This window comes from Telmatherina bonti (genome assembly GCF_933228915.1).
Source record: "Telmatherina bonti genome assembly, chromosome: 6".
Classification (NCBI taxonomy): domain Eukaryota; kingdom Metazoa; phylum Chordata; class Actinopteri; order Atheriniformes; family Telmatherinidae; genus Telmatherina; species Telmatherina bonti.
Window position 1 is genome coordinate 34178441 of NC_136624.1, and position 144179 is coordinate 34322619.

A 144179-nucleotide genomic window follows, 5' to 3' on the forward strand; every position below is an offset into this window, starting at 1 on the left:
CTTCCTCACTCAGACTGTAGAAAGACAGGAATGACGTTGGCTATAGTACAGCCAGTTTGGCCAACAGATCTCATATTTCCACCAGGCTCTCCTGATGGACAGAAATAAAGATTACAGCCACCGCGTCGGCAGTAAAATGCAGAGAATAAGAAGAAAAAAAATAAATGCAACGTGACAGTTTTCCGAAACATTAAAGGAGCTTGAGCTATTTTACCAAAGGTAAACGCAAGTATCCCTCCGATCTTCGTCGACATGAATAATCCCATATCATCCCATTTCCAGCCAGGCGGAGGGCGCGAGCTGCTGCCGAGGAAGTGGAGGATGAGCAGAAATCTGGTGGCTGAATCCCACCGAGCTGCTTGGCTGCCCGTCTCTCACACCAGTCGGGCTTTATTGGTAATTAAGCTGCCATGAACGCTTGTTAGGTGTGTAGCTTCTGCACAGTCCTCCCCTGCTCCGGCCGACTGCTGACGTTACCTGCCCCCCTGCGCGCGCTGAGCTCATCTTCCCCGCTCAGCACCGGACAGCGCTCACCCCCCCCCCCCCCACCGAGCAGGCTGCACGTCGCGACGCAGCTTCATCCCACCCCCCCAAGATCAGGGAGGACCCCCAGAGCCCCCACCCCGTCATTAAACAGCCGCTTAAAGGCACTTCATGCCCTTTTCTCTCATGTTATTTGATCATAGCAGGTCTGCAAGTCCATTTGGTTTTACATAAACCATTTATTATAATAATAATAATAATAATAATAATAATAATAATAATAATAATAATAATAATAATAATAATAATAATAATAATAACTTGTTCTTTAACATCAAAATGTAAATATTTGTTGCTTTTAATAGTTTGGTCAATCTTGTATTTCACAACCTGAAAGTCTAGTGAATAAGAAACTTAAATGTAGCACATAATAAAAATTATTTTACTTGGAAATGAAACTCTACATGATTTGGCTCTATTGTATTGAAAGACCCATGTTTTCCCTGCAGATCACTTTCAGACTGCAGGTTTGCATGAGGTTCCTAAATGTTTCTAAACGTGGAGCCTTCATTTATCAGCTGCATCTCTTGTGGACTCAGCTGCCAGTTTGGATCCAGTAAGGGTTGAGGTCAGGTTTAAAACTTCCTTTCTGATAAAGCTTGTACTTAAATGGGCTGGTTAGTTGAGCTTTAGCTATCCCTTTAGTTATGTTGCTATGGATATACACCAGTCAAAGGTTTGAGCTAACTTTCTCATTAGACTTTATGGAGTCAGCAGGTGGGCTGCTGTGTATGACGGTTTCTATTCCTCTCTGTTGGCTCTTTATTCATAATGTATAAATAAATGAAGTTATTGTTGTCATTAACTTGTACATATTTTTCTTTCTCATTAGATCTGAACCCAGCCAGCATGGCAAAGCATGGCCCACACAGGCTAAATCTGGGCTGCAGATAAGGGTCCCATGTGGGTTTGTCTGCAGTTTTTATACGTTGGACTCACCTGTTTTTTGCCCATATTCATTTTAAGCTATAGTTGTGACTGGGTTTCAGCTGGGACCCGGTTTGGTGAGCTGCAGAGGACACATGTGGGCCCCATATCCCACCAGCATGTCCATGTGGGGCCTGTCACAGTTGGATTTGGGCTATGTGGGTACTGAGTGGGCACTGGTTTTAACTGGGCAAATTTTGCAGGTTTTTCCTTGTGATTTCAGTTAAATGGTCCCATATGGGCTGCCTGCATGAGCCCTATTAGGAATGTAGGCGGGCTAAGTGGGCATGGGGAATCCATGTGGGCTGACTAAATGGGCTCCAGCTGAAACCATTCAGTACCACCTTGAACACTATATGGGCAAACCCAAACTCACACGGGATCTTACAGTCCACATTTAACCCACAAAGGCCCAGCGGGGTCATGCTGGCTGGGTTGGGGCATAGTTACGGTTCTTACCGCAACCAGTTGAGGTAGATGAGTGCCCTTCCTCCACCTGGGTTTTTTTTTTTATTCCTGTGCACTGCCACCTGCTGCCCCACATATGCTCAGGATAGAGACTGAATTAAAAAGATTTGATTTAATCAACTGGAGTCCGTAGTCAAGCAATTATTTAGTAGTTTTTTGTTTGTTTTCATGACTTTATATGAACTCAGTTATTCTAAATTCTGCTGTGGATCAAATCATTAATTTATTTCAATTGAATTATAACTGGACTGTTTGTAAAAGTGCTTTGAGATGAGTTTAGTGTGAATTGGCACCATAAAACTAAAGCTGAACTTAAAAGAATACTGGTGTAAATGATTCTTTATTTTCATGTTCACACCTAAAATATTTATGTAATAAAAATGTGGATACACTTTCACATTACATTTAATGGAAAAGTATATCCACACTATTGACTGTGAGGTTGTGTCTAACATTTAAGCGCCTTTTTAATCCAAATATTATTCGAGGAAAGAATCAAGTTAAATACACATGCATGTGTGCTGTTTTAGTGCATGTAGAACACCAACAGCACTGTCATTTCCAACATGTCTGATGCTTCACGATTGCCTGCTTTTAAAATATTATTTCAGTCAGTTTTTCGCTACTTATAAACTCGCCATTAAGGGGATAAAAACAGAACCATAAATACAGAGAAGGTTCGCAAAAATGCATAAAAATGACACTTTTCATCCTTTTATTGTGTCTCAAAAATTGTAGTTATCACAAATAACTGCGAACAACCTGAGAGACTTTAAGACCCTGGAAAAGGGGAAATAATAAAAAGGTAAAGATGTAAGAAATCTGCAGAAAAGCTGAGAAAACTTTGTTTTAATACTTATTGTACAACCACCTGCCATTGCCCCTTTCAAACAAACTCCTTAAAAAACAAAGTTTTCAGACCTTTGACGTGGTTAAAAGCAGACAATGTTCTTTTAATAAACATCACATTGTTGTCTGCAGGGCACCACAAACACATTTGATTACAGAGAGGAGAGAAATAAACCTCCATAAATGAAATATTTATGGTTTAAAGTCACAGAATCCATTTTATCCTGATAATTCAGGTAAAAAAACCGTGCAAATAAAACGGCATCAGACTCACTGAGACTTCACAGCATTCATGTAGATGAACTCAGCCCTCTAAGAGAGCAGCCTGTCCCACATCTTCCTAATTTAATTACTTGTTGGTGCTTTTTTTAAATCCCTTTTATATGCTGTTAAGCCCTGTTAGTGTTTAAATGGTTTTGCCCCAATGAGAGCAGCAGAGTCCAGGATGCCCAACAGACTGAGTGCAGCCATCTTTAACTCCTCGTTCGGGCTGAAAACTTCCAAAAGTGAAGATCAGGATGTTGCAATGAGAAGATTCGAAAGTCTGATGGACAGTAAGAAAAGTGATGGCGGCAGGCCGATGTTTACTGGTCGACGCCAGCTGCCCTTTTGGCTCGTTTCCTTGGAGACGTTTTAGGAGAAGCCTTACCTGGAGGGAAAAGGAGGGAGAAATCAGATACTAAAGTCTGGAGAATAAGGTGAAAAAGAAAAGAGCACTTCCTCAAACAAGCACAGAGGATGTAATGTTGAGACTAACAGTTGAAAATGATGCGGGATGTTGTTACTAGAGACAGATGGAGATAAAAAATGAGCATACTCATGGCATTGAGAGTCTCCTGAGGGATCCAGCTGATGTCAACATCATTAATTCCAGTGGTGCCCTTCTCTATTTTCATGGAAATCCTCTTCCTCTGCAAAATGCACAGAAAAAACAAAGAAAAAAACATGAAATTTGATCCATTTTTCCCCATTTAAAATGAAGGATAGAAAACACATCCCTTCCTATTGCCTGTTGTTGTTGAGTATTTCTTTCCATCAGAGCTGGTTTAAAAAAAAAGTGTTTACAAGATAAGATGCCCCTTTTCTTATTCAGATACAAGGTTCATTTGCTTAGCAAGATGCTCTCTACTTGACATAGACTGATGGAAGACACACACCGTCCTCGACTCCAGAACCTGGTACATCCCAAAGACCATCAGGGCCACCAGTCCAACCAGGAACACGTACATGAACATCCTGTGAAAAAAAACACATTTGTCTTATTGAATTACAAGAAGAAAGAACCCACTAAACATGTGACTACTCCTCATCAGCATCTTAGTGAACAAACGTTCAGAGTTTCATCATGAAAGGTAATCTAACAGAACCATCCAGTGTCTCCAGATTTTAGGAAGAACATTTCCTTTTGTCTGATTTGTCCAGTTTGCACCAGCAGCACAATACAGACAGCTAATTTCCCAGTGCCAATTTCACACCTCCCTCTAAAAATGGTTTTACATTTGCTGCAGAAGCCAGAAGAAGTGTGGCCTCAGAGAGAGCTGGATAATAGATACAAGGCTGACTAAATAATCTTAATGATTGAGAATTCATCCAGAAGTCGACTGAAAAATCAGTTCAACACGTCCAACTACAGCTTACTTCACATATGTTGTCTTAACACTGGTTTTTAAGCCTTTCTTCCGTCGCTGCAGTATGCAGAGGAGCAGCCGCTTTAAGCTGAATTTACATATTTGTCAGAAAGCCTTACGTTTCTCCGTCCAGTCCCTCTTCCCGCTCAGTGATCGTGACAGTCTGGTTATAAATGGCAGTCTGGAACACGGTGCCCTGACGAAAGAAAGGTTAAGAAAAACACACAAATATGAAAATACGAGTCAACTTCACAAGATTATTAATGTCACAGATGCTTTAGATGGCACAGTGTGTAACTAATGTGGCTTTTTATATTAGCTTTATACGTTTTAACTGTGAATCGCCACGGCAGAGACGTCTAATTTGTTAGTCTCCTGTTGGAAAGTGCCGTTGTAAAAGTTTTCAGCTGCTGTTACTCTTTAGAGAAGTCACACCAGCTGGCGACTGTGCACTTCTTTCAGCTTCTTTCTTTGTGTTTCATTATTCATTTCAGCTGATTTGTCAAGAAGCTATCAGCAGTAGCGTGGTATTAAATACACGGAGCGCATGCTTGTAACTTATTGGTGTTAATAACGAAACAGAATTATGTGTCGCTCTGTGCCTCCAACTTGTGCAAGATGTTGACATTTTCAAATATATGACGCTCCGCGGCTCCGGAAGTGGTTATAACACGCCAAAGATCACTACTCGGTTGCTTGCATTCAATTAGCAAATGACTAAATGGGTTTAATTCTCACACACTGGGGCTTAAACAATGCCTCTGTAAAGGCAGTCAACAAAAACAAGACAGTTGCAGAAATATTTAATTATTATTACCTTTTTTTTTTTTTTTTTTTAAAGAAAAATGTCATGTTTATACTCCCGGAAGATTATTTAACCATATCTTGAATGTTTTATTCTGTTTTATCCAGTGTTTGCTTTAGCTATTATTTAAATCTATTTCTAATGACACTCAGATTAATTTCACTTTATAGATATAGGTACATATAGGTACTTCACTTTATAAAAACTTTCTATCTCTGTTCCTAATTTCTACTGTTGTAGGTAATGATGATTTCCTAAAAAATAGTAAATTTTGTTCACAGATTTAATTTTTTTCTCCAAATAATGAATTTGAAATAAAGTAAAATCAATTCAAACAGGCAGCAGATAAAAGAAATGAAAGCTACAGAGAACTGTCAGAAGGAAAATAACAGTGAAAAGTGGGAAATCTATGAACAGAAAAGTTAATCTTGCATCTTCTTTAATTGCGTTAACATCTCCATAAATATTCTTATTTCCTCTGGGGAGACCCTCCGTGACCCTGAGCATTCCTGGACCCCGATCCAGGAAGCATCGCCAAAATTATAACCAGACAACCTCTCAAGATGCTTCACTCACTGCTTTATGAAATATGAAGTTAAACAATATTCTAATTGCTTAAAACAACAATCAAAGCTCAGCTGACAGTAAAGTACCCGTGCAGCCTCCGAGGTAGTTTAAAGTGAACAAATGATGGAGATGTAAAAAAAAAAAAAAAACAACAAAAAAAACCAGAGCTGTTGATGCTAATTTGTTGAGGATTACTTCTACTTTAAATCATGCTTCTCACCTCAGAAATAACAGAAAACTGCAGAGGACACATGTTACTCAGATAACGCAGATTAAATATCGGTGTTGTATGACTTATTATACTGCATTTTTGCCTACATATTGACTGTAAAACATGCTGAACCTGGAATGATTAAAACCTCCATTTTACCTCAGTGTCATGGTAGCTGAGCAGGATAACAAGACCGAAGGGACGGCCGGCCATCGGTTGTGCAGGGATGAAAGAGTACTCGAAGGAGGCCTGAGCCTGAGGCTGGACTACGGTATTCAGGGGCAAAGCTGTGAACTATACGAACATAGACATTTAAACAAGTCAAGATACAAAAAGGAACATTTCAATTGTAATCATGCTTTCAAATGAAGACACTGCAAAAAACTAAAGAAAAATATAAAAAGGCCTCTGGTCCACTAATATCAAATAAAAGGTTTAAATTTATGAAATTTCATTAAAACAAAGTAAATGAAACAGAGCACATATTAGATAATGACACATTTAGAATAGTCAAGTTTATTTCAGTAGAAAAAAAAAGCTCTGAAGGCGTCATGTTGGTCATTTCAGGCGACACTCACATTCTGGATGAAGAACTGGAAGTCTTGGGGGTAACGGAAGGAGGCCTCCAGTGACTGAACTGTGAAAGCCTGACTGCCCTTATTGGTGAAACCCACCAAGAACCTCACAATCTCATTGGCAGGAAACTCTAGATGTGTTTCAAATACAAATGAATCACACAATCATAAGTTGAAATAAATATAGGAAGCACAAACAAAGCCACATGTTTGATAAATCGCATAAAAAAAACCCCAAAAAAACTACTTGTGCTTTAGTTCACAAAATAATACATTTCTGCCTTTTAAATTTACAATGAACCCTAAAATTAAATATTAATAATAATAATAATAAAAACCTATTGACCAACCTTCTCCTGTTGTGAAAATTATGGTAGTGTCGGCATCTGGGTGAGCAGTAATTTGTTTATCAGCAGCTTCATCCGAGTCATCTTCATCTCCTTCCTGATGAAAACAAAGAGATAAAAGATAAGATAAGATAAAGAATAACACCTCATCTACAACAACGTCCAATTACAGTGCATTTCCAAGTTGTAAATCATCTATAATATATGACAGGGTGGTACATAGATATGATGGAAGCATGGCAATATGTCTGTATGTGCCATCATCACCCATAATCAAAGATGCTACACACACACACACACACACCGCGTTTTGCATCTGATCTTCAACAAGAACCTCTTCTTCATCTTCGTCCTCATCTATTGCAGCATCATCTTCATCAATAATGTCCTCGCCCGAGTCTGTGTCAGCATAGACATGCCCTAAAGAGTCAGAAAACAGAGCAATGAGAATGAATGAGTGGAAAAGGTTTGATTGTCAGGTTGGAAAATCCTTCAAGACTGGATCAAAATGCAGGAATTTAGTTGCTATTGCATGATATAACATCCAAAATCATGTGGTGTAGAAATGATATATTATGGAACTGTAATTGATAATTTATTGATAATTTATTGAAAGGAAAACCCCTTGATTACAACAATGTGATTCTCATTTTCAGCTTTTTATTCATGTAATTAAAATATTATATCATAGTGGCTTCTGCTAATAGATGCTGTTTGCTTGACAACATCTGTCAGTGTTGTCAGGTTTAGTGAAAAAAATAATTGTATGGAAAGAGTTCAGATCAAAGTTGTAGACATCTGTTCACAGCCATATTTTTACGGGGGATGCTAAAGATGAGTTTGCATGCCAGCTTCCACAAATAATGCATAGAATGAGCCTGTAGAAAGCACATCTGAACAGACCTTTACTAAATAATCTTAAAAAGCATGCTTGAGAAATATCACATAAATATATCAACACGTATATTAACAAATCAATGACCATATGTAATTTAAATATGACATTTCAAATGTATTTAGTTAATTAAAATGACTGTTTTAATCTGTTTTTGGCACAAAAATAAGTGTTCCTGATCCATACAACACCCAGCAAAGGAATCAAAACCCTAATTTGAATGTGGGTCAGTGGGAAGAAAAATAAAACAGAAGTTCCCATCTTATCAACGGTGACGTGTCCCAGCAGGAGGGAGCTGCTGGCAGTAGTTTCAGCTTCTTGGATTTAAAACATCTGGATGAAATCACCTCTGCAGCTCCAAAAGCAACACAAAACTTTAAACGGAATTATCATTTTATAAGCAAATACTAAAGAATCAGCAGCTGTTCAGCAAAGATATACTCCATTCAACCCAAGGAGAAACAAGCAACAACATCTGTTCGGTTCCGTAAAAGTATTTCTGACCATTAGTTGTAAACCGAGTTGAAGAAACGGTGAATAAAGTTGTCTGACAGGACTGTGGGAGTGTGCCACGTCAATATGGAATAACTCTATAATGAAGAGACGAAAGAACCTTTTCTGCTTCAAAGTTAACAAAAGGGGGGAAAGAAGCCTCTTACCAACAGTTATTAGGCCACAAGGGAAAGCCAGGAGAAAAAGGAGCAATAATTTTGACCCAAAATTGAACATTTTTGCAGACTTGAGGTCTGACGCTAGTAACACATCAGCGTTTAGCAGAAGAGAGAGCGAGTCGGAGAGGGGGCGGAGCTAAGATACGTTGGCCACGCCTCTGGGAGGTCCGTGCTGCATTCACTAGTAACTGGGGATTTTGAGAAATGATAAGGTATGATTTAATCACTCATTCAAACCCGCACCTGTTTATGACTTTATTAAATTTTTTGTGTCCAAAGTTCACATTTATTATTGCAAATTCTTCCCTGTGCTGTTTATCTGTTTATATTAAACTTTTCAGATCCGTGCTCCATAAGAAAACCATGGACTGTATGATGAAAACCGGTACTGACCACTTCTGTTAGCACCACGTAGGTGTGTGTACTACTACTACTACTACTACTAACCTTTTTTCTTTAATTGCTATCTGCTGACACATGTTTCACTGTTATCCTTTTCTTTGTTGATTTTTATCACAGGCAGGTAATTTAGCTTTTTTTTTTTTAATGTTATGTATTTATGTTTTATATATAAAACATAAAGCTTTTGATAGATGACTTTTATGTTATAATTGGGGGAAGTTGTGCTAAAATATCACTCTTCATCAGGTACACAAAGGTGCAAAAAGAGGTCTGACATAATAAGCATTTTCTTAGATAAATTTAAGGAAAAAAAACCCCACCATAGTGTCTTTCACATCTTTAATCTCATGGGTGCCTATAGAATCAGCATTATGATGATTAACCACCTCATACAGTCACACACTTTTGCTCTGTGACGTACCCACACTACCTTTAAAAAATTAATTGTCTATTTAAAGGCATTTACTTCAGTCTGAATTTGGCAAACATGGCTAAGATGAAAGATTCTGTATTGTTTTTAAAAACATGTATACCATGAGGGAACAAAGAAGACAAACGCAAACAAAACAATCATTTTTTTGAAAATGGTAAAAAACACACAACGAATAAAATGGAAAGTTATGCGTAAAAGTATTGTGATGTAAACAGTGTATTGTACTGCTAAGTGGTAGAGTGAGATATTTGCATATAATGATAATACAGTTTATTGCACATAATATTACAACACATAGCAGCCTTAGTATTACTGCCAATGAGTCTGAACATAAAGAGAACACCATCTAGACTGTTGTTCAGTTGTGACTTAAGTTTAACTGTCTTCAGGGTTGCGAACCTGGTGGTTCTGGCTCTGGTGATGTGTAGCATCCTGCCTGATAGGAGGTAGATAAACAGGCTGTTTGCAGGATGTGTGGGGTCCCTCATGATGCAGGAGGTTCTCTTCCTCCTCCCGCTGCTGTAAATGTCGCTCACTGTGGGCAGGCTGCTGCTGTTCACCACTCTCAGCAAGCAGCTGAGCAGTTGCTGTACCACACGGTGATACAGGAAGTGAGGAATTTTTCCACAGCACCCTGGTGGAAAGCTGTCAGGACCGACAAGTTCAGTCCTGACCTCTTTAGGCTCAGAAGAAGGAAGAAGCATTCTTGAGCAATTAATTTCACTCAAATTTCCTTCACAGCAAAGTAATCTGAGCTGTTCAATGATATCAGAAACATTCGGTTTGGACCTTCCATGAGAAGCCTGCCTTAAGCTTTGAAAACCTCTAATGTATCCGATAGATTATAGTTTCCAACATGTAAAAAGGAATAAAATGGTATATTTTTTTATGTAATCTGTATTGTGTTTGCTGTTTTATGACAATACAGATTAAAACTCAAGGGGATTTAGTCTCAAACTGACGAAAGCCTGGAAAGTTGAGAGCTTCACGTGAGTATAAGATGTTAAACGGTGGATGTCTGAAAGCTTCCTTCATCTAAACTCCTTTTAATGTCCTTTCAATGAGGACATTAAATGTAATATTTGACTGAACTAAACTAAACTAAACTAAACTTAAAAAAAAAAAAGATTTCAGAAAATAAAGAAATTTTGTAATCTGCTGGACTTCTAATGTTTCACATCAAGCCTGCTGCAAAGAAACTGCACGGTGTTGAATAACAATCTGAACTTTGAGGATCATACAACGAAACATGCAGTGTCATGTTTACCATTTTAACCTTTTCTACACTGTTTGCTTTCCAAAACTTAAACGATTCTTCCCAGACATTAGTACTTCAAATATGTTGAATGTAAGTTACAACAAGACAACACAAACCTAATTCCTGTTGGCATTTTTTTTTATTACAAAAGTTGTTTCCAAGTGCATTTTGTTAGGTGTAACAAGTTCATCTTCCCGGAGAGCTGTGTCTCAGTCCCCATCATGGATATAAGGTCACGATAAGTGTTGGAGGTGAGGACCCAAATGCAGAGACGGGAGCCAGAGATGCAGAGATGTTTATTCCGAAGTAAACCAAAACACTGAAGGCGGGAAAATACAGGAGTCATGACAAAAAACACCTGAACTTACTAACATGGCTAACAAAGGACTAAACACAATGATCCAGCAACTGAGAACACAAGCTAAGGCAGTGTTTTTCAACCACTAGTGTGCCTTTAGAGATTGTCAGGTGTGCCGTGGGACATCATCAAATGTTACGTTACCTGTCTAAAAAAGAGCTGTGTGCTCATCCAAACAGACACAGGATTGCAGACGTCATAAAAGGCCGTTTCCTTGTGTTTACTTGATTCTTATTCGAGACATTTTGACAAGAATTACTTCATGTTGCTAAAACAGGCTACAGAGTTTAATTTTTCAACATTTTTGCTTGGTGGTGTGCCCTGTAATCTTTTCAATGAAAATAATGTACCTTTGCTCAAAAGAGGTTGAAAAACACTGAGCTAAGGGTTATAAATACACAGAGAAGGTAACTAGACCTAGTTGAAATGAATCAGAAAATCAAACTAGGTTAACTAATAAACAGGAACCTAGACATGAGAGAACTAAACATGGAAAACTAAAAACCAAAACAGGAAACCAGTACTAAAGAAAAACACGAAATATCAGATCATGACATATAAATCCTGCATCTGAGTGTGATGACTGACAATTGACCCTTCACCAAGCCCCGCCTCCCATGGTTACTGTTGCTACGCCTGGCAAGCTTTCTACTCCAAAAAATAGCCAGCAAATTGGTGTTTTTAGTGATAATTGCAAGACGGTGTGTTTACACAGTTTGTAGTTTATGAATTTCTTTGGAAAGCCAAATGCACTTTTGGACACACTGTTACTTCAAAAATGTAATCGAGTAGTCGTGAGAGAAGCACTAGACATTTAGCAAAGAACTTTTTTTTTCTTAACCATCAATTTCAGATATGTAGATTTTTGAATTTAGTGTCATTTTTGCAATAGTCCAAAACACTCCACATAATAGTTAAATGTTGACAGTAAAATGTATAAATTAAAGAGTAAGTTAAGGGGTAATAATAATAGATCTAAATGATCACAACGCAGCAAAGGACATGGAGTAAACCCAGACACAAGTTGAGCCCAACTTTAGGCCTTTTTGCCCAGTTTCACCGTCTGTTTACATTCCAGAGAAGGTGGAGGACTACTGTTTCTCCTACAACATGTTGCACTATGATGCTGACCAATGCGTTATTGATATGCTAACAACAAGAGTAAAGCTTTTTATACTTCCAATCCATTACATATCTGACTTTTATAACTGATTTTATTTCTTCTGTTCAGAGAGAAAATGTGAAAAATGCCCAAGATGATCCACAAAGAGTGTACTCCCCACTTTGTTGAGGTCTTAAAGTTTGGTTTTTATAGTGTTATCGATTGTTCATTGGCAACAAAGGCTATGCTATTTGTTACCATGGTCATTTTCAGATTTTGATTTTGATTTAACAGATAAACAGACAAACCAGGGGAGTCTTACAGTAAGGGTATGCTGATTTTACAGCATATGCTGGTCTAACAGATATAAATTTCAGTTTTTGCTACATGTATGCTGATCTGACAGCGCATACTAAACTGACAGTACAGCAGTTCTGAATGCAGAAGCAGTCGGAGTGCAGCTGATATGACCGTTGCTACCATGGTTGGCGTGGTTTGAGCCACTCCGAGAGTGGTCCCATCCCAACCATTTTTGCAGCCACGACCATTAAAGGATCTCAGCTTCATTCCAGTTGTTCCTTTTTAATAATTATTTTAACATTCAGTCACTGCCAGTGGTAAAGTTTTTTTTAAAGACCAACTCACGACTGGTTGAACAGGTATTTCATGGGATTCATTCATTCATTTTCTAAACTGCTTAATCCAATTCAGGGTCACGGGAAAGCTGGAGACTATTCCAGCAGTCATTGGGCAAAAGGCAGGGTACACCCTGGACAGCTTGCCAGTCCATTGCAGTGACACACAGAGACAAACAACCACTCATACCTAAGGGCAATTTAGGGTAACCAATTAACCTAACATGCATGTCTTTGGATGGTGGGAGGAAACCAGAGTACTCAGAGAGAACCCACACAGGGAGAACATGCAAACACAGAAAGGCCACTGACCAAACCTTGCCCCAGCCAAGGATCAAACCAGCAACCTTCTTGCAGTGAGGCCACAGTGCTAACCACTATGCCACCATGCAGGATGAATCATGGGATCTGTGGTTAATTTGAAACACATCCTATCAGTAACTCGACATATTAGTGTTATTAGAATGTGAAGATATTGTCCTGAAGTGAATGAACTTCATGTATGACTGATCACCACCCACTCAAGTCCTGAATTTTCATGCATAATAATTTCTTTGGATTCTTCTGTTAAGTTTGGCGTGACCATTATATGAGACATTTTCAACATCATTAGACAAAAGATAGCAAAGTTTCCGTTATGAAGAGCATCCTGTTTTTCAGCTGGTAAATCAAGAAGTGCATAAATGATTTGTGCAACTTTTTAATTCACTGCTGTGCAGCATCACACTGTTTGGCTTACAATACGTTTCTTTTACTGTCATAACCTAACAGGATGCATGTGGTAGCTTCTTAAAATAGAAGGTATTTTCCCATTTAATGAAATATGACAAGCTTTATATCTCATAGAAATAATGAAATACTTCCCTCAAGGATAAATTACATGTAAAATAACCTCCTCTGACTCTTACAAACATTGTTCTTTGCATTGTCAGATCAAATTGATAGCTTCATTACTTGTTCCTTTTGTACTTCGTCTAAAAAAAGTTGTGGCTTTCTGCAAAGAGCATACATCCTGTAACAGCCCGTTGTAAAAGAAAACAAACCAAAAAACAGACGATTATCTGCAGAGGAATCATATTGCGCAAGCATAACCATGTAACAGCATCTGTGGATTCGTGTGCCCGAAGTAGTTGTAGTTTGTTTAGTTTATTAATTGGAAGAAAAACAGTTTCTTGGTTAAAGCTTCAAGCCATGGAAAACACGACAACGACATGCAGTAAGTCTTAAATGAAGGTAGAAGAAAAATGTCATTTGTAAGTTTTGAACTGCTGAAACATGTTTAATTTTTATATGAAGCCGAAGAGTTAATATGAGATTTAAGACCTGATTGTAAAACATTCTTTTCAAATCTGAACATAAAGACTGATGTTTAAAGGCACATTTCATGCTTTGGCTGCATGTTATTTATAAGTGTATGTGCAAGGGGTGAGAACTAGAGCAGAGGGGAGGCCTTTTTTACTCACATGGTGAATCTGATTTACCATTTTGATCATAGAGGTAAAACTAAGCACACTCGTGTCATAGATTCACTTTCGAGCTTTAATAGTTGACTTACAAATAAAGATAAACATAAAGTTTCTAAAACTTGACATGTTGGAAACTTAGTTTTTGCAACAATATGTAGAAAAAAACTGAAAAACCTTAAGTTTTTTTTTTTAATAACAATCAGAGATCAGCCTCTTTTTGTACAAATGAGACACTGATGACGATGGATTAACAGTGGATTAAACAGCTATTTGTTATATGACGTTTTATTAATCTGCATTTTACATATTTACTGTTAAAACTCTTTCCGCTCATTCATTGCTTTTCCACATTTTGTCCACTTTTTTGTTTTTGGTTTGAGAAAAAATTTGTTAAAATTTTATGAGACTTGAAAATCAGAAAATCAGCAGAAGACACGTTTTAATCAGTTGTTGATGGAGAGGTCATCAGAGGTCGCAGGAGCTAACTCTGGACTTCAGTCATGATGTTCAGTATGATGTTTTAATTGAACAATTACTCTTTAATCCAAAAATAAATGCAAATTTAATGTGCATGCAAAGAGAAGACAGAGAAAAGGGACTTGGACTGTGAATTGCATGCTTTGGTGATGCAGGTGCTCATGTCATTCGATTTTGTATAATACACTTACACAGCTACAAGTTTTATTTTCTTTCTTTAGAAATGTCACAAAATCCTCTGGTAACATGGTTTACAACAGGGGTGCAACTCTAGACATCGAGATTTACAATCCTGCAACTTTTTGATGCATCCCTTCAGCATGCCTGAATCCAAGTCTGAATTCCCTCATCTGAATGCCATTTAGCTTTGCAGAGCTTGTGACATTCATTTGATTCAGATGTGTTGGTGGAGGGTTGCATCTAAAAGTTGCAGAGTAGTTGATCCCAAACTTCGGCACCCACGGTTTGCAAAAATTAATTAATGTCATCACACATTAAAATGGATGTAGAGCGTATCAGACATAATCAACTGAAAACCTTCACGTCTATCACTTCTAAATGTATTGTAAAAGTCTTGTTGCATTTTATCATTATTTGCATACAATAGATTAAATAAAGCTTCGATCACAACGGTGATTTTATCATTTTAAAATCACCATAAGACTTTTCACAAATAATTCAAAAAGGGAATGATTGTCACATTTTCTTCATCACAACTTGTAAAAAGTTTTTGTTTGTAGATACGAGATTTTCAGTTTTTTCTGGGGGTTTTTGTAGACTTCCTAGAAAAGCTGCAGATTCTGTAAGATTCTTATTTCAGCACTGTTTTTGTTTTTTTAAATTTTCTCTTTTTCTTCTATCCGTTTGTCGATTTCTTTTATATTTAGGTAACAGTGAGAATCCCCCCTCAGGTCCAGTCATACAGAACCACAGTCCTGCAGGTTTTCTGTGTTTCCCTGCTCAAAGACATTTGAAACAAATGAAGGAGTCGTTGTGCTGCTGGTTCAATTTACTGTGATATGGGTGTGTTGGAGCAGGGATACATTAAAAACCTGCAGGACAGCAGCCCTCAATGACCGACTATAAACAGCCTACAGCAGGGGTTTCACACTCCGGTCTTAGAGGCTCAGTATCCTGCAGGTTTTTGTTGTTTCCTTACTCCAACACACTTGATTCCAATCAAATGGATCCAGCAGCTTCTTATCAACCTCTTCACAATGACATATTAATATCAGTCAAGATTTTTTAAGCGTAGAGACAGCAAAAACTTGCAGGATACCAGCCCACATTGTCCGCCTGAAATTATGATATATATTGGTTGTCACATCTAATAATAACTTACCCTTTCATTAACAAAAAAGGAAAAAACAGCTGTCTAAAATAAAGTGAAATTGTTTAAAGTAATAAATAAAAACAGCAAAAGTTATCAAAATCATGATATTGCCTTTTGAATTGTATTTCAGTAGAAATATAGAAAAACAACTTCCAAAAAACATGATAAACTAATGATGTGGTATATAAATTATACAGATAATAAATAGATAATAAATAATGATCACTTGATCAGCTGAGCCTTTGAAAGAGACCACTTCACTTGAAATATACTGAAAACTTTATTATTTATTCTATATCAGGATACATGTTGGTGATGTGATGTCAACCCTTTCCATATCTTTTTATTTCAGCCTTAATCAAAAACCTATCTTTGATTATCGTTCGTACATAATCAATCTGCTATCAATTGCTGACTAGAAAATTTTTCAGGTGTTCAGACAAGATTAAAGTGGGTCTTTTTAGGGCCTTTTGTACTCCTTTTTATGCTGCACCTTTATGGAGTAATTTTAAAAAAGCGACCATCCGTAAACTTCAGGTTGCATATAATGATTGTCTACGTATTCTTCTGGGGAAACCAAGATGGCGTAGTGCTTGGGAACTTTTTTGTAATGCACAGCTTATTACATTTCATGCTCTTTTGAGATGATTGATGTTTGAATTTATATGTCGTCTTGATGGATATTGTAATTAGATTATAAGAATGTTCACCCAGCCCTCTTTCAGTACCATGAGATATCAGTCTGCTATGTGAAAGCACTGGCACACTTGTCTATTTTATAAATGTTTGTATGTCTGTATTTTTTTTTTATTTATTTATTTATTTATTTATTTTTAATGGACCTAGAGTCTGAATAAAGAAAGAAAGAAAGAAAGAAAGAAAGAATCACAACTCACTGCACAGCCAATAAGTGAAGAGTTGTGGATGAGTTTCGGGATTGATGTCTTGTCTTGTATGAAAGTCCACTTTGTAACCAACCACCTTCTACATCCTTGCAGTGTGTTTGTGCTGTATTGGTGCAATATCCTGTTTATGAACTTTTCATATAATGTAAACAGAAGAAAATAGAAAGTCACCAAATTTAAGCACAAAACCTTTTGGAATCTTGAAAATTTGGTTCATTTTGCCACAGTGTTTGACTGCATTGCTCGAAAGATCAGCAGTATTCTTATATTTCATATTTTTAGACAATATTGGCAGCCCACATGACTTTTAGGCTTTTCATGCCTAAAATATTTCCAAAAACAGCTCATGCCAGTGAAACTGAAATGAAATGAACAGGTAATGTTTTCCAGAACAGTTTGGATAGCTCTAGTATAATATAGTGGTGCGCTGACATTACTCCATGCATAAATCTTGCTAAATTTAGTTTGCAATGATAAAGAGCAAACACGCTTTCAAAATAGGTTTTGAGGTAGGAAGTGCACCAAACATGCTTTGCTGAGCTTGTATTCCTGCAGCACTAACGCGGTTCATACTCCATGCCTGCAGTGTCTCTGTAAAACCACATTTTCCTCTGCTGACGTGAGAGCAAACTTTTTGTGTAAGTAATCTGCGTCAGACCACAGGATGCAGGTTGCAGGTTATGTTCTGTCTGTGTTTTGTCCAACTTTGACTGACCTCCCTCCTGACTAGAAGTTTCCACTTGAAACTGCTTTAAAAAGATAATTAGTCTCTTTTTGAAGTCCTGCATTAGGTCCAGTATAGCTCTAACTAACTCATCTTTGAGTCTATATCCATAATGTGTCTGCTCATGTAATTTATCTGAAACTTTATTTTAAAACTTAACGACTGCAAACATTGCGAATGATTAGTTTGTTGTGGTGTTTTTGCTACTGCTTCAGTAACCTTTTGAATATAATAGTTCTGCATGTAATTTAGATATTTTTATGAGAAACCTTTGCCAGTATGAAAAATGAACTGAGTCCTACTGTACGTGTGATGGTGGTTCAAGTGTGGTTAACACCTCATTGTATGATAGGATAGGATTTTTTTGTAAGTGGTCCGTCTGGTCTTTACTCCTTGTGTGAACGGAGCAACCTGTTGGTGAGTTGAGATCCCCCCACAAAGCCTCTTATCTTTTATTCTAATTACAAGACAACTGATGATAGGACAGATTGCACATTAGATCCTATTTGCAGAGGATTATCCACCTAATGAGGCTGGAGCTTTTAATTACTTTAATTTATGTATTTTAAATCTATCCCTGCTTCTCTTTTTTCTTTTCTCCAGAGTTATCTTCGATTCAGCTTCCAGCATGTTTTCAAGGAATAGCTATAACTCTCAGCATAATTCTGGTCATCTCATTATCATGTAATTTTTGTTGGTGTATTTCAAGATTTTGCTCAGGTAACTTTACTTCTTGCTTTAAACATCCACAGAAAACAAAGGAAATTCATGCAGGTAACAGAAACTATATTGTTCTTTATGTTGTTAAAGGAAAAAGACGATGTTGCCCTAGGACAAAGAGACGGTATGTAGTGTTCTTTTACACAAAGGACAAGAAAAAAAAAAAGATTTTAAAACGTTTAATTTATGCATTTTTTTTTTTTTTTTTAATCTCTTTCTGACAAATTTCAGTCAGAGTTCAAGGCACATGGAAGAAAATCCCATATATGGAAACTTAAGCTACAGAGAGGCTGGTAAGTGCTTTGTGTGTGTATGTGTGCAGGTACCTTTATGCATTAATATCATTTTATAGATCATGTTGTTATCCACAGAGTGGGCAGTGGGTGTGTACACAGAAGCTGATCCTCTGCGCTCATCACTCACCTCTTCATCTGTAATACCTCCACAGAGGCTCGTTTCTGACTCTCAGGTAGAATCTTTACAGTTTTCCTTTCCAACATCTATTGTGAAATGAAAACTTTAAATACATTTTCAGGTTACTCAGGGAGGGAAGGATGTTGTCCAGAAACTAACCAAAAAAAATTGTCTTTTCTCCTTGTTTCTGCTTTTAGTCCAAAAGTCAAGACTGCTATGCGAACCTGACCCTTAAGGCTCCCAGGGTCCAGTCCGGGCGTAGCTCTCCGCAGATTCATTACTCAGATGTGGTGCATTTAGAAGAGCCATCAGAGCCAGAGAGGCAAGATGATGGCCACACCGATGCTTTGTCTACTGTGTCTGACCTGTATGCTTCTGTACAAACCCAGCATACCAAAACTGTGGACCTTGCAAAGGACGGAGAGGGCTACGCAAACCATCTTTAAGTCACGCGTGGTTGTTGATGCTGAGATTTAATACATGAAACAGCCTTTCTGAAGTCTGACCTGCCACCACAGGGCGGCGCTGTTTGTCATTATATGGAATTTCAAAACCCTTTGGCAGAGAGATGTAACACACCTCGAAGGAAATGTACTTGTTTAAATAGGAGTTCTTCCCCTGTAAACTCAACTTGTATTGGTGATTCAATTAATTTAAATACAGTTTCTATAAAATTCTATTATTACATTTTATTATCTAATTACATTTATATTAACTTTCTGCTGTTGGTTTTGGACCAAATTTTTGTATGAATGTACTCAGTTACATTTTCCTGAATAATATTCATTATATATATATATACACACACATATAAAAATAAATGAAACTTTTTTTTTTCTTCTTATGTTTCATTGATGAATCTCTTGACCAGTGTGTTGATATCCAGCTGCTGGCTGGTAACACAATGCAATAAAGCAAAATACTACTGGAAAATGACCCAGTGTCCCAGAAGAACATTTGGTTAAATGCACTTTTTCAGCTATGAGACGCTTCAGGGTATCAACAATGTCAAGAATGTACATAATGAACATCAGGTCGCCATCAAAATGAATTAGCAGCACACATATTTAAGGTCTTTAAGCTACATTGTGCTACTTTAAGGCTTTAGCTGCACAAGGAAGTTTGCATGAGAGTAAAATATTCTGGAGCCATGAAGAAATGAGGTGCTCTGGACATGCTCTTGGAGGCAACATTATCTGCTGCTAGCAGATCTGGTTTGGCAAGGACAACAGAAGATTGAAGTCCAAAAAGTGATACCAGTATGGTTCTTCTACACTTTACTGCCTCCTACCAGTACTGAAGGAAGTAAGCAGTTCTACTACTTTAAAAAACACAATCAATACAGCAATATCAAATAGCCCCATTATTATTAAAAGTCCTGTCAAAAAAGTCACAAATAAGTAATAAAGTATAACAACATGGTTATTATACCATTATGTTGCATCTGCTGGAGGAAAAACTCGTTTGTTCTCTTTAGAGAAACACCAGATGAGTCAAAAAGTGATTTTCAGAAGTGGAAAACCTTTTATAATTTGTCAGATTTTAACCAATGGTGGATTGTTTGAACATGATGTGAGAAGCCTTCTCACTATTTGCTGGAGCTGAAAACTTAAAGTTAATCCCAAGATGTCAAAAGCCCAAAAATGCTGGAAGCACTCAACCAGATATTAAAACTTGCCATTGCAGGAGGGTAACAGGAAACACAGCAGGCAATGTGGTTGTGTGTTGAGTAAAATCTGCGTATTTACAGATAACATCGCCTATTCTATTCACGAGGAAAGAGGTGGACTCCTACTTAAATTAAAGAAGCTGATAACTTTTTTGAGGCATTAAAACCATCTGGAGGAGTACCTAAATGTTTGCAACATGATGCCATCTAAATGTTTAAAGTACCAATTACACAAAAACATATTCAACCTTTTCAAGTTCTAACTAAGAGAGAAGCCAGAGAATTTATTTCTTTTGTATTTCTCACTTTGTTTTGGACAACAATAATTAGAATAAATGTTTTCTTTTTTGCAAATAGCTGAGATATTGGTAAATGATAACATAACAACAATGAAATTGTCAAAATTTGAGACTCAGTTTGGGTTTTACACACCCAAACTACCTCCCGTGGGCTCACCATCTGCGGGAGGAGACGTAGGGGTCGGGTGCAGTGTGAGCTGGGCGGCAGCAAGGGGCGGGGACCCTGGCGGTCCGATCCCCGGCTGCAGAAGCTGGCTCTACGGATGTGGAATGTCACCTCTCTGGTGGGGAAGGAACCTGAACTTGTGCGCGAGGTTGAGCGGTTCCGGATAGATATAGTTGGACTCACCTCGATGCATGGCTTGGGCTCTGGAACCAGTACCCTCGAGAGGGGCTGGACTTTCTTCCACTCTGGAGTTGCTCATGGTGGGAGGCGCTGAGCAGGTGTGGGCATTCTCATCAGCCCCCAGCTTGGTGCCTGCATGTTGGGGTTTACCCCGGTGGATGAAAGGGTAATTTCCCTCCGCCTTTGGGTGGGGGGACGGGTCCTGACTGTTGTCTGTGCTTATGCACCGAACAGTAGTTCAGAGTACCCACCCTTTCTGGAGTCCTTGGAGGGAGTGCTGGAGGGTGCTCCTTCTGGGGACTACATTGTTCTGCTGGGGGACTTCCCTTAGGCTGCTGCCCCCACGACCCAACCACGGATAAGCGGCACGAAGACGAGACGAGACGAGACACCCAAACTAACTACTAGAAATGCTCAGGCAGGTTTATTTCCATAAATGTACAAAGTCACTGTAGCTTAACCTTTACCAAATAGGCCAGGTCCTTAAGGAGTAAGAACGACTAATAAGTATAACGTGCATAATTCCATGTCTGACGTGATGGTGTAAACTTTCAAGGTAACTTAAAATATGAAAAGTTAATGAACAAGTACCCCAAAGTTGCGTTCAGATGAAATACTTGAATAAATGTACGAAGTTACTTTCCGTTGCCTCCTGCTAGGCAAGCATCCAAATAAAGTACACTAAACTAAGCATATTTCCATGAGTTTAAAGTACTTCTCATCAGATGTCTGATCAGTGAAAAAGAGCTGACTCTTAAGTAAAAGTCGTAATAAATTCCTGTGTCCTCTCCTCGCTCTAATCTTTGTTGAGTTTTTTTTTTTTGTGTGTGTTGAACTTGTTACTTACATTTCATATATGTATGTTTGAACCTTTAAATAACTGTTTGATCAGACTTGATCTAAAACGTGAATTAAATAAATTGCAATAAAAATGTTTTACCCAATAAAATCTTAATAATCAGTTTTAAACTATTTGCTGGGTAAGACTTAATAAACTAAGATATCAGTGCGGGGAGAAAGTCTGTCGCCGCTTGTGCTTTAACTTTATCACAAGGTCTTATTTATGGCAGTAATACTACTGTACAGTTGAGGTAGCAAAAAAAAAAAAAAAAAAAAAAAAAAAAAAAAAAATCAATGTTAGCGATAAAAAACTTTTATAGTTATTATGCTGTACAATGATAATCTGACAGTGTGATGAAATACAGATTCTGTCAGGAAAGGTATACATATGCGTTTTTAATCACAAGTTTAATGGTTAGTTTGAAAGATTTCTAAATATTATACACACACACACACACACGCATGCACACACAAAAATAAACGTGTGACCAAAATGAAAGGCCTAAATTAAGTTATTCTTGGTGTTTGTGTGTTGAGAAGGGCTAAAACTGAAGGAAAAAAAAAACTTCAGTGGAACACAGAACTTTTCATTTACATTTTGTTTTGGTTGAAAGTGACATTCATTCATATATTTTCTTAACTGCTTTGTCCAGGGCAGCAGGTCCTGCTTGTCTAATGCATTTATGTTTTCAACCCTACTTTAACACACCTGAATGAAATGGAGTTTTATCAGGCTGCAAAGAACTTGATGAAGATGTGCAACAATCGGACTCAGTTGCTTTGGAGGAGGAACGTGTCTAAAACATGCAGGGGAGGGGGGGCCTGAGGACTGGAATTGAGAAACACTGGCTTGGTCCAAGGGTCGCTGGGAAGCTGGAGCTGTTCCCAGCAAGCATTGGGCAAGAGGCAGAGTACACCTTGGACAGGTTGCCAGTCCATTGCAGGGCTAACACAGAGAAACAAACGACCATTCACACGCCGACGGACAAGTTAGTCATCAGTTAACCTAACATGCATGTCTTTGGATGGTGGATTAAACTTCACACACTCCCCCAGAAACCTATTTGTTGTCAACATATAAGATTAATATAAAAAGATAAAAAAATAAATATGTACATTAATAACTGGTATTGAATTTGTATAGCTCTGTGATGGACTGGTGACCTGTCCAGTGTGTAACCCGCCGCTCACCTGAGAGATAAGTTCCAGCTTTCCAGTGACCCTGAATTGGACTAAGTGGTATAGAGAATGAATGAATGAATGAATGAATGAATGAATGTGTTTGTGGTCTGCTGAGAGCAGTGCTGGTTTCCAGTATGAATGCAGCAGGCTGTAGCTGAAGGAGCTCTGTGGGGCTGTCAGTGTGCAGGAGGGGTGAGGGGTCATGGGGAGGGGGGGCTGTCTTAACCATTATCTTCCTCTCTAGCAACACTTCAGCTGGTGGGTGCAAGGGTCTGAGTGCAGTCGAACCAGCAACGGACAAGAGCTGATGTCACTTTTGTGATCAATACATCTGATTTTACTCCGATCAAGTCTTAAAATGCCTTAAACAAACTTATCTTGTGACAAAACTAACATAAAACAGGGCTAAAGAAACTTTAATAAAAATGCTTTTGACATTTTAAAATGTATATAATGTGAAAATGTAATACTTAATATAGAATTAAATATCATTAGAAATGATATTATTAAAATCCATGTTGGTCCCAAAAACTATAGGTCATTTAATAAAGCTGCTGTCAGGTGAGAAGCTAAAGATCCCACTGGGGGTTTCTGGATATTCTGGGACAAACAAAGTACAACAAAACTGCAAAAGCTTCAACTTTTGTACAACTTCTGTTTGTACAACTTGCTGCAGCCTGAAAACTATTTATAAATGAGCATAAGTAGAGGGCATTAGCTAAGTTTGGGAAATGCATAGAAGCTGCAGTCTTTTGAGGATGGGGGAAACCAAAGTATGTGGCTCCACAGGGATTCAAAGAACCAGCCTGAATATGGATGATAAAATTAAGCCTGTATTTGAAATAAATCATGCTGCAGGTTCTGTCATGCTGTGGGTTGGATTTGCTCCTGCTTGCCGTGGAAACACAAGAGTAATGATATCATCTCTGTATTAGTCAGCTACTTTGGAGATAAATGTTTTATCAGTGCCTGAAATTAGGTTTGATTTGAAAGTTTAGCTTCTTTCCCCAGAAAAGAAACCTGTGCACTCATTCAAAGTCCTAAACCAAGAACTTACTAAATAAAATTAAGATTTTGACCTTTTGCTAAATTTTTCTGCAAATATGTCCTTACCCTCCCACCCCCTCCTTCCAAAATCTTCTTTAGCCTGTTATTGAAATGTGGCCTCCTGTGGCTGAAATGCATGGAAGAAAGTTGCAACAGATTAGTTAAAGAAGCTTTCGGACATTTACAAAACCACGTAAACTAAAAAAAGCATTAAGAGAGCGCAGACCTCCACCCAGCAGCTCAACTACACCCACATGGTGATTTCCATATAGTCCTACGTTCATTTTACATACACTAATAGCCCTTTGATGCATCATGTCCACTACAGTGGACGCCTATTTAAAGGCTGTTTTCTAGTATATTATTAAGTTAAGATAGTGTAGTTGCAATTTTGCCACTTAGGTGGAGATTAGGAGAGTCACCAACATACTGCCACTCACTGAAGAATAAACAAGTACAACATAAAATTTCATTCATACAAGTACATGTACGTTTCCCCAATGATAAACAAGACAATACAATTATACTAGTCAGTTTATATAGAATATTTATATTATATAAATATGAAAATATATTATTTTAGAAATATTTCTATAGAACTAATAAAATAAATAGACTAAATAAAACGACCTCTATGATGACGACCAACCTGGGCATGAATGTTCCCTTGCCCAGACGCGGGTTACCGGGACCCCCTTCTGGAGCCAGGCCTGGAGGTGGGGTACGAGAGCAAGCATCTGGTGGCCGGGCCTTCGCCCATGGGGCCCGGTCGGGCGCAGCCCGAAAGGGCTACATGGGCCCCACCTCCGGTGGGCTCACCATCTGCGGGAGGAGCCGTAGGGGTCAGGTGCAATGTGAGCTGGGCGGCAGCAAGGGGCGGGGACCCTGGCGGTCCGATCCCCGGCTGCAGAAGTTGACTCTAGGGACGTGGAATGTCACCTCTCTGGTGGGGAAGGAGCCTGAGCTTGTGCGCGAGGTTGAGCGGTTCCGGCTAGATATAGTTGAACTCACCTCGATGCATGGCTTGGGCTCTGGAACCAGTACCCTCAAAAGGGGCTGGACTTTCTTCCACTCTGGAGTTGCTCATGGTGGAAGGCGCTGAGCAGGTGTGGGCATTCTCATCAGCCCCCAGCTTGGTGCCTGCACGTTGGGATTTACCCCGGTGGATGAAAGGGTAGTTTCCCTCCGCCTCCGGGTGGGGGGACGGGTCCTGACTGTTGTCTGTGCTTATGCGCCGAACAGCAGTTCAGAGTACCCACCCTTTCTGGAGTCCTTGGAGGGAGTGCTGGAGGGTGCTCCTTCTGGGGACTCCATTGTTCTGCTGGGGGACTTCAGTGCTCACGTGGGCAATGACAGTGAGACCTGGAGGAGAGTGATTGGGAGGCATGGTCCCCCCCCCTCTGAACCCAAATGGTGTTTTGTTATTGGACTTCTGTGCTCGTCATGGATTGTCCATAACGAACACCATGTTCCAACATAAGAGTGTCCATACGTACACCTGGCATCAGGATTCCCTGGGCCGCAGTTCGATGATCTATTTTGTAGTCGTATCGTCAGACCTGCGGCCACATGCCTTGGACACTCGGGTGAAGAGGGGGGCGGAGCTGTCAACTGATCACCACCTGGTGGTGAGTTGGCTCAGATGGTAGGGGAGGAAGCCGGCCAGATCTGGCAGACCCAAAGGTGTTGTGAGGGTCTGCTGGGAACGTCTGGCTGAGTCCCCTGTCAGAGAGAGCTTCAACTCCCACCTTCAGCAGAGCTTCGAACATGTCCCGAGTGAGGCGGGGGACATTGAGTCCGAATGGGCTGTGTTCCGTGCCTCTATTGCTGAGGCGGCCGGCCGGAGCTGTGACTGTAAGGTCGTTGGTGCCTGCCGTGGCGGTAATCCCAGGACTCGTTGGTGGACACCAGCAGTGAGGGATGCCGTCAAGCTGAAGAAGGAGTCCTATCGGGCCTTCTTGGCCTGTGGGACTCTGGAGGCAGCTGATGGGTACCGACAGGCTAAGCGGCATGCGGCTTCGGCTGTTGCCAAGGCAAAAACTCGGGCATGGGAGGAGTTCGGCGAGGCCATGGAGAAAGACTTCCGGATGGCTTCGAGGAGATTCTGGTCCACCATCCGGCGGCTCAGGAGGGGGAAGCAGTGCTCCATCAATACTGTGTACAGTGGAGGTGGGGAGCTGCTGACCTCAACTCGGGACGTAGTGGGTCGGTGGAAGTAATACTTCGAAGACCTCCTCAATCCTTTTTTTTTTTTTTTTTTTTTTTCCCCTTCGGCGACTCTAACCTGAGTCATCACCGACCCAAGAGGGGACCAACACACCACACGCAGAAGGGGGGCATGAGGACAAAGAAGAGGAGGGGCGGCAGAAAGGGAATCCCAGACCGATTGTCCACCGCCCCCTCACTCACAGAGGACACCCCCACCTGGGGACATGAAGCCCCTCCTTGTCCACACATCAGCACTTTCACGCACATCCGCCACTGTCTCAGCACACACACCTACAGCCACACACACACACACACTTCCCGACACATACAGGTCCACCCAGCCACACATTCAGCCCACCCTCAAAACCATCCTCCCGACCCCCATCCATCACATCTACACTTATCCACCAACACACCACACACATGCACCACCCACTCCCCCATACATACACCCCTGCCCCATCACCCCCCCCCCCTCCCACAGACACCACAACACCCCCCAACACACACACACCCACGCACACACGTATACATGCACCACCGCCACTCCCCCCCACACACGCATCATTACACTTCCCTGCCCACACACATATGTACCGCCACCAGTCCTCAACACACACCCCCTACACACACCCCTCCACACACACACACACACATCCCATCCACACTATCAAACACCCCCCACTCCCCAAGTCCCAGGGTCGCAACCAGACACCAGAGCATGTACCTGCCCGTCGCCGCAGCGGCAGGTCCAGGTCAGCCCAGCCCCTTCCCCGGCACAAGCCGACCCCCCACCCCCAAGAGACAGGGGACAACCACGGGCACTGGAGCCCGGGACCCTGCCCAGCCCACCCCACGGCGGCACAGGCGCCCGTTACGGAGTCAAGCCCGCCAACCCATCACCCGCCAGCGACCTCACCACGCCGCCGCGTGGCAACTCCAGTCGCTGGCCCATCCAGGTCCACCGTAGGGCTAGAAACCTAGCAACCCCAGCAGTGGAGCAGTCAAAATCCCCCCCCCCCCCAGGAGCCCACCACAGACCCACAGCCTCCAGAGACCCCCAACCGGCCACCAACCCCGAGCGCAATAAGGTAACATTCTCCCCCCATACTAAGTGATGGAGCTGATCACAGGGGACCAGAGGGAATAAAGTTCAGCTGACTGATCTCTTGAGGAGGCAGATATTATCTCGATACTGATGTGATCTAATAAGAGATTTCTGAACTGCTGGATACACAGACTTTGTTTGCTTTTCCAGTTTAGAAGGATAGTTTTCTTTGCGATACATAAACTGGTGAGGATTAAGTTTGCAGAATTAAATTCTATGTTAATTTCACCCAAGTGACCCAGTAGGCCCAGTTTGGGGTTTGTAGGGATGTTACATTTGAAGCAATTTGACAGATCTTTACATACCTGAAACCAGAATTCCTGGACAGGTGGGCAAGACCACAAAGCATGGTAGTAGCTGTCAATTGTGTTGCCATTGCAGTGTGGACAGATGTTTGATTGTGACAGACCCATCCTGAACATCCTGTGTCCTGTATAATGAGTTCTATGCAGAATTTTAAATTGTATTAGTTGCATGTTTGAATTCTTAGTCATTGTAAATGTATTTGAACAGATTTGTGACCATTCATTTTGGTCAAAGTTACTGGATAAGTCTGCTTCCCATTTAGAAGTTGGGAGACATATGGAATCGTCTAGCTTTGATAGTAATCTATATATTTTGGATAACAGTTTCGGGGCATTGAGATTTAAGAATTCTGCAGCCCTGATAGGTAGCTGCAAGTTTAATTGATCAGGGGTGTATTTCTTACCTATAATAGATTTAAGTTGGTGGTATTCTAAGAATTTTGTGCTGCTGATTTCATATCGTGAAGTAATTATATCAAAAGGGAGAAAGTTCCCGTTTTCTATTAAATGTTCTAATTCCTTTATTCTTCCATTGAGGGAAGTTTATCATTTTCCGGTTTTGCTGGATGTCGGGATTGTTCCAAATAGGTGTCAGTTTGCATGGAATAAGCAAGGACTTGGTTAGTTTAAGAAATTCCCACCAGGCCATTAGTGAGGAGCTGATATTAATGCTTTTAAAGCATTTTTGGCGTTTGACAGCTGTGCTGATAAATGGCAGGTCTGAAATTGCCATATCCTCACACATAGCTTCTTCTATATTAAGCCATGGTTCATCTAGATAGCTAGGTTTAAGCCATTTAGAGATGTATTGTAGTCTGTTGCTTATAAAGTAATTTTGGAAATTAGGCAAGTCTAAGCCACCGCTATCTTTAGTCTTCTGGAGTGTTTTTAGACTAATCCGTGGTGGTTTGTCTTTTCAGCGAAATCTAGTGACATGAGAGTCCAACGATTTAAACCAGGTCGATGGAGGTTTAATGGGGATCATTGAAAACAGATAATTGATTTTAGGTAGAATCATCATTTTTATAGTGGCAACTCTTTCCATTAGTGATATGGGTAAACATTTCCACCGTGTGAGATCGTCCTCAACTGTTTTTAGTAGAGGGACATAATTTAGCTTTGTAAGGTCTGACAGTCTGGGTGAGATGTTTATTCCTAAGTATCTAATATTTCCTGACTGTAAAGCAGTGTCAGGAGTATTATGGAAGGAACAGTTGATGGGCAGAACGGTGGTTTTAGACCAATTAATGGAATATTCAGAAATTGATGAGAATTTATTGATGAGTGTGATTGTCTGACAGATGGAGGATTGTGAATTTTGAAGGAAAAGTAATACATCATCAGCATAAAGACTGGTCTTATGCTCCATATTTCTACAGTTAATGCCTTTAATGTCTTTTATTGTGTCTAATGCTAGCTGCTAAGGGTTCAATAAAGATTGCAAAAAGTGAGGGGGAGAGTGGACAGCCTTGTCTGGTGCCTCTCTGCAAACTGAAGCTGTGAGAAGTTTGATCATTTGTCCTGACGCATGCATTTGGATTGCTATACAGCAGGGATGTCAAAGTCAAATACACAGAGGGCCAAAAAAACAAATTGGCTTTAAGCCGAGGGCCGGATTGGTTCAATGTTTATTAAAACATATTGAAATGATTGCACGTAGTCTATTGAACCAAGACCTAACACAGTATATTATTTAATGATTAAATGAATAATCGGGAAAACATTTTTCAGCAGGCACACAGACAAGAACAAACTGCCTTCAAAGAAAAATCACATGTCCTGTACATTAAATGAATAAAGTAATATGTTCTTATGGCTCTGTCAGTAAGTTAAAGAGAAAACATTTTCAACAGGCAAACAGCAAAAAAGCAATTTTCCTTCAGAAACAAAATAAGTTCCTTATATCAAGATAAATGCATAAATGAAACTGCATGCATTATAAACTGAAAATGCAATATTATGCTGCTCTATTATCCTACCAATTACTGCTTCAAATAGTAAAAAGAGAAAAAATAGAATAAATCAAATCAGTTGTATTCTTTCTCATGGCTCTTATCTGCAATTCCCCCTGAGTCCATTAACTGAAAAATAAATATAAATAAATAAATAAAATACAATAAAATAAAATGCAAAAATATATGGCACACAGACAAAACAATACTTTCTGTGTTTCTTAGACGTTTCATGGTGCCTTCTTAGATTGTATTCTTTCATTACAGCCAAACTTTCTCCACACAGAAGACACACAGGTTTGCCATTTACCTCAGTGAACATGTACTCTGCCTCCCACCTAGCTTGAAACCCCTTGTTCTCAGCATCCACATTCGGTTTAGCCATTTTTTGGGGAGGAGGTAGCTGAAAGTTGACATCTGCTCTGACTGCTAATGAATGATGAAGCCGAGGTCCGCTTGCTGCGCTGCAGTGAGTTCGCGGGTTACCGTTGCATTGTGGGAAATGTAGTATTGGTGCGTGCAAAACACCAGCGGGTGGCTACAGCCTGCGGGCCAGTTCTAATACTAATCAAATATCATCCCAGGGGCCATAGATAATTCATTCGTGGGCCGGATTCGGCCCGCGGGCCTTGACTTTGACATATGTGCTATACAGTATCTTTATCCAGTCGATAAACGATGAGCCAAACCCGAATTTTCTTAATGTTGCAAATAAGAATTTCCAGTTCACCCTGTCAAATGCTTTTTCAGCATCTAGAGAGATTATTGTAGTTTCCAGGTTATGTATGGTGGCATAATCAATTAGATTTATTAGTCTGCGCGTATTAGTGGTGGAATGTCGTCCCTTGATAAATCCTGTTTGATCAGGATGTATGATAAGTGGGGTTATTTTTTCTAGTCTTGTAGCAAGCACTTTACTGATTATTTTAAGATCTGTGTTCATTAGTGATATTGGACGATAACTAGATGGCAGTTTGGGGTCTTTTCCTGGTTTTAGTATTACTGTAATACTAGCCAAATTCATGTTTTGAGATATTTGGCCTTTTTCCTTAATTTCTGAAACCATTTTATAAAAAGTGGGTGCTAGTGTAGACCAAAATTCTTTATAATATTCAACTGGAAAACCGTCTGGTCCTGGAGCTTTATTGCTGGGCATGTGTTTTAAAGCTTCATGTAGTTCCCCTACTGAAATGGGTGCGTCCAAAACCATTTCCTGATCCTGTTGTAACTTTGGAAGATTGAGGTAGCTGAGAAATTCCTCAATGTTGTTGTCTGATGGATCTGTTTCTGAGGAATATAATGTTTTATAGAAATCCCTAAATGTGTCATTTATTCCATCAAGGTCATGGAGGATATTTCCTCTTGAATCTTTAACAGAGGAGATGGTTGTTTTCTCCTTGTTTGCTTTTAATTGATTTGCGAGAAATCTTCCAGATTTGTTGCTATGTTCAAAATTCTCTAAGCGAAGTCTTTGTAGCAAAAACTGGGTTTTTTGGTTAATTATTTCATTCAGCTCTAGTTTAGCCTTTCTTATGTGATTCAGAACTTGCTCTTCTGGAGAAGCCTTGTAGGCATCTTCTAGTGATTTTATTTTAAGCTCTAGTTCAGATATTTTTGAACTCTCCTTCTTTTTCTTATGTGATGAAAATGAAATTATTTTCCCTCTCATGACTGCTTTTCCTGCCTCCCAAAGAACACAAGCTGATGTTCCTGGTATATCATTGTTTTCTATATACAAAGACCACTCCCGTTTGAAGTAACTGATAAAATCAGGATCTTTAAGTAATGATGTATTAAATCTCCATTTGCGATAAGATGGTTTAGTTTTCTTATTAATTAGGGTAAATGATACTGGTGCGTGATCACTGATAGTGATGGAATGGATTTTAGTTTCTGAGATACTGTTCATCATAGAGCTGTTAGTGAGGAAGTAGTCTATTCTGGAGTATGAGTGGTGGACAGATGAAAAGTAAGTGTACTCTCTAGCAGTGAGGTGTTGTGAGCACCAGACATCACAAAGACCAAAATCATCCATATATTGTTTAACAACTCTTGCTGACTGCCAGACCCTGTGTTTCCCTGCTCCGCCCCCCTTGTCCATCCCAGAGTTTAAGGTCATGTTGAGGTCACCCCCAATGATAAGTGTATTATCAAGGTGATCATATAGTAAGGAGAAGAAGGAATGAAAAAAGGAGACCTCCTCAATCCTACCAACACGTCTTCCGATGACGAATCAGAGCTGGTGGACTCAGGGGTGGACTCTCCTATCTCTGGGGCTGAAGTCGCTGAGGTGGTCAAAAAGCTCCTTGGCGGCAAGGCCCCGGGGGTGGATGAGATCCGCCCGGAGTTCCTTAAGGCTCTGGATGCTGTGGGGCTGTCATGGCCTGTGCAGCATCGTGTGGACATCGGGGGCAGTACCACTGGATTGGCAGACTGGGGTGGTGGACCCCACTTTTAAGAAGGGGGACCGGAGGGTGTGTTCCAATTACAGGGGAATCACACTCCTCAGCCTCCCTGGTAAGGTCTATTCAGGGGTCCTGGAGAGGAGGGCCCGCCGGATAGTCGAATCCCGGATTGAGGAGGAGCAGTGTGGTTTTCGCCCTGGTCGCGGAACAGTGGATCAGCTCTTTCGCCTCTTTGGGGTCCTGGAAGGGGCATGGGAGTTTGCCCAACCAGTCTACATGTGTTTTGTGGACCTGGAGAAGGCATTCGACCGTGTCCCCGGGGGCTCCTGTGGGGGGTACTCTGGGAGTATGGGGTACCGGACCCCCTTGTACGAGCTGTCCGGTCCCTGTACGACAGGTGTCAGAGCTTGGTTCGCATTGCCGGTAGTAAGTCAGATTCGTTTCCGGTGAGGGTTGGACTCCGCCAAGGCTGCCCTTTATCACCGATTCTGTTCATAACTTATATGGACAGAATTTCTAGGCGCAGCCGAGGTGTTGAGGGGATCCGACTTGGTGGCCTCAGGATTGGGTCTCTGCTTTTTGCGGATGACGTGGTCCTGTTGGCTTCATCTGGTCGTGATCTCCAGCTCTCGCTTGAGCGATTCATGGCCGAGTGTGAAGCGGCTGGGATGAGAATCAGCACCTCCAAATCTGAGACCATGGTCCTCAGCCGGAATAGGGTGGTTTGCCCTCTCCGGGTCGGGAGTCAGGTCCTGCCTCAAGTGGAGGAGTTTAAATATCTCGGGGTCTTGTTCACGAGTGAGGGAAGGATGGAGCGCGAGATTGACAGACAGATCGGTGCGGCGTCTGCAGTAATGCGGGCTCTGCGCCGGTCTGTCGTGGTGAAGAAGGAGCTGAGTCAGAAGGCGAAGCTCTCGATTTACCAGTCGATCTACGTTCCTACCCTCACCTATGGTCATGAGCTGTGGGTCGTGACCGAAAGAACGAGATCTCGTATACAGGCGGCTGAAATGGGTTTCCTCCGCAGGGTGGCCGGGCTCTCCCTTAGAGATAGAGTGAGGAGCTCGGTCATCCGGGAGGGGCTCAGAGTAGAGCCGCTGCTCCTCCGCATCGAGAGGAACCAGTTGAGGTGGCTCGGGCATCTGGTCAGGATGCCTCCTGGACGCCTCCCTGGTGAGGTGTTGACTTAGTTAACCTTTGTAACTATGGCATTCACTGCACACAGCAGGACAGAACGGGTCTGCTTATCTGCCATTTATAAGCTTTTTAAAGAATCCAATGATCAAATGAACACATTTTATTGACTACATGTGTTGATCATTTCAACAAGGTACAAATCTGTAATCAATGTTTATTGAGGTATCCCAATTATGTATGATTGAACAAAACCGATTGATAAAAGACGTCAGCGTCTGCGTTAACTTTGCTTGTTGGTAAATCAATACAGGTTTTACCTGAAGTGACTCTTTGCCAGGCCTTGAACCTGCAGAACATTTAGCATTAGAAAGCTCTTCATGGGGAAAACCAAAATATAAGATTCATGATATTCTTTAGTCTTTTATTTGTATGTCAGGGACAGTATTGTAAATCAAAGCTGGTCATTAAACCTTCAAAGTGTTTTTGTAGAGCCAGTTATTACCTGTTAAAGCACTTTTAAATATGATTGAACACTTCATAACATTCTCTGCCTGTTAATCAATGAGAGAATATCTTATTAAGATGATTTGATGAATTGAATAGTTCACATTAGCAGCGGTCAGCTCATTAAAGCAGCAGTGCTGCGAAACTGGGCTTTGTGTTGGAGTCAATTTAATTTATATAGCTTGAACTGTGTGTAAATTACACTTTAAAAGAGAAAAAAATCAAAATCATTTAAGCCAAAAAATTATTGTTTGGAAACAATTCTTGTATGAGTATCTGGTATGTTTACCATAATAAATATAATATTTAAATAATAATTGTACTATTGTAATTATAGCCTTTCTAAACAGGCTACAATACAACAATACAACACATCTGCATGTATAATAATTCCTTAGAACCAAGATTTTATGCTTAGTTTTGTCACTCAGTGGATAAAACAAAGCTCTTGAAGTAAATTCTAAAAGAAGAAAACAGTTCAAGACATATATATATATATATATATATATATATATATATATATATATATATATATATATATATATATATATATATATATATACTTTGTAGGACTGTGCTAAAAAAAAAAGGTCTGAATATCCCATTCATTTGTCTTTACACGGTGATGTGACTGCTCTGTCTGAAAGCTTGATTGAAGTGGGACTCATGAGTCCGCTGACTCACACAGACCCATCACATGCAGCTCCCACTGCCTTTGGGATGCTCATTTTACTTGTTGGTGTTGATTTGGACATGTTGCAGTTAGGATAATGTTATACTGTGTGTCAGGTGGAGGTGTGTGGGACCCCTGTTTCATAAGCTTGAAGCTTCTGAGGGTATTTCTTTTTTAACAGTGTATCATGATAGGAGCTATTTTCAGTTTGTATGTTTGTAATTGTGAAAATTAAGAAAAAAACCTCTCTTTTTTTATTCTATTTGCTTCTATGTATTTAGAGCCTTTATTTTTGTATGTGTAAAGTGATGTACCTCCATTACTGCCTTTCTGCAGCTTCTCGAAAGTGCACTTCTTCAGCAACTTCTTTCCATTTCAGTTGTGGGCAGTTTGCTCTCACCTTTGAGTGTTAACAACATCCCACTAAAAGCTGTTACTCTTTGTGTGGTCTTCTTTTATATTTGGGTCATCATAACACAATGATGTTTGTTTTCCTTATTTACTTATGTATATTAATAGTGGACTGTCAATGTTGCTTGTTCGTTTTCTTTTAAATAAACCACTAAATACAATAATCTTTTTGCTCTGATTTGCAGAGATCTAATTTCCAAATGTACAATGTATTTAACGGGACCAAAAATACAATACATAACTGCTATTACCTTTATAAAGCACAGAAGTTACCAATTAATTATTCAATTAAATGAAAGTAAGAAGTTTAAATACATCAACTTATTTAATGAAAACAGAAAGGATGATTCACACATGATCTGTATAAAATGTGCATGGATACAATGCATGTAAAATAAAGAAGCATGGGTTTATTAAATCATTTATTCAAAATAGGCTTCTATTTTTCTAATACAATAAAATACTTTGTACCTTTAAAAAAACTCATTCTGTAGCTTTACTTGTCTATTGATAGTTTGCTTTTAAAGTTTCAACTCCAGTAGAGAAAAAAAAACTGCATTTGATAAACAAACTTGAGAAAAATAATTTGTTGAAACCACTAATATTCAGTCTTGTCTCAATTCTACTGCAAACAAAAAGTAAAAATATCAGTACTGATAGGTTTAAATAATAATAATTTAACTCATGCAAAACTGATATTTACATCATCACTAACTTAAGCAATAAAAGCAATGCATGAAGCATCAGACTTTGGTGTTCATTGAACTCATTTTCTCTTTTTCATCACAGCTCATGTCAGTTTTAAGCATCCCTACACTCTCAAAGTCAGAGGGCATATCAAAGAAAATGTCATCATCAAAGCAACCTTCATCTGATGGTGATGCCATGAATGACATCTTCATGACCAGTCCAGTGAGGAGCCCACCAACTGTAGAAGCTGCAATGGTGGAGAAAACAGCTGCAACCTGGTAGAGAGCTTGTTCCTGTGCAGTACGGCCGAGGCCCGGCTTCAGGCCGGGAATCAGCTTTTGCAGCTCCAGCAGTTTCGGATCGCCTTCAGGTGGAGCCCGATGGGAAAAGATCTTGTACATGCTTGGTCCATAGGTCTCCTCAGTGGCTAGTAGGATGGCACAGATCCCTGCTGTGGATGATATCAGACCAGTGAGCCCATGGAGATTGTGAATACCACACTGGTCCTGGATTTTCATGCGTTTCGCCAAAAAGGGCGTCAAGTACTTGTAACCAAAGAAGCAAGCTGTGCAGCCCATGACTCCCAAGGCATATGCAGCTACAGGGGAAATCATCATGTCCACAGAAGCCCCAACAGTCACACCACCTGCCAGAGTCACATTCTGAATATCAGCCATCGTGAGCTTTCCTCTCTTGTTGAACATTGCGGAGAGTGCAAAGGCCGTGATAGTAGACGAGCTTAGACCTATGAAAGTGTGAAGTATTGCTCTGTGCTGATCGTCGCCTTTAAACGTGAGAGCAGAGTTGAATGAAGGCCAGAATACCCAAAGGAAAAGGGTTCCCATTACTGACAGGATGTCAGAGTGATAGCTAGTGATCTCTTTAGCATGTCCATCATTCAGGCGTGGGCGATACAGCACAAATGTCACTCCAAGACCAAAGTAGCACGCAAACAGGTGAATAAGAATAGTGCCACCTGCATCATTGATTCTGATGTATTTCAGTACAGCCCACTCTGTGATAGAAAAAACAGGGATCTCTAGCAAAGCCATGATCAGGAGCTGAACAGGACTGGTCTTTCCAAGCACAGCTCCAAAAGAGATGAGCACCACAGCACAAGCAAACTCTGCATTCAGCAGGTTGATCACACCCAGGTGAATTTTACCATCATAGTAGAACTGGAAGAAACCTTGCACTAGGATTGCCCATTGGATTGCAAACGTTGCTGTTAGAAAGTTGAAAACCATCCCACTGAAGCCGTAGAAGCGGAAGAAGGCCAGCAAGCAACCGAAGCCGATGAAGATCATCACCTGCACGTCAGCAAAGTAGGGGTAGTCACGATACAGCGAGTTGTCCATTGGGTTAGTCTCATTGTTTTGCAGCTTGGCATTGGCATTGTCATCATAAGTGACAAACACAGCATAGAGTGATATCATGACAATCTCCAACACCAATACAAGTGCTGGAAGGCGCAGCTTTAAACTTGTTGATGCAGTCATATTGATGAACGAGTCAAGACAACCCTCAACACAGTCCTTCCCCTTTAGAAGGAACTCTTTTATACCATCCTTTCAGTCAGATAAGAACAGCTAATAGCATTGCTCCTTACCTAATAGAGGACAAAGTTATTTAACAGGGCATCATGTGAGGGAGGAATGTACTTTAATCTCTGAGATTTTCCAGAATAGCTTATCTCTTCTCCTGCTGTTTCTCATCACAGCTCTGTTTGATTTTAAATTTCCTAAAGCAGATTTGATTTAAAGAAATGAGGCTTCAGTCTGTTTTACACAGCACTGAGTACTCACCATTTGTTCATAAGTTAGTGAAACTGCATAATCAATCAGAAATTAATTATTAACTAATATTTAACAATAGACTTTGTAGCCCTGAACTAGAGACAAGGATCATGCACAGTCATCATAAACCATTAATAAGTGCACCCTACAAAATACAAAGGTTGTGAAAAGCTAGAAAAAGACCAGATGTTTTGAATGGGATGATATTTCAACATGCCATGGCAGAAAAAAACATAAGTAAAAAAAAAAAAAATCAAAGTCTACTTCTCTGCTTCATGTGTTGATAATCTCTTGAATACACTTGCTCTTGTCAGACAGTGTCATCAACCAATACGATGAATCAATTCTGCTTTAAAAAGCTTGTTAGAATAGGATGATGACAGTGTAGTTTAGAACAGTATAGAAAAAGGCAAATATCTTAAATTAATAATATAATAATTATTGCAGGGCCGGATTAAAAGTGCACAGGCCTGGGGCCCAGATTGTTCCGGGGCCCCCTTCCCTACCGCAACATTGTGAAAATTGTAAATGAAACAGTGTGAAACAACATTTCTAACATCTCAGCCAATAGCAACACACTGGATACTGTGGTGTAACTATCTGGCTTTTAATGTACATTTTGTTTAATGTCCAAACTGCTGGTGTTTACCCTATGTGGGCCCCTAGAGGGCGTGAGCCCCTGGGCCTGTGCCCATAATGCCCACTGGACAAAGCCTCGATAATATGCATTTTGATTAAAATTCTGATGTACAGATCTGATGTACAGATTAGATCAGTGTTTTTCAAGCTTTTTTTTTTTTTTTTTTTTTTTTTTTTGTAAAGTCCATATTATTAATATAAAGTCCATCTTGTCAGAGCCTCTTGAATAGAAATCAGATAAAGAATTTTATTATCTTTTACTGGGGCCTGTTTGAATGACCACAGAGGTGCTTTTTATACCAATTAGGTGAAATTGGGTAATTTCTCAGGGCAAACCTGATAATCTCTCACAGCACACTAGTGTACCACGGCACTGGATTAGATTTCCAACAGTAAAGCTTATGAACACAGAAACAGGTTTTAAGTTGTGCTACTGTAATTGAAGTTGTGTATGGTAAAAAAAAAAAAAAGTAGAGGAAAAAACGGAGCCTTTCGAGCAAAAAATACTTAAAACAAGGTCAAATTGTCATTCAAACACCCAAAGGAAACATATCTGGTAAAGATATCAGGTCAGTGGGTGGCGGTAATGCAACTTGAAACTGGGTTTTCAGCTTCACTCGCCAATGAAACTTTAAAGAAGAGAAGAAGAGTTTTCCCAGCATGCATTGCATTGCCAACGTATGCAAACAGGAACATGGCTACCGGCTGCTAACATTAGCAATCTTCAAAACACTGCTGTGCGTCTGACAGAGTCTGTGACATTCCGACATCTACTGTGCTCCGTGACAGAAGGAAGGTCTTCGTGGAGTTTATCAGCAGAGCCCACGGACTCTTAAAAACCACTGTATTCATCCGTCAGTCGCAGTCAGGTAACGTTAATGTTTAGCGCCAGCTAAGCTAATGTTAGCATCGCCGCCGGTCGCAGCATTTGGTTAAAATATTCACCTGGCTGTAAACACCACATTTAAGAGGCGATTTTTAAACATTACTCGAGTGAATACTCAACAAAAAGAGTGACATATTGACCGAATATTGTTAAATGTGCCCCGAAGCCTGTATATATCGTGAGCAGTGTTTTCTTTTTCCCCCCACAATGAGCCTTGCCACGACTTCACACGTTGTATCATGACAGTGATTACTCAAAGGACAAGTTAAAGTAATATTAATTTACTATTTAATTGCTGCTATTTCTGTTTAGGACTTGCTTAGAGGTCTTAACAATATAAGATGGTAGTCTATATTAGGAGTTCTCAACCTTTTTGCAATACAGTACCCCTTGTAAAACATTTTTTTCAGCCAACTACCCCCTAACCACTGCATTCGTCAGAGTAAAGTATTTTTAGTTAAGAAAACACATGAAATACAGCACTTTGTCATTTGTGTTTGGTTTATTAAACTTTTGTTTGCATTGTCAAGGCGACAGTGACTGATGGATATGATTTGGCTCATAACAAGTGGGGGTCAATTCAAGTCTGAATGAAATGGTATAAATCTAAATGTAAATTCAGTTTATAAATGTAAACTTACATTTATTGATATACACACACACACACACACACACACACACATATATATATATATATATATATATATATATATATATATATATATATGTATATATATATATGTATATATATATATGTATATATATATATATGTATATGTGTATAAGATTTTTATTTAATGATGTCTTAAAGAAAACAAGTGCCCTCTGGAATGCTTTTAAGTACCCACAGGGGTACACGTACCCCCATTTGAGAAACAGTAGTCTGTATGAAGATTACTACACTGCAGTGATGCTCATGAAGACAAGTAAACATGAAACTGCATGAAAGTTGTGCTCTTTTTCACTGTGTGAATTTCAGATGCGTGGATCTCTGTAAAACATTCCCCCACGCGGTTACTGATCAGTGGAAATTTTCCCCAAAGTCACACTTTTTCTTGTACTTTTCCAGTTGGTTTTTGCTAATGTTTAAACTGCAGCTGAGAGATTTAATTAACTGACCGCTGTTTATCTCAGCCAGATGAGAGTAGCCTGTAGATTTAGGTAAAAATATTTAGGATTTGTACCTTAATCTACAGTTTTTTTTGTTTTTTTTTTTAACAGATTTATTTTATCACTCATCACAGCCTCGTAATTTAGTTCAAAACCTTTGCAAAAATGACCCATGATGTAAAACGTGTGGAGTCGTGTCTTGTATTCTGCAAATGATCCTTGTCATATTTTTATTTTATTTTTGAATGCTGCTTATATACATGTGTTTTTCTTTTTTTTGTCATATAATTTTCTTTCTGTAGTATTGGATTAAATGGGATTGGTCCCATAGTTATATTGTAGATCACATTGATGCTACCAACACCTGCCAGTTTTGATGTGAATCCTTGTTGTGCTTATATGAACATCACATTATTACGGTCAGTGAATAATAACCGTGTTCTTTTTAGCTGTTTAGCTGTGGCAACAATCTAACAGTCCTGCGCCGCACTGCAGTGTGAAAAATGAATGTGCATGATATCTGTTGTTTACAACATTGAGGAAAAAAATCAGGTGGATGTAAAACGCTGTCATAGACTGTATAAAAGATAGTCGAAGCTGTGTTCTGATATTGCCTCCAGTTTATAAACTTGAATTTAGCAAGAATTTTCACTTGTTACTCTTTATTTTTCTTCCTCTTTTCAATTAATGCCAGTGCTACTCTCACAGCTTGGTAGTTTCATCCTGCATCCTATTCTGAACTTCAACACAATTTGTGTGTGTGCCCCATCATCCCTATTCCCTCACTGAGTGCAGCATATACTGTGTCCTATGTATAAACTTTGTTGCTGTGGATTAGGTTTAAAAAAAACATCTCCTTACCAAAAGCTGGTGTTGCAGCTTTTTGGAGCTCCTCATGACTGCAGCTCGCTGATCTTCAACTCTTTGAATGGGAGTTGCAATTAAACTTGAGTAAAGCTTCTTATAGATGATGCAGGACCAGTTCTGCTTTAGTTTACATAACTAAAACTGCAATATCTTTAATTGTTAACCAGGCATTTAAGGTATTAATTAAAAGTCTGAAGTGCTTTCGTTTGATTAAACACTAAGAAATACTTATGTAGAAATCTGAGATTTCAGTATACAAAATGTTAATACCATTTTATTCAGTTTGAGCACAGATTGCTGAAAGAACTTATTTTTTATAATGAAAGATTGTCGTATCAAAGAAGATTTGTGCCATTCCCCTTGCAGTTTGTCATCATGGCGAGTCCAAGGACCAGAAGAGTTCTGAAGGAAGTGAGAACCCAGGATGAAAATAATGTGAGACCTCATGTCAGCTTATTTATGTGGCCTGATATAATTTCACCAGAACCTCATGGCAGAATTCACAATTCAGTGCTGCTTCCTCTGAAAATCCCTGACAAAATGTTTTCTTGATCAAATAAGAGTATTTTTAAGCAAAATTTTTCTGCTTGTGAATCTTGTGTTGGCTTGCATCTATTGGCAGGATCAGGTGTCCTCTAGCCTGTTTTATTCAGGTGGACATACTAGTAAACTAACACTTTCACTTGCATGAAAACAACATTTTGAATGAACTACTTAGCAAAATAGTTTTCAAAGATAGAATGCAAAGTAAAGATTCAAAGTTATATATGACAGTTCATACTGAACAGTCAGTCATTTTCCTATCCCTGTTTGCTTTTCAGCTGTGTTTTGAGTGTGGGGCTTTCAATCCTCAGTGGGTTAGTGTCACATATGGCATTTGGATTTGTCTCGAGTGTTCTGGAAAACACAGAGGACTGGGAGTGCATCTCAGGTAAGGGCTGTGAATCGTAATAATATTTTATCAACAGAGACTCACACAAGATATTTGCTTCTGCTCATCATTTAGCAAATGACATTATGTTTACGTGCATGTTGATGACACACATTTAAAAAACTACAAAAACAGATTGGACATAAATGAGTATGTCTCCCGCCAGTTCATGGCATAGACATCAAAATGATCGATTATTAGCCCATCTGCAATTCATAGATGGATTTAGAATATGTTCCATCCCGCTTTATTTTCCAGTAGCTGAACAACCTAGAGAGGAAGAATTTCTACCATTATATATGGATAAATATTTATGTATGTACAGATACATCTTGATTTCTGCTATTAGAACTGGAAACGGGATAACAGCAACTGATGGCAGTGATTGTTTATTTGGTTTGTCCTGATTATGTTGCATTTACAGTCACTAAACTCTGAATGTGTTTAGATTTGCATTTGAATGTTTTTGGCACAAGAAAAATAATAGAAAATCTGTGTTTTATGTGAGATATAAAGATTTTTGACATTTGTGTAAACTTATTTGTACATATTCAGGGAGTGACGAAAGACTGAAATACTTGAAAATAGGGATGCCCCGATCCACTTTTTTAGAGTTCCAATCCAATACTGATATCTGAAATTTGAATATCTGCCAATATCAATATTTGCTGATACCAAATCTGTTTGTGTGAACATTATTGTGACTATGGTTATTTATGCTGTTATAACTGTGTTAGATTTTATTAAGATTGTAATAAATTACCCGTCCTTTCTGAAGTTACCTCATCAGTACAAATATAACATTACAGATCTAACAATTTTAACAAATTTAGTTTTGATTTGGCACATTTTACCTTAATACAACTATAAATGTGTGGTTTTGAAGCAAAGATCTAGCTTTAGTGTAACAAAAAAATATATCACATTTTAACATTCAAGGCATTTATTTTATTTTATTTTTTAAACATGAACGAAACATGTCATCAAACACATCTGCGCTAGCTTGACTAGTACGGTATCGGTTGTGGTATTGATGCACTTTTATTAATACCAAGTATGAGTACACATGCTTGGTATTGAGCCGATACCAGTATTAGTATCTGTGCATCCCTACTTTAAAACATTTTCATTTTTAAAATTTCATTGTTTCCTTGCAATTTAAGGGAAAATAAATAACAAGCGACATCAACTACTGCCTAAATGCTTACTTTTATTGTCAGTGTTACAAAAAAAAACCCCAAGAATTTTATCATTGGTGTTTTCCTAAAATGTTGCTGTATCCTGATGTGTGATTTGTCTTCTGTTTTCTGGTTGTAGTTTTGTGCGCTCTGTAACTATGGACAAATGGAAAGATATCGAACTGGAGAAGATGAAAGCAGGAGGAAATGGAAAATTCCGCTTGTTCCTTGAACTCCAAGATGATTATGACCCAAACTGGACTTTACAGGAGAAATACAACAGCAAAGCTGCTGCACTCTTTCGGGACAAGGTAGGCTCAAAATCAAATGCTTTAAGTGCCTATATTATCACTGGACTTGCTGGGCTGTAACACAAAACTGAACTCGCAAGTTTTGAAAAATATGCGGCTTAGAGACAACCAGTTTATGTTGCGATAGTGGTGATCTCCGTACAAGCCTGATTAGTTATTCTTAGTGCACACTTTCACAGCTAATGTAGGCTTTTAAACCTGTGTACAACACAAAGACATGCACACTGACACTGCAAGGTCAGTGAGGATTCGGAGGGTGGTTACAAGTTATACCAGTCAGAAGTCTGGACACACATATTTGTTTTGGATGAAAATAAAATTGGTCTGAACTCTGTTTTCTTGCATATTTTTTAGATGTCTCACAATTAGATCTGCAGGGTTCATGATCTTTTTGAAGTACTCTGTTTTTTTTTTTTTTTAGAAATTTATTTATATATTGTTAAGGCTCAGAATCCTCAAAATAATAAAGAGAAACAGGCTGACTTTAAGGTTAAAAATGTGTTTGTATGTCAAGCAGAAGAATGTTAGAATTTCAGCGGTATTTATAAGAATTATGTCTTAATTTGTTGTAACAGGTGGCGACTCTAGCAGAAGGTAAAGAGTGGTCTATTGAGACATCCCCTGCCAGAAACTGGACATCTCCTCAACCTAAGACCAGCCTTTCATCTTCTCATCGGTAAATATGCAGGATGTTTTGAACTCACAAATGCAGTTTGGAATACAGAGCAGTCATCAGAGCATTGAACCCATATTCCTTTGCTTCAGTTCTGGAGGACCTGGTCAGACCTCGGCGAATACTGGCGAGAAAGCTTTTGAAGATTGGTTAAGTGATGATGTAAATTCTTATCAGAGGTGAATTGTTATACGTTCTTCTTTTGTGATGTATAAATGTACTTTTTTTTTAATTTTTTTATTTTTTTTTTTTAAACTTATTGTTATGATTATTTAATGTTTCTTCAGTGGCGGAGGTTATAGTGGGAATCAGGAGAACCGTTATGTTGGCTTTGGCAACACTGTGACCCCGGAGAAGAAAGAGGAAGACTTCCTAAACAACGCCATGTCCTCAATTTATTCAGTAGGTTCCTAGTGCATTGTTTTGTTGGGCTTCCTTCTTCGCCCTCTCCTGCTGAATGCTGTGATTTATTTTATATTTTTCTTCCTCTCCCAGGGCTGGAGCAGTTTCACTGTTGGAGCCAGCAAGTTTGCTTCTATTGCCAAAGATAATGTGAGTTTATTTGAACAAAATACACAAACAAACAAAAAAAAAAAATACTGTTTATGTTTCTATTTGACATTGTTGCATATAAATCACAGCCTATATAAAACTATACAAGTCACTTTTTCCCCCTCATTCAGACAACCAAACTGGCCAACCAAGCAACTTTAAAGGTAAGACTGACCTAGTCCCAGGCAGCTTGTTAAAGTCTGGGTTTAGTTAGTCCTTACTTGAGTGTTCTCTTGCTTTGTGCTTGTTTTATTAGAAAATCTCTTCATATACAAACAAACTCAACTTGTAATAATTGTTTTGCTACTAATATCCCTTTGCCCTCTCTGGATGTAGTTAAGGGGTTACAAAGCTCCCCCTGAACCGGTAAAGCATTTTGTAGGTGCATGGTGCCGTTTTCACGTTATGTTTTTTTTTTTCAACTTATGTTTTACATATTTGTCAAATATATATTTTTATTTATTGTTATTTTACTTTAATTAATTTTGAAAAATTTTGCTGAATGTCATTTTAACATACTTCTGCATGTTCAAACAAAGCATTGCTTGTCTTTGGTCTTTATGAGTTCATGGGTAACTTTTGATGGGTAGCTGTGAATTCTGTTGTGCCATAAGATATATCTGGTGTCGGGGGTCGCTGGGTATTCTTCTTATAACATGGAAATGAGCAAGTGTCCACTCCTTTTTATTCATGAAATGGCTATCTATTCATGCATGGCAGTTGTTGTGGTCAGTACTATTAGAGCTAAAGAGGTGTAATGGTACGTGAACAGTTTACTTCAGTAACACATTTAAAACAACTTTAGGTGATCAAAGTTCTGTTAAAGTTCTACCAATGGCAGTATGATTGACAGTCACTCGGTCATGTGCTTGGAGCTTGTAGTGTTATGGCTGGTTTATACTCGGGTGGTGTCTGCGTCGCCTTGGTTACGCCTTAACCACCGTAGGCTCTGTGTAGGTCTGCAGAAGGTTGATGTGCTCCTCTTCAGGCCTGTTGGGCGTCCTGGCTACCCGAGCAGCTATGCATAAGTACTCCCTTGTGATTGGTCAGAGTGTGATAGTGTTTCCGGATGTTTGGGTCTTGTAGCTGAATGCATAACATATAAATGTTAATGGTTGAATAAAAGCCATTAGCCACTATTGTTGTTCTAAAGCAGGAAATATTGTCTGGAACTAAAACGAACCATCAAAAAAACTTGCACACCGTGGCGTTTACTGGTAGATACCAGCCCTACTGTCGTATGCAGACCCTTCACTCGAGTATAAACACACACCGTGTCAGCTACGCAGGCCTGACTTGTTGAAGATGCCACCTGAGTATAAACCAGCCATAACAGCTTACATGTGCCCAGCCACATTCGGAAAAGCCCTTGTGACTGTCTAGCAGATACACTAAAATGTCAGCATGTATTTATGTAGCCAGTGTTTCAGTGTTGGGCATGCTTCTGTTAATAATGTTCTATTTTATACTGGGAGATAAAACAACATGGCCTGGGGGGAAAGAGCCATATTTAGAGAAAAATCTCCATGATCTTAATGTACTTTTACATAAAGATTTCTTTTTTTTCTAATGAGATCACAGTTGTCCATTAGACATTAATTAAAGCATCTGCAAAAGCTGATGCCAGTTCTCTTCCACCATTACACTCTCTCATGCTTTTTCATTGTGATGGTGAACGCTAATGGTCTCGTCATGCATCTGACGAACAGGCAGCTCAGTTTCTTGCACTACTGTGAATGTTAAACTGTTTCATTTAAGCCAACTCTCCTCTCTGACTTCCAACTAGGCCACTGAGTTAGGACAAACATTAAATGAGAATGTTATCAAACCTACCCAAGAAAAGGTAACATTGATGTTTGAAGTTGTTGATTTGGTGGTGGGATGCAGTGCTTTAGAGAGGGGAAAAAAAAACAGCTTCAGATGTGAATGTGCTATTTTCTCCACTGCTTGGTGTGCCGCTTTATCTGCTCTACGCCAGCTTGCCTTAAACGACAAAATCCTGTTTTCAAAGGAACTTTAAAAGAAAATCTGGATCTTTGCTTCTCCCAGTCAGTGACCCAAGCAGGAGTAGCATCCAGCTGTGAGCTGTTTATCTGAGGACATGAGTGAGTCTGTGTGAACCATCAGCACAGTCGCTGGATAAAGCTGTAAGAATATTAAACATTTTTAGAGGAATTTTCTTATTTCAAGCCTTGTTTCAAATACTCTTTCCGTTGGGGATGGTTTTGAAAGATCTGCATCATTTCCATATTTGCTTTGACTAGCAGGGAAATTAATTGTATTTGAACTAGCAACTACATTCATTTGGCTTGGTGCACTGAAATCTGCTCAAATGACCAGAATTTAGCCTCAACATGTTTTTCAAACCTCCCTTTTTAAACAACAAAATCCAGATATTAGACAGAGATAATATATATATATTTTAAAATTATTTTTAATCAAACTATGCAGCTGAAACAGAAATGTCTTATTAGGGTGCTTCTTACTTTGTGGGATTGTCTTACTGTGTTCTGTAAAGACAAAATGACACAACCAGAAGCTCCTTACTGGAAAACAGACGGCCTTTGCTATGGGTATGTGTTTATGTCAATGAAAGCTTTGTTTCATGTGTTACCTCACTGTTTCACCCCCCCCCCCCCCCCCCCCCCCCCCCCCACCCCCCAGAGGTAGTGGGGAGTGTTTTCTACATGAATGCTTCCACATAACAGCTTTACCGTTTGACTGCTAAGTGAGCAGCAGCTGGATGTGTCTTTTAATGCGATTGTGTAAGAACGTCATTTTTTAAAATCTAAATACAGAAGGAATCTCTTTGAATTTATGCTTCTGATTACAGTAAGACAATCTAACTCCCAATGCTGTATGAGGGTTTATTTTATGAAAAGGGCAGTGATTGGAATGGGCAAAGTCTTTTGTCTTTTAATGTAGCTGGCGTTACTGACTTAAGGTTTCTGAAGTAGTTTGCATGCTTTATCAGCCTTTTTACTGTCTCACTTTTTGCCTTGTTAATTACTCGTGCTATTAACAATCTACACACGTCACCTATCCAAAATCTCTAATTCACTCCATAATCTGTGTAACAAACACAGTTTGAACAGATTCTTGTTTTTCCAAGTTTTTAATGCTAATTTGGCTCATTCAGGTGAAAGATGGCAAATTGCTAGATGAAATGGCAGTCAGCATCACTGGGCTGGCAAACAAGGTAGGATGGGCAGATCTCTGCCACTCTGTACTGATGCAAAACCAGTCTCCTGAATGAAGATCACTGAATACTGATGAAGCTTCACCTGAGCAACAAACACTGTACAGTGAATAGTTTAAGCCTCTAAGGAGACTGGGTTTGCAGTGTCCATATATGTTCAAACAAAGCTAATTAAAAATGTGATCTTTTGTTTTTCTTGCTGCCATCATTACTTTGGTGGTGAGTACACAGTTGACAGTTGTTAAAATGTAAACTTGATAATTCCTTTTTTTCTGTTTATTTTTTTTTTAATTATTATTGTCTCATAGTTAAGTATGTGTTTGCCATTTTGTGGTGTAGCGATTTTTTTTTTTTTCTTTTTATACCTGTATTCTGTATACATGTTGTGGCTTCATGTTTTCTTCAATGCACCATGAAAAGCTGCACAGAACTGCTGTTTACTACCCAACAAATGTCTACTGCAACACTGTGCTGTGAATGAAAGATGCCTTGCAGTCCAGTAGACTGCAGCAGAACCAAAACCTGCTATAAAAGTAGAATTAGTAATCAGCTATATACGTTTTTTTTTTATTATTATTTATTTGTTTTGTAGTCATAGAAATTCTAATTATTGGAAGCCATTGTGATCAAAGTAAATATCTAGTATGAAATGACAGATTTTATATTGTCATACCAACCATGACTGAAACATGAGTAGAGACACTGAAATAATTTGCTAAATGCATTAAAATGATTCTGAACAGAGTAAAAATCCCAATAAAAAGTTACACATGGCATATTCAAAGACTTTTAGGGATACATGTTGTATGACAGGGCAAAAGCAGCAGTGTTGTGTCAATTTCAGTATAGTCAGTAGATTTACCTCTTTATATATTCTTTTTCTTGCAAAGCTCTAGTCAGGGATTGGAGAACTTTTGGATGCAGTATGAGTTATTTAAATTAGATTAGCAGGCCTTTTTATTTATTTACTCTTGTTATATTTTATAGATGTCATTGCTGATCATTTGTACAAATCATCTTTTTTATTTTCCAGTTTAGCTTTCTCCATTTCTGTGTTTTTATTGTCACATTGCTTAAAATACCACTTGTTATGCTGTCCTGTAGGTTCAGGGAGCTGGTGCAAAGCTGACGAACATGTTCTCTGGAAAACCGGAAGATGGGTAATAAAACAAGTTCATACAAATGATACAAAATTTTTACATCAAAAATCTCACGCAGTACAGGAAGTAATGTGACTATTTGAGTCTCTTTTTATGATTCCTGCTTTTCTCAGGTCTGGTGGAGAAAGCTACCAGAACATGGATGCCACTGAGGGATATCAGGGCAGTTCTAGCCAGCCTGTGTCAAGGGACTTCTGGGATACCTTTGGCAGCAACAGCTCCTTGAAAGAGAAGAAATCTCCCAGCAGTGACAGCTGGACCATTGCAGATAACTCTGCTAAGAAGAGCTCTGACAGCTGGGACATTTGGGGCTCTGAAGGAGCATCCAACAACAAACACAGCACAGAGGAGAGCTGGGAGGCCTGGGATAACAACTGGGAGAACGCGGATGGTAAGACGAAGAAGAGTCCTACAAAACCAGCTGAAGAAGCCTGGGATAATGCAGAGTGGTAGTGACCACACACACACAAACATACATCTCCTCCTACCCCCACCCCACTCTGACCTTTCCTCCCTCTGTTCATCTTACTGGCACTTTCAGGAAGAGAGTTGTCAGCTTCTTTTCTGTTTATGCATTTAGAATGAATATATTATTTCCCCAAGAATCAATGTATGAAACCCAGAGATGAGTTAAACTCATTAAAATTATATACTTACAAAAAAAGAAACAAAACAAAAAACATTAAATTCCAGAGCTGTATTTTACAAACAAGAATAATTCATGTAAATGAGATAAAAACCTGGATTCCCAATATATGATACTCTTAAAGGTGAATAAACCAGTGTTGTAAGTTTATATTTGATTTAATCAATGTGGTGAATAAATATGATGCATGGAAGAGAAAATCTGACACTGTAAATATTAATGACTGTAAATAGGAGTAACTCTAATCGCTCATATTTTTGTGTTTATTCAGATTAGGCCCCGAGATGTTTTGCACGTTTTTTTGTAAAATTCATTGATGAGAAGCATTTTTGACAGACTAACGTCCATTCCATCCACAGTGTTCAGTAAAATAACTAAAAAGGAAAAAATAGTCATTGTAACATTGTGTATTAATTAAACTCTGTGGATATGTAAAATAAAAAATCTATCATGTGACTAAATGGCCTTCATATAATGTAATTTAGTTATTTTTGTGACATTTGTCTGGTATAATGTGTCAAGCTGTAAAAAGAGAGGACACTGTGGGATTCTTGGGAGTGTGTTTAGCCCTAATTTATTGCTGCCACTTTACAGCAAAAATCAATAACCACAAATACTTTGGACTGTACAGTCATTATTGAACATAACTATGAATTCACTGCCAAAACATCATGCAGTTATTGATCTCATTCTACCCCTTAAAACTATATAAAGAGCGTTTTGTTTCCATCCATTGCTGAAGCCAGTGTGTTTAATAACACACCTCAGCTTGGTGTGGCGTGATTGGCTGATGGTGGACTGGTGAAAGCCCACTGCTGTAAAGGAAAACCAGTACAGTTTATTTCCATTAGTTATATTATTTTCTCATTTTGGGAACCAAAACTGCATGTAAAAATCTGATTAATGGCACAGCACCTTGTAAAACAAATACTGCAACATCTTTATGCACACACGTTTATAGTTTAATAGTTGTGATTCTTTTGACTGGCTGATTTTACCTCCATTTTCATCATCTTTATGCAATGACAGGCGAAAAGCTGCATCTCCCCACATGTTTATACAGAGCTCTGAAGCAAAACGTAAATAAAAATTGTTCTTTGTCCGAAAAAACAAGCTACGGTGTAGCAGAGGAATTTATTGCAAAGTGGTGTGTTTGTTTCACTTTAACTGTCTGAACTGAATTGAAGTTAAATGTGGTTTGCTTTAAAGGGAAACTCGACCAAGACGATCTTTTTGACAAACGGGTTTTCTCAAACATGGTTCATAGTACTGAACAATTTGCAGTTTGCAGTTTTCTTTTCAGACACAGTGGAGTTTTAAATAATTCATCTCTATATATTATTTATACAACTAATTATAGATAAAAATACACAATTTCTTGTTTAATGCATTGTATGTACTGTATTGAGCGTGTATCATGATCTGGAGGCAGATTGGGAGTGTAGACTACAGAAGGCCAAACAGCTGATCTATGAGCCTGCACCTCTTATCCTTCATCTCATATGAGGTTCTTGTAAAGCATGTCAATTCCACCATGGTCACTGGTGTCGCGCATGTCTTCACACTCGGATTAACATCTAAATTGAAGGTTGATATCAATGAGGCTCATTATGCGCTGACTACTTAGACGGTCACTGCTCTAAAACGCTTGTTATAAATTAATTTAATCCACCTCCAGTGGTGCATCCTTCAGTTTTAATAGCAGCTTCCCTCGTCCTGTTTTGGATGGGGATGTGTTATGAAACCTCAATGTTAACGTAGGAATGTAATCAATATGAAACGTGGTATTTATGTCATTTTTTTGAGATGTCAGTAATTCAGCCCAGTTTTGGAACGTCTCTGTAACCCTGAAAGAGTTGCTGTTTTGTGTCACCCTCTGATGAAATGTGTGTTTTCAAAAATGATGCAACCAAGTCAAACGCAAGCTGAACACCATTAAATAAATTACAACCTGAGGTTTGGCTTTGGTTTTAAACATCAAACTGTTTTAAAATATTTTATGAATAACATAAAGAAGCAGTGTTATTGAGGTTGATTTGCTTCTGATTCTCTGAGCCTTGTTGCCTGCCAACATTGGTCAGTAGTTGGTTAAAAACTGCTTATAAAGCAGTTCTGTATAAACACTTGGTTGTTAAAACTCTTGTTAGGTCTCAAGATTGGTTAAAAATAGCACGGTGCTTTCAGGGGTTTTAATAAGTGAAGAATAAATCCTGGAAACTTTATTCCACACCCATTTTTTTTCTACCTCCAATAAGTCGAGTTTACTGCCTGGTTTTCATTGAGCTTTTTTTTTCTTTTTCATCAGTCGGTATTGTTTTGATGAAGACTTTGTTTCCACTGTTTTTTTCTTTTTCTTTTCTTGTGGCTCATTTTATGTGCTTGCTAAAAAAAAAAGTGCAAGAACAAGATGTTAAACGTTTCCAGTGGTTTGTATTTTCAGTGACAGTTCTGCCAGAACCATCACTCCTGTAACATTTGTCTTGCTGAACTACTGCTGTTGTGTTCATGTATAGTCAAGTCAAGTGTTAAAAGCCTTAAACAGCTTTGTTTGTTCTGTTTTTGAAGATGTTAGTTTGCTTGTGTCTCATGCAGTCAGGTGTACATGTCACTAAATGATCGCTGAAGATATCTAATGCAACAACTGTTCTTTTAAGGCTTTACAGTGTTTTTTTTTCTTTCAAATTTTATGCTGACAAGACACAAAACAAATTGTTATAAAATGAAAGGAAGGCGTTTTGTTGTATGTCTCCATTCTTAAGAGACATAGTTAAGCAGACATTTGTCTGAAACATGTAGGGGGTGAAAAAAAAAAGCTGTTTTTATACATCTAATAGGTGTTACTGGTGTACTTGATTCATGGACAAACTGCAAAATGTGTCACCTAATGAAACTAAATTGCCTTGAGAATAAATTATTTTAGAGAAAAATTTTTGCATTTGTTGCCACTTTATCGGATTTAATTTAAAACTTTCCCAGTGGCATTTGGGAAGGGGAACATTTCGATTTGTCCATGAAACAGCCAGAAATACCATTTTTGGTGTCATGCATGATGTGTAACGTGGAGCATAATACATGCAGTTCTTTCCTCCAGTGAGTTGAAGTGCAGTTGTGTGCTTGACCCTTGAAGTTTCACCAGCAGCCATCCTATGAGACGAGCCTGTGATGCTGATCCCACTGTGGCTGTGGATGTTATTTTCCTGTACACATGGTTTCTGTGGAAAATAAAGATCTGTGTGCAGAGTCATTTGTTTGCTACTTAATTATCAGTAGGAAACTTGAGCACTAGCACAGCATTGATACTGAAAATAAAGTATTAAAATATGTGAAGCCCTAAGGTGGAAACATGCATGAAAATACCTAATTATTTAGAAAAATGCCAAACATTATCACCTTTTTAAATAGATAAATGGAGATATAAATCAACAAATCCCCCCTCAAACACAAACTGCTCATTTATGCAAGGTCTAATACTGGACTGTATCTGAGTAAAATGTCAGTTTAAATAAAAATAGGAAGGGGTCTCATTTGCAGACTGTGACATTTACACCGCGTCCCGCCTACAAGGCGTGGAATCGTGTCTCCTTTCCACAAGTCTCATTAGGGACACAGGGATACCGAGAGGACTGTAGATGGCCCAGATACGGGGTGAGTAGCACCAAGTAATGACATTAACCGGTCAGGACCTTTTGATAAAAACAGTCAGTGCAGCCTGAAAGCATCATCTACCTCCGAGAGACGGGCTGCATCCTGCCTGCAATGGAGGAGAGGACAGACGGGCTGAAATGGATGACTGAGGAGCATGAACCGCCTTTAGTGAAATAATGCTGCTTCTTATTGTAACAGAGTAGGTTTGCTTTTAAAAAGCAGTTACAGATAATTAAAAAAAAAACCCAACACATTATGTTACACTACATTTATCGACCGCTTCGTTAAAACCCGACAGGCTAAAGAGTTTGAATGGTTTCGCCACATAGCGCAATGTTTCAAAGGCAACCTCTGCGGCGTTATTCCGCCAGCTCCTCCTGCTCATTATTGATACGAGTCCAGCCTAATCGATCGCCTGTAATTAAGCAAAGACATGTTCATAACTTAACTAGAACACGGTGTCTGGAGAAAGAAGCGCGTTTAGAGGCGTCAATAGGGATGCTAACTGAAGAAGGCAGCAAACGATGATTATGATTATGACTATTATTTAGTTTCAGACATGAAGTTGCCTACATTTGTTTGATTTAAAACGTTTTATATGTTGATAAATGAAGATTAAATCAGTTTTCTGCTAATAAGCGTCGTGTGCCCGTAGGGGGGCGCTACTACGCTCCTTCAACAAGCTAACGGTATTATGAAAGTTGAGACCCTGCAGTTTTTATGTGTGAATTTCTTTTTATCCAGCAGTCTGGAGGGCAGTCCTAAACCACATTTTTAAAAAAGAAACCTAAAATGGCGTCAGAAAGATCCGGGTCGCGGTGAAAAGGAGCTGGTAGAGGACAAAACAAGTCTTTTTGAGTTGAGGCCACGCTGTTAGATTTCTTTTCAGACTGTAGGTCCATAGCAATAGTTGCTAAGCTACCGCCACTGCGCGTGCAGCCAAGTAAACGTTAACTGGCAGCCCAGAACACAGTTAGATGGCAGCGAGTAGAAAACACTTCTTTTCCCTTTACTTTGCACTTGTCGTGAGAATAATGTGCACAAAAGCAATGGAAACGACAGCAGACATGTCAGACGTTCCACTTCAAGGGTCCATTGCCGCGGGGGCAACTCTAGAACATTTTTGCTGTTTCGGGGGCATGAAGGACCATTTACTTGGAAAAAGTTTGCAGATGTAAATGGCCCCTAAAATTTTAATAATTTAGATATTTATTCAACACAATTATAACTCCAGTGGTAATCTTAAATTAAAATGATAAAAAAAAAGCATAATCATCAACCATTGTTTATTTGATAAAATGTACTTTAAATCACTGTTGCACAAAGAATTGATATGTAATTTATAAAATTTGCACCTGTTTTTACATGTTTTATTATTGTGGATTCACCATTGTAGACAGTTAACTTGTCAGTCATTACATCAGGTTCTATTAAAAATATAAACATTTTGGAGAGACGTGTTATTATCCATGCACAGTATTTAGTAAGAAGCTGTGTTCTTGCTGTGTTATGTATAATGTGGTGGTCCTGATTTTGAAATAACACAGAAACATCCTGATAATTTGTGCTGTCTTGGTGACACTAACATGTTTTGCTTTGAATCCAAATGTGCAACTGTTTACAGTTGGTCTTTTCTAAAGTTACTGGTCTGGTGGATGATCATCATGAACATTACTAACATAACTCGATATTATGATTTATAATTGCAGTTGTAATTTTTGGTCCTTGCTTTTTCCATATCCTTCAACTTTCTTTCAGAACTTCATTTTACTTATCTGTTGATTTAGTCTCATTGCTATGCAGGAATACCAACCTCCCTGCAATGGCCCCTTTGGCTTGGCCCCTTGCACATCATGCTTGGAGCAGATAGTAAAGCTATATATAGTCACAATAGGGCATCTTCTCTTGAAATACACTTGCTTCTCTTGTTGAAATTAAAAAAAAAAAAAAAAAAAAAAAAAAAGTGTTATTCTTTCTTGAATAAATAGCTCCTGTTTAAATTAGGGTTAACTTTTGGTCTCAGTTGACTTACTATATTAGACATCATGTCAAAAACAAGAATAAAATATATAACAGCTTGAGTCTAGTTTGATTTATATGGTTTGATCTCTGTAGTGTTATTGTTGCAGCTTATGGTCTCTTACAGACTGAAATGCAGGATTTTATAACAAATAATCCAGGATTCTGCTTGCAGGCCTTTCAGTGATGGGCTGGTGCACATGCTTTGTTATTACTGACGCACGACCTGTTGCTGACAGAAACTGTCCGACTTAAATTCAAACAAGAGCTACCAAATTAATCCAGCAGCCTTGTTTGACAAGGTGCATCGCATCATATTATATTTTCAAGGATAAATGCCAAAATTGCTCATGTTCTGTTGCTTCTGCTTCACAAAGCTTATGCAAATTTCTGTCAACAGTTTCTATGACAAAGAAAACATAAAACCATTTACTACCCATTATCGCTTGTATATTCTGCAGCGGGCTTTTGTTTCTCTTTGGCAGCTAATGGAGGTTTGATTTATTCCCATTTAAACCACCTCTAGTTACCGCTTTAGTTGTTAAGGAAGCCTACAGGTGAGATGGATAAAAGGATAAAAAGCAGGAATAATCTGCACCAGAATCAGAGCTACTTCTGCTTTGTTTTCTGTCTAACATGCTCTTTACATCACAGCTGCTTCACTTGTGGCATCAGTGCAAACAAAGGACAGGAAACAGGGTCAACTTTCACATGTCTTTAATACACATTTGATATTGTATTAAGTTTAATTTGTATTGACTTTTTTAACGAAAAGAGTAACTCAGTCAAACACTGTTAGACTGTGGAGTCTCTGCTTTCCTGAGTAGAATGAGCCCTCCTGTGTTAAAGATGAGTCAGAGGTTCTTAAGGGGGTTGACCTAAAATCATATTTAGATCAGTGCTACAGAGAAAATTTAGAAAACATCAAGCAAGAGGGTGCTTCTAAGATCAGCAGAACTTTTCAGCAGCCCAGACTGGAAGATCCCAGATTGTGTGTCATGTGATGAGCAGTCTGCTCGACGATGTGGAGGTGGTTCCGTCTCTCCGTCAGATGGCTGGCTGGAAAGTGTCAGTTTTCGCTCAGCATCTTCTGCTCTGTTAATGTCAAGTACATGTACTATGTGATCCAGCTTGTGTTTGTCAGATTGTGCAGGAAACACAGTTTAGTTGCACCGTAGTTCAAAGATTCGGAGATGAAAGGATCCTGGTTTGCTTATTATTTCTAGTACATCAGCTTAGATGTTTATTCCAACTTCTGACATGTTTTTATCTGGAGGAGCTGGCATCTGCAGTGAGATGATGCACTGGCAACTAATGCTGTGTTCTCAGAAGAATACATTCTGTTGGAGGGGGAAAAAAAAAGTGGTTTATATCGTGACTAATCAAAGCATAGCAGTGTCAGATGCCACGGTTATTGTTGATGTAAACTGGCAGGTGAACATATTTATAGAACAAACATTCAAACTCTTTAGAAAAAAGCCAAGAAAGTGCTCAAAATACAGCTTCTGATAAACCTCTAGAGAAGCTCGTTGTTGCTTGAAGTTGTTTCAAGCGGATGTTTTCTCTCATCTAACAGCAGAGCGATCAGAGAGATTCTTTTCAAATAAGGAGCTGGAAGCTGTTTTAGATGTTTTATGAATCCTGAAAGCTCACTGAACGCGAAGAGCCATTTGGAGAACAGCTTTTGTTTTTTTTCTATTTATTTTTTTGTTCTTTTCAAAATGACAGTTTTCCCATCGTCAACTAAGGCTGTCAGCCAGCTTTTCATTTTGTCTCTGTGTCAGAGCAGAGACGTTGCTTTCTGATGCCAAACTCTGCTCTCCGCCGTGCTCCTACTAAGCTGCAGATTGTCGAGAAAGTTTAGTAAATAGAAGCAGCCATAATTAGTTTTTTAAGCTGACTTCTCTAACAACGTGACTTTTAACACATGCAAAATTGAAATGTTGTAAGTAAATTAATTTAATTTTATTTGGAGCAGGTGGAGCCATGTTGGAACATCTAATTTCGACCCTCTCTGATTAGGTTATGGATCCAAACACGTGTTTGTATTAAGTTATATAACGAGTAACCAAAATGCAAGGCAGGTAGTAAAATAGATATTTCAACAGTAAGCATTCAGGCATAACTTCAGTGCTTTTACTACCATAAACTGACACAGTAGTTTATTTGTAAAAAAGCAACAAAATACTCATAGCAAACAGTTTCATCAGCATTTTAATGGGTTTTTGTAAATACTCTTCTGTTATAGCAATTTTGGATTTTATTTTGGATTACAGCAGGAATCTCCAACTCCGGTCTCTGAGTTGTCCTGCAGGTTTTAGATGCTTCCCTGATTTAACACACCAAAATAAAACTCTGCAAACCCAGAGCTGAGTGTGAGAAAAGTGTGAGCCAAACAATATGTATGTTTGTGGTGAACGTTACGCTTGTTGAGTTGTTCTCCTACAGATTCAGCTCAGAGGAGAGAAAATGAAGGGATGGAGCAAACTGAGCTTTTTGTATGGTAATTGAGTCGACGTTTTGCATTCGCATGACCAGTGTGTGTTTTTGTGTTCACAGGGGAGCTGACACAAGAATTTATACAGCAGAGCTGTGAGACTGACTAACCCTATCTGCACTTATCCGGAAGGTAACTCACAGCAGTGGTTCTCAAACTGAGGATCGGGATAATTCCAGTGGGTCACCAGATAATTGTTAAAATAGATGTAGCCTTAATTCATTAAATAAATTTTGGATTTTTACCAGTTCCACTAGTGCAGAGATAAATCTGTGAAGTTAGCATAATAATCTTTCAACACATTAATGCAGAAACAACAAAGTTTGTACATATGCAATATTAAAGATCTGTGTCACGAAAGCAGTGGAGATGTGGTGTGGACCCAATTGCAGAGATGAGGGAGGCCGGTATGCAGAACTCAGAACGATTTATTTTCCTCAGAGGAACCCAGGGAACTCAGAACAGACAAACTAAACTGAGGTACAAAATGATCCAGCAAACAATGAGTGAACATGAGTGGTATAAATACACAGGAAAAACCGAATGAGAAACAGGTGAAACAAATGAACTAAATGAACCCTGGTGAACCAAATCAATGAACAGGAAATCTAAGAAGCTAACCAAGAACCAAGACAGGAAAAACTACAAAATAAAACAGGAAGCCCAAAAACAAAGCACAGAAAAACCCAAATCATGACAGATCTGTATTTGGCACTAACTGCAGGAGAAGCTGATTTTGGACATTTGGGCATGTAGATTCCTACAAAACCCACATTTTTCTTTTTACTTATGAAGATTCCGACAGTTTCCCAGCCTTACATGTAGAGGATGCTGCAGAATAATCCTTTTGATATGTCACGCAACTAATCACTCAGTCGTCATGCGGGGGTGGGGCTCGCAAAAGTTAATGTGGCTCAAAACGTTTTAGAGGCACTGATTTAAAGTATCCCCCTTGGTTAAAACTCTGGAATCAGTAGAAGATCTGACTGACTGACTTTACTGCAAAATGTTTGCAGTCGAGGTGTATCCTTGTGATTATTATTAGCACTGCTAACGTTTATTCCAACTATTCTGTTTTAGACGTACAAGTGTTTCAGTGATGGATGCTGATCCATATCTTTCCTTTCCACTCCTTTTTCCTTCAGGTGCTGACTATAAGACGGCCATGCCACCTCCAGCTGACATTGTGAAGGTTGCCATTGAATGGCCCGGTGCCAATGCTCAGCTCATAGAAATGGACCAGGTGGGTATTACTTCTGTAAAGCATCAACTATATCCGCAGTTTCTGAACTCTAACGGTGCTCAGGCTTTGCTGAGCGTGGAGAAAGTTTAGTGTTAAAGGAGGAAAATTATACATTGCTGCAACTGGTTTCTAATATGAAAGGCAGGTGTGATGCTGTAAAAAGGAAGTAGCTATAACTGTCACAGCCTACAGTCTGCAAAATATGAAAATAAAGACAATTGTTTGTGTAGAGATAATTTGAGATGCTTTACTTTAACCCTTTTGTGTCATAATTTTGCATGTTTTCATATTTGTCTCTGCAGAAGAGACCTTTGTCCTCTATAATCCGTGAAGTATGTGATGGGTAAGCATTACATCTCACACTGATCATAATCTTCCACTTGATAGAAGTTCTGTCTGACACTGACTGGGTGATTAATTAGCATGTTCACAGATTAGTATATAGGTATCACATTTAATGATACACTGCATGTCAAACACTGTCCTGCAGTTTTAAGATGCTTGCCGCTTCAACACACCTGACTCATTGTGAAGAACTTGATAAGAAGCTGCTTGAACTAGTCAGTCATTTTCTGAACCGCTTGGTCTAATTAAGGATCTCGGGGGGAGGGTACACCCTGGATAAGTCACCAGTCCATCGCAGCTGCTTGAACTATTTCTTTTGAATCAGTACAAAAACATCTAAAACCTGCAGGACGGTGGCCCTAAAGGACCAAAGTTTGAGACCTCCGATGCAAACAGTCACAGCATTGTTTTGTTCTCCTTGATGAGAAAAAAAACATGATGTCAATGTTTCTTTAATGCTTTACGTCTTTGTAGAGTTTTCTCTTTATGCTTATTACAAATCATGCACGTTACACAGCAGGAAGTGATTTAAATGGCCATGTAATGATCTGATCCGTTGTTGAAGGAAATAATAAAAACTTTGCATTTTGACTTTTAACCAATAGTTGCTACGTTTACATGGGAGTTTTAATTCCTGTTTCATTCTGAATAAAAGTTAATTTCGCTTTAAACTGATGAAAAATGACCATGTAAACCTTAATTCCTCATGCAAATTTCTATTAGGAATTAAACTTAATTCCGACGTCAGTGGCTGGTTTATTCGCATTTTAATTCAGAACCATTTAATTCCTCTGTCATGTAAACCTTCATTCCGCTCTCAGTTAATTCCGGTCGTTCTGCGCATGCTCGTTACCTTGTCCTCTCCCGATGACGCGCGTTGTTTTACCTCCCGTGTTCGCTGGTCTATCTTTCTTCTCCTTCTCAGTTGCTGCAAAAAGTGAAGCAGTATGCTCGTGTTGAGCTGCTACTTCAAAATTATGATAATAATAGTGGCGAAACTGATACTTATTATGTAGTTTTTTACAAGTTACGACCGAAAAGACGAGAAGCAGGGAGCCAACTGTGTGTTTCTGGTATACGTCATACATCACGTCCACCCTCTGGCCAATCAGAACCCTTCTCAACCCGCCGCTCTAAAGAGGAATTAACTGAGGATGTGTTTCATGTAAACCTCCATTTGGAATGATTATTTTCATGTAAACTCGTAGGAGAATACGTTAATTCCAAATGATTTAATTCTGAATCATTAATTACAAATTAAAAAACATCATATAACTGTAGTGACACAACAGCTACTGTTTGCTCTAAGCCTTGCAAACAGATACCAGGAAGCAGAAAATCACACTGTAGTAACTTTGACATATCACAAATATCACCAAATTTTTAAAAAATGTTTTGTTAAAAGTAAAAATTAAGACTTAATATTTAAAAAATTGTACTTTTCTCACCATGTTTTCATGGGTCAGGTCATAAAGGGTTAAGTCTGGATTTTGTTTTGGATGGTGGGTTCTGCTCCTGTCTGCTCAGGATAAACCAGCAGGAGGTTGCATTTCTGTCTTAATTCCAGTTCTGCATCAAACTAAATGAGTATTCTTTGATTTTAATACTTTTGCCTCACAAGGACTAAAAATTCGTTCTGTTTATCTCTTCTTTTTGATAAAGCAGATGCTCGTGTATGATTCCAGAATAAAAAGTAAAGAAATGACTTGCAAAGTTCCCTCCTTTCAGAGTAGTGTGTGGTATATCTATTTTGTTGCTGATTATGATGCCTTGCATAATCTTTTGCTTCCACCTGGAATTTTTTGCCTTCCCTGCCATCTTTTCCTGGTTTTGAGCACTGCGCTGCACGTTTTCTCTCACCCATCCACCTCTTAACAATCTGCCCACAGCCTCTCTTTTACCATTTGAAAGAGAAAATTCTTTACACTTTACTGTTAACACCCACTGAATAATTCTCCTCCACAATCACACAGTGGGTTTGCAGCTTGTGTAAATACATCTGCTGGAGGGAACGGTCTGACTTTGGACGACCTTTTGTTCATGCACGCCGGAGTGTGCTGCATTAGAACATTTTCACATTTTGTTCCTTGCAGTAACTTTAAATGAATGTTAATTCTTTGTTTGGCTCCCCAGCTGGTCTTTGTCAGGCTCGGAGCAGTTTGCCCTCCGTTATGCCGACGGTCCTCAGCTTTATATCACAGAGCAGGTGAGTTCCACTCTCCTCTTTACCACCCTGTGTTGACAGTATGGAACCTTAATATTGAAATAAAACCCACTTTATTTATTATTTCTCAGAGCCGTGGTGAAATTAAGAATGGGACCATCCTTCGATTAGCAATTTCTCCTGTAAGTCCTCCTTCTTTCTATGTATCTGTGATTATGTCGTTTGTCAAGAGGAGTTGATCTTGTTTGCCATTTTACACTTATTGGCTAGTTTATTTTTATTTTTTAATGTATCACAAAGGGTATGCTGTCATCACCAGACTCTAGATTCTAATCTACCTAACCAGGCTATCAGTACGTCGCAGAGGGCACGGCTTTAAAAAAGATAAGAGGTGTTGCTGTGCTCTGAAATGGTTAATGGCACCACTTTCTAACTCACTAATAATGTTTAATAATCTCCCTTCCTAATCCCAGCCTTCAGACAGACATGCTGTACAATACAGAGACAAGAATGAAATTTAAAAATTTTTTTTAATATAAATTCCATCTAAATGTTTATAAATGTATAATTCATTTAATAACAAATTAAATGTTACAGCTCTAAAAATTGCACAGTACTTTACCTGTTTAGACGTAGGTGTTTAAGTGTAGTTGTACCTCAGTTGTTTTCAGAAAATGTTCAATGAATGAAGTGTATAAGCATGCTTAGGTGAAATGTTAAATGCCTTCTTACTTTTCAGTTGAAATGAGCTCACTGCAAAAACTCAGCCTTAAAAAACAAGAAAAATAAATACAAAAATTAGGTAAATGTTGCTTAAAATAAGATAAATTATCTGCCAACAGAACAAGAAAATTTGGCTTGTCAAGACTTCTCAAAACAAGTAAAAATACTCTTAAAACAAGAGGAATTCTTGCATAAAAACTAAGAATTATCTTACCTTTAAAAAAATAAACATATGTGTACTAAATTGAAGATTTTTATTCTTACTTAGATTTCAGTTTTTGCAGTGCTCAGCTCTTAAATTCACTGACACTGCACGGATCTTGAGCATTTTGTAAATGTTTTAGCACCAAGTCAATTGGCGCTGTTTGAGAACGAATCCTCAATTTCATACGTTTTGGGTGGTCTCTTTAAGTTCAGACTTTTTAGCCAATTCTTCTCAAATCCTCATTTATTGACAGGCGATGGAAACTTTACTGCTTCTCACTAGAACACTTCTTTTGTTTGGGGTCTGTGTTGTAGCCACAGATTTAGCTTGGTCTGGTTGTTCATGCAGATGCCAACAGCACAACAGGTACCCCAACTTTTCAAGGCAACTCTAGTAAACTCTAGATTCTTAAATAAACACAAACAAAACAAAAACAGTGTTAAATCTACTGAACTGAAAGCAAGTAATACTTTGGAATAAACTGTGGTCCGTTCTCTGCTACCATGGTTAGCCAACGGCTTGCTGCTACTTCTGGTGTCTGACGGGAAGTTGTACCCACAACTGTTTCTACAGTAGCACCCCCGGAAACAAGATGGATAAGTGAACTGAGAGTGTGGCTCATACCTCCCACAGCTAAACATGAAGAGAGCTTCAAAAGCACCACATGCTGCTGAGTTTTGGCATCTTGGCTGTGGTATTTGCTACACTGGTTCATGTTTGAAGTGTATTTTAGATCAATGAATTTTGTAACATTTCATAAGTCAGATTTGGCCACACTTCTGTAGAAGAATGGACAAAGGGAAATTTATCTGAGCGTAACAACCTGTAAGGCATCTGTTAGTGTTTAAAGACCAACATCTAGGTTCAAATTGAACCAATGCAATAGTGTCTTTGTTCTTTGTTTCTAAATTCCCTGTGAAAGTGCTCTTTATATTTAAAGATCCCCAGAGGATCTTTATATATTTGGATTCTATTATATATATATATATATATATATATATATATATATATATATATATATATTTATATATATATATATTTATATATATATATATGTATATATATATATATGTATATATATATATATATATATGTATATATATATATATATGTATATATATATATATATATATATATATGTATATATATATATATGTATATATATATATATATATATAGATATGTATATATATATATATATGTATATAGATATATATATATATATATATATATATATATTGCTGATCAGGGATAAGATTAGAGCAGTAGTGTAGTCCAGGGTATATGTGTTGGTCTGGTATATGGATATACCATATACCTACTTATATATAAGTAGGTATATGGAGTATACCTACTTCTTTTTAAGTCAGCATTGAGTATACCCACTTCTAAACTTCTAAACCCCCCGAGACGCTGCTTTTACAGCTTCAGACATCCCTACACATGTACCTACTTCGCCTAGCAGCTCAGCTATGATTGCATTAATTTTAGCCTGAACATAGACGAACAAAGATATATGTATATAAGTCTAGAAGCCAGTCTCTGTGCCAGTATTGGTTTAGTCATTTCATAACTCTTCCTCCCTGATACCGAAAAGCAGAAATTATATGATAAAGAACAAATATCCTGATGGATTTTAGCGGTGAACTAAAAAGAGTAGTCTTACACGTCACTTTTTTATTAAACAGCATTCATTTTTTTGTTTGTTTTTTTTTAAAACAAGGGCGAAAAATCTCGAGTATATCCACTTTTGGAGGGACCACTACACCACTGGATTAGAGTAAATGAAGTGACCGGATGGTAAGGGTGAACTGTATTAAGACGGCGATCCTGTTTGTCTTTGACAGGCTCGTGCTGCCCGTCAGCTCCTGGAGAGGATTCAGTCCCATGGCATCGATGCTCGCCTCGAGGCTCTGAAAGAGCTTGCCAAGCTTTCTGCAGACCCTACATTCGCTGCAGAGTTTATTAACATGGAGGGCATTGGGACACTGGCTCGCCTCGTAGACAGCGGCACCCAGTGAGCTCTCATCTGGTTCTTTCACTTAAAATTTGGCTACACTTTTCTTTGCTTTACACTTTTCCTTAATGTTAACATTAATATGCTTAAATATATTAAACCTGACATGATGTCCCTTTTTCGTACTTGCAGACTAACAAAAATGTTGCTTTTCTTTTTTGAGCTTTGGGGAAATGTTGGCCTTCACTCTCACCGCCTTCCTGGAGCTGATGGATCACGGCATTGTGTCCTGGGACCTTATCTCCCTCTCCTTCATCAAACAGGTATCTCCTCTGAAAAGAACAATTTATAAGACATGCAGGCGTTTCACAAAACCTCCCCCATTCCATCTATTTAGAATTTCAAGGTTTGTGTTTTTATTCCTCTTTATTTATGCTCTTTTGTTTAATTGTTTGACCTTCCCTTCCTCTGAAACGCCGGAAATGTGTGGGTGCCGTAGCAACTCTGTGAATTATTTGGAGCTCTTCGCTGTGTATGCGAATAGTTTTCCCCCTGAAAAACTTCTCTGCAGCCTTGAGAGTTACTCATAAGAAACTTGCCGAACCATCATCTGCTTTCTCATATATTTTCTTTTTGTTGCATAAAAAAAACCCCCACACAGATTCTGCTTGTTTTTTTGTATTTTTTAAGCATTTCTTTGCCTTCAAGCATCATTGATTTTCTTTGAGTTCAACTGAATAATCACATAAAAGATAAAAACAGGGTCGATGGTGAGAAATCTCTTATCTCCACGGTGTTTTGGCTTCTGTGCCCTCACTCAGATTGCAGGATATGTGAATCAGCCGATGGTGGACGTGTCCATTCTGCAGCGCTCGCTGGCCATCCTGGAGAGCATGGTCCTAAACAGCCACAGCCTTTACCATCGAGTGGCCCAGGAGATCACCGTGGGACAGCTCATCGGGCACCTGCAAGTGTGAGCACACACACACGCACAGGGGCTTTCTGCACTCTGATCCGTGTTGCAGTTTAAGGCAACTTTAGAAATTATGCCGCTAATCTTATTATTGAATGGGTGAGATCAGGATGCATTGATACCACTAAATGACTGCTGTGGAAACCTTGACCCTTGTCCTGTAAGGTTTCATTGTTTCCCTGCTTCAACACACCTAATTGAAATGAAGGAGTCACTGTGGAGAACTTGACACTCTACTGGATCCAATTGGTTTAAATCAGGTGGTCCTCAGGGACCCCAGTTTTTGCACCACTGCTCTAAATGCCTCTTTTTGTTAATAAATCACATGAAACAGACCAAAACGAGCAAGTCTGCTTTTCACTCAACTGTTTCTTATTCTTCTTTCTTGTTTGTGGCTCTTAGTCTCAATCCTAGTCGGTGCTACTGAGGAGAAAAATCTTCTCAATGAAATTAAGTGAATGCATGATATGAAAAATACTTTATTGCAGTGTGGTATTTTGTGGCTGCTGGTAGGAATAAGCTCCTGCGACTCTCAGTCTCACATTGGACTTGACGAGACTTTACACCGAACCATAGACTGTATATAAAAAGATGGACGTAGCCTAGGGAAGATTAGGTACCTGTCAAAAGGACACGCCCCTAAATATGCCAAACTTCAAGATTAAATTACTTTAAACGGGCGAGTTAGAAGAAAAATCACTCCCCCACAGTTGTTATGAAGGTAAACCTGATCTATTAAACCTAAAATGGATTTTTGAACCAGGCTGTAAACATGTTTATTTCTGCTGTGAAGTTGGTCTTTTTAACATGGGAGTCAATGGGGATTTGCTCTGTTTGCAGCCAGCCCCTAGTGGATGAAGTGGGAACTGCAGTTTTATGCACTTCGGCATAGGCTTCACTTTTCACCGCTGGAGGCTCCGTCCATCTTTCATATACGATCTATGCGCCGAAGACACGCTTTTGTGTTCAGAGGATGCAAAGATTTGTCCGTTATCTTCAGCAGCTTGTGCAGCATTCTTACATAGACAATCAGCTCCAACAATTCCAGAGTCATTCCCTGAACAGAACCAGCCTTCTTCATCAGTTTCTTCAGTCTCTGATGCTGCTTCTCCAACAAATGGCTGCAAAGCTGATTGCACTTCCCACAACAGACCTTTAGAAGATAAACAGATGTATATTTCATGCCTGGCTCTATTTTTTAATTTATATCAGGGACCATTTTTATTTGTTGACTGCAGCAGGACAAGTAGAAAAAAGCAGTATGAGTTGATAAGTTCATAGTCAACGATGAACAAGTCAGCTGCAGTTTAGTTGGTTGAAAGATTCAGGAAAGACTGTTTTGGTCTTTTTTATAGGATCAAAGAATTACATTTAATATATTGTGAACATGAAGCAAAAGCAAAAACTGTTGGTGTTAAAGATCCTGAACCCATTCTTTTCATTGTATCGACTCTGATAAAGCTAAGAAGAATCTGCGTGCAGTATGTGGAATAGATGTTAGCCTGGATGTTAAGCCACTAAATACGAGTGGAGCACGATGCTTCTAACTGGTTGTTGCAATCCTGGATATTTCTTCAGGTCAAACCAGGAGATCCAGACCTACGCCATCGCTCTCATCAACGCGCTTTTCCTGAAGGCACCAGAGGACAGACGGCAGGTTGGTGCACCACACGCAGCACAGTGAGCTGCATCAGTGAAAATCACTCAGAATAGAAAGAGCTAGCTAGAATACTAATGTTCCATCCTCATATATGTTTCTTTGGTGGCAGAGAGCTGCAGACATCGGCTCACTGTGGCTGCTCATGTTTGCAGCTGTTAAAGCTAATTACATGAATAGATGTCTGTCTGCAAGCTGTCATGTTGTGGTTTCTGTCTGATAGTCATTGCTGTAATGACGCACTCACTAATAATAGAGCCGCTTTACTTTGAAATCTGTACATTTGTCATGCTGTGGTGTTTTTTCATGGTGACTTACTGAGATCCACACACAATTAAAGTTTGTTTCCAGTAAACCAAGAATGGGAAAAGGATGTGACGCTTTTAGAACGATCTAAAGATCAGGAACGTGAGTTACATCCACAAACAATAAATTAGAACTTGAAGTTGAATGTTGAATGAAGTTTTTTTTAGGAATAATATCTGCATTAATTTTTTAGTTTTTTCAGCAAAAGTAGATTAAATTTAGGCGAAAGCGTGAAAGACAAATATACAAATGTTCAGGTTTTCAGTGTGCCATCTTCTTGTCTTGTCGTGGTAACTTTTAACCCAGTTCATGTTGTGTTGTAGTGTTTGATCTGGTTGCACGCACAGTTCCTGTGTTTATCCTATTTCTGTTTCAGCGCACCTCACACCTCAAAAAACGGCTTTGTGAAGAGGTTTTCTCACAGGATTTCACAGGAAATGGAACAAAAGTGATCAGCAAAACTGGTTACTGTTGACCACTTCATAAAACTTTCTCTTTCTTTTACTTAGATTATTTTCCATTGCAGCAAAACGTAAGTAGTTGTTTGCTGGCAGGATTTTTTAAAATCCTTTATCAGCTTATCTGTGATGGTGGGTGCTTAGTTATCTGCATAATCAACACTAGTTTATGAAGGCAGAGTTGAGGATATGTATGTGGTAAAGTCAAAGACCTAAGAGATGCACAAACATGACAGATTTCAAGAAATGACATTTTTTCATTTTAAACTTTGACTGTTTTTACCCTATGATAATACCAAACGGTGTTGTATTATACATTGTTGGGAAGCCTGATTAGTCACCATCACAACGAGGTCAACCTTGCAAGGATTGTACTTTTGTGGACGGAACAATCCAGATAAACTTGTGGTCATGTCCTTCTCATAATGAGCAGAAATCCCCTGCAGTGTCCTCATGCTGGTGTTTTTTTTCTTGTCCTTTCTCTTGCTTGGTGGATTGGCTGATTGTACTGTCCCACAGTAAGAAGGAAGAAAAAAAACAAGACATACTGGCCGTTTTTCACTTTGTTAATTTCACGCACTCGAGGACCTCAGCAACATGTGAAAGATTCTGCAGCCACAACAACTTGACTCCTCCTCTTCCTGCTGGTCACATTGAGCTGTGAAATGTTGCTGAAGGTCAACCAGCATGGTTGCTTTGGTCAGTCTCACACATACAACATGCCAAGTTGATCCCACAAGTGTTCAGATGGGTTGAGGTCGGGACTTAGGTCCCAGATTCTGAATAAATGGTATTTTCACATGTTGCAGAATCGGATTCTGATCTGCCTGCCTGTCAATTAAGTGCCAATCAGAGCCACTTATACGCCTGGAACGCACCTAAATCTCAAAGCAAGTGTGAAAACCATAACAGTTACTGGGAAAGCTGTACATGCTTGAGTCCACTTCACTGTGGGGTCTCAACTCCAGTCCTTAAGGGCTGCAATCCTGCAAGTTTTCTTTGTTTCCCACCAGAATCCAACTGAATCCAATCAAATGGATCAAACAAGCTTCTTGTCAGCTTCTTTACAAAGTTCAGTCAGGTGTGTTGGACCAGAAAAAGAGCAAAAACCTGCTGGATTTTAACCCTCCAGGATTGGAGTTTGACATCCCTGCATTAGATCACTGGACTTTTGAATAGTTGGCCATCATGTCCACCTGCTGCTATTGACCACTGGAGGGCGAACTGAGTCAGTCCTGTGAAAAAATTCCCAACAAAGAGACTTATTGTGCAAAGTAGACGTGACTGCTTCAGTCAGATAGTTGTAACTCCCAACAGAAATGCTAAGTTTGGTAAATTAGGTTAGATCTCACGGTAGCTTTGGTGCATTTTCTATGCCATCACTGGGCCAGTTATTCTTTCAGGGAAAAAGGCAGGAAGTAACGGTGTTAGATGAACAGTTGTGTTGTTGTCTGATATAGAGAGCATGTGAGTTGCTCTACCATGACTGATGCACTTATTTGACACGACTCCATGTTTTTTTTTTGTTGCATGCTGTGCCAGTGATGTATCTCATGGTCCTTGTGTGCACTTTTTGTTTTCATTACTGTCACACCCATGCCCCTCCTCCTTGCCCTTGGCTCGCAGGAGGAGTATTGTAACCTGCGGGAGCAGCACCTCACTGTGAGTACTCATCCCTCTGCAGCTCATTCCCTGACCCCCCTCCCCCCCTCTGCAGCCCTTCAGCTCACTCTGTAGCTCATTTTGTGTCAAAGACAGCCATTGCATAGTCCAGTTACAATAAGATAGAACCATAGCTTGTTGCAGCAGCAGACAGACTGAGCTGACAGAACAAAGTTAGTACATTTTAGCCATTATTTTATTGACTGAAGGAAAAAAAAACCAATCAACAACCAAGCATTTGTCTAAAAAAACCTAATTCTTTTAAGGTAGACTTTCCCAAAGCTGCTGTTCTGCTATTTTACTGTGTGGTAAATCACCTTTCTCCTTTGACTTATGTGCATCCACAGGAAATGGCGAGCACTTTGGCTCAGAAACACCTGCGCTCCATCATTCTCAATGTGAGTATGAAAGATAATACATTATACAAGACAAAACAGTGTTTGTACAGTTTTAAGAAGCTTGAAAGTAAATCTTTGAACAGTTTTTATTCTTTGCTGTAGCCTGAAGCCTGTTTCTGTTCGTAGTCTTCAGTCTTCGTCAGCTGGCCGCCGTGTGTCATGTTGTCTGTCACACTGCTTCACTAATGTTTTGATCTACGCTCTGGGAGGGATTCATCACTCTGTTGCCACTAATTTTTTAGTCCAGTTCTTAGGTCATCTGGCATATTTGAGCTTTTTTCTCCCTTTAAGAGGGACTTTTTGGCAGCCATTCTTATGTGAAGAGCGGTTCTGATGAAGTTTGTGAAGCAGAGATAGAAGGGTCATCATGGGTATCTCTCTGGTCCTGTGTGTGTGTGTGTGTGTGTGTGTGTTTTTCCACTTGTTCAGGTGAAAGCATGCCTTCTTTTAGCCAGTTGTTTTTTTTTTTTGCCAGTGCCCTTCTTTTTGATGTATTTCATGCTTGAATGATTCACAGGTCAGGTGTCTCATAGTTAAAAAAAGAGCAGATACAAAGACCAAACTGAGCATGATTAAAGAAAAAAGGCCCAGATATCCCAGACAACGACTTGTTAGGACCACATTAAAAGATTAAAAGAAGATTATTTGGAGGAAAAAGATAAAGAAATGCAAGCAAGTCCAGATTTTTGCATAGTGCTGTACTCCTCTGCTCATGTGCCCGTGAGACAATGAGACTGTGATCCTGTAATTTCATCACCAGGACCAGAAGTTGATCAGCTTTTAGTAAAGAAGGCTTTTCCCACTCAGATAGCTGGGACACGCAACCAGTAAATGTAAAATGGCACCAGTTCCATGAAATGGAGCTAAATCTGCTCTGCAAATGATTCCTTTTGGCACACGTCTGGATGTGCCTGGCTGCAAATGTCAGCAACGAGGATGCAGCTCTCCAGTCTTTTAGAGACTCCAGGAGCAGCTCCACTTTTACTTGATCCCATTAGACAAAACTTGCAATTATGTGAACACTTAATGAGACTCGGTTATCTGTTGGACATTAAACATGAGCCATTGTGCACTTTTTTTTAGTCATTCTATTGCCTCTTTGTTGCAGCTGATAATTGCAGCTAAAAGTTGTGTCAATACAATTTATTGCAGTTTGTTGTGTGTTTAATAAAGAATCTTGAACAGAAGTGCAGTGCATTAGGTATTCTTGTACTTGTTTAATAAAAAGATGCTGCTTTACATCGGAGCTTTGCTCTAATCGCTCTTTGCTCTTCTTTTCCAGCATGTTATCAGAGGAAATCGTCCAATCAAAGCTGAAATGGCCCATCAGCTGTATGTCCTGCAAGTATTGACCTTTAATCTTCTGGAAGAAAGAATGATGACCAAAATGGACCCCAATGATCAGGTAAAATTTCAAGCCAAGCAATCTTTTTCCATAAATGTCTGCAGAGCATTTGAATTCTGTTACCACATTCTTGCTGCAAATGTCAGCAAAGGGGAGGTAAAGAAATGAAAAGAATGCAAAATATAGGTGATCCTCTGTGGTACACTGAAATGAACAATCAGGTTCATTGAATAAAAACAGTCTTCGTGATGAGAAAGTGTAATAGTAGAAGAAAAACACCGACCAGGGAAGCTTCCTCCCCGATAGACCTGCTTTAAGTGCAACAAGCAGAGCAGAAAATGAAGGTTTTCCTATTTTTGCCTGCGACTGTTGAAAGCCATCTGCTCACCGCTGATTGACCCATCTTTTTTTATGGCTTTGTTTATTAATTTGCTGCTATTATGTTAAATGATTTCCTCTTTGTGCCGATTGGCTTTTAGCATGTTGCTTTTCTGTGTCAGGCTCAGAGAGACATCATTTTTGAGCTGCGGAGAATTGCCTTTGACGGAGAAAGCGATCCCACGGGAACAGAGAAGAGAAAGGCCATGTACACCAAGGACTACAAGATGCTGGGATTCACTGTAAGTCTAATGTCTAAAAATATGCTTGTTTTTCTGTTTTTTGGCTGAAGTTCTCTCTGGTTTAAACGCAGAACCATGTGAACCCAGCCATGGACTTCACCCTGACTCCACCTGGGATGCTGGCTTTGGACAACATGCTGTATCTTGCCAAGGTTCATCAGGACACCTACATCAGGGTCAGTGCTGGTCTCACATGTGGCTTTGGTCTTTGCAAAGAGCTGGAAAAAGTCAATCACAACTCACTTGTCTCCTCACTCTTGGCAGATCGTCCTGGAGAACAGCAGCAGAGAAGATAAGCACGAGTGTCCCTTCGGCCGATGTGCCATCGAACTCACGCGGATGCTCTGTGAGATACTCCAGGTCGGCGAACTGCGTAAGTGTTTTGGCTTTTAGTGTGTTTTAAATAGCATTAAGTTTAAGAACCCTATAGAAACTTCCAGAGTTTTTATTTCCCAGTTGAAATTCTTTTCTTTTGTGCAGCTAATGAGGGCTGCAACGATTATCACCCCATGTTCTTCACTCATGACCGAGCATGGGAGGAGTTCTTCTGTGTCTGCATCCAGCTGCTCAATAAAACCTGGAAGGAGATGAGGGCTACAGCAGAGGACTTCAACAAGGTCTGAGATGAAAGCATATTGTCTTCAGATCCACATACAGATACAGCGTTTAATTTTTTATGTCTAAACTCTCCAAATCAAACCTTAGAAGCCTGTAATTATTGATACTGTTGTTTATTTCCAGTTGTCCTTCAAACAGCTTCCTCTAATAATTTCACTCAATTTTTTTGTTTTTTGGCTTCTGTGACGTGTAGAATTTGGCTTTGAACATAAATCTAGAATATAATGTTGATAGAATATTCTCCAAATGTGGATGGTGGAATATAAAAAGATAAATAGCTCAAAATGAATGATCCCACCAAGTAACCACCATCGCTCCAGATGATGTCTGCCCAGTTTAAGAGTGTGAGCCCTGAGCCTTTGTCCTGACACACACACACACACACACACACACACACACACACACACACACACACACACACACACACACACACACACACACACACACACACAGGCCCTACTGCTGCCGTATCCTGCTGTGTGTGATGGAACAGCCCAGTGGAGCAGAAAGCCGAAAGGGTTTTGGTTCATTAAATTATGCATGACAATTACTTCTTAACCCGACACTCAATGAAATGAAAAGGAATATGTAAAATCATTTATTGGGTTTTAATTATTGATGTCTGTAAAACAGGCAAAGCATGTCTGTCCTTAAGTTGAGTTTCTCAGCGGTAAAATTAGGCTTCTAACAGTTTGACTTTGACTTTATTAGGTCAAATCAGGTAATGGGAAAAAGTTCAAAGCGCTAGAGGTAACTGGGGTGATGGGAAAGCCACGCATGACCGCTGACAGATTTGATTCCACCTCTCCTCGCTCATTTTTTTTCTGGATGCGTGTCTTTAAACTCCCACCAGGTGATGCAGGTGGTCCGTGAGCAGATCACCAGAGCTCTGGCAATGAAACCGTCATCCATAGACCAGCTGAAGAATAAATTACGAGGACTCAACTACTCGGAGATTCTGCGCCTGCGTCAGTCAGAAAGAATGAGCCAGGACGACTTCCAGTCTCCACCTATCATGTCAGTTTGTGTCGACAGCTTTTTTCTTTAAGCAACACACTCTGTTGTTGTTTAACACTAATCCAAACTCTACTTTGTTTATGCAATATTAAGCGGCGTATTGTTAGATGTGTGTGTGTGTGTGTGAGCACGTGCCCGTTCCTGACGCTCATGCTGTGTTTGTGCCGCAGCGAGCTGCGGGAGAGGATTCAGCCTGAGATCTTAGAGCTCATCAAGCAACAACGGCTCAACCGGTTGTGTGAGGGAAGTTGCTTCCGTAAATTGGGAAACCGCCGAAGGCAAGGTACATGCTGTATCAGTGCAATTATCCTTCTTTCTGCAGAAGACACAGTCTTGTTGTTGATTCTCAGCTAAGCTCTGGGTTCTCTCCTTTCTTCTCATAGAGAAGTTTTGGTTCTGCAGACTGTCTCTGAATCATAAAGTGCTGCATTATGGGGATTTGGATGAGTCACCTCAGGGTGAAGTGCCTTTTGAGCTGCTCAGCGACAAGAGTAAGACACAATGAAATCTTTTTTTTTCCCTCCACGTGGCTCCATCTCTTGCTAATAAAACTTTAAAAACACATAGCAAGGCTCAGTCAGAGATGGAACACACTGTATCGGTCAGCCTGAATTTCTCAAATCGTTTGTCTGTTTGCTCTGTTTCACCCCGCAGTCCCCGTCTCAGACATCAAGTCCGTGCTGACAGGGAAGGACTGCCCTCATATGAAAGAGAAAAGTGCTCTAAAACAAAACAAGGTGGTTCTTTATCTTTCATGTTTTGTGTCCGGTGTAGTCGTAGAGTCTCTGTCATCCATCCTTTGTTCTCACTCGGTGCGGTTGCAGTGTTTGTTGAACCTGTTTGCTTTCTTCAGGAGGTGCTGGAGTTGGCTTTCTCCGTCCTGTACGATCCCGATGAAACACTCAATTTTGTTGCACCTAACAAATATGAGGTAAGCTGACCTGTACACAGCGGCACAGGAGGCGCTTGAAGCTTTTATTCCACGGTCACTGCAAAGTCTTAACCCTGATTAGCTTCCAGGTGTGGATTAAAGTCCTGGTGGTGACAGCAAAAGTGATGGCAGTTTATTTATTTTTCTTTGTCTCTGCATGACAGCCACGGCTGGATGCTTTTATGTTTTCCAGTTGTGTGTTCCACCTTCACAGGAATGCAGTATCCACCAACATTTTCCAGGAATTTAATTCAATTTGTCAACATCTGTTTGGACTCAAAGCTGGAGCGGTTGTGACAGGGTGACCTCGCACAAAATGTTTTCAGCCTCAACACAAGGAATATCCAAAAAACTATTATGGCCAAATATGAATAAAATTAAATTATATAAGCTAATTTATTACTCAGAATTTGTTGTCTTTTGGTTTTTCATTTGACTCAGTTGAAAAAAGCAGCGAGAAACTGTAAATGTTATACAATAACCCTAATTTGCAATCTAAATGCTATCAATATGATTTGATATTTAAGTCAGATTCCACTATTAATAATAAAAGCAATGTCAAGTTAATAACTAAAGGGATTGCACGCTGAAAAAGGGACTGCATGTTCTGCAAAACACTTTCTTCAGCATCGTATCACCACAACAGAGGCGGAATCTGCGACACTGAAGCCATTTCACACATGAATGCCGCAGATTTCCTGGAAAGTGTTCAGAGAATTCAATCCAGGCTGTCTCCAAAAGTGCTGTTTACAAATGCACTTCACAGCTGGAAATATTAATATTAATACCACATGTGTTTGAAGGAACTGGAGTCATACTGAGTGATGGAGAAGCAGCGTACAGGTGGGCAGGAAGGAGCACCAACAGTCACTCCGACCACCATATAGTCGGCTTTAATACTTTGTGGTATTTTTTGCTTTATAAACAACAAAACAGCTGCTGTGTTGAAAGCAAACAGTTGTTATTTGTTTGCATTGTCTCCATATTTTAATAGTTTAATTTTCTGATGGAATTAACTTGCACTAGTCTGACTTACTGGGTATAATCGGTAGGGTTTACTTAAACCAGTGATTTTGACTTGTCAGCATAAATAAATCATGTTTTTGATTGAACCAACAGCAAAAAATGTCAACCCAGAAAGAAAACTTTGACAAGACTTCAAAAAGGATTTAAAAAAAGGTTTTATTGCTTCGACAATGTGAGCAGAATGATAAAAATCCTCAGGAGAATCCAAAAGAAAGGCAAAAGCAGGCAGCAGTCCTGACAGTCTGATCTCCAAATCCACATGGTGAAGGTCAGCAACCCATCTGGCACTGGTGTAACACTGGTCCTTAAATACTGCTGAGGATGATGATGATAGAGTGCAGGTGTGCTGGAACGCCCCAGGGCAGCTGCTCTGCTCCCTGCCTGGTGGAAGGGAGGAAGAGAGACACAAAAACGTTGCAGCAAGAACCAACAAATACATAATCAGTAACACCTCTGTTTGTCTGTGTGTGTTTGCGATTGTGCAGTACTGCATCTGGACTGACGGCCTGTGTGCGCTGCTGGGCAGAGAAATGGGCAGTGACCTGACACGCAGTGACCTAGATACTCTTATCAGTATGGAGATGAAGCTCCGCCTCCTTGACCTTGAGAACATCACCATCCCAGAGGCCCCGCCTCCCGTGCCAAAGGAGCCTAGCTCGTATAACTTCACCTACAACTACAGCTGAGATGTATTTCTGTGTGTGCGTGTGTTTGTATGTCAAGGAGCGGTTTAACTCACCTTTTGATGAAATAAGCTGCATATACACACAACGAGGAAGCCGCAATGATGATATTTTCTGTCAGAACCTTGAAGACGTGCTTGTGATGCTCGGAAAAAACCGGTTGAGGGAGGTCAGAGGTCACGCTTCATTGCACCCACTACAGTACATCCTCATTTCTTCTGATTCAGAGGTAGAAATGAAATCTTGCAAATTAACTTTGACCTTTTTTTTTCTTTATTAAACACAAGCATGATCAACTGGCCAAGCCATGTATGTAGTTTCCATGGCAACTGAGAATGAAGTAGCTGCCATTCTAGCGTTAAGTCCAGTGCTCAGACATTCCTTCACATGTACAGATGCACAGTACAGTATTTGCTGCTCTCCATCACAGTCGTATTTATCTCATCAGGAGGTTCAATGAGAAAGTGGACTGAAAATACGACAAATTTACGTTGTGTGGTAACGGCACCTCACCTGAAGAGATATCCGCACGCAACAGTCTGGATCTTTCTTGTCTATGAAGCAACAGAAAAGAGTTTTATTGTGTTTTCTGAGCTATAAAGAAAAGTGGAATTTAGTGTTCTAAGCAGCAAAAAGCTTAGAATCCGACCAGTGCAGGCGGTGAAACGTCTTTTTCCAAGGTTTGGATCATCACACATGGTCTGTGTTTGGTCTGAATGCTGCTCTTTGTGCCAATTCTCCACTCAAACCAGCCAAGATCAACTCTCCCAAAGCCTGACAAAATTTGGAGAACGTTGCTGGATCAGAGCAGACAGAGAGCAAACGCCAGAACACATCCCGGTCTGTATAGCTGCATTACCCGCTTCCCTCCCCAGACAGACAACAGCGTTTCATCAGCTGTCAACACTTTCTAAATGTATACCATCGGCTTAATGACATGGTGTGTGTTATTTATGGCCTTCTGCAGCTTTCAGTAAGTGTGCATCAGTGTGTATGTGTGAAGGTGAAGATCCAAAGCGCTTGTGTGTCTATGATTTCCATGATTTCATGAGCCTTTTGCTCGTTTTAGTCAGGGTCAAATCTCTGATGTCCAACATCTTTAAAAGCACGAATGAAACGAATCATAGTCGCTGCATTGCCTTATCATTCATACAGTCATTCAAAATATTCATTAGCTGTAATATTGTATGAATATTTGACTGTATGATGTAGTTGTAGCAGATACAAAAACATTTAAGTGTTTTAAACGTTTCCTACTATGAAACTTTTAGATCTGTTTTATAACCAACTTTAGCTTTTTTTTTAGTAAGATATCTATCATATGTTTACATTCTGTATATTGCCGACGTATTCATCAGGATTTAATCTGTTTATAGGTGAAATAGCGACTATATTAGATTATCATTGATGACACCAGCATTAAACAGAAGTGGTAGAAGTGGCACAAATACACAGTTGTGCATAAATCAGCTACAATTACATTATGAAGTGTTAAGAACATTAATTGTTTGGTGGAAATATGTGGTGGATTATCCTTTAATATTATCAGTTTTGTTATACATGGTTGAAAAGCTCTGATTAGTCACCTTTATGTCGATGTGTAAGTGCAAATATGTCAGTGTTCCCAAAAAATGTGACAAAATCGCTGCAGTTTTGTTTTTGTTGGTATTTACTCTGTTGGTTGTTGTTCCCCTTTCGGCTTTCCCCCCTGAAGGGGTCGCCACAGCGAATAATTGGCTTCCAACAACCAATGCTCTCCCACCCCCGGTATTCACTCTGTTGGCTTCATGTGAAATGAGAAACGCTGCTCAATCGATAAACACACAAGTTATGTCTCATTGTAAAGGTGACTAACCAGGCTGATAGAACACCAATTAAAGAAGGAAAAATAACCAATCTAACCCAAATTTCGTCATTTTTCCTGACATAGCTTTTGCTGTATGTGCTACATTATCTCAGTACTAAAAAACACTGTTGCTGTATTCAGAAAAAGGCTTTAGCGTTAGGTTTTCTTTATGAAGTCGGACTTTACATTCCCAAAGTGAAGACTTTCCTTGTTTTTTTTTCCATGTGATTATTCAGCAGATCTGAGATTTGACTTCAGAAACTTTCTCAAACTCCGAACAGGCAAACGTGACGAAAGAGCTGCTCTGCGATCATGGCAGGAAACACAATCCTCAACAACTGTAAAAAAATCTAGTGCTGCTCATCAATAAGAACACACGCCGTTGTGTGCTTCGTATACGGTGGTATCATAGTACTATTGCTTGGTGTCATTTTCTTATTTCCAGTCACTGACTCTAACTTTGTCCTGTTTGCTTGTAAACCAGTACTCATCACTGCTACCGTTGTTAACAGTACTATAGAAGTATATTTTTGTAAATGATTGTGAACTTTTGTCAGTGGTGAAGAGAAGGGTATTGAACTAACAGTGTTTTTACTTGCCATCACTCTGTACATACAGTGCATTTGACATTTTGCTTTAAAGCAGGACTCTTTAAATCCTTTTACACTGTAACATTTGGGGAAAAAAAACAGCTTGTCCAGCTTCTAATTATGATGTCAGCTTGCAATTTAATGCTAATAATTGCCATTACTCTCAGTGTTGTTTGAAAATTATATGTTAGATTTGCTCTTTTGTATGGTTGTTGACTAATTTGTCTGGGTTTTCAAGTGGTTAAAAATTGCAGTGGCTCTGAGTGTTTCTTTCAGTACAGCTTTTGAAAACACAAAGATTGTGTTTTCCTAAACACTCATGCAGCTGTGTTCAGATGTTAGCGAAAATAAATTCATAACAACTATTAATGTATTACAATGTGTGAAGGACTGTTGCCTTGAACGACTAATAGTGTGACTTGAAATTTTTCCTCCTGGCACTCTTTTCTATGACTTGCTTGACTATTTATTTACACTTGGCAGTGCTAACAATGGCAGAATAATATCACATTTAAAGGTGGTATGCAAGTAGGTTATTGTATGTATATACAGTGTTGTATTGCCTTATTGAAGATTTGTATTATGTTTTGTGTGAATAAATACAAAGTCCTAACAAAGGCTTGAGGTGCCAGTGCTTCCTAATCTAGAATTTGCACAAATGGGCCAGTCAGTAACATATTCATTCACATATTCCATGCACAGCTGAGTCACGTTCTTGTTAAAGTTTGACCTCACTATTTCATTTTCTCACCATCCTCCTTGTTTTTGTTTACATGCACTGAAAGTTAGTTAAGTTATTTTGTAAAAGGCTTGGAAACTCTGCTGCTACAGCTTTTACCTGTTAGAGATCAGCATCATATATGTAAGTATAACAGAATTTACTGCACATACAACTTGAAATGTCCTTTTTTTTTTCTTACCAGATGATGCCACAGCCATGTAAAGATTTTACACTGCTATGGGCTGCTGTAGTTTAAAAAAAATTCCTGTCTGGCAAAAGCAACAGGAAAAAAGTTCGCTAACAAAAGTAGCCTTGTTAAACTTTACATGTTTTTGCAAAAATATGTGAAAGAATTTAGGCTTCTGCACAGGACCAAAACCACAAAGATTTTGAGTCTAGTTGAGAGTATACATGCAGGAGTGATTCAACCACAGACAGGATTTTTTGTTCAGTTTTTAGTCAGACTAACATGCATTTTAAAAGAGTTGGACTAAAACATATTTTTTTCCTGTAATGTCAACATGTTTAGTGTTCAAGGTGTAAATCAGAGACTTAAATGTATTATTTTATATGTGCAGTGTACTATCAGACAGAATGTCGGTCCATGAAAGGGGAACTCTGAGATGAACAGTGATGCATTTTCACAACAAAAGCACTTAACCTAACATGCATGTCATGACCTGAGGAAGATGCCAGAGCTGCTGGAAAACATCTCTGAGGCACGAGGAGAAAAACTCCCCAAGATTTGAGCAGGTTTAAATTCTCCTTGTTTCGAGGTGACAGTACAAGCATCCCACAGCTGTAGCTTCTCAAAGATGATGCATGATATAACATCAGGTAGTTATTTAAAAAGTCACATTTTATATGCTTTAGTACAATATTTCACACTGCATGTTCATTGGAGTAGCTTTTTGGGTGATAAAATTCCTCCAGCGGGATGGAAAGACATTTATATTCGGACTCTTGTAGAAGAAAATCTGAGACCTCATCAGTCAGTGTTGCACATCGCCGGCAGAAATCTGCAGCTACTTTGATCTAAATTGATTTAAAGTGCTGAAAACCTTTATTACATCTGAGTGATCTTTCCCATTCATTTCTACATGCCAACATCCCCCAACAAACCTTCACTTTCTGTACTGCGAGGAATTTGACTCAGTGAGTACATCAATTGGTGAGTTTAACGTCCTCCTTCATATATAAGGGTTAAAGCTGCTGCTCAGTTGCTTCCCTCCTCCAGCAGGGGACACACTGTGTCTTATGTTTACTGCGTAGGTGTTGCATGTTCTGAGTTATCATAACATTTATCTATATGGAAGAGAAATAAAAAAAAGTTAACAGATTTGGATAACTTTCTGGCTGCGGAACAAAATTGAAAGCCCATCCAGTCTTAAAGGTGGAGTATGTAAGATTTTCAATATTTTAAAAATAAATTAACTAATAAAATAACTACAATCATAATTAGAAAGTTTTTTGAACATGTAGGTTCCAGTCTGTTCATATTTGATGCGTTATTGAATTACAAGTTTAATTAATGACAAATGACAAAAAGCACTTTTGTTTTACTGGTAGGCAAACATTTAAGAAGGGTCTTTGTCATTAATTAAACTTGTAATTTAATAACACATCAAATATGGACAGACTGGAACCTACATGTTGAAAAAAAACTATCTAATTATGATTTTAGTTAATTTTTTTTTAAATATTGAAAATCTTACATACTCCACCTTTAAGCTGCACAATGTTCTAAACACAGGTTATTGACGTCACGCCTATCAGGTTATCACTATATACATACATGCTATAATATGCCAAAGCTCTGTGTGGTATGAGAAGTGAGAAGGACAGCAAATCTGTGATTAATAAATAGTGTCTGCAATAATAATAAAAGAATGGACATTCACTTTGAAATGTTTTTTATTTTAAGAGAATGTGGTTATTTGAATGAGTATACCGTATATGTACTGCAAGATGGACAACCATGTCCAAGGTGATGAAAGCGAAGCAAGAGGGCTGTTTACATCAATCACTTTGACCTACAAAGTCCAAACAAGCAGGAAGTTCATTCAGCATCCGTCATAAGGCAGATTTTCATCAGCTTGGAGGAAGTATGCTTCAGTCTGTAGAAACATGTAGACAGAAAACAGGGGGAAACCCTGGAGGTCTGAGCTGCTCTCTTCTGGAAAGACCTTTTCCTAGATTGCATCAAGTTCCCTTTAGTTTCAGTCCTGTGGTTGCAGGCAGGTCAGGTTCATTTGTTTCTCCTGTGCAGCAGGAGAATGATTGTCCAGTTTTATTTCCCTGGTTAGTGGATAGGCATTCTTTACAACACATCTTAACACAGAAACAATGTCAATATATACTTTATGCTATATAGAAAATAAATACAAATCTCTGCACTGTCATCACTGATTCCTCTTTTGTTGTTGTTGTGAGTAGCAAAGTGTGTATTTGTCATGTTGAACGTGTGCATGTTTGTATCTTATCATGTCTGTATTTGAACATGAATAAATTTTGTTTCAGTAGATTTGATTTAATAGCAGTTTTTCGCTGTGATTTGGCTGATGCTCCTCATTTTCTTTTGTCTTTTGATTGATGATGAATGTCTGAGGACCCTTGATGTCTTGATGATGGGTATTGTGGTGCTTTTCCCCCGCCTCGCCGGGCTCAGTGTCCCAACCCTGGCCTGCCAGCAGCAGTATAAGTGCGAGGAGTAGTAGTGTGACAGCTGTGGAGGTCAGTTGTGGGTTGAGCTGCAAGCCAGGCTGAGGCTCTGGGAATTCCTTTGTCCTAAACGTGACACACTGAGGCCTCTCCCTTGATCTCCGGCTACCGTGCTTGGTGCTCTCGCTAATCCCTAAATGCAGACACACTCTGTAAAACGTCTCTGCTTGCAGGTGAGTCAAATTGAAGCTCTGCGTGCCAGCAAGGATGCGTGTGGTGTACATTGGCATGTGGGCGTTCGACTGTATGGCCTGCCAGGAGAGGCGGGTTGAGGGGAGGTTGTGTCTGCTCTGCCAGGACAAAATGGCATAGTGTTGTCCAACCTCTCTGAACTCCAACCTGGCATCTCTTCTGATTGCTTGAAATTTCTTCGGTTCAGTTACCGCCCCCCGCTTTCGATTTTTTCCTCTGTTGTGCACTCCCACAGTCACGCTTCGTGTATCTGCTCCTAGCGCATTCTCAGCCACACAGGTATACAGCCCCGCATCTCTTGGGGTGATTTTCCTGATCTCCAGAGTTCCCTCAGGCAGTAGCTGGTAGTTTTTGGTGGGCTGGCAGGGAGTATCACCTTGAGCCTGAGGGTTCTGGACACTGGAGGCAGGTGGATGGTTGAATCCCTCAGATACTGTTGCATTCCTGCAGAGATCAGGAGCTGAGAAACTTTTGGATGATTGGTTTTGTGAAACTCCAAGTCTCAAGCCAGAGGGAGTCACCCAGTACAGTTCAGGCTGTGGATCTGCAAGGGCTCGGCAGTGCAAAACCAGTTTGCCTCCTTCCTGAACCCCTACATAAGAAGGAAGGGAACTGGCAGGAATATTGGGCAGGCAGGAGGAAGACATCTCTCCTGAGGACACCTCTCTTACTCTGCGTGCTCTCAGTTCTGGTGGCTCAGAACACAAAGTTGCCTGGGGTTGGATGAAACGCACCAATCGGGGTGTTTGTGTTTTTATTTTCATGTCCCTTTCCAAGTGAAGATGAGAGGTGTCCCTGGCAGCCCAGTGAAACAGGCAGTCACATCTCAGTGGGTTGGAATGTAAGCTGACCTCCTGAAGACTTGGCAGGGAGATCATGATATTCTGGTGCAGAGCGCTCAGAGAGTTGGAGTTGAGCATGAGGCTCTCCAGCCTGCTAAGCTGGAGGAAAGCCTGAGGATGAATGTAGGACAAACGAGGGTTGTTGGTTACTTCAAGCTTGGTGAGCTCAGGAAGGTTCTCCAGGGCAGCTTTTTCAATGGACACAAGCTCCTCCATGTTGTTCAGACCGAGCTCCTTCAGGTGGAGCATGTCTTGAAAGTCTCCTGTCTCAATCAGTTTGATGTGGTTCTTGTTGAGGTCGAGGAACTTCAGTCCTGGCACTCTCTTCAGGGCTTGAGATGGGACTTTAGACAGCAAGTTGTCATAGAAGGAAAGACTTTCTAGGTCCTCCAGACCTTCTAGAGCTTTCTCAGCCAAACCCCTCAGACCCATCCCACCAAGCACAAGGCTCCGGAGGGATTTCAGGGCCACAAAGCCCCTCTCAGGCAGCGCCTCTACAGGGTTGCCCCCAAGCATGAGAACTTCCAAGCGAGGCAAAGCCCTGAACCACTGCGGGTCTACGGTGGTGAGCCTGTTGTTGTTGATGTGGAGACGGAGAAGGGAGTCCAGACCAGCAAAAGCTCCAGGTGCTATTGAATGTAAGTTGTTGTGGCTGAGAAAAAGTTCCTGCAAAGCCGGCAGTGATGAGAAGGAAGCCTCGGGGAGGTGACTGAGATGATTTTCCTCCAGGTGTAGGGACAGCAGAGACGGCAGGGAGGAGCTATGAGTTACAGCCCTGACATGACTGAAGCGGTTCTGGGAAAGGTCCAAATCGGTGAGATTGGGGATTCCATGTAGCGCCGCGGTGTCGAGAACTGACAGGAGGTTGCTCTGCAGACGTAGGGTGTGTGTGTTTGGGGGTATGGGCAAAGGAAGCTTGGTCAACAGCAGGTCATTACAGTCCACAGTGGGAGCTTCATGGTAGACAGAATCCGGGGAGAACCACGGTTTGATCTGACACACACACCTCAGCGGGCAAGAGACATGCCATGGCAGTGCTGGAGGGAGTGAGCCCACAACAATGGACACAAACACACCACTAAACACACACAAAAGACAATGTGACTGTAGAAGGACTAAAGCCGGCCTCATAATCCTCACGAGTCACAGGAACTGATTCAGACAAGGTGAGGAAAACCTTCCTATGGTGATGCAAAAGTAATCATTTGGACCAGAGATCTGGAAGCAGATTGTAACAGAGGGTTCAGCATCATTACTCATAACATAACATCATGAAGGAAGATTAAGAAGAAATTAGAAAGAAAAAGAACACAAGCTGAAAAGCGTGTCGTCTTATTCACAAAGCCTCTTCTATACGATTGTGTTACTGTGTGTGACTTTGACAGCAGTGGTGGGAACAGGAACCGGGCAGTGGCTGTGACTTGATGGCTTCCTTTGTTGTCACATCAGTTTCACATCCTGACCACAGGTGGAGGAATCGTCAGCCGGGATGTTGCCGCTTTCTGAAACACAACAGAAGACAAAGCTTCAGAAAAGAAAAAGAACAGCTCAATTAAATACGAACAGAACTAAATGTACAACAACATGTTTACACATTACATCTCATCAGTTTACAAATCGGTCATCTTAACATTTAGAATTAACAACTGTTGCCATGGCAACGTCAAAGGACTTTTCAAGACTCGTAGAAGAGATGTTCTGCAGCCGACGAGAATAAGGGAGAGCCACAGAAAGAAAAACACAGGTGAGAAGCTTTAAGAGATGTAACTGCAAGCAAAATAAAGGCAAATATATTTTAGTGCTACTTTCAGTTGGGAGCATAAGAGTGATGAAATCATGTACCATATATGTAAATATTTCACATCAGTGGTTCACATTCAGTGCCAGTTAGAGCATAGCCTCCCACTAATATTATTCATTACATAACATTTAAATAAGACCCCAAGGATCTTTTATATTATTAGTCTTCGGTATTTAAAGGCTTCAATGGGAACAGCAGCGTGAATAGCTGCTGCCAGAACAATGCAAAAGCTCACACCAAAGTTACATCAGCATTTTGAAGGCTTTCATATCTTATGTGACTTAGTATTCATCGTACAAAATGATCGCAGCAACAGATCATAGATATATTGCTGCAGTCAGAGTGCCCTAGTAATTAAATGATAATGCACGAACCCTGCAGTGGAAACAATTTATGCACTGTCCTCACAAATGTCAAACAGGTCCTGATGCCTGAGTTTATTGTTCTGTAAAAGTTAGCTAATAAAGCATAAACATTGGCCAACATGCTCAGTACTGCTGTCATTATCAAAAACAGCAGCATGGGCTTTTGGACACCTTGGTGCTTGGCTAAAAGGTTTCAATATAACGTCATCCTTAAACCTTAAAGTCTCTAACATGTTGAGTGTTACTGGAACAGCATTGTTTTCATGTTATTTCATGGAGTTATTTCTCCATTAAATGAACTATTAATGGAGTTCATGCTGTTGGTGCAAATGACACTCCTGAATGTGGTAAATGATAAAACTGCAGACTAGAACAAGCATATTAATACCGTACTACAAGAGGACAAATGTCATAAACATTGACTGAGTGGAACTGCAAAAGTTAATTTCAGTCTTGCCTGATGTATCTTTTAATGGGTTCAATGTCTGTCTGTCAGCAGGATTATGCAAAAACTGCCTGAATTTCACTGAATGCTGTGAAGAAGTGAGTGATGAGCACTTCATGTGGATCGAATTAGTTAAAAATGAGAGATAGAGCAGTGGCCTGAGAAATGGAGTATCCTCTCTGAATAACCTTCTATATTCTTAAGGAGAAAGATAATCAGAGACTCCCTTGCAGTACTAAATTTATGAATTACATTCAATGAGAAGCTTTCAAGCAGCACCAGCTGGTGAATTCTCTCGGTTCAAGGAGGTCGCAAGTCGCTGCCTTACCTTAGATAGAAACAACAAAAAAACAAACATAAAATAAAAATAACAGCCACAAAATACCTAACCCTTTTTTAATGATCTTTTTGACTGCATGTTTTTGGCTCTGTAAATAGCACAAAATCACTTTAAGTATTTAAGAATAAAAAACTTAGTTTTCAGGAGGTAACAGGTTTGTGTCTTTTATTCAACATGTCCCATTTTAAGACTGTTTAAGAAGGCTATTCTTAATTTTAATGAGTTCAGATACAAAAGCAAGCACCAAACATACAACCAGTCTGCAGCAACAGATGCTGTGAATCCCAAAGAGTCCCGATCTCACCACTATGTAGTCAGACTGCAGTTACTAGGAAAAAGGCAGTCACACCAATTTTTTCAGTTTTATCTTATTATTTTTTTGTGCCTTACTTTGCATGCAAATTACTGAGAAATCAGCCAGATTACATCATAAAATGTAAAATGGGAATCCTTGTCATCATCATAACAATGTCTTTTTTTAAAACATTGTAAGGGTTTTTATTATGTAGTTTGTCCACATGTCATAAGTCAAATCTTTTTTTCTGGTTAAGAAATTTAGATCTATGTTTATACATACATATATATATATATATATACATTTGAGAAACATTGTCAATATATATATATATACATATATATATATATATATATATATATATATATATATATATATATATATATATATATATATATATATATATATATATATATATATATATTATTTATTTTTTTTTTAATATTATATTTTCTTTCTGGTTAAGAAATTTAGATCTATGTTTATACATATATATATATATATATATATATATATATATATATATATATATATATATATATATATATATATATATATATATATATTAACCTACTAGGTCTGGACATGCCTGCTTAACATGGAAGCTGCAGTGGCCGTACTGTATGTTGAATCAGGTCTCAACAGGTTAAAAAAAAAAAAAAGTTGTCATCACATGAATTTGCAATTTCATCTGACACTTGCAAAATATTTCCATCCTACCAGCTGTGTGCAGAAATCAGCAGGCCTGCAGTCTACATGTTTGACAGAAGGTAATGTAAAACCGTGCAGCCTTTGAAGTGGGCTGTGTTGGTTGGTGGGCAAGGGGAAGTTTGGAGAGATGCTTGCCAAGTTACTGTCAAGGTGAGGGGGGAAAAAATGCATGTAGGACAATCATTTTAAGAATTTCAAACAAAATGGGATTAAAGCAGCAAAATGCATTAGGGTGGGAGTTTGTCATGACTACTGCGTGTTAGTCAGTTTAATGTGTGACCCCTTATAGTAAAAACACAAGAGCAGTTCCCACCTCCTGGGGCTCCTTACACTCCTCTATCATCCATTCTCTTTCATCTCTGCCTGCTCTTCTTTTTACATGCATTTCTCTCAATTATGGATTCATCATTTAAGTTTGATGTCCTCTACTTTTATCATTTGCTCTTAAAAGCTCACAGCTTTTTTGGTGGTTTCAGAGAAGCTGCACCGTGTGTTGATGTGTGTCAGTGAAGTGTTGTCTTGCAATTCAAGCAGCGCAGAAAAGGTCGTTAAAAATCAGTGGTTACTCAGGGCCACAAACTTAGCCAAATAAGCACTATTTTTGTTTTTAGTGAACTGTATCACTTATCAGACTCCTTTATGTCAGATTTCTGTGACAGCATCATATGGAACAGCATATAAACGAAATTATCCATAGCAGGACCACAACCTTACCATGACACAAGATATAATGGAGCATTTCTGGTGATTATTTACCCAAAATTTGGTAGTAAATATACTATATTATGTTCTTTTGGCAGTATAGTTTGGTCAGTTTGGGTATGATCTCCTGATTTATATGTGCATAAACGTAATCCTACAAGTCCATCTACTTTATAAAGATTTATGATGGAATCCTACTGTTTTAGTCCTGTAAGATGATCAGACTAACAATGAACAGTGTGAAAAATATTCAGCAAGCTGCAGAAGCAGAGATATCATCTGGTTTATTCCGCACAATCCTCTTCTTCTGTAATGAAAAGTCTTATCCAGGCAGTGTTAATGTAGCCTTGAACCACCATTCACAAGTAAAATATGAAAAGAAAGCTCAAACAACAAAGTGTTTTTCCCCACAAAATCCTGGTTTTCAGGTTGAGCATGTGTGTGCAAGAATCATCAGAAATGAAGCAATAAACAAGTAATCATGTTATTTGGGAGCAATTGAGAGTTATTCTGTCTAATTATCTATCCATCCATCCATCCATCCATCCATTCATCCAAACTATCCATTCATCCATTCATCCATCCATCCATCCATTTTTCCAGGTCTAAGTTGTGAAGGCAGCAGTAAAACCATATCTGCTACCTCCATTCGCTGCCTACTCATGCACTTCTCTAAAACACAAAGATGTTCCACTGTGTACTTGGTCTGCTTCTGGACATACGCATAATACATCAGCTGGTGGCATACATCTGGCAGGTATCCTTGAATAATGTGCCTAATAAATAACTAGTAATAGCTTCTCAGCCCATCTCAAATCTTGTGCCCAGAAACCTTCAGAAGAAAACCTCATTTCTAATGCTCTTATCTGCCATCTCATTCTTCCAAGAAGTATCTAAAGCTTTTAAATATTGTTGGAGCCAGAATATAGCTCCACTTGTTAATCTACATCTTCACTTTTTGGTTCTGCTGTCCTGTTGGTATGACAGACTGGTGCAGTATTCATATCATTTAGCACTGCACCAATCATATTGTCAATTTCTGGCTCATCTCTCATCCTTTTGTGATACAAACACAGAAATATAAGAACTCCTCCACTTGAAGTAGCAACTCATCCCCAGCTGGAAAAAAGCAGTTTATCATTTTATGGCCAAGAGCCACATCCCAGCACTTAGAGAAACAAATTCTCATCCAAACTCTTTCCAACTTTGATATGAACCATCCCAGTAAACTGGAGGTATCGTTTTAATGATGCCGGACTGAACAAAAACATATCACCACTCAAAGGTTGGGACCGGTGTCACCTTTTTCCCGAGGACCCCCTTCATGCAACTACCAAAAAGCTCTAGATCCTCCTGTGTTTGGGCTTGAAAACCAATGAAAAACAAAACTTTAGTGAAAATGCCTCAACTCGCCTCTATATGGATATGGCCTAAATTTAAATCACACTGACTCTGCACAGTCAAAGCCTTAGGGACCCCCGGTGCTCTTTAGGTGACCCCTTTGGGGTCCAGGAACCTCAGGTTGAGAACCACTAAACTATGGTATCATACTGGCTCTAACATTAATGTCTCCACTATTTCAAGCCTTGCTGAAGTGCTTGTGTTGGATTCACAGATGAAGGCTGAAAATGCAACAGTTTCACAAACTAGTTTCTGTTTTTTAACACGTGGCACAGTAAAACTTCACTTTTTTTTAAAATTTTTTCATGTTGACTTTCATCTTTGTTTTAAACCCAAAAGCTGCAATTGAAGTGTTTGGATTGCAACACGTTTATCTCTGTTTCTATAGTTACAGGCTACCTATTTAAAAACAAAAACCAAAAACAAAAAACCCTAACTATATTAAAACATTAATTTAAAACAAGAATTATAAGAAGAAGTTACAGTTTGATGATCTTTGTAAAACTTTGGCACTTACAAAACAAAACAAACACAAACTCCCAGATTACATTAGAGTCTGTCTCTTAATTACTTTAAGATGCCATAAGGACGCCTTCTTGGCATTGATCAGTTAACTCCAAATCACAAGCACTCGCAAGTTCATAATCCATCACTTCATAAAAATTTATGAAGGTAATCCATATCAGAGTGCTGTAATTTTTTTGTCACTCTGTTGGGATTTTCTTGGAAGAAGAATAATTATAGTAAACTATATTAATTATATGAATAGTAATAGTATGAAAAAGATCAGTTTTTGATATGGATCTTTAGGCAAATATCTTTGTTTTTTGGCTTTTTTGGCAGATGGAAGGAATCTGAATAAAAGTATGAAGAAATGCTACATATTTGTAAGAAATTTTCCTTTGCACAGGGTTTTCTATGGGCTGTGCAGCAATGACAGAGCGACTCTGCAACAGGGCAGAATAGAGAGGATTTTCAGAGCAGGAAAGAGGGATGGTATGACAGCGGTAGAGATGCTGGATGCAGATATTAAAGAAAAAAAAAACACCGACGCATTGCTCTGCAGCTGAATCTGCTCTGGCATGACCACACAAACATTTGTTTTCATCCAATGCACACCCGCTTCCATCCCACCAGCTTCTCCATTTCAAACACACCTGCTGTCATCACCTTTAAGTGGCTGCATGTTTCTGTAAATGCTGCAATGTCCTTTTAGCTTAGAAAATTCAGCCAACATATTTCTTACCGCAACAGAAGCATTGATTACATCCCTCTCTCTGTCGTTTCTTCTTTTTCCATTTACTGCCAGTCTTGTTTTTCAGATTCTTCACATGCCAATGTGCTTCTTTCTTCTCTTTCTCAGTCTTTCATTTAATTATCTCCTAAGATTCCTGAAATCTAACTTCCCTGGCTCCTCTGTCTCTAAGGCAGAGGAGAAAATTGGCACAGACTGGATCTCTTTTTCCCTCTATCCCTCCAGCTAAAGAGGAGATGAGGTGTGTTCTGCAGCGGCGCTTCTCATCTCTCCTCCTCTCTTTCTATTGCTGCCTCGCTCTCTCCCTCGTTCTCTTTTCCAATTTCACAAGCCAATAGAAAAGCTCTTGTGCTGGTAACAGCATGTTATTTTTGCTGGATGAAAGGTTTTCTGTGCCTCTTGGTAGAATTTTTAGTTTTATGCCATCGCCTGCACTTTACTGCCTGTATTGTCAGGTTATACATACAGATGCGGTCTCAAATCAGCAATAGAGACAAAGTTGTGCACAGTGCAGAGACCAAACCATATTTTAAATTGTCTTTCCAGAGCTGTCAGAAATGTATGTGGACTTATCACCCTGAATAATCACAGTGTTCACAAGTGATAATAAGCCTAATGTAACGGTGTTCTTGTCCATACGGTGTATATGTATCTCCTGGAAATTAACTGAAGTAATGCTCAAAGTCTTTAGAGGACATGACATAGTTCTGTTTTTTCAGACTTTTTAACAACCTATGCTTTTTGATTCTGTGTATTTCAAAGCCAAGCATCTGTCAGGTTCTGTATAATTCCACACTCGCATACGGTGGCTACTGCTGGTAATTTATGTATGACAGAACAGTAATTAAATATGACTGCAGACACTGCGAGGCTCTCAGACTTACTGCAGCAGGTATATATAAATTCAATAACAGCACCATAACTACAAGGAATAACCCATATCATTACTTTGGCTTTAAGTTGCAAATCAATAAGGCCGGAGAGGAACAGAGGTATAACCTTTGCTCTGTTGGATGTTCCAGACCTCAGCAGTTCAGCACAAACATGATAAGTAGCTTGCATGCAGAACAGTGCATAGTTCCCTGTGGAAATTAAGAGACTCCACAGTGTATATAAATGGTGCAAAATCGGAGCAGGTGGAGACTGAAATTGAGGTTTTTGCACGTTGCAGCTGCCGTTACAGCAGTGGAGCGCATTTGTGTGCTGGAGAGTAAATGTGACTTGAAAACCTAAATCAGGTCAATGGAGTGAAATGATGAGAAGCGAGGGAGCTCAAACAGCATGACTGAAATGTGTTTCATATTTGTCTCTGAATCACATCTGAACACAGAAAATGTATTTGTGATGAACATTTATTCAGAAACATTGAATTGTGTGATCTGTTGCTCTTCTTCTGACTTCGTCTGAAAGGAAACACAACTTTCTTGGTAAGTACATATAAAGAAATTTGTCCCAACAATATGACAAATCTGCATTTATAATGACACAATGAAAGAAATAAGTTGGTGCTATGAAAAGCCTTTTGCTATTTACACGTGCACCAGAGTCCTCAACATTACCTGGTTATACACATTACATTCAGTATATGTTACACACTGCATAGAGACCACAAATGATTTAATCAGCTCGGCCAAAGAAACAGTGCATGGGATTTATTGATTTCTAGAGCCTATTCCAGCTACTTTTGGGCATGAGGCCAGGTACACCTAATCCATCACAGACTATCTGAAGACATGCATGGCTTGAAAACAGCTGCATTAAATTATGCTATTAAAAGTTACCGTGCAACTCATGAAGCTTGGTGTGAATACAAGATCTTTTCCTTCACTTCTGCTCTAATTATCTGATGTTTGGGTTTCATTTCTTATCCTGTTGCTTTCCTCTATTGACACTGAAGAGCATGGAACAATGGCTGATGGACTTTTGTTAAAGGAGAAACTAATAAGGTGACAGTCATTCAGTTTAAGGTGTTTAATTCTCACCTGCATAAAAGCTGTAAACAAAAGCCGATGGTGCCATGAATACCCAGGGCAGAATCTTTGCTTTTCACTAGTGTGAAACATGCCAATAAAATCCCTCAATGTGGCCCTGGACACATTTGTCAGCACATTGCCAAAGCAGTGTGGCCATAAACGGGCCAGATTTCCTTCATATACGATCTTACTCATGCATGGACCACTCCATACCTGCAGGGCCACTATCCTGCATGTTTTAGATCAGGGGTGCCCAAGTCTGGTCCCTGAGATCTACCACCCTGCAACTTTTAGATGCATCCCTTATATGTAATCTGTTTCAAACGTTGTCGCTCTCATACTTCTGTGCACCTTTTACGTTCCAACAGTTTGTTAAGTCACTACAACCACTAGTGGGCAGTGTTGACACTTCATTTGACAGCAATTGATGCCCTGACTACCACTATAAAGTCGGTAACAACTTTCCAAAAACACCAGAAAGAGTAGAATAATTAAACCACAATGTTTTTTGCTGTTCTCAGCTTCTTTTTTGCCTTTTTTTGGAGGGTACTTTTTAATTCACGATTTCTGCATTTTCTTCCTGTTCCCTTTCTTCTTCTCTGGTTTGCTCCTTTTGCCGGCTGTGTGTGAGCTACACAACTCAATACTTCCCCTAACAATTTCTAGTGGTATTGCTCAGTTTTCTTTCAAGTAAAGGATAGATAAGTTCCTTGAGAAGAACCAAATTACAAGTGTATCTGATGGAGCAGACTGTCCATCTGTCTGCGTATTGTTCTTCTGTGTTGATCATTAATGGGTCCTAACATGCATGTTTTTAGTGTGTTGACTGTGAGTAAATATCCCTAGAACCTTCTTGCTGTTAGACAGGGGTGTAGTCCAGGGTACACGCGGGTATTTGGAGCATACCCACTTATTTTCAGTCAGCTTTGAGTATATCCACTTCTAAAACCCCTGTGATGCTGCTTTTACAATTATGTACTGTATGTCCCTACCCTATGTTGCCCAGCACCTAAGGTTACCGATGCTACACTGGTGCAGTTAACCATCAGCTGCGTTAACTTTTGCCTGAACATAGACATAATAAAGATACATGTATTTACGAGCCTGTCTCTCAGTAGTCTGTGTGCCAGTATCGGCTTTGTCATTTCACAGCTCTTCCTCCCTGAAACCAAAGAGCAACAAATATATTGATGGATTTTTGGAGTAAACTAAAATGTGGTTTTCACATTTTCTGAAACAGCGCTTTTCTAGGCTACTTTTTTCTGTTTTTAAAACAAGGGACAAAGTAGTATACCCACTGACTTGAGGGACCACTACAAGGTTTACCCCACTTTACAATGTCATTATTCAAGTGCTAACTTCACTTCTTAAATATACATATTTGACAACTTTTTCTTTATACTCATGTGGCACCTATGTCAGGTGGAGTCCACTCTGACACAGATGGAGTGTTTATACTTGAGTGTAGGGTCTGCAGATGGCAATCGAGCTGGTATCTGCCAGTAAACTCCACAGGAGCAAATCTTTTTTTGTTGGTTCGCTTTAGTTTAGGCAAGTATTTCCTATTTTAGAGCAATAATAATGGTAATGGCATTCATTCAGCCATAGACTTATATACATACATATGCATGCACGTTATGCATTCAGCTAGAATACCCAAATATCTGGAAACATCATGACATTCTGACCAATCACCAGACAGTACTTCAGCGTAGCTGTGTTTACATTGCTGGGATGCATGTCAGGTTCCAAGAGGTGCACATCAAGCCTCTGCAAACCTACACAGTCTGATGGCCGTTACGGCATAACAAATCAGACGTCATCAGAATCATAAAAAAATAAAAATGAAAATTTGCCTTTACTGTCTGACATTTTTTAAATATTTTAACATTTAAAGTAATTTATTGTTGGTATTTAAACATTGTTCTATCCATATTTCTTTAAAAGATTATTCCTGGAAGCAATGACGTCTTTTTAGCTGCTGATATTCAGGAGCATACACTAACAAAGAGACTGTGTTGTCAGCTCTGCACACTGTTAATTGTATCTTAAATTTTACCCTGATTGTTGCAGACACCTCCTTTTATTTATTTTGCCAAATTTTATCCATCAGATTTTGTTGTCTACACACACAAACACACACAAACACATACAAATGCAGCACATTCAGACTGCAAACCCAAGGGCAGGTAACATTTACTGACCGTATTGAATTACCATTCAGGATGTGGATGCAGACCATCTTTGATCACAATGAAAAATGATTTGTAACAACATTTCAAATATTCTTTTATCTTCATTTTTTAAAAATCAAGAACAAGTCTCTTGCACAGCCTCCAACCTCTTAATATTGACTGAATCCTGTTGAATGCAATAATTAAACATGCATGATCAGCCAGGGCCATGTATATATGTGCAACCCTGCGAAAAACCTGAAAAGACTCAGACTCCGTTCTGTGTGTCAGATCCCACTTTTACCCTGATTAAACAAGTCCCATATAGATTTTCTGCAGAGATGTGAGACTGAGATTTTGGCTGCTTAAAGCATTTGAGGTCGGTGAAACAAAGCTGCCAGACTCTTCTGCGTTTGATATTTAGCTCTCAGAGTCTACCAAATGAAGTGCATTTGAAGAGTGAGGAGAAATGCATAGAAATGTAGCCTCTGGTCAGTGCTGAAAAATGCACCAACTCTGATGGTGAATTGCTGAAATGTTCAGAAGGTCCTTCACAGTGTGAAAACAAACAAAAGCAGTATGTCAGCATGGTTGTGTACTTATGCAGTCCTGCTCGAGGCGATGTGCAGAACAGTAAGGACCAGTGTAACTGTACAGCAGTTTTTTTTTCTCTGTAATATAATCTGATAGCTGAGCTGTGAGAACATTTTCCACCCAGGAAAAAAAGCAACATGGGAATTCAGTATGAAGGCATTTCATACTTCATAACTGTGATATCCTGTAACTTTTCTTCTCAGTTTTTTTTAAACTTTTTTTTATGTTACATAAAGTTATTCCCTTCTTCCTTTTACAATCATTTAAGACAGATGCATTCATGTAGCTCTGTGCCAGTCCTCATCATTTTTGTTTTCACTGAGTTCACATTTACAGAAAATAGTGGAAGAGACGATGTGTGCTTGTGCTTGACTTGTTGTGTAATAACTAAGAATTAACCAGATGGTTGAGCTAGAAAAAAAGATGGAGGATCTACTGCAGAGTTTAATGTGATGATTATGAGGCAAAATAAATATTTTATTGACTCACAAACAACAAAAAAATAAAAAAATAAAAAAATAAATAAAAAAGAGATGGGAAAGGAAGGAGAAGAGAAGTCTGATAAGTTAAACTGCAGACTTGGCTCTGCAATGGCTCTCTCTTTCATTTGCTTGATTCATTCAAGAGCCGACACACAAAAGCACACACACCCACATGCCCTGGTGACTGAAAGCCAGCAAGGATAAGTGGTAGCTCCGCAAAGGAAGGCGAGAGAGAGGAGGTCGCCATAGCAACACCGGGGGGATGTCGCTTTTATTAAAGAAGGAGAATCAGCTTTGACTATCCCTACCATCTCACTGTTCTCCCATTCTCATCTCCGCCTTTTTCGTCTAACCTGTCCTCCTTGCGGTGTGTTCATATCATCTTCTATGTGCTGATTTCGGCTTCCTGCGACATCCTAGTGTTCAACTCCTGCATGTCGTTTTAACGTTATTGTGTTGGCACAACAAGTGATACTTCAAGGTTAGGAAGTGGATTAAGTGTGTAATCATTGATGCAGATTTTTGAAGGATGGGAAAAAAAAATCTAAACATGAGATTTCAGTTCATTAACCACATTCATTTATATTCATTGTTCATTAAATTTTTATTCAAGTGCGTCTAAAAAAGAGCAGGCTTAATCCTCAAGTTGAGGACTAAAATGAAATTTTGAGCAAATGCACCAATACACACACACACACACACACACACACACACACACACACACACACACACACACACACACACACACACACACACACACACACACACACACACATCTCTCAGAATATATGCAAAAATGTTGAAAATGTGATGCGCAACGCGAGGCACAGCATCTCTTCCCTGTCACTGCATTTGAATTCTGTTCACAGGTGGGTTGTTCCCCAGCTGGACCTGGGAACACTCAAGAACTCAAGGACATCCCTCCCACCACATCACAGCTAAACGTGATGCGGGGCGGGAGGTTGTATATGTGTGCGAGTGTGTGAAGACAGAAACATGGCATGGAGAAAATGATCGAGCATTTGCTGCCATGGTGACAAGCCCAGCAGTATCTAATAGCAACGGGCTGTTGAGAAGCCTGAATTATATGGGTGGGTGGGTGAGTGGGGAGACGAGTGAGGGTGGACAGAAAGAAAAGAGACAGAGATGGATAACGCAGCTGAATACTGGGTTCACATTTTTCACAGTATTCATGGTGTTTTTTTTTTTTTTTTTTTTTTTTTTTGTTTTTTTTTACATTTTCCTAGACTTGAAAATGAAAACACAGATGGAGCCTTGTTCTGGAGATCTGCTCTCTTTGTAAGGATGCTTCCTACATACCTGACAAGTTCACTGAATAAAGAAAAATGTGACTCTGGATTGAGACTGTTAATTCTACATCCTGATCAATGCTGCTTGCTGAATGAAAAACTGATACAATCCCAACTAATAACAGTTGTTTGGGAGGTAAATTCAGTGATTTAACTATGTCAGTTAAACAAAACAGGCAGCATGAAGAAATCACTATGACTCAGTATTAATCACAACATTCATGTGCCGTTTATCAGTTTTACAGCTTTGCATCTCCGTAGCGCTGTGTGTGAGTCGAGAAGGAGATGGCAACAGGTTTGTGTTCATCTGCTGGCTCCCTGTGCATGGTTGCCATGGTGAGACAGAGACAGAGAGGAGGCTGATTGGTTTGAGGTTCAGCGAGTTCAATGAAATTTATTTGTACAACAAAACAGAGAAAGAAGTGATTTTTGTCCACAGGTGGGAAGCTGCTTTACTGAACACTGAACATTTTAAAGAACATATTACCGAGGGGAGAACTAGACGATCCAGGAATAACATCTGCTGCTGTTGATGACTATCTCATCCAAAACTGCTCAGACTCCATGCTGCTTTTTGACTCTCTCTGGTGGTGATATTTGGTGCTGCGTCTAATAGTCTGCTTATATTTCATGAGCACATGGTATTCTTGTGCTACATTCTCACCTGCAGTGACATTCAAATCTTCAGCTGCATTCAGGTTCTGCTGACCTGCGCATTTCAAAATGATCACAAGAGTTTTTCTTGGAAGAAAACTCATTTTCTTCGTATTTAAAAGTTTTAATGTAGAACCCTGGAATAACAAGAGAAACCTCAACCCATCCTACATTGCCTTATGAATCATGATGCAACAGTGATGCAGCTACATAAAACAATTTATATATTTATATATTTCACTGAATGTGATGTATGGACCATATGGTGAAACTCTTATGCAATATGCTGGTACTTTTTCCACACTCTTCCATATACTTTAGCATTGAGTTGTTTATGTACTTGTAGACAGCAAAGTAGTATTTACAGAAAGAAAATAAAAGATTTTTTTTTACAAGGAATACCTCCTCAAACATTGTTATGTGGTTAGTGAGCCTGTAGATTCCTAAAGACATAGAAAACATGCATTATTTGCACACTTGACCAAACTGATAGGTGATATAAACTTCATTCTCTAGTTTTCATTGAAAATTGTTACAATCTTTTGCATGTAAGAGCCATTTGTGGGGTTGAAGGACGGCAGGAGTAGGAAAATGATGATTGACTTTACTTTAAGGGTGGAGCTAAACTTTTAGAAATGGAAGGGTTAGAGGAGGGGTATATATATATATATATATATATATATATATATATATATATATATATATATATATATATATATATATATATATATATATGTATATATATATATATATATGTATATATATACCCCTCCCCTATATATATATATATATATACATATATATGTGTATATATGTATATATATATATATATATATATATATATATATATATATATATATATATATATATATATATATATGTATGTATGGTCTGAAAATTAATTATTGTGTTGGTCTCTTTAATATCAAAGTAAATCTGTTCCACCAGATTTTGAATTTCATAAGCCTTTGAATTTCAAGCACCAAAATTTTTATTCTGAATTATAATTATCTGAATTAAATGCTTACATACATACAAACACACATACATACATTCGTACTAGAAATGTGAATCTAACGACAACTCGTGATTTAATTTGATTCTGATTTTTGGGGTGATGATTCGATTCAGAATCAATTCTCAATTCAAACAGACTTTTGATTCATAATCATTACACTTAAGTAACAAAGGGTGCCAATTTCCCAAGTAACCTCAATCTTCTTTGAGCTAGAAAGAACTGAAAAATTATTAGGGCCGATTTAATTTCAATTACATTTAAAAAACTTTTTTCGCTCATCATTTTCCTTACTGTCAATTAGGAAAAAACAACGCAGTAGCAAGACCAGACCGATTTTCAATTTTTTTATTCGATTCCCCACCCCGAATACATACAGACACACATACATACATTTATTGACACTCCCTCCCATATTACAGTGTTCCCATCCACAGTGCACTTTGCGAAATGCCTGAGCAGCAGATCTCAACCCACCTAAACACATAGCAGGTATTTTGGAATGATGTGTTGTAGACTGCAGTCTATCATCATTATTAAAACACCTCTATGTTATTAGAGAATTTAAAATGCTGTGATATCATAATTATTTGTTTGTAAAAGGAATGCAACCATGAACAATAATCTTATAAAGCCGTGATTTATGATCTAATTACTTAATGCATCTAAAAGAGCTCTACCAGTTAGTGCCAAGAAGCTAACATAGCCCACTTGACTTTCAGCCCTGTATTTATTCTTGTGTCCTTGACTTGCTCCGCATGTGGGGAGGCTAAAACTTGGGAATCAGAGCATGTCATCCACTAATGAGAGGGTTGGTGGCTTGATCTCTGCCTTCTCCCTTCTGAATGTCAAAGTGTCCCTGACTTTGATACTGAGCCTTAACTCCGGTGGAGTTCTTGTGGCGTCTGATTTTATGTTTCCTTGTCTGTAAGTCTCACTTTATGAGCTTATCACACACTGTTAGCATGTGTGGTTAGAAAACTAAAGACAGAACTCAGTCTGGCCACCAACACCACACTCTTCAGTGCTGACGGCACAAGAATTACAACAACCATGTGTAGATGTCTCACTTGACAAAAGATGCTACATCTTAAGGTGCAACACATCATTTATCAACAGCATAATACCACCTGGGCTCATTGTGATCTCAGTAAAATATACACAAACACATACACGTTTTCTCTGACAGCCAATGCAACAGCCACCAGATTAAACAAAAGCTGATTTGTTTTAACACAAACAGGGGTCTTCATGTTGGCATTTAAACAGTCATTCTGGTAAATACACAGATTATTTAAATATGCACAATTTATATCCAGGAAGCAACAACTTAACTGGTTTTTACAGATTTTGCTGGAGCTAAGACTCTTTCAGCAGCAGCAGAGACTGATTCTGATGCTTTTGTTGATGCATTTCTATTTTTTTATTTATCTTCCTTGAAATCATGAGATGAAAGAATTATCATTTGCAACTACATGGCGACAAAAATGACACAAACAGCTACAGGGCTAATTGCATCTGTGATCTTTGCTGTTGCAGTGAAAATAGTTTCTGCATATAAATGAAATAAAGCCTCCAGGGTAGATTTTGGTTTTAATCATATTCATGTTGCAGATAGGTATGGTCAATCCAAGCTAAGCTCATATAAATTCAGTCCGGGAAAGAAAAAAAAGTAACAAAATATATCATCTAAAATGTCATGAAAGTGGACTTTGTTCTTTGTTTGGGTATATACTGATCGTTTGAAATTCAATCACTTATGAGCGGAACTGAAAAATGTAATTTATTTTCTTAGAAAATCAAAGGCGATATACGTTGATTGTGTACAAATAAACAATGTTCTTTAACACTACTCAGCATTGAAAGACAAACACGATCATAATGTAGAAACAATCATCAACAAACATCTTGGATAAACAAGTGTAGAATAAATAAAAGAAACTTCTATGAATTCTTGATACTAATCAAACAATACTTTACAATTCTCCGATTAACTGCTTGACTTTTGTTTTTAATCTTTGCACGACCTTTAGTTATCTGGACACCGGTTAAAATTTTACCTCCAAAAAAGATTTTTAAGTGTAGTCACATGAAGTTGAGACAAGTATAATGTTACTGCCAACTTTATGGGTGTGATTTAGTTGTTTTGGGAGAAACAGAGGGAGCCTGTCTATGTGGAGTGTGTGTGAGTAATGTTAGCAGAACCTTGCAGCAGCTGTGAGGTGGATGCTGACAGAGGTAATTAGATGACAACCATAAAGCATCTAGAAAAGTTCTGCTTCCAGGACAACAATCATGCATCAGGAGAGGAAATAGAGAAAATAAAGTCACTGCGACATCTTTCTTTCCTTCCTTTCCTTCACAGAGTTGAACAATAAACCCAAATAACTAACTGTAAGTGAATTCAGTCAAAAACTATAAAGCATGATGTGACTATAAAAAGGTAAGGAGATGCACATCTGTTTCATTTGGGGCATGGTGTATAGTTAATAAATTGATCAATATTGTGACATCAACATGCACCGTATTGCAGCAAAAATAAAACAAATAAACAAAAAAAGCCAATACAGTTTGAACATTTTGACTTGAAACATAGTTGTATCAATAATATCAGCTGCAAACCTAAATAAAGCTATGCTTTGGTTCATTTTCTACAGTAAACCTTACATATGACTAAATCCAGTGCTTTTCCTGTGGAGCAGGGATTACCAACCTTTAATTCCCAGATATGAACAGCAAAAGCTTTTGATTAAAGCAGATGGAGTATTTCCATGTTAAATGCACAGAAAATGCACAAAAATACTCAAAAAACACATTTCCATAATGTCTATGGCAACTTTCAGACACATTTTACACATATATGAGTTATATCTCTCCTCTAGAACAGGTGTAGTACAAAGAAACCACATATTTGAGTCCAGCCTGAGCAAGAAATTACAATAAAGCTGACAGAGAAAGTCATATAGTAGCAGGATGAAACATGATGTGTTCTTAACTTATACTTAACTTAAAGGTGTTTTTACAAGTTTAAACAGAGAGAAAAACGTTGTTTGGAGACATGAGGGTGTGATGCTACACCAGGTAATCCGTGTGTTTATTGTGTTTCAGTTTCACTTTTGCTTTCTACACATTAAATAGGCCCAGATACCTGAACTGTTTGCTAAGTTTAGGCATTAAACCAGTTCTTCTGCTTACACACTAACCTACCAAAGCCAGTTGGTTCAGAAATGACCCTCTGACCAGTGCATTGTTAACCAGAAATCTCCTTGTTGTAGGTAAATGTTTGACAAATTGTAGCCCTTCTGTAGAATAAACACAAACAAACCCCCTCCTTATAAAATAACCCACACTGGAAGTCTTACTGTTGTCAGAAAACGAACAACAAAACAACTAAACAACTAAACAAAGCTTGGTTGCAAGAAGAAGGCATTATATAACACAATGATATGGCTCAGAGCCATGAGCTGGAGATCACATTAACATCAACCTCTGGATTCTTTTTATGGTTCTTCCTGTGGCGGCAGCGCTCTTCTGAGTAGCGCTCCCCTCGATGGACGTCCAGGTAGGGGTGCCACTTGTCAGAAGGGGAACACAGCGACTTCAAGCGCTGTGGAAAAAAAAAAAGGCTAATTTTGAGCTCAATCTTCAATTTATTTACTCATCCAGGGAGATGCCTTTCCTGGGAGTTCATTCAAAATGCTAAATAAATAAATAAATACATGAAAAACATACAGAGGTTTGCATCATCCCAGATACACACCTTCCAAGGGTTTCCTTTTGCTTTTATCAACCTGTACACAGCAACAGCAGGGATCCACACAAGGATGAATGCTACCATGCACCAGCCCAGAGCCAAGCCCCAGGCGGGGTATTGTACATTTCCATAGGTAGGGGGGACAAATGTGACCACAGCCCATCCTAATATGACCTAAAGAAAAAATTAGATGAAATAAAATAAATGAAATTGCTGATTAAACCCATTTACATGTAGAAAAGTAATTTTTTTTACAAAAAAGTATTTTTTGTGTTTTACTCAGCTGTTTTCAGTCCTGAAGAGTGTTTTTAACTCTAAAACCCCAAACGTATCATATCTAATACACAAAGTTTCTGAGATGTTTTGCATTATTTCATGGTAAAAACTTTGCTCAAACTCCTGTTAAACACAATCTGATTCTTGTCTTCTGCCCCCTAACAAATTCCAGGAAGCAGAAGATCATGCTATAATAGTTTTGATATATAAAATGGTAATAAATGGTAATAAATGTTACCCAAATGTTACTTTTTTTTTTTGTTACATTTTGTCAATGGGTCAAATAAAGACCTCAAATAAAACTAACTGGACTTTTCTTACCATTTTTGCATTGGTCTGACTTTAATGGGTTTAAGAGCCATTTAGTTAATATTGTTGGTAAAATATTCAGTTGTTTAATTATGAGAAAGTTTTGGGCTTTAACAAGCGTAATTGAAGACAATTAAGGCTGCTCTGAGCCCCGGCTTTTGATTGGTTCTGGTTTAACAAGGCATCCATGAAGCATCCATTCTGTTAAGTCCTGTTGTGGAGCCCAGAGTTTAAGTGTATTTACTCATAAGGAGTACTTTTATTTTTTTTGTATATTCTTTTCATCCTTTCCTGTTAATTTAGTAAAGAACAAAGAAACAAGCCATGGACTTTCAACTATATGCTCGGTCTTTACAGCTAGAAGAAGGCCTTTATAGTCAGTGCCACTCTTACAATGGGTTAACATGGCTACAATAAGTAAAGATGTATTGATTGAAACACCGTGTGATGCTTTCTCACCAGGATGATACAAGGAGTGATAAAGAACCAGCATGCTCTCCACCACAACCAGAAAAGCAAATTTTTATGTCCGAGCATCATCTCGATGTCTTTTATGAAACGGTTTCCACCTGTGAAAAAGCAAGCCGAACACACACAAGCTGAAGTCTGAGGCCATCTGTTGCTTTCTCAGCTGCAGGAATATGCCTTCAATGATCACGTTTACCGTATATAAAAGAGACACCAATGACCTCCAGAAGAACCAGAAATAGCAGCACCCAGCTGGCAACAAACTGGTCCATGAGAGTCACCCAATATATTCCTGCCTATCATGTAAACATATATAGATATGTGTGTATATGTACAAGACATACAGAGAGAGAGAAAGAGAACAAGCATGCTCCCCAGGTTACTCTGAAATCAAAGTTACTCTGATGCAACTTACTCTTGTAACACACGGCAGTCCCAGCAGATAGAGGACGGAGCATGTTGTTAGTGTCAGTAGAGCCCGTTTGGATTTGAATGTTTCAGGGAAAGCATCGTGTAAGCAGGTGGTTAATACCTCTGAAGACAAGAGGAGAAACAATCCGTCCACTGGGGGCTGAAAGCAAATTATACAAATCAAACATTTCATGGAAGCTGAAGATCTAACCTATTCCTGCAAACTGAGAGTCCAGACCAACAGTCAGGAGCATGAAGAAGAACAAAATGGACCAAAGTGGGGAAACAGGAAGCTTTGAAAGAGCATCTGGATAGGCGATGAAGGCCAGGCCGAATCCTGCAGAATGATAAAGACCCATCAGAGGATAGCCCAGTACCGCAGCGTTGCTCATTACTGTGTGAGTATCTGACCTTCCTTGACCACTTGTTGAACTGGTATTTTGTAGACATGAGCCATATGCCCCAGTATTGAAAATATGGCAAAGCCTGCTAACACACTGGTTCCTGTGGAGGCATGAACAATATAAATAAATTGTCATGTTGACAGTAATCATCATTCTACTAATAATACCTATCAGGCTCCTACCAGCATTTGTGAGGGTCACAACAAAAGAGTCCTTAAAGACATTGTTGTGAAAGTTGTTATAGGAAGCAAGAGTCATAAGTCCACCCCAGCCGATAGACAGAGAATAGAAGGTCTGAGTTGCCGCGTCTTTCCACACCTACAACACGCAGCGATACTTCAGATCAAAGAAAGCTTTGACTTCTCACAGCCAAACTACTGCCATGTGCTGTACGTGGAGACGGATTGTTGGAAACATACCTGAGCTTCGGTCAGTTTTGTCAAATTGGACTGAGTGCCAATGTAAAACTCTATTCCATCTCTAGCGCCCTCTAGTGTCACACCTCTGACCAGCAGGATCAAAATAACCACGTAGGGAAACGTGGCTGTGAAATACACAACCTGCACAAACACAGAGTTCAGTCTGAGGTAAAGGGTTCAGTGTGTCAATATTCAAGACAATTTCTGGTTTAAAGGCAGTTTTACAGATATTATCATGACAAATGTGTCATTTTCTGAGAGAAAAAGTTGAGTGTTTCTATTTCTAGCCTATGCACACACATACAACTGGAAAAAAACAGACTTTTTACAAATAGCCGCTAAGTATACTTTAAATTAGCTTGCACGTTTCCAATGTAAACTTCTCAAATGAAAGTAACTAGAGAAGTTTTTTCATCTGTGAGCAAAGGCAGAGTAACTCTTCAGCCACTTTGTGCTACACTTCAGTGTCTGTGTGAAGGATGTGTATTATTAAAAGTTATTTGTATTTGTATCATGAATTGGACAAGCTGTTTCTTTGCTATAGGAGTGATGGAGAGAATTATCTTCATGCAACATCTTGTGCAATTAAAACCTTTTCTTTTTTGTTTTACATGAACTTACTTTTCCTGATGACTTGATGCCTCTGATGAGCGCTGCAGCAACAATTATGGAGCTCAGCAGCAGACAGAGAGCCAAGTGCCAAACCACTGGTCCTGTCTCATCTAGACCACTAGATTTCTGCAGAGCCACACGACTTAAGAAGAAACAGAGACATCCTCAGTATCTGCACATCCACAGCAGAATAACAAGAAAGGTGCATTTGTCTGTTTGCATTAAATGTGTGCTTCTTACTCCCAGTACTGCTCACTTGGACTTTGTACTGGAATTACGATTGTATTGGATGAAGGACAAGTGTTGTTTTCTTGGGTCCAGTTGGCTGTTAAAACACCACTTATATTACAAAGAACTGGGAAAGAGAAGAGGACAAGTGAATGATCTAAAATGTTACTTAAAATCGTTGCTTCCCAGAAATCATCAACCAGAGTTGCATTTTCTCTGAATTTTTCCATTTTTCCAGAATGATTAAAAAGTGAATGGCTGAGTATGACATTAAATATGAATTATCTTTCATTTAAATCAGATTATATTATCCTGTCATCACAGAAATATCAGATTCTACATCATCCAGAGGAAAGAGGATATTACAAGTACCTATAGGTGTGCTGCTGCAGTTGCTGTCAGCCCAGCTGAAACAGTCAGACCACGGCAGAGGAAACTGCATGGAAGCAAACATGTAGTACAAGCTGTAGGCAATGATGACGTTATAGTAAATTGATACTATCAGAGTCACCATAACTGTGGCAACACCAACACCTGGAAAAGAAGGACAAAATATGGAAAATACTTTTAATTTTAGAAGGAAAACCAGTGTTAGAAATGATTTTTGTTGCATTGTGTGAGCAAACCCCAACTCCCCTTAAACAAAGCTACACAATGTCCCCCCTGTTTCCAGCTCCATCATCCAAAACCTTGAAGTCTACATGACTTTCTGTTACAATAAGCAATGCATTAGTAGCATTTAATGTTTTCATAATCAGGCAGAGAAGGAGAATAAAATTAAACAAATTGTTTAATGTAACTTGCAGCATTTAGTGCTTCTTTTATTATTTAGTCTTGCTGTCCATAAATCCAGAAAACATATGCTTCCAATCTGCACCCATCTGTGCTGCACTAATGAACAAGATGTGTTCTTTTCTTTGCACATTTCCCACAAACCCTCTTTGGAAAGTTAAAAAGCTTTCTTACATGGTATGTTTGTAGGTGAGAAGTTATGAAAATGTTTAACTAACCCTTAAAAGCACATCTTTAGGTTAATTTTTGCTCATGGAGTTGATTATTAACAAAAATCCTCATTAAATAAAAGTAAGGGGTTCAAATTGTGGTTGCACAGTTGACCATTAACTACAAGCCTTCATCTATCCTTCGGTTGCAAGATCGACCAACATCGTCTTCCTCTGTGAAATAGATGTCTAACCTTGGAGTATTGGCACCGCTCTCCACACATTGATGGGTCCTTGGCTGCAGAACTGACCAAGGGCACTTTCCAAGAAGAAAAGTGGGATTCCAGCCACCACCAACATTGTAAAATAGGGAATAAGAAAGGCACCTGCACATAGTGAAGGAAGCTGCACTGTTACAAAGCATTTATCAGAAGCACAAATGGATAATAAGACGGACACTAATGTACCCCCTCCATTCTTGTAGGCCAAATATGGGAATCTCCAGATATTTCCAAGTCCAACAGCATATCCGATCATGGAAAGGATGTAGTCCTTTTTGCTGGACCAGTTCCCACGCTCAGCATTCTCATCCCCATTATCCACATGTGGATCCTGCTCGTTGGAAAGTTTAAAAAAAAATGCTGCAAATTGATCAATGATTAAACCTGTTTGTAATTACTTGGTGCATTTAGACTGTCAGAGAAACAGCTGTTGATGAGAAGAGTTGCAACACAATGGAATGGGAAATGTTTTTATTGTTTCCACTCTTGGTGTTGTTGTGGTGTTTTCAGCTCAGTGGATTACAGCATTCCTCCAGTTTCTTAAGAAAGAAGTGTAACATTGACTCCATAATAACACACAGTACAAAAGCATGCATACAAACTTACCTGTTCGACAACAGCAGGATTTCTGAAAATCAAGTCCTTGAAACTGTTCCAGCCGTATTTCCTCATGTCCTTTCATCTACTTGTTCAAAGTCTGAATAAGAAAGTTGAAGCCCTTCTGGACATTTGTTTTAAGGTCCCAGCTCCAAAGATAACCTATCACCAGCTTTGACCCTCCCCTCTGAGTTGTTTGAACATGTCTACAATCCATCATTTTTTCAAACAGGAACATTACACCTTGCGAGAAATGTTTCCTGCTCGATCACACCGGTGACTCATCCATCCTGACATAGTCTGAGCTAATGAGTTATCAGGATTTCATTATCAGGATTTCACACATTTCTACTGCACATACTCCTTAAATAAATCATTTCCAAAAAAAAAAAATTAATCTGGGTGTGTGCTGTGATCTGCTGCTGATGCACAGTGATATACTGATTTTGGTCAATGACATCCCCTCATAATAACAGCTTATGTACAAACAGTCATTTTGTGTAACTGTGGTCACAACACTGGGCTCATCACCGTCATCATCGCAGCCTGATGATGCAGCCACAAACCCATCACATGAGCTGACTGTGAATAGATAGAGATTAAAAGTGGAGTCTGCTTTGCCTTCAATCCGATGACTTCATCTGCTGTTACTGTTCTCTGGAGCAGCATTACATTAATGTGAAGCTGATTGAATAAATGAATACTGACCTAATTCCATTTAAAAAAGCTAAAAATTCTTAATGTTTAACATGTTGCTATTGTAAAGCAGACAAATATAAGCACTGTGAATTTAACTGATGGGATTTGTGGCAAACGGGAACTTTTACATCAGGCCAATAAACAGCTTAAATTTAAGACAGTGATAATGTCCTGAAACAAGCTGTGGCTTTTATGGGCTAAGCAGAGTTTAATACATGTAGTCTGGTTAATGAGTGATTTTATGCTGCAATAGAGTGGCCAGTATTGTTTTCGTGTGTGTGTGTGTGTGTGTGTGTGTGTGTGTGTGTGTGTGTGTGTGTGTGTGTTCTTATGTGTTTGCAGAATCAGAAAGATGGTTTATTGGAAAATCAGTCTGGTATGGACACTACACCCAGGGGACCGAAGAGCTATTAGCCTCTTTCTACTTAATCCCCCTCTAATCATAACAAAATGTTCCCCCAGAGGCATCAACGCAAACCACCAAGGTAACTTTCAATACCTTATCAGGTGTTTGTGAGGACAGATTTCATGTACATAGAAACGTGTACTCAGTGAATCTGACATGAACAAAATAAGCGAAAGAAACAACAAAACAAAGGCATGGTTTGCTGATTGTCTCAAAGATTGTTTCTAGTTTATTTATGTGCTTGTTTTTTCTTTTGTCAATTTTTTTTCACTCCTTCACAAGTGGCAATAATTTTAGAGGTAAAAAAAAAACCCTTGAGGATGGTTGAGGTGAACCCCGCCTCAGTACATCAGCGAGCAGGGAGGTGTAACGGCTACAATCTGAGTATCTCATTGATATCAGCTAAAGATGTTGATGCTGGTGGAGAAACAGTCAAAGCAGTGGGCTTCCGAGATAGCCAGAGGAATCTGCAATGATAAGGGAGTACAGATATCCACAATTACACTTCTTGTTTGGCCACACACTCAAAAAAATAAAGGGAACACTTAAACAACACAATGTAATTCCAAGTCAACCACACTTCTGTGAAATGGAACTGTCCACTTAGGAAGCAACACCTATTGACAATCAATTTTACATGCTGTTGTGCAAATGGTATAGACAACAGGTGGAAATGATAGGCAATTGGCAAGACACACCCAATAAAGGAGTGGTTCTGCAGGTGGTGGCCACAGACCACTTCTCAGTTCCGATACTTTCTGGCTGATGTTTTGGTCACTTTTGAATGCTGGCGGTGCTTTCACTCTAGTGGTAGCATGAGACGGAGTCTACAATCACACAAGTGGCTCAGGTAGTGCAGCTCATCCAGGATGGCACATCAATGCCAGCTGTGGCAAAAAGGTTTGCTGTGTCTGTCAGCGTAGTGTCCAGAGCACGGAGGCGCTACCAGGAGACAGGCCAGTACATCAGGAGATGTGGAGGAGGCCGTGGGAGAACAACAACCCAGCAGCACAACCGCTACCTCCTTCTTTGTGCAAGGAGGAACAGGAGGAGCACTGCCAGAGTCCTGCAAAATGAGCTCCAGCAGGCCACAAATGTGCATCAGTCTGCTCAAACAGTCAGAAACAGACTCCATGAGGGTGGTATGAGGGCCCGATGTCCACAGGTGGGGGTTGTGCTTACAGCCCAACACTGTGCAGGAGGTTTGGCATTTGCCAGAGAACACCAAGATCGGCAAATTTGCCACTGGCGCCCTGTGCTCTTCACAGATGAAAGCAGGTTCACACTGAGCACATGTGACAGACGTGACAGAGTCTGGAGACGCCGTGGAGAACGTTCTGCTGCCTGCAACATCCTCCAGCATGACCAGTTTGGCAGTGGGTCAGTAATGGTGTGGGGTGGCATTTCTTTGGAGGGCCGCACAGCCCTCCATGGGCTCGCCAGAGGTAGCCTGACTGCCATTAGGTACCGAGATGAGATCCTCAGACTCTTTGTGGGACCATATGCTGGTGCGGTTGGCCCTGGGTTTCTCTTAATGCAGGATAATGCTAGACCTCATGTGGCTGGAGTGTGTCAGCAGTTCCTGCAACACGAAGACATTGATGTTATGGACTGGCCCGTCCGTTCCCCAGACCGAAATCCAACTGAGCACATCTGGGACATCATGTCTCGCTCCATCCACCAACACCAAGTTGCACCACAGACTGTCCAGAAGTTGGCAGATGCTTTAGTCCAGGTCTGAGAGGAAATCCCTCATCAGAAACACACCCAGGCGTTGTAGGGAGGTCATACAGGCATGCGGAGGTCACACACACTACGGAGCCTCATTTTGACTTGTTTAAAGGACATTACATCAAAGTTGGATCAGCCTGTAGTGTGTTTTTCCACTTTCATTTTGAGTATAACTTCAAATCCAGACCTCCATGAGTTGATACATTTGATTTTCATTGATATTATTTGTGTGATGTTGTTGTCAGCACATTCAACTCTGGAAAGAACAAAGTATTTAATAAAAATATCTCATTCATTCAGATCTACAACGTGTTACTTTAGTGTTCCCTTTATTTTTTTTTTAACAGTATACATACATGTCTTCTCCAGGTATATATAAATATATATATATATATGTATATATATATATATTTTTTTTTTTTTTAAAAAAAAATATATACCTGGAGAAGACATGGAAAGTGAAAGCATCGGTGGTACCCATCGGAGCACTGGGGGCTCCAACAAATGGCTCCAACAGATACCTGGAGAAAAATCAGACATGTCCGTCTAGAAAAGCGCAGTCCCAGGAACAGCTAAGATACTGGGTAGGACCCTCAAGCTGCCAGGACTCTAGAGGAGCTTGAGATGAATATCCTACCCTTAGGAGATGGGAGGGGTGGGTGAGGGAAGAGTTTTTAATACATATATTATTGATTGTGCAAGTGTGATGTGTGAGTAAACAGTATCATCAGCACTTGTGTCAGGTTTTTGTGGTCTTTCCACAATGCTCGTTTGAGTTCATTTGGTCAGCGATGTTTTTACCACGAGTCAACCGCTCAAAGCATTTAATCTACAATGTCTTTTATGACAATCTCCTGCTGCAGCCTCAGACTTCAGAAATAATGACAAATCCATAAAAATAGCCACTCTGAGTCCTCTGTCCATCCCACCACTGGTCAGAAACACACACAGGGTGTGGTCCTGATTTAGCTATTTTACCACTAACCTGAAGAGAAACAGAGAAATGCTTATTAATCCACTGCAGCACAAATGACTCTGCAGCTTGAAGAATTCAGTAACGAGGGACAATGTTCCTTCTGCTCCTAACAGATATGAGATATTACTGATAAACAAGGAGTTTAATGAAGCCACAAGGTGAGAACTGGAGGGTCTCTGCTGAATCAGCATCTAATTCATGACTCAGAGTTCATAGGAAGTAAACCTCTGTTGCTTCTCTTCCAGATCAAATTCAAGTTTGAGGTGAAAATATTTACAAGAAGGGTAATCAGAAGGAAAAATACAATTTCTCAAAGCTGTTACAAATAATCTTTAGTGAAAGAATATTGAAGAATTCTTTCATAACACAAGTGGGAGTGTTATGAAACAGTTACTGACAGTTTTTTAATAAGACAAGGTAAAAATCTTCCTTTTACTCCTCTCTTTCTTTTGGCTCATTACGTTATTTACTTCTTTAGGCCAGCATTAATCCTTTGTATAATTATATCTTTTCAATGGACAAAGACAGCTTCAATGGTTTTAACCTTTGTGCTTTTCTTTTGGGGAAGATTAGGCTTTCCAGTGCACCTTATGCTGCACACAATAAGTGTTTTCATCTCATCTTGTCTTCATTCTGGCCATTCAGTAGTAGATAATGCATTCTTATTATCCTCTATTTAAAAGCTCATGCTCATTACTAATGTGCAAAATTATATTTATGTGTGTGTGTCTGTGATTTTTGTATTAAACTATGAGGTAACAAGTCTAGGGGTTAATTTATCTACATACTTAAGGGATGTCCACTGTTAGTCCTCGTGGACCCCCATGGTTCAGGTTTTAGATAATTCCCTGCTATTACACACCTGATTCAGATGAAATGGCTCTTTTTAACCCATCTGAGTCAGGTGTGTTGAAGCAGTAAGCATGCAAATGAGCTGGATTTATCTGGCATACATGTTGACTCAACAATGTTACAGTCAATGAAATCACCGAGTCACATCATAGTTATACTCAGAGCCAGAACACATCACAGCATGACCTACACTGGTGTGTATTTTAACTTTGGGACACGGAAAATACCAGAGACAGATCTTCTTTAAAAAGAATGAATGAATAAATAAATAAATCCCATATTTCATTTATTTTGCTCATAAATGAAAAACCAGTCGTCAACATCATAGAATATAATAATCTACGTGATGCATACAGTAACTCAAGTATCAACATGCCATACACTTCCAAGAAAGATGTCGTTACATCATGGAGATTTTTTTTCTCATAAAAAGATATTTTCTTTGTCCCTAAGAAGCTCTGCAGAACAAAGATGATCCTCAATAAATGCAGAAAGTCACTGCTATGACAGAGACAGTATAATATGCTCATCTGTTGGACATTTTCATGGAGGCATTTAAGTAAAATGTTGTTGTGTCCTATAATAACTCTTTTGTATTTATAAAATTCACATTATGCAGAATGCAAAATGTTTATTATCACTTAATCGGAGTAAACAAAAAAAGACATGAAGGAAGAATCAATAAGAAAAAGATTATTAAAAATGTAAAATAAGACAAACATTGGTAATAATCCCTGATCCTCACAATAAAGTTTATTATGGATCAGGGTCACCGACATGTCATGTGTGGTTCAGTACTTTCTAAGCTTACACACTGGTTTTGGAAGAAAAAGGTTCATTTGTCTCAAACGAGATGAATCTAACTCACATTAGCTGTTTCATTTGCAGAAGAGAACAGACTGTTCTCTAATAGTGAAGAAATACCTGGTAAAGTTTCGCATCTACTCACTGATACATGAACAGAACAATACAAGCTGCTGCCACATGCAGTCAGAATCACATTGTGTCATCGGCCCTGCTGCGATCGGGTTTTACCACATGCCACAGAAAGAGTGTCACACTGTAGGTGTGTGTTGTGCACTGAGTCGTGTTTGCAACTTCCACATATTGTGTGTGATGCACACGGTTAGATCTCGATGCTGGTAGCCTGGCGTAGGCAGAGGGCTGACTCTGAAGGGATGTCCTCACGACTGAGCTCATTCCCTTCCAGTCGCAGCGTCCTCAGTCTGGAGAAATTAGTCACATCCACAGTGCTGCAGAAACTGCCCAGGGTGAACTCTGAAGCCACAAGATGGGGAAAAAATATAGTGATGAGCTTATTGCCACGGAGGAAACCGTGCAGCGGCTTCACCTCATCTCAGCACCATCGCTGCAGAAAATACAACATCTGTAAGAGATCCTAAAACCTGACATCTTTTATGTGAAATAATGAGGAATAAGTGTCTTTAAGCTGTTTACCTTTAATCTGATTGGCTTGGAGATAAAGGTGCTGCAGTGTGGTGCTGACAACAGGAATTCTCTCCAGTTTGTTGTAGCTCAGGTCCAGCTCCACCAGTCCGGTAACATTAAAGGTGTTTGTGGGGATGCCCTTGTCTGTGAGCTGGTTGTGGGCCATCCTGACATACTGCAGCTGAGCTAACCCTCCCAGGAAGCCTTCAGGCAGGGAATCAATGGCGTTGAACTCCAGGTACAGCTGGTGCAGTTGTTCCGGGAGAGCATCTGGCACCTGGAACAGTTAAGGAACATTTCCATTCAGGATTATGTGTTTGCCTAATGGAGCATTTTATAAACATAGGGATACACGATTACCTTTGTCAGCTTGTTGCCACTGATGTCGAGCAGTATGAGGGATTTTAGCTCCTTCAGGGACGTGCCTATATCTGTGACAGCATTGTCATGCAGATGAAGGATAGTGAGATTATCCATTCCCACAAGGTCTGCAGGTGTTACCTAGACAACAGATACAGTCATTTTAAAGTCCAATTTCTCTCCCTTATGGATGTCCAGAGAAAGAGGAAGATCACTGTGCATGAATTAAAAACTGCAAACCATTACCTTTCCAATGTTGTTATGGTTAATTCTCAGGTCTCGCAGTGAACGAGGAAGGTTTGCAGGAATGGTGGTCAAGTTGTTGTGATGTAGATATAAACGCTCTAGTCCCCCCAACTTCGAAAATACCTGAAAAAAAAAGTTTTGGAAAACCCATAAACACGTGCAGAGCTGTGAATTGAACAGGTATTCTATTAAATGTGTCCTTTTTGGCTGTTTTCTTGCAATTAAAGAAAAGAAAATAAGAATTTAGGGAAAACCTCAGAAACATTCTTCTTCATGTTTGTGTCTGAGCTGAGCAGGTAATCAGTCACTTTGCTTGTAAGCCAATGGCCGCAGTGCACTTAAAATACAACTGCAACTTTAAATGTTCCGGAAAAAAAAAAAAAAAAATTTGTCAAAAAGTACAAAGATCTGATCAGAGGTGACTAATCGCACTGCACCGTCTGAATATGTCTCAAAATGATTTTTGTTGCGAAAACTTACACTTCAGTAATAAAAAAAGCGAAACGTATCAAACATGAAACTCCTTATTTTCTGTTTGCTGGAGGAATAAATGTTTAAGGAGCAGATATTTATGCTTCAGCGGCTGGATATGAAAAGTAAGAACAATATTTTCAACCATAGAGGAAAACAACCAAACTTTTCTTTGCTAACTCATTCAGCAATAAAACTAAAATGAAAACATCTGTTGGACATCTGTTTGCCATCTGTCAGTTATTTAGTCAGGCATCATGGCAGAGCTCGCATACAGTATATGTCTGGATATTCTTATGACCAGATGTGGGTTACCTGCTCGCTAATGCCCTCAGATGTCAGCTGATTGTGATGCATCAGCAACCACACTAAATTAGTTGCATTGACCATAGCCGAGTCAGGCACAGCTGTGATGGCATTGTTTTGGAGATACAGGTACTTGATACGGAAAGGAATGGTCGGCATGACTGTCAGGCCCCGCCCATCACAGTACATGGCAATGGGATAAGAGGGGGGGCAGTCACATTCATCAGGACAGGCCCCTCCTGCAGTGTCTGCCTGCAAGGAGCCAAAATAATGTCCTTGGGTCTGCCGGCGAAACAGCCAGCCTAAAGGGTCCCATCCATGTGAGAGACAGAGAGGAAGCAGGGCAGACAAGACAACCACAGTCTCCAGACGCATGGTCATGGTCACACAAATCTTCAATTGCCTGAAGGAAAACACACAGAGATATTAAAATTCAAGTATGAATGCGTGAATGCAATCCCAATTTGGACAAATCGAGCCAGAGCTCAGAGTAATCTAAAGCTAAAGCAGTTTCTTTAGCCTACTTTTGTGACAAGCTCTTCTCTGAAATGCTGGAACTTTGAATTTTCCAAAGGTAAATAAAAAAATATTGACCAACCCATAAAAAAGTCAGAAGATACGTTCTGCTGGAAGATAAATGTCAGGAAAAAGCTACGTTCTCTTCAGAATGTCGTTCCTGTAAATCCCAACCTGGCTTTGACTGCCATCCAGCTGAAGTTAAATGAATGCTCAATGGTGCTGACTATGTTTTGGAAATGAAACGGCCTGTAGCAAGCCACATTCTTAAGAGTCTCACGGGGAAGTTAGAGAGAAGGAAAAACAAAAAAAAAAACCTGACAATGATGTCCAGTTTTGCAAATGTTTGTCACTGCTGCCCAGAAATTATGTTGATCTAAAATTGATCTTTTTCTTTTAAATTAGTTGCTTATAAAAAAAATACACCCTGAACTCAATTTGCAGTTTGTTATTTCCTTCATCCTAGATATATTTCTAATATTTATTTTTAGTTTAAATGATTCTCTTCAGCAGCTCAGATAAATCAGCCACAACGTCTATGCATGTATTTATTTAGTGAGAGGAAGTTTAAGGCCTGAGAAAAACAGACATGCAAACAGAAGCATTCACTCTTACCTGATCAGACAGACCGGTCCTCCTTTATCCGTCTCCCTCAGAGTGCTCAGGACTGGAGGGGACTCTGACAAACACTTTGTAAAAAAAACTTTCCCCCCTGCTCTCCTTTCCGTTATTCCAGACCTCACTCCACCCCTCCGTCTGTTCTGCTTCTGTTGGTTACTTCCACCCCCCTCATCCAATCGCCTGTGCCCCATTGTGTTGATTCAGGAGTGGCCCACAGCACCCCAACATGTGGACGATGTGAGCTGCAGGGGGGAGTGTGAGAGATCGTTCCCATCTGTGTGCAGCACACTCACTTTACCGTCTTCAGCTGAACTCTCTTATGGTAGACAGAAAAGAAGATTTTTTTCCCTGCTTTTCTGGCTGAAAGAAGAAAAAATTGAGAGAATAATCAGGATTGTTGTTTGGCCACATGAAGATCAACAAAAACAGTGGTTTTAGACCAAATCATGATAATACACATGCTGTTCCACCTTAACTTGTTTTTTATCACACGAAAAGGCAAAAATGGCTGTTGTGCTTTATTTTTTTTATTTTATTTTATTAGTCACTTTATTGAATCAGTTGAGTCTGTCAACTATATGAATGGAAGAATTAGAGATATATCAGTGTTATTAATCTAGAAATGACTCTAACTGTTTTATAAAACCTTTGATGAAAAATGAAGAAGTCTTCCTTCGTCTGCTGAGGGAGATTTAATATTGTTGCAATAGTCTGGCTCTGATGCTGCTCCAACAGATGGAAGACGAGCAGATTGCACTTAAAGAAGATATGCAGCATCTTTGTGCAGACATTGAAGGATCTCAGCTTTGTCCAGAAGAAGTCTGCACCTTATTAGGAAACATAGAATACTGCATTAAACAAAATGGATTTCCAAATAAAAAGAACAATAATCAACAACTAATGGAGCAAAACATCAGAGCAACTAGTAATGATGAGAAAGAGAACTGCCTATAACTAGCCATGAGCAATTTACTGGTGTTTTTGGGCTCACACAGGAAATACAAACATGAAATACAAAGAAATAACATGTACACAAACGTGTTGGAAACTATGTGAACATATGTAACTCAGTACACTTATTTTTATGATCTTTATCTAAAAATGTAAAACAGCAGAATGTAATTTTAGGTTTGTTCAAAGAGCTGATATTTCACTGCAATGCCTTTGCACAAAGATACTGATAGCATGCATAGGTAATAAATAAAAAGTGCAAATCAGAGTTTCAACCCTGAATATCACGGCCAAAGTGTAATTTAAACTACATTTGAAATGGTTAACAAAGTCACTAATGTTTGTAGAAAGAAAATAGGATAAATAATGAAAGCTGTGACTTTCGGCTCTGAGTCGGTTTGGCGGCTGTTGGTTATTTCCATTCCTCATCCAGCCGCCTGTACCTCGCTGTGATTGAGAGTTTACAGGTGTACGGACAGAAGGTAAGCTAAAGCGATGCTCCTGCCATTTGTTTGGGCCAGCAGAATGTTCCTGACATGTTATTTCACACAGTTATTAGAGCGCTGCAGGAGCTGGTTGGAAAAACAAATACACACGTCTCATCACACAACGCTGTGAGAATCTGCTGCTGTGTTCTGATGGGATAAAACACATCATGACAACATAAAGATGTAGAGGATGGGACGTGGAAATGCGTAACACTTAAGTATGTAGTGCCTATTTGATTTATGACAGAACACCCTGTTCTTCCTCTAGTCCTTTTATGTTCTCCCGTGTCTACACAGAACCAGTGGAGAACAATTCTATCAACACCTGAATCATAAAATGCCACAGCACTGTAAATCACCTGTAGTTTTTTTTTCTATTTAAATTGCAGTGAATCCAGCTTTTTCTTTTCCTCTTCAACAATTTTACATCTTGTAAAGAGTTAAATGAAAACATATGTGACAGTCCACTTCTGTTGTCTGTCTGGTCTTGATGTGGGCCCCTTCCTGCCTCAGAATCTTCTCTCCAACTGGAACTCCATCTGGACTGATGCTTTTTTCTCCTTTAACTCACTTTTATCTTCAACTTTTCCAGACATTTGTCATTTCTTGAATCTGTTGAAACAGTTCCTGCATATGTTGCCTGTGTTCTGCTGTCTTAGGACAGCTGTCTGTAATGTCATCAAGAAGTTTCTTATTGATGATGATGATGAAGCGTCTGGGCCTTGTATGGAATTCTAGCGTTTTGGAAACACATGGCAATGTTCTTTATGTAAGAAAATAATTGCCTGATGGTTAAACAAAAGCATCCATAAAGGTGTTCATTTCTGCTTTAATTGTTGTCATTCACGACCCTGTGTGTTTTTTTTGAATAGCTTCAAAAGTGCTCGTTGCATGTAGTTTTATGGTGGAATATTTACAATGAGAATTTCAGGCCTAATGATTATGGGAGCGATGGCATCTGAAATGTCGTCCGCGTGGATGACTGATGGCTTGAAAAGGTTGTCTTTATGCCGTCGTCATCATCATCTTCCAGAAATAACCATACAGCCTTCAGTGTAATTCCATGACCTGTAGCTGTGTCTAGTAAAGTACCGCCCCAAAAAGCAGCAGGAGGGAAATATGACTCACATGAATGTCTCCATATCTGAGCAGACATCATTTTTAGGTCAGAAGCCAAAAATTCCTCATTAAGGGGAGGGAAGATGGTGGTTTGGTCATGTCCAGCGCTTTCATGTTGTCATTTATGTGATTTCAACACCCATGCATGACAACATGACTGACATGCTGTAGGTAACATCACTTTACCAAAACACTTTCATACCTGCTTGTGTTCAATCACATTACTGGAATATGTTTTTTTTTTTTTTTTTTTTTTTTTTTTTATTTATTTAAAAGACATTACTGGATTATGTTTTTTTTTTTTTGTTGTTTTTTTTTAAAGATCAGGTCAAGGTTGGATTAAATTTTTTTACAGTTCCACTGTCAACCTCCTGGTTGCTTTATTTCTAATTGTCTTGGTTAAATAAAAGTTCTAATCTGCCATTGGCTGCAGTATTAGCAGAACCTGTCATTACAACTGATAATAATAAAACTTAATAAATATTGGTGAACTAATTCTTAACTTAAGCCTGTAATGACTGAAAACAGAGGAATGGGCTGACAGTGAAACTTGGGGTTGACTGGCATTATCTTCCACAGATAAAATCCACAAAGTGATTTTAGTTTCTCTCTTATCCACTGTGATTGTTGCTTTACCTCAGCTAAGCTCTCTAAGCTCAGCCTACAGCCGTTCATTCATTATATGCAACAAGATAAAACCAAACAGCCAGAACAGCTAAAAGAAGCTGGACCATAATGGATTTTTTTTTTTTAAAAACCCTGGTTTTAAAGCATGTCACAGTGCTGAAACGGCTCTTTTGAAAGTTTTTAATGATCGGATTTTAACAGTGGACTCTGATAATCCAGCTGCTCTACTGCTTTTAGACCTGTCAGCCAAATCTTACTGTCTCCATTGGACTCGTGTGTTGGCCTTGTGGGTTCAGCACTGAAGTGGTTCCACTCCGATCTGCCTCTGCCTGTACAGGTTCAGCTACGTCCCTTTAACTCTGAAACAGCCCTACTTGACGGTGGAGTGTCTTAAGGCTGTATTTTGGGTCCAATTTTATATATATATATATACATATATATGTATATATATATATATATATATATATATATATATATATATATATATATATATATATATATATATATATATATATATATATATATATATATATATATATATATATATATATATATATATATATTTTATATATATATATATATATATATATATATATATATATATATATATATAGAGAGAGAGAGAGAGAGAGAGAGAGTTTTATTGAATGTGGATACAATTACAACCTGGATGGACTTATCTTAGGTTTAAACTACATCAAAATGAATGGATTTAAAAAAAAAAAAAATCAAGTTCTGGAGATTTCATTCAAAGTGAAGTTTATTTTATTTGACCATCCTTTTAATTTAACTGTTGTCGTCTCTGCAGGCTCCCTGGATGCTCTTGTGTTAAGAACCTTTGTGCCTGATTGTGCTTTAAAATTTGGCACACAGATCTTTTCTTTTGGTAAAAAAAAGTTTAATTCAGTTGCTTCTCAACTAAAATGAAGTCAAACATCTCTGTAAACAAGTTTTAGCAATATTTTACATGTTTCTTTCTTCTCAACTGGATTACTGTGATTCTCTTTCTAATGGGTTGGACCAGTTCTCTGCCCACAGGCTGCAGATAGTCCAGGATGCAGCAACCCATCCATGTCTGGAACCAGAAGATAGGAATGTAGCACCCCCATACTGGCTTCTTCTACTGGTTTCCTGTCACTTACAGGATCCAGTTGAAGGGTTTATTGCTTGTTTTTAAGTGTCTGAACGGTTTAGCACCCTCTTGCCCGTTGCAGAGTTAAACTGTACACATCACCGCCAGAGAAACATCCATTAAATGACATGTAATCAAACAACTGAGCATTTTAAATCTCTTGCACCTGCTTTCAGTGCGAGTGTGTGACATTTACTTGTTTCATCTTCTGGTTGTGTTTTTCGATTCCATTCATCCTGTTAGTTTTTATTCTAAATATTGTATTTATTTTAATTTCATTAGTTTTATAATATCTTTTAGTTTTGAATCTGCTGATCCGTACAGCACTTTGTGTTGTTTTAAGTGTTCCATATAAATAAATTTTACCTGTCAATGGCTGTGATTTGGATGAAGGAAATATGCATGTGTGAGATTAAACCGGCAGTCATATAGTCAACTATTTTTGTAGTTTAGTGTGGTATTATGACCTTGGTGTACTGTGTTTCATACGTAAAATTTTCCATTTTGCTTTCAGATGATTCTTGAAAACGTGCATGAGCCTCACAAACCAGCAGATAAATGAAGTGTGAAGTTAATGGGATGGCTTTCATCTGTTACATCATCTTCACTGGCTGGATTTTGACTTCATCAAGACCACTGTTACTTCTCCTTGACCTGCGTCTGTTAGAAGTCAGTTGCCATTAGGTTTGAAGAAATAAACAAAAGAATAACGTAAGGTCTGAAAGCAAACCTAAAAGATTAAACTTTAACCTAAACAAGCTGCTATGAACAAAGCTCCTGTCATCGAAGGCCACTGTGCTGCAGGTTTTAGATATTTCCCTGCTTCAACACACCTGACTGAAACGAATGGGTCTTTGTGCAGAGCTTGACAACAAGCTGCTTGGAGCCCTTTGATATGAAAATGGTATCTGAGCAGGAAAACACCTAAAACCCGCAGGACAATGGCCCTGAAGGACTGGATTTCTTTCTAAACCCAGAACATTTGATTCACACTGACACTTGAGGTCAAACGGAGCTCTTCTGGTTGATAAACGTTAAATTCTAGTCTATCAATCTGCAGACCTCTCAACCCAGCTTGAATTTTTCCCCTTCATTACTCTAAATATGTGAAATTTGTAACTTGCTAAAGTTCTGCATCCAATAAGATGCAGATGTAGTTCACTAATAAAAAAGTGATGCTCAAGTCTTCTAACCAGCCAACTCCATACGTGGTGAATCGGGAGTGGGAGCGAGATTTGGCTGCTGCTTTGTCTTTCATGCATTTCAGTTTTAAGAGTGTTGTTAATGTGTTACTTGAGGACTTTTTGAGCACTTGTCTCAGAACTACATCATCACAAGAGCAGTTCTGTCAGCGCTTGTCTGAACACTGAAGACAAGGAAGAAAAAAGTTTAGAAAAGTCTTCAGGCTTTGCTCCTTACATGTTATTCAAGTTACTTGTTTCTTACTATCGCTGTTGTGTCCGGTATCTGACAGTAAAAAGGCTTTAAATAAAAAATAAGGGAACAGCCAGACATCTGCAGAGAGTAAAAGCTGAGCAGGGGAACTGCAGCAAGGACAGTTTTTCTTTTCTTTGCATCCGCAGGCGTCTGTGGACACCAGATGCAGCATCAGAGACCTGTCAGTGTTCTGCACAGCCTTGCAGAACAACACAAATCTCATACTGAATATGTCAGTAAGATTCTATGAGGTTAATGGATTTTCTTTCTCATCTTCACTTCTCTGAAAAGATCAGATTAACCATTTCAGTAGATTTTTATCCCCCTGTGAAATGAACGGTGGCGATATGTTACCTTTTACTCATTACTGGCAGTAAACAGCCGTGGAGGTTATTGACCATCCCAACACAACATCAAAAGATCTATTTTTTGTGAGTGTGATGGGAAGATAAGGCATCTACATAAACGGCTTAAATGTGTCGGGAAGTCAGAAACAATGGGAAGCAGTTAAAATATGTAAGAGATAATTGATTCAAGGACTTTCAAGTAGGAGGCCAAGGTAGACTTTGGTACCTTAAAACACATCCATCCCCATCCACATCCGTCATCCACGTCTCTTATCTGGATCACGGGAAGCACTTGGGAGGGTTCAGCTTTTAATCTAACAATTTCATTTCAGAACTTTTCACAGGTAAGTCTCAAACTAGATTGTAAATATGATGAAACATCATGCATCCGGGTCAGTGAGGACAAAAACACAGTAACTGGATACTACTGAAGCAAATAAAATGACTTTACTAGCCATGAATGTTGCATGCATGGCAGTCAGACGTTCACGCCTCTGACTCAAATACAAATTCACACGGCTCTGGCAAATTTGCAGTGATAAAAAGCTGCTTTTAAGTGAGACATGATGCTGTAAAAAAAAGGCTTTGCTAGTGGGTAAAGAATAGATAGCAGCAAAATATAGAGCAGGACAAACAGAATCAGATTTACAAAAGCTATTTTACACATCACAGGGAGTTGGAGCCTATCCCAGCAATCATCAGGTGAGAGGCAGAGTACACCTCGGAGAGGTCACCAGTCCATCGCAGTGTGCGGTCCAATCAGAATTAAAACTATTGATGTAAACACCTCAGTCTGTTTAGACAGATCCCATCTGGCCCAGCAGGGATGGAATCATGATCAGCTCCGGAGGGGTGTTGTTAAACTTTAGATGGTCTGATTAAGTGGAAAACCAGACCCTGTTTACACTTGGAATGATCTTTTCTCTCATCTGGAATAAATGTGTTCTTTTCAGTCATGTTGAGCTTTGTGAAAATAAGGTAGTGTGAAAAAATTGATTGGTCTGTGATGGATGCAGACAAATGGTTATTGAAAATGTTGACTAAACATGTCAACAGTGCTCAACAGCATTTTCTTTAAAATGTTACACATTATCATCAGCAGTCATAAGCTTCGCCCTTTTTCCTTTTGTGACAGTTTGTCAGAGACAAACTGTCACTAATGTCTCACTAATGTCAGCCATGCCTTAACCCAACTGTGATCCTGATCTTAGCCAAAAATGCTAAAAGGCTAATAAACCTTGTGCAAACCAGATTTTGCCTTCATGTGATTTATGCACATACACACACTTACACACATACACACAACATCAACGGTCCTTTTGAAGAATTCCTGACCCACTCATTGGCGCGACAACTCAAAACATGATTACTTTCTGAATCCATTGTTCCATCTTTGTCACATTGTTATTATATATTGCACCAAATTTTAACTTATAAAATTTGATCCACATATGCAGATTTTTAGGGAACTTAAAGGAATAATGGGCTTAATGGTGCTCGGACAGTGTGGCTCCTCCAGGTAATTTGAACCATGGGACTCCAGGGCAAGAGGGGCAACAAAACCATGTAACAGAAAGCAGATGTCTACGCGCACTCATATGTACATAAATCACACACAGATGTTTGAGTTTTTACCACATCAAGCTTCTCATCTTTTCTCATAAGGAGAAAAGCAGCAACTTTTAAATGTGTCTTTTAATTATGGATCTGAGTTTCTGCCATCGTGTCAGAAGAATGTATGATTAGATCCATTTTAAATGACCAGAAAGAGATTTTTATCAATAAATGAAGATTGTCAAGGCTGCCAGGTAAGATGTTTTAGATTTTAAGTACAGCACGGTCCCGTGGATGAAACGCAACACTGAAAAAAAATCACAAACCTGAAGTACTTTTTTTAAGTGGACATGATGTCCAAACTTATCTTACTAAGTAAATAATCCTTAATTTCCTTTTAAGAAGTTATTATACAGAATATTCATAACTGCCACCTGTTAAACATTTATTGGTTTATTGGTATAATTTAGGGCTGCACGGTGGCGCAGTGGTTAGCACTGTGGCCTCACAGCAAGACGGTTGCTGGTTCAATCCTTGGCTGGTTTGGTCAGTGGCCTTTCTGTGTGGAGTTTGCATGTTCTCCCCGTGTATGCGTGGGTTCTCTCCGGGTACTCCGGCTTCCTCCCACCATCCAAAGACATGCATGATAGGTTAATTGGTCACTCTAAATTGCCCCTAGGAGTGAGTGTGAGCGTGAGTGGTTGTTCGTCTCTCTGTGTGTGGCCCTGCGATGGACTGGCGAGCTGTCCAGGGTGTACCCTGCCTGTCGCCCAAAGACGCCTGGGATAGGCTCCAGCTTCCCCGCGACCCTGAATTGGAATAAGCGGTTTGGAAAATGAATGAATGAATGGTATAATTTACTGGTGTCTCAGCTGAGTCCTCATTTATGAAGAAATAGTGCCATCTAGTGTGATTGAAAGGAAGTGCCTCACAGAGGATTTAGATGATGATGATGGGAATTTTATGGAAGAGGAAACTAACTGAGGACATGCCACAGACACATTTTGATTTTGATTTTTTTTTAAAAAAAACATGTTAATCTGTACACTTGCACACCATAATATTATAGCTACTGATACAATAGAGATTAAGGGCTTTCATCCATTATTCTGATAGAAAAACCTGCATTCTGGAGACATAGATATTACTCTGACAACTGCCACTAACCTAAATGTATGAAGACCTGTCGCTCCCCACTTAGCAACACTAATTCCCCACAGAACCAGTCCCCTCCAGCAGGACTACAGAGGCATCCATAAAGACTGTTCAGGAAGGGCTGAAGATGTTCACCCAGCTTCCAAGCTCATCCCTTCAGAGTGGGATCTGGGGAGTTTGTGCAGGAATGAAGCCCAACCCACAAACTCTTTAACTCTCAAGGCCCAAAAGATCTATTGTTAAAATCCCTGACCAGACACTCCAGGAAATCCTCACATTTTTTTTTCCACGCCCTGCTGGTCAGTTTTCCTTTCATTCATTCATTCTTTTACAGCAGTTTAACTTGCTGATTGCATCATAGCTGTCTGGTTAATGTTACGTAACAGCTCTTAGTTGTATAGGCACCAAAACTACTCGGTTAGTGTTACAAATCAAGTTAATGGTCCAGGTTTGTGCTTAACTAAATTCTCTCCCTGTGCCAACATTACATTTTAGCACCATACTTTATTGCCTTGGTGATGCGGGTGGCAGTGGCTCAGGTGGAAGGGCTGGTTTTCCTGTGACCTGAAGGTCCGCAATTTGAGCCCTGCTCTCCGATGCTGCAGACCTTAGGAGGACAAAGTTGTTCAGGCATCCGGCATTGTGACAAAGTATATCTGTGTGAAAGGGGCTTCGGCACTGGCTCTGCAGTAGGAAGTTGATGATTCGCTGTGGCAACCTATCAGGGGGGAGAAGCTGAAAGCACAGCAACATTTTAATTTCCTTGGTGTCAATCAATATGAAATTTTACATGCACTTGCTTGCACAATCTCTCCTTGAAAAATGTTTCTGAAATCCAAAGATAATAATTTGAGCTTAAACTAATGTTGCATATTGTGGTCCTTCACAGGAAAGTTGTCTCAGCTTACGGGACTGACACTTTAAATAACTAAAAAAAACAGGCCATTGTCTCTGAATATCAAATTAAATCTGTTACTTACCAATAAGCATAGTCTATTTGAGGATGAACTTGATTTTAAAACCCTCATGCTCCTGTTTTTTTGTCACTTTCACATATCTTATGAGGGTCGTCACAGCTTATACCACCAAAAACCTAATAAATATCTACTAACTAACAATAAATGAATATTTATTTTAATGGCAAACAGTCCAATATAACTTTAACATGTCTATTTTAATCAAGACTGAGTAAAAGAGAGATCATTTATTGAACGTTTCCTAAAATTTCAAACATGTAAACCAAACACTATTTGGCAAAATGAAGCTAGAAAAAGTACTTTGAGTTTATAGAGTAAAAGTATAAATGGGAAAACACAATATCATGACAAAGGTTTCTGAAAATGTACTAACTAGTTCAGAACTGAACTAATCATGTCTGTAAAGTGCATTGAGATAACTTGTGATAGAAATAAAGCTGGAGTAAACCTAATTAAACTGAATTGTAATCGTCTCCAAATCACAAATTTACTAAATCGTCAGAGCTTGAATCAAAGGCAACTGAACCTCTATTATCTCTTGCAAACATCTCGCCTTTCACCCAAAAGCTTTCTTCAGTCAGTCTCTGGATGAAAGGTGAAACGTTTCCAAGCCATCCTGTTGCTTTTGAGTCGAGTTCTCAGGATTCCCAGCCTGGATGACTGAGGATCTGCACCAGTTACTGTTGGCATGGCGCCACAGTGTCTGACAGGCTGTTGGAGACGTGCTCACAGAACAGGTTTGAAGCTGATCGGAACAGCAGACTTCTGCTAACAGAGATAAATACAGAAAGATGAGTCATAAACAAACAAAGTCTCTAATCTGTGTACTATGACATAAAACTTTTTCTCGGAAGATGGGTCAGAGAAGTATTTTATGCAGAGGGGTTTTCTTGTTCATGTAACTGCAGATAACATCTGGCTGCTTCTTTTAGTCTTTATAAGATCACTCCTTCAGGTTTTATGACTGATCCTTACTGTGATTGTATTTTCTGAACAATGATGACTAATGACTACATATGAACATGCAAAAGGGCTTCATGTCTGTTTTGGTATTACTTTTAAAAAAATTATTCAATGGGTTTCTAATGACTGTTATTTAAGTAGCATTTCTTTAAATTTACTCTCTGGCTTATCAGATTTTGAAATGTTGACCTCCATTTATTTGTGTTCTAATTTAAGTTTTTCCTTCCTAATCCATTTGATTTATTCATGCTCATTTATTTTCAAGTAAGCATCCATGTAAGCATCACAGGAAGCTGGAACCTATCCTAGCAGGCAAGAGGCAGGGTACACCCTGGACAGGTCACCAGTCCATCGCAGGGCCAGCACAGAGACAAAACTATTTCCGCTCACACTCATTCCTGGCGACAATTTCGAGTAAGCAGTTAACCTAAGATGCATGTCTTTGGACAGCTGGAGGAAGCTGAAGTACCTGGAGAAAACCACCGTTTGAACCTCCCCCCAGACGAGGGTCAAACCAGCGACCTTTTTAACCACTACGCCACTGTGCAGCCCATTTTTTTTTTATCATGCTGATAATGAAAACCTCTTGACATATTGGCTCTGACATCTAAAATGTTTGGTAGCTGAAACTCATATTAATGGCTACAAAGACCAGGATGAAACGGTACAACTTATACATGGTAGTTTGGATGGCTTTATTAAGGTTTGTGCAGACGACACCTGCCCCCAGAATGATGAATAGCTACCTCAGTGTGTCTTTAGCCACACGGCTACCGAAGTCGAGACAAAGGTTTGCAGTAAAGACTGCAGCTCTATAAATGAGCACTTGAGGGTGACTTCACTAGTAAGTGAGCCGCATCACAGTACAGATCTTAATAAATGTACAATAATGTACAATAATATGTTAACTTTAGTCTTTTTTAAAGACTTATCATCAACCATAAAAATTATTCTATGAAGCGGAAGTCACGTGTTCCTGCCAGCTTTAAACCAGTTTGATGAGCAAACCAGTTTGTCAATTAGTTTCCTGGCACAGTAAAATGACTCTGTCACTCTGTTATCTTCACTCTTTGTTAGCAAGCCAAACTTTTTACAATTTTTTCGTTCGTTCAAAACATGCAACATACACTATTCACAAAAAGTTAGGGATATTCAGCTTTTGGGTGAAATTTCACAACAAGCCTAAAATGCATTCAAACCTGTACAGGTGAACTTAATGTGATCTTCTCTAAGCTTTTAAATGCACATGTCCAACTGTTAAATGTTTCAATAAATTTTGCACAAGTTGCTGTTCTCTAACAAGGAGCTTAACGGCAAAAATCACGGCAGGTGTGTGATCCTTGAATTGACCAATAAATGTCCTGGTCCAATGAGAGCTGGTGTTTAAACAGTTGTCCTCATCATGCTGTTCACATTTTGACATCATGAGACCAAGACGACACCTAACAATGGAACAACAGTCCCTTGCCATTGCGATGCTTCAAACAGGACGTTCTCAGACAGAAGTGGCCACTGAGCTTGGAGTGTCACAGAGTGTCATCAGCAGGTTGCAACAGAGATATGGAGAGACTGGAAGAGTCACAGAAAGGCCTAGAAGTGGACGTCCTTTGGCCACATCCCGTGCTGATGACCGCTACATTGTGAACACTGCCCTGAGAAACCGGATGATGAATGCCACTCAACTCCAGGCACGTTTAAGAGAGGTGAGAGGCACCCAAGTGTCACGTCAGACCATTCAAAACCGTTTCCATCAGCGTGGTCTGCGTGCTAGACGACCTGCACGGGTACCTGACCACACCACCAGGCACAGGCATCATCGTCTTGCATGGGCCAGGGAGCATTTACGCTGGACGAGGAACCAGTGGGCCTCAGTGCTGTTCTCTGATGAAAGTCGATTCACACTGAGCAGAAATGATGGCCGGCAACGATGTTGGAGACGTCAGGGAGAGCGCTATGCATCAGCCACTGTTGTCACCAGGCGAGCTTTTGGTGGTGGCGGTGTTACAGTGTGGGCAGGGGTGTCCACTTGGTACAGAACTGCCCTACACTTTGTGAATGGTACAGTGACAAGCCCATACTACCTGAATAACATCATTAATCCAGTGATTGTGCCCCTACATGAACAGCACAGGCCTAATTTCATCTTCATGGACGACAATGCTCCTGCTCATCGAGGCCGCATCATCAGGGAACGGCTGTTGGAGACTGGTGTACCTCAAATGGAACGGCCTGCACTCTCTCCAGACCTGAATCCCATTGAAAACCTGTGGGATCAGCTGAGCCGTCGTGTAGAGGCTCGAAACCGTGCACCCCAGAACCTCAATGACCTGAGGGCTGCCCTTCAAGAAGAGTGGGATGTCATGCCTCAGCAGGCAATAAGTTGCCTTGTGAACAGCATGAGACGTCGTTGTCAAGCTGTAATTGATGCTCAAGGGCACATGACTAGATATTGAGACGTTCAAATTTTTTGTTGTGGTGTAACTACCATTGTTGTTACCTTTTGTGTTGAATGTATTTTTTGAGATGAGGAAATCAGTAGTGCATCCTTCTACTTAAATGTCTTACTTTTGTGATATTTTATCACTGTAGCATGAACATATTGCATTTTCCATAAATTTCACCTGAAAGCCAAATATCCCTAACTTTTTGTGAGTACTGTATATGCCTTTTTGCATGTATTTCCTCTCAGTTGGACATAAGAAGGGTAACTTCAACGATGTGACATTCTTTGTTTGTTCCAGTGACACAACATCTGGCATTGACCTTGTATATTCTACCATTAGCCAAGCCATATTGCTTATTATTGGTTATTAAACCAACAATCTTTAAGAACCAACAGTAGCAACAATGCCACCACACCAGCATCACCCTGCAAGCAACATGAGTCTCCCCAGTGGATTTCATCCACTGAGATGACGAGACCATGAAACCCCAAGGAGAAACATCTCTGTCCAGTAGATCTGAACACCTGGAGTTACTGACGTCTTTACCTGAACTGGAAACACTCCTAGTCTACCATGACAGTCTATTGATTACCTGCATAAACTGTGCTACAGAAGCTAATGCTACATATACAGTAGAGAAATTGTGGGAGTGGAATTTTCCCTACAGATAAAGTGTAACATTATTATTATTATAGTGGTGCAAAGAAAATTCCTCTCATAGGAAACCATGCTGGTTTTGACTGTGTGAGCTTCTTCTAGATGAAGCTCTGCCTCTTTCCTCTATCAGGCTTCTTTTTACACAACACACCCTTCATAGTTGAGGAGGAATCTGGAAGCGTTTTCCCCTCTTTTGCACAGATGCTTGCAAGAAGTTCCTTCCTTTAACACACGCACACACAGATACACACTGGTGTGCAGTAAAACACACATACACACTTATACAAAGAGAATGGTCTCTTTGGCTCCCCAGGTACTTTGTGGTTTCGGGGCCTTCAGGCAGATTGCAGCAAAATAAACCTCAGATGCAAAGACAGACAGGAACACACACAAACTCACACACTCACACACACAAATGTATATCTGAGAACTAAATTTTCTCACATTCAGTAAAAAAAAATCTGGATAACAATTAAAACGCACCTTCATTTTCCATGTCATCCATCTTTTTATGCGCTTTAAAGCTGCAATAACCAAAACAAAATCAACAAAAACCAGAGGTTTCCACTAAATGAAGTGTTTTAAACAGTCAGAGCGGCAAGGGTGGGGGGTGGGGTGGGGGGGTGGGCAAGAAAGACGTAAGTGCAGGAAAATTATGGAGGAGGTCTAGTGTCTGGGATGTGGGCAGTGTTTGAAGAGGAGGAATGCATCAGACAGTGGGCAAACATCACTGGTAGCTTAAAAACACACACACTCACACACACATACAAGAACGCCACCACGCACACACCCACACTGCTTCTGAGGGGTTTCATCAGGGATTTAAGACAACCTGTCTGCTTTCTTGTCGCAGCTGATCAAACAGGTAAGTGTCACTTTGCTGTTTGTGTCTTGTCTGCCTCCATTTCCTCTTTGTGGAAAGCGGGCAAAACTGAAAATGATCACAACTGCGGCGTGTGTTTGTTTTATTACTGTGAGTTTCTGGCAACATTACGCACAACTGCTGCACTGCAACTGCACTGGCTGAAAGCAAGGCAAAACACAGCACTGCAAACATGTTGATCAAGTCAAACTTCCTGGTGATTCAAACTTTTCCTTGCACACTGCTCTGTTGTACAATAACTTGGTGTGGGTTTGCATGTGTGCACCTTGTGTTTAACCGCTTTATTGATGCCACAGTAACTAAATACTGTAGATGTGGAAGAAATGAAACACATCATTCTCTATTCTCAGTAAAATGATGCAAACATTTGGTACACAGCTCTGATGTTCTGACATAATGCTTTAATATTAAAGCATCGAACAGATAAAGGTTTTTTTTTAATTTTCATATTTAGCTGTTTAGTTACAATTAAATAGTCCTAACAATTTGGAATTTAAGGAAGTCATATAAGAATATATTTGATGTTTAGGACATACTGAAACGGACTAATTGCTTCCAGCTGCGCTAGCTGTTCTTCAGAGCTGTGTGAAGAAACTAGGTGGTATAATCCATCATGTTTGTTGCATAATGTTCATTATGTTGATGGGAGATAAGAACATTTTTACCTATTCATTTAGTATCAGTCACACAACACACATGTAGCTGATTTGTATGGAAAAGATTCATAATGGTCCACTTTACCTTTGCGTCGTCAGAATGCCTATAAATGAGGGAAGTTTTGAGAAATTTGGCTCAAGTTGTTCTGTCATTATGTTTATTCAGTAAAGCTGATACTGATGAAACTAAAGCTGCAGCCATAACAGTGGACAGATGTCTTTTTTTTATATATAATTACATTCTTATGGGATGGATCCATTTTTAGTCTGGTCATCTCCACATTTGAACTTGTAGAAAGCAAATAGGTAGAATAAATTTTACTGCTATCTAATCAAACAACATTCACTAATGTTAAAGACAGAGATGGTGGGAATTAGCTGTAGTGAGTTATAATGACTTGTACTGAATATAGTTGGCTTAGAGATTCACAAATGCTACTTTGATATGTGCTAGACCTCGTTTTCTTTTAATCAGTTTGGTCTATTTTATTATACATTTATTTAAATACTGACATTTAAAAAAAGAAATATAAACACTGACCAAGTCCAAAGACCGGATTTGTGAAGCCACATTGGTCGTGAACTTTGGTCCTTGCATCATTATATGATCATTTCACTGTTATGTCGAAGGAACTTAGGGCAATTTGAAGAAATTAGCTGAAAAGTCTCAATCACAGCTGATGCCTAAAAATAAAAGACACAATCAAAACATCATCGAGAGGTCAGTCTGATGGGAACATTTCATATTAATCCTCTCCATAAGAGAGAACTTGAATTGTTGGTAACATCAGAAGTAAAGTTTGTGGAGCGTTTCATTGCGATATGTCCAACATCCATGAGCTATAATGCTTGAACAGTTCAAACAGATGCAGCAGGGGTCAGGTTGTGGTGTTCCAGCGCCGTGCATTTGTAACGGATCGCCACCTTCCTTTACACCCCCTCTTTACAATCATACTGCAACCACTGAGATTGTAATGAAACTACATAGTTCAGCAGTCTGAGCTCCTGGAAAGTCACGCAGGAAATCATGTAGCTCTAAAAAGATTTTGGCTCAACTCATTGTGATGAGAAAAATATAAAGTTTCAGTTTGTTTAAAATTTTCATTAACTGGATCCAAATCTCAGCAGCTGGCTCGATGGCTCTCCTGCTCTGTACCATGTTGGTGCTGATGTGTGCTTTTGGTGCTGCCGAAGCCACTTATGTCACTGACATGGACTATGGAGGCATTCCTCTTTGGATCAACCGGCTGCTGGGTGAGCCCAGTGTGCTGAGTCTGCAGGGACGGGTGGACTCTGGCTGGTTCCGAGCAAACAACCCACAGGCCTGCCCTGAACAGTGTGACTGTCCAATTCAGTGGCCAACATCCCTCTACTGCGACCACAGAGGTCTGGAACACATCCCTGACCAGCTGCCAGGAAGAACCGAGTACTTGTTTTTACAGGTAGGAGAAACTTCGACGGGGCGGAGGGGGGGGGGGGGGGGGGGGCACTGAAAGTTATTCCTTTAGTGATCCACCAAAAAACTCACAGTGGTTTTCAAAGTACTTGTTCACAGTGGCCGTGTCCCAGAGTGCTAATGGTTTTCTCTTGTTCTCAGGGTAACAACATCTCATCCTTGTCCTCTGCTGTGCTGGCCAACATCACTGGTCTACGCTGGCTCATCCTGGACAACAACCAGCTGCAGAGTGACAAGCTGGAGCCGGCCTTACTGCAGGACCAGACCAACCTGCTGTACTTTTTTGCAAACCGGAATCGTCTGAGTTCAGTGCCCAGTGGTCTTCCGGGTGGGCTCAAACAGCTGCGACTGGCCCACAACCACATCAGCAGCATCAGTCCGGGAGCTTTCCAGAAGCTGCGTGATCTGACGCTGCTGCTGCTGCAAGGAAACCGACTGCAAACCATCACAGAGGCAGACCTCAGAGGTTGCTTAATGATTTGTTTTCTTTCTCTCTACAAGCCGATGTGATTTGGAACATCTGGAAAGAAGGAGAAACTACATTTCTTATTAAGCCCCTGGACATTTTGCCGATTATCTCCTGAGAAATTAAATGAAAATGGCTGAGAAATGTCAAATATTTGAGAAGTAATAGAATAAATTAGCTATGAAGCCACAGTCAGCTCAGACTAGTAGATCACAGTGAAGAATATTACAGATATTTGTTTTAAAACTTGTATAACTTTTGTTTGTGGGAATCGATTTATTTCAAAGCAAATTACTTTACTTCAAAGTTATTACTTCAAAGCAAATGACTTCAAATACAGTACGTCTTACTTTATTTGATGGCAAATGTGTTCATGTAGTTTGGATTTCCATATCTTCCCATCAGACAAGATTGGCTAAATAGAAAATGAATAATTCAATATAAAGAAATAAAGGTGTAAAACAGACACACACACAAATCTGAGATGAATAAATCCTGAATATTGCTGAACTAAAACAGGATGTTATATTTCTGTAAAATGAACAAATGAAAACAGATCAAGTTAATTAAGAGACAACAATCCTCCATAGGTGCTTAAAAAAGTTTGATGACAAGAAACGTAAAACTACTTTAACCCTTTCAAGCCTCAAAAACAACTGGGGAGAAGAATCCATTTTTTATATATATAACCTTTATTTGATCCTTTAACAAACTCTGAAAAAAAAAAGATTTTTTGGTATTTTTACCATTTATTACCTTGGGGACTGTGCTGTGGACTATTGCAGTGTAGTCCTCTGCTTTTTGGTACCCACCAGGATGCAGGATACCAGTATAACATGGTGTACAACATGGTTTAAAGTAAAGTTTCTACCATGAAGTGATGCTAAATGTATCAGAAACTGTGTATCAAATATGATGTGTTTGGTTTTATAGGGTCAAAAAGTTTATCCTTTGTAACTGCAGGCAGTCAAAGGTTTGTTCAGGAGTTTATCAGTGAATTTAGTGCTCTGGAAACATGAAGTGGAGGTGGGGGACAAAGTGCCACCCTGAAGGTGGACATGCCACATTTACAATCTGACTGTTAATGTTTTCAGTGAAGGATAAATGATCGTGAACTTGTGATTAGGATTATCCCAAAAATTAAATTAATTAATTTTTATCATTCTGTTCTTTCTAACACGCCTGGTGGTACGAAATCAAACAACTATGTGAATGTTTTCTTTTCTTCTTATAGGGCTGGTCAGTCTGAATCTGTTGGACTTGAGTGGAAATTTGTTTTCAGCTGTCCCCAGGCACTTACCTCCCTCCATCCAGCAGCTCTACCTGTCAAACAACTCGTTCTCTGAGCTGAATGACAACAGTTTTTTGGGCTTTGTAAATCTGAAGTACCTTCGTCTCAGTCACTGTGGCCTGAAGAGCCTTGACATCCACCAACATGTCTTCAACTACTCCAGCCTGGTGGAGTTGGACCTCTCTTACAACAAACTGACCACCATTCCCAGGGTCCCCACCACGTTGCAGTACCTCTACCTGGAGGCCAATGAAATTCAAGGTGATGTGCAAAAAAAGCCCACAAACCCTCTTATGTCAGCTTTTACGTTGTAAATGTGTAGCAGCAACATTCTCTGAAAACTGTGAGTTAAGTGGCTGGAAAAAAGTGACAAATCCTGCTGTGTTGGAAAGGAAGGGATGTGGAAAACGTGACAGGAAAGCTTCAGTCTCAGCCTCTGAACGTGACCAGCCTTCATGTCTGTGTATGGGTCTGGGAGGGGCCCAGGTTGGACAGCAAGGCGGCAAAACAAGTTGGAGGAGGGACATGAAGAGCGGCAGAAAGAGAAAAGAAAGGAGAGGCTTTGAGTTGCCTGCATGTGGGTGAAATAGTTTAGCACAGAAGTAGAGAGAGTGGTATGAAAACATCTGTGATGCATTCAGAGGTAAGAGCACAGGATGAGCCAGAAGCACATGCTGTTCCCCTCTTTAGTCTCCTTTCTCTCTGTGTGTCTGCCTGCTGCTCATCACTTCAGCTTATATCATGCTGCAGCAGCCTTTTACCCAGCAGCAGCCAAACCATGACTCACAGCACCTAACAGCAATGCCCTGGGGGGCAGTTTTAGCCCTGGCAAAGTTAAAAAGTGCTCCTGTTTCTTGATCGGTGATGCAGTAGACAGACGGGTTGTGTACTAACGAGACAGACAGACGGCAAAATGGTCCACCAATAAACACACCTCATCGTCTGGCTAGTAACTTAAGAGCTACCACAGTTTCAGTCTGCCAAAGCCAAGCTTGTGGGCTGACAGAAACTCTACTACTGAACTGAAAGTCAAAAAGTATATTGTGGTTTCCTCTGCCTCCATTTTCACCACAGCACCTGCAAGACAGCTAATGGTAAGTGCAGGATCTGTGAGTAGAAACGAGCCATTTTCAGACTGCACAGAGCTGTTTTACACAGACAAATTACATGATGGAATTATAGGGTTTCACCTAAATAAGCTACATGTGATAAACTCTGAGTACATTTTGTACAGTTGAAGCTCTGTAGACCAGCTGAGTATCAACAACGTCTTTACAGGACACAGATTGTCCCTCTGGTGAATAATAGGTCTCCAATAACAAATAACCGTTTAAAAATCCAGTCTGCTTTCTGTCTGTTCACCACAGAGTTCAACGTGACCAGTTTGTGCAGAGAGGTGGGACCTCGGTCTTATTCCAGGATGAAGATCCTACGATTGGATGGAAACAAAATGACCTACAACCAGCTTCCCCCTGACTGGGTTTACTGCCTGCGAGTGCTTCAGAAAATTTACATTTGACTCCACCCTCTGAGCATTTGCAGAATGCAAGTACTGTACGTACCCTTCCAACCCCATCTGATGCTATGAAGAAAAACACGACTGGACTTATAAGATGTGCTTTTTTTGCTATCCAGTTGTAAACTCAAACAACTTGACAATAAACCTTAAAACACTTTAAAAACCTCAGTATTAGTCTTTAACTAATCATCTCTTAACTATGAAAAGAGAGTTCAAGGCATTCAGCATGAATTTTACTGTAAAATGATGTTTTGTAGTTTTTATTCAAAAAGTGAAGATCAAATCTCATATTATTCGATTTTTAGGAGTTTTGACTATATGTGCTATCATCTGTGTGTTTTCTTTCCATAGGAACAGTGGGGAAAATTCCCATATCTTCCTCATTAAACTTTTTATTTAGGGCAAAATAAAACAAGTCTTAATGGTAAAGTTTAGTAGCTTTTTCATGAGAGACTCAGCTGAACATCTACAGCAGGAAACACAGAGGAAAAGGGAAATGCTTGACTCATATATTCTAAAATTATGAAAGCATGTCTCTTAATGAAATATTGATGTTTCAGGTTTTGATTTAACAAGTGATCCCTGTAATAATAAATTCTGATTTGCACAAGCAGTCTGAACATAAATGATCCAGCGGGTATCCATTTTCTTTAATACACTGCCACAAGCAAAATAAAGAACTGTGACATTCCACTCTGCTTGTGTAAGACGGTACTTTGCCACAATCAGGATGTCTGACAAAAGATCATCACACACACAATGGCTTGCAAATAGAACACACACATACAATAAAAACAATTCTGAGCACGTTTATTCATTTTGAAAGGGCGTGTCCAAACTTTTATCAGACACTGAAAAAAACTTAATCAATTAGAGAAAAAAATCACAAATAAGTTGAGAAAAATATGTTTCTGTCACATTAAATACATAAATGGTCTGTGTTAAGGTATTTTATTATTGTATGATTTAGGTAAAATAAAACTCTCCCACATTTCAGAAGAGTTTTTTTTTTCCACATCATGAATATTCAGTATTTTGTTTTAATGTGTGGATTATGTAACAAATGTTACAAGTACATGAATAGTGGACAAAGACAACCAGCTGTGGAAATGAAGACTTCATTAATAAAGTGTTTAATTCAACGTGTGCTATTTAGTGATGCATGGAAAGATGTGAATTATTCCCACTTGACATCTCTGCAGCCTGGTTGTGGAGCCTGTGCTGCAACTCAGCGTCATCACACAGTCCACCGTGATGCAGAAAGCTCACTCACAAAAATATGTTTAAAAAGACACCTGAATTTTATTATTTTTTAACCTTATTGTGTCACCCTGTGACAATAAAGCCATGACAGCTAGACTAAATCACTGGCAAAAGGGTTCACTAGTGAGATCAAAAACAGGATGCAGACCAGAGAATCCAGGATCAACAGGAAAGTTTTACAAGGAAAATTGAGGGTGTGGGTCTGAGCCGGGAGCTGCCAGACTAGGAAGCTGGAAATTACAAGGTAAAGTTAGGAGCTGAAATACAAAGATAATTCATAGCAGTTTCAAAAAGAGGAAGAAGGCACAAAAGGTCCAGAGAAACCGGAAACAAGAGCACAACAACAGGACCAAATATCAAAGAAGTTTTTTTATGTCTAAAAATGATAACTATAGAAATATCTCATTTATACTATATAAATTGTGTGATTGCACAATACCTGCTAATAGATAATAATAAGCTACTGTTCAATTAAAAACCTTGAAGGTAGAAGGAAAAGCCTAAACAAAAAATAAGTCCAAGTCATTGTAGTTTTACTGAAATGTTGAAGATCATACCCGTGTGCTGCTTCTTTCTTAACGGCAGAATTTCCAGGATTTTCCTGCAATATTTAGATGAAACATTTTGCAATGCTCTTTCAGGTCATTTTCCAAAATAACAAAATAAAATAATTTGTCTTAGATTAATTTCTTATAATTACTAAATGCAATTGCACTGCAATGTTAAATAAATCATGTTCAAAGTAAAGACCATTTTTATTTAGATCTTCTGATGGATACTGACAGCAATGACCTTCCAGTCTGAAACGAAATGAAATGAAAAATGCTTTATTTCTCCCCAAAAGGGAAATTCAATATTATTTATGACTTATTATATATTACTGGGTAAGTTAAACTTATTGTACTCCAGGTTACAGAAAGCATCAGCTTATTGCTTGAGCTGCAGCTGCTCTTAGTGAGTTTCATGATACAAAACTTAGTAACAAAAAAATGAAGAAAAAGACGACTAAATTATTTTTTAAGCAAGAAAGGTATCAATAATTTAATAAAATCATCAATAATATGATACTTTTAAAGGAGTTTCAGAATTCCTGTGATTTTGTGAGCTGTAAAGACTTAAACTAAAAAGATGTTTTATTTAATTTTTCTGAAGATATAAAGCTCACACATCTGCATGCTGGCCCCAGTATGTGTGTTTCTCTGTGTATTACCACATCCACCACCATACTTTCCAGGTTACACCATGTCGCAGGAATAAGTGTGTCTGATGATCTGATGAGACTTGTGCCATGTCTGGACCCTTTTTAACCAGCGGAAGGAAACACTCACACAGAGTTCCTTTAAGGGACAAGCATCAGCCATAAAAGTCTACGTATGCTTGTTCCAGTGACGGCCAGCCAGCCGTCTGCTGGTACCTATGAGGTCATGCTGGAGGAAGACAAGCATAAGCAAAAAGTGTCGTTGTTCCATGTTGCTGCTGAAACCGCGCAATCAAAACATTACCGATATAATTTAAAGGAACAAGAACATTTTGACAACTATGTTGAGACATTTAACCTCAGTGGTTAATGAGTGGTGTCGATGATTACACCTAACAATGAGCATATTTTAACCTGAAAGTCCAGCTTTTGTAGTGGTTAGAACTGCAGCGTCACAGGAAGAAGGTTGCCGGTTTGAGCCTCGGGTGGGGGGGTTTGAACAGTGGCCTTCCTGTGTGGAGTTTGCACGTTCTCCCTGTGTGTGTGTGTGTGTGTGTGTGTGTGTGTGTGTGTGTGTGTGTGTCAGCTCTTTCAGGGTGCTTTGACTTCCTCCAACCCGCAAGACATTCGAGTGAGGTTAATTGATCCCTGCTCACATGTAAGTCGCTTTGGTTAAAAGCATCCACATGGTCTTTTCTTTCTTACTGGCTTGTTTAACTATTAAAAGGATGAAGTAAAACATAAAACTCCTGCTTCCTACAGCAGAAGGAGAGGTAGAGTAAGCTGCATTTTATTTCAGTATACTCCAAGCAATACGTCACTACCAATGGCTCAAAGCCAGGGGGTCTCTGTGGATCAAGGTTTTAAATTATGAGTCTAAAGTAAATTAATAAGATTTTCGTCGACGCCTTCTCTTCTTCAGAATTATCAGAATTAATCTCCAGACCAAGTCTCATAAATACAAAATGCAAACTTCTGCTTTCCAAAACTCTGCAGCCATCACATGCAGAACAACTTGACAGCTGCGTTGCTAAACAGGAAGTGAAGTCATATGTTTACAAAATCCCTGGTGGGTTTTAATCTATGCAGAACTGATGTTTCCGTAAATGCTGATGTTTTACCTACCAGGAAATTTCTTAATTCGCAAACATGATCTTTGGTGTTACAAAATAAATAATAAAAGAAACAATAATGACAACACTGAAGGGAGGCTAAAAATGGAAAATTCAGGACATGGACTGCTTAAGGTTTTTCAAACAGCCAAAGTTTAGCTAAACCCAAGATGTTATGAGATAATAAAATATCATTACTTCCGCCAAGGAGGTTATGTTTTTACCAGCGTTAATCTGTTTGTTTGTTTGTTTATGTTCAAGATATTTCAAAAAGTTATGGATGGATTTTCATGAAATTTTCAGCAGTTGTTGGAAATGTGAAAAGGAAGATCTGATTTCATTTTAGTGGTGATCTGGATCACTGTTTGGATCCAGGAATTTCTTTTCTAGAACTGTGGCAGAGTTTTGTGCTCTCCGAGTGCTTTTCTAGCTTATTTTGTGGACAAAATTGGAAAAGTAAAAAAAAAAAAAAAAAGATTAGAAGTAGAATAATTTCAGATTTATCACATTGAAAGTATTTAACCCTTCTTTAGCACTTTTACTTTTTGTTGCATTACAACCTGTAAATATTTCCAGCTGAACATCTACATTATGTGTAATTTCCAGCTCTATAACATGATAAATTTACATTTCCTTTACAATTTAAACATTAGAATCACTATGGCAGCTATAATACACTGTAATAATGCACAATAACAGCAGATCATGCAAACCCTCATTGTTTTATATGAAGAAAGTTTTAACGTTAGCACAGATTTTTACATATAAGGCTATTTAGTTCCTCTATACAGTCTGTAAGTCTGTTACCCACACACATTCAAGCCAGACCACGACTGTTTGCCTCATTTCAGAACCATTTTGATCCAAATTGTATAACAGATTTACTTGCAGCAATAATAATGGAGCTACAGTTGAAATATGGTTGACAGTTTGTGTTAATAAATACTCTCTAGTGAGAAGAAGCAGACATAAGTTTTCAGGAGCCGCCAGCTGTCTGAGGTTTGCCCTGCAGAAGGATTCAAGTGGCTCATGTTGATACCTTAAAGACTGCCAAGCACATCACTGGGGATTGAACCCCCAGTGATTGAACCCAGATTTAACAGCAAGTTGCTGAGACACTTATTGTCCTAGAAGGTAGATATCGAATGTTGTACTGTCCATTGTTATTTTCAGACAACTCACCTTATCTAAATGAAGGGCAAAACAACAAAACAGATTTTTTTTTTTTTTTTTATTAATTATGCTCAGAGCTAAGCTCCAACCAGGATTGTTTATTATGTTTTTGCACCTGAGCTCCAGATGATATGAATTATTTTAGATAAAAGACAGAAATAGTGTCTTTGCAGCCATCTGAAAACAGAATAAAACTCTGACTGGTGAAATCATTAAAGTTCTAGCCATTCCTCTCCTCTGAACTAGACTCTACCTTGGAAAACTTCAGTCAAAATAATATTCAGTGAAGCTCCCCGTAGTGTCATAACAGTAACATAAAGAGCAGCAGAGCCCAGATCTTTCACATAGTACATCACTCTACCCACCAGACACACACTTTCCTTTAGTATACCAAACGGTCCTCTATGGGTAGGCATGAAGAAAGCATTTTTTTATACACATTACTTTAATAGCTGTCACAGGTGTTTATAATCAGTTTAAACACTGTTACTATTTACTTTTAGTGTTATGTTGTTTTTTCTTTTCTTGATGGAAAGTGATTGGAGTTAATGCTGAACATGACAATCATGTGATCAGATGTGATATGGCACCATGTGAAAAGAGCACTGACTGCAGCGAGGTGATGGGAAGTCCTTTTTTTACAGGCCAGCCTCTGAGTTTTACTGGTTTAAGCCTTTCTGGGGTCACCAGAGGATGATCCTGATTTTAAATATATATTATCTTAAAGTTATTGTTTGAGATGCACCAGTGAAATTAATTTTATTCAAATGAAAATACATGTGCATGACTTAAACCATGATCGTTGTAAGCATGTATGAACATCCCAACAAGCAAACACAGCTTGTGCTTTTGTCTTCTCAGCTGTCAGACAAAATGACAGTTTTTAAAGCTAAAGCCGTTACTGGCAGCTGTCAGGACATTTTCCCTTTTCTGTTGCAAAATAACTTTTAAATACGTTTTATTCAGGCAGTCTGCATATTTAATTCCTTATTTTCTGTTGAATTGAATAAAATTAGTAACTTTTTTGCATGTTGACACAATATGTCCATCCATCCACCCATTTCCTCCTGCTAACATGGGGTCGGGTCGCGGGGGCAGCTGCCTAAGCAGGAAAACCTAAACCTCCCACTCCCCAGCCACGTTTGCCAGCTCACCCGGGGGGGGGGGGGGGGGGGGGGGGGATGCCTGAGCCATCTCAACTGGCTCCAACACAATGTGTGTTATGCAGCAAAAAATACACAACACACTCTTTTATTTGATCTTAATTTTTTCTAAACCACCGGGGCGCAGGCTGACACTGGGTCACGAAGCTTTTCTTCCTGAAACAAAGCTGGAATCGACAAATGTAAAATCTAGTTTAAAAATAAATGTATAGCAAATGTTTGTTCAAATGTGATAAAACATGATGCAGCAATTGTCAAATTTTTCCACATTTTGTTATAACCACAAACTTTAATGTGTTTTATCGCAACGTAATATGAAAGACTGCAATTATACTTACTGCAATTATAAAAAATCATTCGTCAGTTTTTGGTTTACCAAAAACAAAACAAACAAAGAAAAAACATTAAGTAGAATATTCAACACTATTAACTTCTGTTTGTTCAAATATAGCATCAGTTACGTAATATTAAAACAAACGTCTATCACATGTAAGTGCAACAAAACATTTGTCTTCCAGGGATCTCTGGATCTGCATATCAATGTCAAAATCCAACATACAACCCTGGAGCCTAATCATACAGAGCAAATTATGCCCCAACTGAGGTTTGAACCAATAACCTTCTTGCATCTTGCAGTAATGCAGCAGTGTTAACCACACAACATCAGTCCACTGTGGAAAAAAGAGGTCGGGGTCTCCCAACACGACAGACAGATACTGTTTTTCCACTGAGGGTGTTAGTCACACTGAGCAGTGCTGTCTCTAAAAGTCAGATTGATGTCCCATTGTCTCATTAAACTGGTATGTGTAACACACCCACATCATGCTTGTGTAAGATATTTTACTGAGCAGCAACATTTATGAGGGGAAGAAAGTTTTTCATGCAGCATGTGGAGTTTCTACTGTGATGTCATGATTCTGCAGCTGCAGTATTGGAGGAAACTTTAGCAATATTACCAACAGGTTGAGTATGAAACCCTTTTTCAAGTATTTCTAATGTCACCATTGTTGTCTGATTAGGTTTTTTTTTGTATGATTAAAAGGTTGGTGAAAAAGGTCACATGAAGGCAGGAGATGGAAAGGTAGGAGAAAGATCTTCCCATTGGACACAAAGTCAGACTGCAAGGGGAATAAAATGAAACTAAAATAGCATTAAAAAAGTATTGACATAGAAGGTCTTATGACTGTCTTGTTTGCTCATGAACAGTTATGGTTAAATACACACTTTTAGTTATTCTAACATTTTGAATTAAATTGACTTCGCACAAAAGAGACAAAACAGACGCATAGAAAACATATTGGAAATGAATTATCGTTCTGAAAATCTGTTGTCGATTGCAGCAGAGAAATAAAAGCAGAAATCCCCTCAACTGCCAGTTAAATGTAACCGGCTACAGCATTTATGCAAAGCATTATGCAACCTGCTGCAGGGATTTACTCTCATTCAGACAAGAGAGCATTGAAGCTAATGAAGTCTGGCTCACTGTCGACATTCCAGTTCATCCAACTGATGTTGGCTCTGAGCACCTTCCAGACAGGAGGACTATTTCCTTGCAAGCTGCATAACTTGTGCAAACAATTAAGGCTATTTCAGGCAAAAGTTCAAGCCAAACATTAAAAAACAAGAAAGAAAAGCGTCGACATCATCAGGCCCAGCCTTGCAACTCGGTTCTGTCATCGAACACAAGGGAAAGGTGTTGCAGAGGCTAAGTGTAGCATCAAACTTGTGTATGGAACAGGATGTTATTCTAGCGTTGGCAGGATCCACTGGAAGCCTGAATTATTGGGCATTGCCCAAGAACCAACCGGACAACAGTGGCTGAAGGGGTCTCAGAGTGGGCTCATAGTGGTTCAGTGAGACTACATCATGCTGTGATTCTGCAGTACAGTCATCATAATTTGGTGAAGCACAGCCTGCAGACAATCAACCTGAACAAGTGGAAAAACCTCCTAAATTTTACAGCAGTTTGTGTCCTTTTTGTTGCATTTAAGGCATTAAAGACTCACAATATGACCTGGTTTCAGCACTTCTATTATCACAACTCATCTTCAACACAATCTGGATGGAAAACTGCAGGATTTCTTTTCAATTCAACAACTTTTGTGTACTAATTCATGCATTTTTGGTTGCTTCAGCAATTAATGTATTCCAGGCAGATCAAATGTTCCAGCGGTTTCACGATGCTGATTTGGTGTTTACTCATTGCTCCTAAAAACATCATTGTCCTAAAGCACACTTTAGCTTGTCCTAGAAAAGAAAAAAATTAACTATTTTGCAGAGACACAACAGTTCTCAAATTACAAAGAGCTGTTGTTTGCGAGACGAGGAAATCATCTCTAAGTACAACACAGATTTGTATGGCAGTTGTGGTTTTGGCTATGACTGAGGAAGCTGTTAGTTACATTTACAGGCCTGTTTACAAGCAACTCTAAGACCTCCAGCCCTCTCATTAAACAT

General features: G+C 39.2%; 9 protein-coding genes across 10 annotated transcripts in view; 3 read left to right on the forward strand and 6 right to left on the reverse strand.

Moving 5' to 3' along the window:
- Nucleotides 1-266, reverse strand: part of LOC306757171 (neuritin-like) — a gene marked incomplete at both ends in the record, with an annotated part of 1730 nt that extends 1464 nt beyond the window's left edge. The window contains one exon of the mRNA XM_079242135.1: nucleotides 215-266. Within this exon, the coding sequence (XP_079098261.1) occupies nucleotides 215-266 (52 nt within the window). The remainder of the gene's footprint in view (nucleotides 1-214) is intronic.
- A 2381-nt stretch (nucleotides 267-2647) lies between these two features.
- On the reverse strand, nucleotides 2648-8605 carry LOC306757439 (translocon-associated protein subunit alpha-like). The gene is made up of 9 exons (XM_079242488.1): nucleotides 8475-8605; nucleotides 7225-7340; nucleotides 6924-7017; nucleotides 6577-6704; nucleotides 6158-6292; nucleotides 4535-4611; nucleotides 3945-4023; nucleotides 3605-3698; nucleotides 2648-3436 (listed from the first exon to the last, which is right to left on the reverse strand). The coding sequence occupies exons 1-9, from the start codon at nucleotides 8542-8544 to the stop codon at nucleotides 3372-3374; spliced, it is 858 nt and encodes a 285-aa protein (XP_079098614.1). The 5' UTR covers nucleotides 8545-8605; the 3' UTR covers nucleotides 2648-3371.
- A 26937-nt stretch (nucleotides 8606-35542) lies between these two features.
- Nucleotides 35543-36988, reverse strand: LOC306757172 (ammonium transporter Rh type B-like; the record flags this gene model as incomplete). Its single annotated transcript, XM_079242136.1, has 1 exon — nucleotides 35543-36988. One exon carries the CDS (start codon nucleotides 36986-36988, stop codon nucleotides 35543-35545), a length of 1446 nt encoding a protein of 481 aa, XP_079098262.1.
- A 1619-nt stretch (nucleotides 36989-38607) lies between these two features.
- arfgap1 (ADP-ribosylation factor GTPase activating protein 1) lies at nucleotides 38608-52607 on the forward strand. 2 transcript variants are annotated; one of them, XM_079242417.1, is made up of 13 exons: nucleotides 38608-38793; nucleotides 41154-41222; nucleotides 41609-41718; nucleotides 43036-43207; nucleotides 43783-43883; nucleotides 43973-44059; nucleotides 44168-44282; nucleotides 44376-44432; nucleotides 44564-44596; nucleotides 46219-46275; nucleotides 47572-47631; nucleotides 48736-48791; nucleotides 48905-52607. In XM_079242417.1, the coding sequence occupies exons 2-13, from the start codon at nucleotides 41163-41165 to the stop codon at nucleotides 49242-49244; spliced, it is 1248 nt and encodes a 415-aa protein (XP_079098543.1). In that variant the 5' UTR covers nucleotides 38608-38793; nucleotides 41154-41162; the 3' UTR covers nucleotides 49245-52607. The 2 variants fall into 2 exon arrangements, with proteins under 2 accessions (XP_079098543.1, XP_079098544.1); XM_079242418.1 differs by lacking the exon at nucleotides 46219-46275.
- A 408-nt stretch (nucleotides 52608-53015) lies between these two features.
- elmo2 (engulfment and cell motility 2) lies at nucleotides 53016-78893 on the forward strand. The gene is made up of 23 exons (XM_079242242.1): nucleotides 53016-53082; nucleotides 57661-57730; nucleotides 58744-58841; nucleotides 59144-59184; nucleotides 61320-61392; nucleotides 61482-61532; nucleotides 64126-64295; nucleotides 64459-64558; nucleotides 65057-65208; nucleotides 66787-66865; nucleotides 69256-69291; nucleotides 69639-69689; nucleotides 70972-71094; nucleotides 71535-71654; nucleotides 71726-71830; nucleotides 71919-72027; nucleotides 72135-72271; nucleotides 73126-73289; nucleotides 73460-73572; nucleotides 73673-73780; nucleotides 73944-74026; nucleotides 74143-74220; nucleotides 75732-78893. Exons 3-23 carry the CDS (start codon nucleotides 58764-58766, stop codon nucleotides 75930-75932), a joined length of 2172 nt encoding a protein of 723 aa, XP_079098368.1. The 5' UTR covers nucleotides 53016-53082; nucleotides 57661-57730; nucleotides 58744-58763; the 3' UTR covers nucleotides 75933-78893.
- A 2709-nt stretch (nucleotides 78894-81602) lies between these two features.
- Nucleotides 81603-83972, reverse strand: lrrn2 (leucine rich repeat neuronal 2; the record flags this gene model as incomplete). The annotated part of the gene is made up of 1 exon (XM_079242137.1): nucleotides 81603-83972. The coding sequence occupies one exon, from the start codon at nucleotides 83970-83972 to the stop codon at nucleotides 81603-81605; it is 2370 nt and encodes a 789-aa protein (XP_079098263.1).
- Nucleotides 83973-101809: 17837 nt separating this feature from the next.
- Nucleotides 101810-107133, reverse strand: slc6a14 (solute carrier family 6 member 14; the record flags this gene model as incomplete). Its single annotated transcript, XM_079242337.1, has 15 exons — nucleotides 101810-101965; nucleotides 102119-102286; nucleotides 103157-103266; nucleotides 103362-103461; nucleotides 103581-103699; nucleotides 103788-103913; nucleotides 103988-104080; nucleotides 104163-104298; nucleotides 104400-104540; nucleotides 105021-105153; nucleotides 105252-105366; nucleotides 105612-105773; nucleotides 106435-106566; nucleotides 106648-106792; nucleotides 107068-107133. The coding sequence occupies 15 exons, from the start codon at nucleotides 107131-107133 to the stop codon at nucleotides 101810-101812; spliced, it is 1902 nt and encodes a 633-aa protein (XP_079098463.1).
- Nucleotides 107134-112204: 5071 nt separating this feature from the next.
- Nucleotides 112205-115786, reverse strand: fmoda (fibromodulin a). Its single transcript, XM_079241462.1, has 6 exons — nucleotides 115686-115786; nucleotides 114564-114957; nucleotides 113778-113900; nucleotides 113532-113672; nucleotides 113181-113448; nucleotides 112205-113000 (listed from the first exon to the last, which is right to left on the reverse strand). The coding sequence occupies exons 2-6, from the start codon at nucleotides 114933-114935 to the stop codon at nucleotides 112849-112851; spliced, it is 1056 nt and encodes a 351-aa protein (XP_079097588.1). The 5' UTR covers nucleotides 114936-114957; nucleotides 115686-115786; the 3' UTR covers nucleotides 112205-112848.
- A 14563-nt stretch (nucleotides 115787-130349) lies between these two features.
- LOC306756776 (lumican) lies at nucleotides 130350-136381 on the forward strand. The gene is made up of 5 exons (XM_079241632.1): nucleotides 130350-130407; nucleotides 132210-132523; nucleotides 132679-133003; nucleotides 134238-134555; nucleotides 135662-136381. The coding sequence occupies exons 2-5, from the start codon at nucleotides 132218-132220 to the stop codon at nucleotides 135811-135813; spliced, it is 1101 nt and encodes a 366-aa protein (XP_079097758.1). The 5' UTR covers nucleotides 130350-130407; nucleotides 132210-132217; the 3' UTR covers nucleotides 135814-136381.
- The last annotated feature ends 7798 nt before the right edge of the window (nucleotides 136382-144179 follow it).

Coding starts and splice junctions, on each gene's coding strand:
- LOC306756776 (XM_079241632.1), top strand. CDS start 132,218: ATGGCTCTCCTGCTCTGTACCATGTTGGTGCTGATGTGTGCTTTTGGT. Junction 132,524..132,678: donor CCGAGTACTTGTTTTTACAG/GTAGGAGAAACT, acceptor TCTTGTTCTCAG/GGTAACAACATCTCATCCTT. Junction 133,004..134,237: donor CACAGAGGCAGACCTCAGAG/GTTGCTTAATGA, acceptor TTCTTCTTATAG/GGCTGGTCAGTCTGAATCTG.
- fmoda (XM_079241462.1), bottom strand. CDS start 114,935: ATGACCATGCGTCTGGAGACTGTGGTTGTCTTGTCTGCCCTGCTTCCT. Junction 113,901..114,563: donor CTGAGGGCATTAGCGAGCAG/GTAACCCACATC, acceptor TTTTTTTTTCAG/GTATTTTCGAAGTTGGGGGG. Junction 113,673..113,777: donor ACCATAACAACATTGGAAAG/GTAATGGTTTGC, acceptor TCTGTTGTCTAG/GTAACACCTGCAGACCTTGT.
- arfgap1 (XM_079242417.1), top strand. CDS start 41,163: ATGGCGAGTCCAAGGACCAGAAGAGTTCTGAAGGAAGTGAGAACCCAG. Junction 44,283..44,375: donor CCATGTCCTCAATTTATTCA/GTAGGTTCCTAG, acceptor TTCCTCTCCCAG/GGCTGGAGCAGTTTCACTGT. Junction 44,433..44,563: donor CTTCTATTGCCAAAGATAAT/GTGAGTTTATTT, acceptor CCCCTCATTCAG/ACAACCAAACTGGCCAACCA.
- LOC306757439 (XM_079242488.1), bottom strand. CDS start 8,544: ATGTTCAATTTTGGGTCAAAATTATTGCTCCTTTTTCTCCTGGCTTTC. Junction 7,341..8,474: donor TTGTGGCCTAATAACTGTTG/GTAAGAGGCTTC, acceptor CTGACTCTTTAG/GGCATGTCTATGCTGACACA. Junction 3,437..3,604: donor GGAGACTCTCAATGCCATGA/GTATGCTCATTT, acceptor TTTTCCCTCCAG/GTAAGGCTTCTCCTAAAACG.
- elmo2 (XM_079242242.1), top strand. CDS start 58,764: ATGCCACCTCCAGCTGACATTGTGAAGGTTGCCATTGAATGGCCCGGT. Junction 64,559..65,056: donor CCCTCTCCTTCATCAAACAG/GTATCTCCTCTG, acceptor GCCCTCACTCAG/ATTGCAGGATATGTGAATCA. Junction 73,781..73,943: donor TGAGCTGCTCAGCGACAAGA/GTAAGACACAAT, acceptor TTCACCCCGCAG/TCCCCGTCTCAGACATCAAG.